The 143,737-nt window shown below is 47.4% G+C and overlaps 3 protein-coding genes across 11 annotated transcripts; all 3 read right to left on the minus strand.

The window, feature by feature from the left end:
- Positions 1–25,219: 25,219 nt before the first annotated feature.
- On the minus strand, positions 25,220–102,442 carry tubgcp4 (tubulin gamma complex component 4). Of its 9 annotated transcripts, none has more exons than XM_072492749.1 (19): positions 102,232–102,442; positions 98,916–99,044; positions 96,405–96,527; positions 93,508–93,561; positions 92,956–93,012; positions 88,851–88,930; positions 86,680–86,884; positions 79,211–79,376; positions 78,322–78,446; positions 76,328–76,381; positions 73,881–73,986; positions 66,399–66,506; positions 52,004–52,142; positions 45,196–45,373; positions 43,914–44,021; positions 38,248–38,382; positions 36,814–37,026; positions 34,532–34,671; positions 25,220–25,832 (listed from the first exon to the last, which is right to left on the minus strand). In XM_072492749.1, the coding sequence occupies exons 1-19, from the start codon at positions 102,307–102,309 to the stop codon at positions 25,820–25,822; spliced, it is 2,211 nt and encodes a 736-aa protein (XP_072348850.1). In that variant the 5' UTR covers positions 102,310–102,442; the 3' UTR covers positions 25,220–25,819. The 9 variants fall into 9 exon arrangements, with proteins under 9 accessions (XP_072348850.1, XP_072348851.1, XP_072348852.1 ...); XM_072492750.1 differs by having other exon boundaries at positions 76,328–76,378; positions 102,232–102,441; XM_072492751.1 differs by having other exon boundaries at positions 36,910–37,026; positions 102,232–102,440.
- A 4,567-nt stretch (positions 102,443–107,009) lies between these two features.
- LOC140404260 (calicin-like) lies at positions 107,010–108,797 on the minus strand. The gene has a single exon (XM_072492592.1). The coding sequence runs from the start codon at positions 108,795–108,797 to the stop codon at positions 107,010–107,012; it is 1,788 nt and encodes a 595-aa protein (XP_072348693.1).
- A 14,073-nt stretch (positions 108,798–122,870) lies between these two features.
- Positions 122,871–132,698, minus strand: LOC140404346 (cocaine- and amphetamine-regulated transcript protein-like). The gene is made up of 3 exons (XM_072492759.1): positions 132,375–132,698; positions 131,053–131,136; positions 122,871–123,316 (listed from the first exon to the last, which is right to left on the minus strand). The coding sequence occupies exons 1-3, from the start codon at positions 132,639–132,641 to the stop codon at positions 123,209–123,211; spliced, it is 459 nt and encodes a 152-aa protein (XP_072348860.1). The 5' UTR covers positions 132,642–132,698; the 3' UTR covers positions 122,871–123,208.
- Positions 132,699–143,737: the final 11,039 nt, after the last annotated feature.

Raw genomic sequence — 143,737 nt, forward strand, 5'->3', positions numbered from 1 at the left:
CGGGGGTTTCCTCCGGGCGCTCCGGTTTCCTTCCACAAGTCCCGAAAGACGTGTTAGGTGAATTGGACATTCTGAATTCTCCCTCAGTGTACCCGAACAGGCGCCGGAATGTGGCGACTAGGGGCTTTTCACAGCAACTTCATTGTAGTGTTAATATAAACCTACTTGTGACAATAATAAAGATTATTATTACTATTATTATTATTAAGCACAAGACAAGGGGCGGACGGCGGCACAGTGGTTAGCACTGCTGCCTCACAGCACCAGGGACCCAGGTTCAATTCCAGCCTTGGGTGACTGTGTGGAGTTTGCACGTTCTCCCCATGTCTGGGCAGCACGGCAGCACAAGTGGTTAGCACTGCGGCTTCACAGCGCCAGGGTCCCAGTTCGAATCCCCACTGGGTCACTGTCTGTGCAGAGTCTGCACGTCCTCCCCGTGTCTGCGTGGGTTTCCTCCGGGTGCTCCGGTTTCCTCCCACAGTCCAAAGATGTGCGGGTTAGGTGGATTGGCCATGAGAAATTGCTCCTCAGTGATGAAAGATGTGCAGGTGGGGTTACGGGAATAAGGGGGGAGGGGGGGCTGGGTTGGGTGTTCTTTCAGAGCATTGGTGCAGACTCGATGGGCTGAATGCTCCCGTTCTGCACTGTAGGGATTCTCTGGTTCTAAACCTGGCGTTCCATTCATGACACCGCAAAGCCATTGGTTGTTTTTTTAAATGTTCAATCTTGCGATGTGGCAAGGCCAGCATCTAATGTCCATCCCAAACGGCTGTGGTGAGCCGACAGGGGAACTGGAAGTTCCAAAAAATTCAGCAGGACCGGCAGCTCTTGTGGAGAGAGAGAAACAGAGTTAGCGTTTCGAGTCCGTGAGACTCTTCATTGGAGCTCTTCTGTTGAAGAGTCACATACAGTCAAAGTGTTAACTCTGCCCCTCTCTCCACAGACGTGCTGCGTTTCCCCGCAGGTTTCTGGCTTGATTTCAGGTTTCCAGCGTCTGCAGTATTTTGGTGTAATTAGGGGGTGAGCCAACATCTGGAATACAACCCGTGGGGCTTGCTAGGCCGTTTCGGGGGTAGTTAAAAGATTGCTATGGTAAAGTCGCCATAGCCCCAGATGACCAGAGTCTTCTTTCCCCTGTGATCGGGGAGATCTGACTGGTGGTGGTTTAACCTGAGGGTCACCACACCTCAGGCGAGAGTCGAGACGGAGAAGGCGGGGTGGATAACCTCAGCCGGTAACGGAGATTGAACCCACGCCGGTGCATCACGAACCAGCCAACCAAGCTAAACCAGCCCCCACACGCAAAGTAGACCAGGTGAGGACGGCCCACTGAGCTCCCCTCAAATCATCAGTGACGCTGGTGGGGTTTACAACAATCCATACTTACACAGTCAGCATTAATAATAATAAGCGTTATTATTGTCACAAGTTGGCTTACATTAACACGGCAATGAAGTTACTGTGAAAAGCCCCTAGTTGCCACATTCCGGCGCCTGTTCAGGTACACAGAGGGAGAATTCAGAATGTCCAATTCACCTAACAGCACGTCTTTCGGGACTTGTGGGAGGAAACCGGAGCACCCGGAGGAAACCCACGCAGACACGGGGAGAACGTGCAGACTCCGCACAGACAGTGACCCAAGCCGGGAATCGAACCTGGGACCCTGGCGCTGTGAAGCAACGGTGCTAACCACTGCAAGGAAGTTCACTAATTAACCTTGAACTCCCCAAGCGGGACAACCTATAACTCTCCGGGATGTTCAACTGCGTCGTGTTGAATTGTGATGCAGCCTGTGGCCAAATATCCACAGCCAAGGCTCATTCTCGAGGAATTAAGGGCTATGGAGAGAGAGCGGGTAAATGGAGTTGAATTCAGCCATGATTGAATGGCGGAGTGGACTCGATGGGCCGAATGGCCTTACTTCTGCTCCTATGTCTTATGGTCTTATGTGGGGACAGTAACTGAAACCAAAGGCAGCATTCATTCAGGAGGCAGGATATTTGAGCTCGGAGCTCCCTCTGGTGTCCAGATAATGCAACAAGCACCAAGGTGCACAAAGTGGAATATCGAGAATCAGTGTTAACTGCAGCACTCCCACAATACAGGGGTCAGACTGAGGGGTTCAGGCATAACCCGTCCCCCTTTCACAATCAGAGTGCTACGTGACAACAATGACTGTATTTCAAAAGCTGTAAATCGCTATACAAATGCAAGTCTCTCTGTTTCTTTATGATGTGGAGATGCCGGCGTTGGACTGGGGTGAGCACAGTAAGAAGTTTTACAACACCAGGTTAAAGTCCAACAGGTTTGTTTCGAATCACTAGCTTTCGGAGCGCTGCTCCTTCCTCCTTCCTCTTCATTCACCTGAGGAAGGAGCAGCGCTCCGAAAGCTAGTGACATCGAAATAAAGCAGTTGGACTTTAACCTGGTGTTGTAAGACTTCTTCCTGTTTCTTTATAAGGAGATATCAGAGTATCCACGGCAGAAACATAAAGGCATTTGCAAACTTTCCACAGGATGTGAGGGTCACTGGCTCGGCCCAGCTTTCATCAACAACTCCCTCATTGCCCTTCAGAAGGTGGCTGCCTTCTTGAACCGCTGCAGTCCATGTGATGTAGGTACACCCACTGTGCTGTTAGGGAGGGAGTTCCAGGATTTTGACCCAGTGACAGTGAAGGAACGGCCGATAGATTTCCAAGTCAGGGCGGTGAGTGAGTTGGAGGGGAACCTCCAGGTGGTGGGGTTCCCAGGTATCTGCTGCTCCTGTCCTTCTCGACAGTAGCGGTCATGGGTTTGGAAGGTGCTGTCTAAGGCAGTGTTTTTCAAACTTTTTTCCGGGGACCTATTTTTACCAACTGGCGACCTTCGCGACCCACGCCGGCCGACCTTCGCGACCCACGCCGGCCGACCTTCGCGACCCACGCCGGCCGACCTTCGCGACCCACGCCGGCCGAACTTCGCGACCCACGCCGGCCGACCTTCGCGACCCACGCCGGCCGACCTTCGCGACCCACGGTCTGGAGTGAGGGTCCGGAGTGTGGGCCCAGACACGGTTAATGTCCGGAGTGAGGATCCAGACACGGTTCATGTCCGGAGTGAGGGTCCGGAGTGAGGGTCCGGAGTGAGGGTCCGGAGTGTGGGTCCGGAGTGTGGGTCCAGACACGGTTAATGTCCGGAGTGAGGGTCCGGAGTGAGGATCCAGACACGGTTAATGTCCGGAGTGAGGGTCCGGAGTGAGGATCCAGACACGGTTCATGTCCGGAGTGAGGGTCCGGAGTGAGGGTCCGGAGTGAGAGTCCGGAGTGAGGGTCCAGACACGGTTAATGTCCGGAGTGAGGCTCCGGAGTGAGGATCCAGACACGGTTCATGTCCGGAGTGAGGGTCCGGAGTGAGGGTCCGGAGTGAGGGTCCGGACACGGTTAATGTCCGGAGTGAGGGTCCGGAGTGAGGGTCCGGACACGGTTAATGTCCGGAGTGAGGCTCCGGAGTGAGGATCCAGACACGGTTCATGTCCGGAGTGAGGGTCCGGAGTGAGGGTCCAGACGCGGTTAATGTCCGGAGTGAGGGTCCGGAGTGAGGATCCAGGCACAGTTAATGTCCGGAGTGAGGCTCCGGAGTGAGGATCCAGACACGGTTCATGTCCGGAGTGAGGGTCCGGAGTGAGGGTCCGGAGTGAGAGTCCGGAGTGAGGGTCCAGACACGGTTAATGTCCGGAGTGAGGCTCCGGAGTGAGGATCCAGACACGGTTCATGTCCGGAGTGAGGGTCCGGAGTGAGGGTCCAGACGTGGTTAATGTCCGGAGTGAGGGCCCGGAGTGAGGATCCAGGCACAGTTAATGTCCGGAGTGAGGCTCCGGAGTGAGGATCCAGACACGGTTCATGTCCGGAGTGAGGGTCCGGAGTGAGGGTCCGGACACGGTTAATGTCCGGAGTGAGGGTCCGGAGTGAGGGTCCGGAGTGAGGGTCCGGACACGGTTAATGTCCGGAGTGAGGGTCCGGAGTGAGGATCCAGGCACAGTTAATGTCCGGAGTGAGGGTACGGAGTGAGGATTCAGACATGGTTCATGTCCGGAGTGAGGGTCCGGAGTGAGGGTCCGGAGTGAGGGTCCGGAGTGAGGGTCCAGACACGGTTAATGTCCGGAGTGAGGATCCAGACACGGTTCATATCCGGAGTGAGGGTCCGGAGTGAGGGTCTGGAGTGAGGGTCCAGTCACGGTTAATGTCCGCAGTGAGGGTCCGCAGTGAGGATCCAGACACGGTTCATGTCCGGAGTGAGGGTCCGGAGTGAGGGTCCGGAGTGAGGGTCCGGAGTGAGGGTCCAGACATGGTTCATGTCCGGTGTGAGGGTCCGGAGTGAGGGTCTGGACACGGTTAATGTCCGGAGTGTGGGTCCGGAGTGAGGGCCCAGACGTGGTTAATGTCCGGAGTGAGGGTCCGGACTGAGGGTCCAGACGCGGTTGGCGTCAGGGGCCTGGTGTTGGAGTTTCCGGACGGCTGACTCACATTCCTTGACCCCCTGATGTACAGCAAGTTAGCAACTGATGCTGGAGACAGAGCTTGATTCTGGAATGTTCTGAGCTGAGCTCAGTTGAGGTCAGTGAGTCTGAAGGGCGAGGTTGGAGTGTTTGAGGCGATAGAGACTGGAGCGAGGTTGGAGTGTTTGAGGCGATAGAGACTGGAGCGAGGTTGGAGTGTTTGAGGCGATAGAGACTGGAGCGAGGTTGGAGTGTTTGAGGCGGTACAGACTGGAGCGAGGTTGGAGTGTTTGAGGTGATACAGACTGGAGCGAGGTTGGAGTGTTTGAGGCGATACAGACTGGAGCGAGGTTGGAGTGTTTGAGGCGATAGAGACTGGAGCGAGGTTGGAGTGTTTGAGGCGATAGAGACTGGAGCGAGGTTGGAGTGTTTGAGGCGATAGAGACTGGAGCGAGGTTGGCGTGTTTGAGGCGGTACAGACTGGAGTGAGGTTGGAGTGTTTGAGGCGATAGAGACTGGAGCGAGGTTGGAGTGTTTGAGGCGATAGAGACTGGAGCGAGGTTGGAGTGTTTGAGGCGATAGAGACTGGAGCGAGGTTGGAGTGTTTGAGGCGATACAGACTGGAGCGAGGTTGGAGTGTTTGAGGCGATAGAGACTGGAGCGAGGTTGGAGTGTTTGAGGCGATAGAGACTGGAGCGAGGTTGGAGTGTTTGAGGCGATAGAGACTGGAGCGAGGTTGGAGTGTTTGAGGCGGTACAGACTGGAGTGAGGTTGGAGTGTTTGAGGCGATAGAGACTGGAGCGAGGTTGGAGTGTTTGAGGCGATAGAGACTGGAACGAGGTTGGAGTGTTTGAGGCGGTACAGACTGGAGCGAGGTTGGAGTGTTTGAGGCGATAGAGACTGGAGCGAGGTTGGAGTGTTTGAGGCGATAGAGACTGGAGCGAGGTTGGAGTGTTTGAGGCGATAGAGACTGGAGCGAGGTTGGAGTGTTTGAGGCGATAGAGACTTGAGCGAGGTTGGAGTGTTTGGGGTGATAGAGACTGGAGCGAGGTTGGAGTGTTTGAGGCGATAGAGACTGGAGCGAGGTTGGAGTGTTTGAGGCGATAGAGACTGGAGCGAGGTTGGAGTGTTTGAGGTGACAGAGACTGGAGCGAGGTTGGAGTGTTTGAGGCGATAGAGACTGGAGCGAGGTTGGAGTGTTTGAGGTGATAGAGACTGGAGCGAGGTTGGAGTGTTTGAGGCGATAGAGACTGGAGCGAGTTTGGAGTGTTTGAGGCAATAGAGACTGGAACGAGGTTGGAGTGTTTGAGGCGATAGAGACTGGAGTGAGGTTGGAGTGTTTGAGGCGGTACAGACTGGAACGAGGTTGGAGTGTTTGAGGCGGTACAGACTGGAGTGAGGTTGGAGTGTTTGAGGCGATAGAGACTGGAGCGAAGTTGGAGTGTTTGAGGCGGTACAGACTGGAGCGAGGTTGGAGTGTTTGAGGCGATAGAGACTGGAGCGAGGTTGGAGTGTTTGAGGCGAGAGAGACTGGAGTGAGGTTGGAGTGTTTGAGGCGATAGAGACTGGAGCGAGGTTGGAGTGTTTGAGGTGATAGTGACTGGAGCGAGGTTGGAGTGTTTGAGGCGGTACAGACTGGAGCGAGGTTGGAGTGTTTGAGGCAATAGAGACTGGAACGAGGTTGGAGTGTTTGAGGCGATAGAGACTGGAGCGAGGTTGGAGTGTTTGAGGCGATAGAGACTGGAGTGAGGTTGGAGTGTTTGAGGCGATAGAGACTGGAGCGAGGTTGGAGTGTTTGAGGTGATAGTGACTGGAGCGAGGTTGGAGTGTTTGAGGCGATAGAGACTGGAGCGAGGTTGGAGTGTTTGAGGCGATAGAGACTGAAGCGAGGTTGGAGTGTTTGAGGTGACAGAGACTGGAGCGAGGTTGGAGTGTTTGAGGCGATAGAGACTGGAGCGAGGTTGGAGTGTTTGAGGCGATAGAGACTGGAGCGAGGTTGGAGTGTTTGAGGCGATAGAGACTGGAGCGAGGTTGGAGTGTTTGAGGCGATAGAGACTGGAGCAAGGTTGGAGTGTTTGAGGCGATAGAGACTGGAGCGAGGTTGGAGTGTTTGAGGCGATAGAGACTGGAGCGAGGTTGGAGTGTTTGAGGCGATAGAGACTGGAGCGAGGTTGGAGTGTTTGAGGCGATAGAGACTGGAGCGAGGTTGGAGTGTTTGAGGCGATAGAGACTGGAGCGAGGTTGGAGTGTTTGAGGCGATAGAGACTGGAGCGAGGTTGGAGTGTTTGAGGCGATAGAGACTGGAGTGAGGTTGGAGTGTTTGAGGCGATAGAGACTGGAGCGAGGTTGGAGTGTTTGAGGCGGTACAGACTGGAACGAGGTTGGAGTGTTTGAGGCGATAGAGACTGGAGTGAGATTGGAGTGTTTGAGGCGATAGAGACTGGAGCGAGGTTGGAGTGTTTGAGGCGATAGAGACTGGAGTGAGGTTGGAGTGTTTGAGGCGATAGAGACTGGGGTGAGGTTGGAGTGTTTGAGGCGATAGAGACTGGAGTGAGGTTGGAGTGTTTGAGGCGATAGAGATTGGAGCGAGGTTGGAGTGTTTGAGGCGGTACAGACTGGAACGAGGTTGGAGTGTTTGAGGCGATAGAGACTGGAGCGAGATTGGAGTGTTTGAGGCGATAGAGACTGGAGCGAGATTGGAGTGTTTGAGGCAATAGCGACTGGAGTGAGGTTGGAGTGTTTGAGGCGATAGAGACTGGAGCGAGGTTGGAGTGTTTGAGGCGATAGAGACTGGAGTGAGGTTGGAGTGTTTGAGGCGGTACAGACTGGAGTGAGGTTGGAGTGTTTGAGGCGGTACAGACTGGAGTGAGGTTGGAGTGTTTGAGGCGGTACAGACTGGAACGAGGTTGGAGTGTTTGAGGCGATAGAGACTGGAGCGAGATTGGAGTGTTTGAGGCGATACAGACTGGAGCGAGGTTGGAGTGTTTGAGGCGATACAGACTGGAGTGAGGTTGGAGTGTTTGAGGCAATAGAGACTGGAGCGAGATTGGAGTGTTTGAGGCAATAGAGACTGGAGCGAGGTTGGAGTGTTTGAGGCGATAGAGACTGGAGTGAGGTTGGAGTGTTTGAGGCGATAGAGACTGGAGCGAGATTGGAGTGTTTGAGGCGATACAGACTGGAGCGAGGTTGGAGTGTTTGAGGTGATAGAGACTGGAACGAGGTTGGAGTGTTTGAGGCGGTAGAGACTGGAGTGAGGTTGGAGTGTTTGAGGCGGTACAGACTGGAGTGAGGTTGGAGTGTTTGAGGCGGTACAGACTGTAATGAGGTTGGAGTGTTTGAGGCGATAGAGACTGGAGTGAGGTTGGAGTGTTTGAGGCGATAGAGACTGGAGCGAGGTTGGAGTGTTTGAGGCGATAGAGACTGGAGCGAGGTTGGAGTGTTTGAGGTGACAGAGACTGGAGCGAGGTTGGAGTGTTTGAGGCGATAGAGACTGGAGCGAGGTTGGAGTGTTTGAGGTGATAGAGACTGGAGCGAGGTTGGAGTGTTTGAGGCGATAGAGACTGGAGCGAGTTTGGAGTGTTTGAGGCAATAGAGACTGGAACGAGGTTGGAGTGTTTGAGGCGATAGAGACTGGAGTGAGGTTGGAGTGTTTGAGGCGGTACAGACTGGAACGAGGTTGGAGTGTTTGAGGCGGTACAGACTGGAGTGAGGTTGGAGTGTTTGAGGCGATAGAGACTGGAGCGAGGTTGGAGTGTTTGAGGCGATAGAGACTGGAGCGAGGTTGGAGTGTTTGAGGCGGTACAGACTGGAGCGAGGTTGGAGTGTTTGAGGCGGTACAGACTGGAGCGAGGTTGGAGTGTTTGAGGCGATAGAGACTGGAGCGAGGTTGGAGTGTTTGAGGCGATAGAGACTGGAGCGAGGTTGGAGTGTTTGAGGTGATAGTGACTGGAGCGAGGTTGGAGTGTTTGAGGCGGTACAGACTGGAGCGAGGTTGGAGTGTTTGAGGCGATAGAGACTGGAGCGAGGTTGGAGTGTTTGAGGCGAGAGAGACTGGAGTGAGGTTGGAGTGTTTGAGGCGATAGAGACTGGAGCGAGGTTGGAGTGTTTGAGGTGATAGTGACTGGAGCGAGGTTGGAGTGTTTGAGGCGGTACAGACTGGAGCGAGGTTGGAGTGTTTGAGGCAATAGAGACTGGAACGAGGTTGGAGTGTTTGAGGCGATAGAGACTGGAGCGAGGTTGGAGTGTTTGAGGCGATAGAGACTGGAGTGAGGTTGGAGTGTTTGAGGCGATAGAGACTGGAGCGAGGTTGGAGTGTTTGAGGTGATAGTGACTGGAGCGAGGTTGGAGTGTTTGAGGCGATAGAGACTGGAGCGAGGTTGGAGTGTTTGAGGCGATAGAGACTGAAGCGAGGTTGGAGTGTTTGAGGTGACAGAGACTGGAGCGAGGTTGGAGTGTTTGAGGCGATAGAGACTGGAGCGAGGTTGGAGTGTTTGAGGCGATAGAGACTGGAGCGAGGTTGGAGTGTTTGAGGCGATAGAGACTGGAGCGAGGTTGGAGTGTTTGAGGCGATAGAGACTGGAGCAAGGTTGGAGTGTTTGAGGCGATAGAGACTGGAGCGAGGTTGGAGTGTTTGAGGCGATAGAGACTGGAGCGAGGTTGGAGTGTTTGAGGCGGTACAGACTGGAACGAGGTTGGAGTGTTTGAGGCGATAGAGACTGGAGCGAGATTGGAGTGTTTGAGGCGATAGAGACTGGAGCGAGATTGGAGTGTTTGAGGCAATAGCGACTGGAGTGAGGTTGGAGTGTTTGAGGCGATAGAGACTGGAGCGAGGTTGGAGTGTTTGAGGCGATAGAGACTGGAGTGAGGTTGGAGTGTTTGAGGCGGTACAGACTGGAGTGAGGTTGGAGTGTTTGAGGCGGTACAGACTGGAGTGAGGTTGGAGTGTTTGAGGCGGTACAGACTGGAATGAGGTTGGAGTGTTTGAGGCGATAGAGACTGGAGCGAGATTGGAGTGTTTGAGGCGATACAGACTGGAGCGAGGTTGGAGTGTTTGAGGCGATACAGACTGGAGTGAGGTTGGAGTGTTTGAGGCAATAGAGACTGGAGCGAGATTGGAGTGTTTGAGGCAATAGAGACTGGAGCGAGGTTGGAGTGTTTGAGGCGATAGAGACTGGAGTGAGGTTGGAGTGTTTGAGGCGATAGAGACTGGAGCGAGATTGGAGTGTTTGAGGCGATACAGACTGGAGCGAGGTTGGAGTGTTTGAGGTGATAGAGACTGGAACGAGGTTGGAGTGTTTGAGGCGGTAGAGACTGGAGTGAGGTTGGAGTGTTTGAGGCGGTACAGACTGGAGTGAGGTTGGAGTGCTTGAGGCGGTACAGACTGTAATGAGGTTGGAGTGTTTGAGGCGATAGAGACTGGAGCGAGGTTGGAGTGTTTGAGGCGGTACAGACTGGAGTGAGGTTGGAGTGTTTGAGGCGATAGAGACTGGAGCGAGGTTGGAGTGTTTGAGGCGATAGAGACTGGAGCGAGGTTGGAGTGTTTGAGGCGATAGAGACTGGAGTGAGGTTGGAGTGTTTGAGGCGATAGAGACTGGAGCGAGGTTGGAGTGTTTGAGGCGGTACAGTCTGGAACGAGGTTGGAGTGTTTGAGGCGATAGAGACTGGAGCGAGGTTGGAGTGTTTGAGGCGATAGAGACTGGAGCGAGATTGGAGTGTTTGAGGCGATAGAGACTGGAGCGAGGTTGGAGTGTTTGAGGCGATAGAGACTGGAGCGAGGTTGGAGTGTTTGAGGCGATACAGACTGGAGTGAGGTTGGAGTGTTTGAGGCGATAGAGACTGGAGCGAGGTTGGAGTGTTTGAGGCGATAGAGACTGGAGCGAGGTTGGAGTGTTTGAGGCGATAGAGACCGGAGTGAGGTTGGAGTGTTTGAGGCGATAGAGACTGGAGCGAGGTTGGAGTGTTTGAGGCGATAGAGACTGGAACGAGGTTGGAGTGTTTGAGGCGGTACAGACTGGAGTGAGGTTGGAGTGTTTGAGGCGATACAGACTGGAGTGAGGTTGGAGTGTTTGAGGCGATAGAGACTGGAGCGAGGTTGGAGTGTTTGAGGCGGTACAGACTGGAGCGAGGTTGGAGTGTTTGAGGCGATAGAGACTGGAGCGAGGTTGGAGTGTTTGAGGCGATAGAGACTGGAGCGAGGTTGGAGTGTTTGAGGCGGTACAGACTGGAGCGAGGTTGGAGTGTTTGAGGCGGTACAGTCTGGAACGAGGTTGGAGTGTTTGAGGCGATAGAGACTGGAGCGAGGTTGGAGTGTTTGAGGCGATAGAGACTGGAGCGAGGTTGGAGTGTTTGAGGCGATAGAGACTGGAGCGAGGTTGGAGTGTTTGAGGCGATAGAGACTGGAGCGAGGTTGGAGTGTTTGAGGCGATAGAGACTGGAGCGAGGTTGGAGTGTTTGAGGCGGTACAGACTGGAGCGAGGTTGGAGTGTTTGAGGCGGTACAGACTGGAACGAGGTTGGAGTGTTTGAGGCGATAGAGACTGGAGCGAGGTTGGAGTGTTTGAGGCGATAGAGACTGGAGCGAGGTTGGAGTGTTTGAGGCGATAGAGACTGGAGCGAGGTTGGAGTGTTTGAGGCGATAGAGACTGGAGCGAGGTTGGAGTGTTTGAGGCGATAGAGACTGGAGCGAGGTTGGAGTGTTTGAGGCGATAGAGACTGGAGCGAGGTTGGAGTGTTTGAGGCGGTACAGACTGGAGCGAGGTTGGAGTGTTTGAGGCGGTACAGACTGGAGCGAGGTTGGAGTGTTTGAGGCGATAGAGACTGGAGCGAGGTTGGAGTGTTTGAGGCGATAGAGACTGGAGTGAGGTTGGAGTGTTTGAGGCGATAGAGACTGGAACGAGGTTGGAGTGTTTGAGGCGATAGAGACTGGAGCGAGGTTGGAGTGTTTGAGGCGATAGAGACTGGAACGAGGTTGGAGTGTTTGAGGCGGTACAGACTGGAGTGAGGTTGGAGTGTTTGAGGCGATAGAGACTGGAGCGAGGTTGGAGTGTTTGAGGCGATAGAGACTGGAACGAGGTTGGAGTGTTTGAGGCGATAGAGACTGGAACGAGGTTGGAGTGTTTGAGGCGGTACAGACTGGAGCGAGGTTGGAGTGTTTGAGGCGATAGAGACTGGAGCGAGGTTGGAGTGCTTGAGGCGATAGAGACTGGAGCGAGGTTGGAGTGTTTGAGGCGGTACAGACTGGAGTGAGGTTGGAGTGTTTGAGGCGGTACAGACTGGAACGAGGTTGGAGTGTTTGAGGCGGTAGAGACTGGAGCGAGGTTGGAGTGTTTGAGGCGGTACAGACTGGAGCGAGGTTGGAGTGTTTGAGGGATACAGACTGGAGCGAGGTTGGAGCGTTTGAGGCGGTACAGACTGGAGCGAGGTTGGAGTGTTTGAGGGATACAGACTGGAGCGAGGTTGGAGTGTTTGAGGCGGTACAGACTGGAGCGAGGTTGGAGTGTTTGAGGCGATAGAGACTGGAGCGAGGTTGGAGTGTTTGAGGCGATAGAGACTGGAGCGAGGTTGGAGTGTTTGAGGCGGTACAGACTGGAGCGAGGTTGGAGTGTTTGAGGCGGTACAGACTGGAGTGAGGTTGGAGTGTTTGAGGCGATAGAGACTGGAGCGAGGTTGGAGTGTTTGAGGCGATAGAGACTGGAGCGAGGTTGGAGTGTTTGAGGCGGTACAGACTGGAGTGAGGTTGGAGTGTTTGAGGCGATAGAGACTGGAGTGAGGTTGGAGTGTTTGAGGCGGTACAGACTGGAGCGAGGTTGGAGTGTTTGAGGCGGTACAGACTGGAACGAGGTTGGAGTGTTTGAGGCGATAGAGACTGGAGCGATGTTGGAGTGTTTGAGGGATACAGACTGGAGCGAGGTTGGAGTGTTTGAGGCGATAGAGACTGGAGCGAGGTTAGAGTGTTTGAGGCGATAGAGACTGGAGCGAGGTTGGAGTGTTTGAGGCGGTACAGACTGGAGCGAGGTTGGAGTGTTTGAGGCGATACAGACTGGAGCGAGGTTGGAGTGTTTGAGGCGATAGAGACTGGAGCGAGGTTAGAGTGTTTGAGGCGATAGAGACTGGAGCGAGGTTGGAGTGTTTGAGGCGGTACAGACTGGAGTGAGGTTGGAGTGTTTGAGGCGGTACAGACTGGAGCGAGGTTGGAGTGTTTGAGGCGGTACAGATTGGAGCGAGGTTGGAGTGTTTGAGGCGATAGAGACTGGAGCGAGGTTGGAGGGTTTGAGGCGATAGAGACTGGAGCGAGGTTGGAGTGTTTGAGGCGATAGAGACTGGAGCGAGGTTGGAGGGTTTGAGGCGGTACAGACTGGAACGAGGCTGAAGTCAGGATAAGAGTCAGTGTGATGTAAAAAACTGCCGTTCAGCTGGGACTGGATAGAGAGAATATCAAACACTGGAATGGAAAATCCAAAAGACCACTTTACTGTGCAAGGTTAAGATAAGGAGGTTCAATCTTGTAAAAGATAAATTTAAAACAGGTGTCAGTGAAGGGGATTGGGCGATATATTTGAAAACTGACAACTTGCAGGGGCTTGGGGATTGGGCAGGGCAGTGGGATAGTCCCTTAACTAACACAATGGGCTGAATGGTCTCCCCCTTTGCTCTAAGACTCGGCGCTCTTTAGTTCTGACTTATGTACAAAGAGTAATTGACGCCTGGAGGATTCCAGTGGGGGAGAAATTCCGACACAAACATTGAAGAAAGGAGGGACGATGGAATAGGGGATGTGGGCGGGCAAGGTCAGCCTTTGCTGGCCATCCCCGAACGGCCCCAAGGTGATGGTCAGTCGTGATGCCTCGGTGTGGCTGCAGTCCGCGTTGGCGTAGGTTCACCCGCAGGGCTACTGGGGAGGCGGAAGGTGGTGAGCCTCTGAACGACAGGTGGGCCAACTGGCCAATTGTGAAGCGGCAAACCTTTAACACCGGCGCGTAGTGTACAGGCTGAAGAGCACCAAGCATCCCCTCCCCACCCCCCCCACCCCTCTCCCCCCACCCCTCGCCCCCCCCACCCCTCGCCCCCCCCCACCCCTTGCCCCCTATCTCCCCACCCCTCGCCCCCCACCCCCTAACGTACAATCGAAAATAACATTTTCAGAAGTGGATGAATTTTAATTGAAATATAATCATACTAAAAAACTATTCTAACTTAAGGTTTTTGCCATGTTTAACTTGCTCCCTTCTGGTCTGCCCGTCCTTTACTCACAGGACAGTTGGTCCAGGCTCCTGCCACTGTTGGCAGCTCCACATCTGATCTCCGTGTGCCTGAGTTCAGGGGAAGCTGACAGCAGAATCCTTCTCCTGATTGCTGTCCAATCACACTTGCTCAGTGCCTTGCACATTCGGTGGTAAGAAATAGGGGTAGGAGTGGACCATTCGGCCCCTCGAGCCGACTCCACCAGTTAGTAAGATCATGGCTGATTGTGGCCTTAACTCCACTTCTCTGCCTGCTCCGTCCTCTCCCTCCTCCGTCGCCCGCATAAGATTTGACTCTTTTTAAAAAATGTATAAATTTAAGAGTACCCAATTCCTTTCTTCCCTCAATTATGGGGCAATTTAGTGCGGCCAATCCACCTACCCTGCACAGCTTTGGGTTGTGGGGGGTGAGGTCCACACAGACACGGGGAGAATGTGCAAACTCCACACGGACAGTGACCCGGGGTTGGGATTGTACCCGGGTCCTCAGCACCGTGAGGCAGCAGTGCTAACCGCTGCATCACCGTGACGCCCAGATTTGACTCTGTAGTAGGTCAAAAATCTACCCAACCCAGCCTTGGATATATTCCGTGACCTGTAGCCTCCACCTCTCTCTGAGGCAGAGAAATCCAAACGTTCGCTGCCTTTGGAGAAATTCCTCCTCACCTCCGAATTAAAGTGGAGACCCTGTGCTCACCAAGTCCAATTCCCCCAAGAGGGGAAAGATTCTCCCAGCATCCACCCTGACAAGCCCCCCTCAGAATCTTGTTTCAATAAGATCATCTCCCATTCTTCCAAACTACAATCAGTATAGCAGAAGCCCAAGCTGCTCATCAGACAACACCCTCACCCCAGGAAACAACCTTCTCCGAACTGTTTCCAACACAAATGTGTCCCTGCTTAAAGAGAGTGAAGACAGCAGAACACGTGGCCAAACAGCTAAGCTCCAGGCAGAACTTCCTCAAGGAGATTTTCTGATTATCCCCCTCACTTAGGGGAAGACATACTCCCATTATTTTTGTTTTCATTGACATTAAAAACAGAGATCCCAGAGGAAACAGCCAGTGCGTTATTCAATTCGCCACTCTTCCTGCGTTGGCCAGCTATTTGGCCTGGGGATCTTTATATTTAGGACTGGTGGCACTCCGAGACTGGTACCTGATCACCCCTGTTAGACGTTTTAGTTGCTGTGATATGAAGAGTCTAAAGTACTGTTCCTTTTTCACAAACACACATTTATTTCCTTCCAACAGCCTTTGCACAAAACTCTAACTATACATCACCTGACAGAGGCCACCTGAAGCCCTTTTCCATATTAGTGTCAATTAATGGATACTTAACATAAATGAGACAACTAATTGCAATGTCACTTAACCCATTACTTAACAGTCTCCTCTTCCTTGCAGAGAAAAAAGAATTAGGTGAAAACAAAATTTCAAGAAACTCAAAAACACACATGAATTCCCCCCTTTTTTTTTGTTTGGACGAGAAAGAAAGAAAAAAAAAACAGTCACAGAAACAAGCGCCCTTCATTAACAATATCCAAAAGCTTCTGTGAACTCGCCCCTCTTTTCGTAAAACAGTCTGACAGTGATAGCTCCTGTCGACCCATTTAATTTTTGTTATTTCCCCTCTGTCCAACATCTGCTTCAAACTTGCGATGTCTATCCGTAACCTCTTCATTGACACTTTTTGTAGAGTGCACATTTTCCCACAGGGACTTACTGTCAATGTGACAGTCAATAGGTATATTACCCAAATCCCCTAATCCCAAAATTTCTGTCAATATCATACTTATATAAAAGGCCATATCCACCGCCTCTACAAGGCTTAACGTCTCAGCAGCCAAAGTGCTTTTTACCACTCTCCTTATTTTCTTTGTTTCCCACACAAGCGGGCAACATTGACCATTGTTCCCCAAAAGGAAAATTATAAAACCTCCTACGCTTGAAACCCCATCACATAAATTTGCGTAGGACGCATCACTATAAACTATGAGTTTCAAGTGCCTAAGGTCACCTAAAACCGGGAATTTCAAAACACACTCCTGCATTTTTAATTTGGCCAACGCTTTATTTGCTCTTATTATGTCTTCCATTTTGGGATCATTCATTTTTGTACTCAACTCTAAGACATCAAAACTCACGTCCCGGTCTAGTCTGTCTACCTAACCAGTTCAGTTGCCCAATTAAACTTCGCAGTTGCTCTTTTTCTATGACATAGACATAGAATTTACAGTGCAGAAGGTATCTCTGAAACCATTGCGTCTTTTTGTGCGTCTTTTTGTGAATCTCGGCCACGACTAATTGCTATTGGGCTGATGCTTTCCAAATAAGATTGCTGACGTAAAGTTGCCCCTAACTTAGTCTGTCCAATTTCCAGTCCAATATATTTAAATGCACCGGAATCCTGACTTCCAACCCTGAATTCTTTCCTCAAACCAGAGATTACAATAGCTTCAAAATCACTAGTCCCACCCCACAAAATATCATCGACATGCATCATAAAAATGCCAGAAAGCTTTCCTTTATAGTGCCAGTAAAACATTGCAGGATCTGCTTTCAACTGGCAACAGCCTAACTTTAACAAAACTGGCCTTACCGAAAAATACCAGACTCTAGATGCATCATTTAATCCATATACACATTTGTTCAACCTCCAGAGTACTCCTTTTGTGTTAACTGCTTCTTTAGGAGGATGGAGAAAAATGTCTTTCTGGAGCTGATGCCCCTGCAAAAAGGCAACTTTTATATCTATAGATTTGCATTCCCATGCCTTTGTGGCTAATAGAGCCAAGAAGATCTTTAAAATAACCTTTCCTGCTGTAGGTGAATCTACCCTTAAATCCTGATCTTCTAAATTTTCTTCAAATCTCCTTGCCACAAGCCTGGCCTTTGCCTTATAAGTTCCATCCAGAAGAACCTTTTCCGTGCAAATCCATCTGTGGGAGAGAGCTCTTTGTCCCCTATCCGGTACTTCCGTGTATACCCCAAATTCACTCCAACTATGCAATTCTTGCTGTTTAGCTTCTTTGATAACTTTTCCATCTAATTTATTTGAAGCCACCAAAATCTTACGTGCATGTGGGCTTCTACTCCTATTAGTATTCGTAGTCTTACTCATGATCCGAGATCTTGATAAACTACGTCCCCTCTCCCGCCTGGTATCTCGTTCTGTACTGCTACTGCTTGATCTTTCCCTTCTGCTGTGGGATGTCCTTTCAATAGTTCTCGACCTTTTCCTGCGGACCTGTTCACTATCCGATGTACTATCTGAACTGGCACTGCATTTCTGTGCCCTCCATTTTTGAACTTCGTTTTCCCAATCCATTGTCTTGACTCCTTCCCCTGAATGCTGTACATTCAACCAATGTTTATACTTCCCAGTGGCCTTCCCTGCTCTACTAATAACAGTTGCATCCTTTCATTGAATAGACCCTTCAGGCAAGTATGTCACTTTTGTACCAACTTTTGGCAGTTGCCCTTTTGGAAAAATGGCCTGTTCTAATTCATCAGAAGTGTTGTGTTCCTCCACAGAAACCCTGTCTATATCAGTTAATTGGTCCTTATAGTTCTGTAACACATGCGTACCGGATGACTCTGGTTCCTCGTCATGTCTGTCTGCTCTGTCTAAGTTTGAAAATTTGTAATCTGTACCCATTATCCTTGATGAATGTACCCTAACAGTTTGATTACCATGTTGCAAAATAATTGTTTTGCCATCTATGCCTGTCATCTTCCCTGGGCCTTTCCATTCATTAGAATTGTCTCTCTTATAGTATACCATGCTCCTTGCTGAAAAACGGCATCTGATGGCCGTACATTATGTCTTAAAGCTCTGTGAATTCTTTCAGAGACTTCTGCTTCCAAAAAAGCTTTTCTACTGCGATGTAATGCATTTAAATGTTCAGCAAAACCAGAGCCAATTGTAGTCCCCTCCCAAGCTGGAGGCTGGTCATCCAAAATGGACGGAATTTTCTACCAAACACTAATTGATAAGGACTATAGCCCCCAACCATCTGCATGTACTGCCTATGCTAAAGCTGAATTTAGCCTGCAATTTGGTCGATCTGCCAAAATTTTCGGAAGCATGTCATCGATGACAGCATGATTTCTTTCACAGACACCATTACTAAATGGGCTTTCTGCAGCCGTATTCATAACTCTGATATTCATGTTTTCACACATATCCCTAAACTCATCATTAGCAAATTCTCCTCCATTGTCCGTAAGGAATTTTGCCGGTGGACCCATTCCTGTCCCCATCCATTTTTCCACGATTTGATCCAGAATTACTCTCTTTTCTTTACTTCGTACAATCGTTGATTGACTAAATCTGGTTGCTAAATCTACAAAATAAATATATTATTTGCTTTATCCCAGATCTGAAGGTCAATGGCCACAATGTCGTTAAAATCTCTGGCCAAAGGTAGGGTTACTATCGGTCGTGCTGGTGTCCTTCTGTACTTCCTACAAACTTCACAGCGGTCACTAACCTGTTCTATCAGTTTAGTATAGTCGTCATCCCTTACCCCTGCATCCTTTAATACATTTTTCAGCCTCCGAGGAGCCGGATGTGCAAATTGCCTATGCAGTTTTAATACCACAAGCTTTTTATCAGCTAAAGTCCCATTTTCAACTGCCATTAACACATCCTTAACCACTCTACTTGAAATATTATTAGTCAGTAATGGAATACAATAGTGTCCCGACTGTGTAAATTGTAAGTCCACCGTCTATCCAAAAACTGTTGCCTTATTCTGTTCCATATCCAGTTTGATGTGTGCTTTCTTCATCGACGGTCTGCTCAGAAGCAAAGGTATCTCACTTGATACAACATCCGTGCTAATGAAATGATTCATTCCGGCAATATTGCAAGGGATCACCACTCTTTTCAGCGACTTCAGAGTATTATCATCCCCAAACCTGAAACTTGTGGAACTTTCAAATTCCTTAACCTTGTTACGATTTTCAGCATTCAAAGAGTCCAGGTAACATTTTAACCAGTCAATTCCACACACCGGAGATGTGCAGCCACTGTCCAATACAGCACAGTTGAAGGATTCTGCAACCAACACCCTCATTACCGGCGTAAAACTGCTTGTCAATAGGACAAATTGCACTTGGTCCCCAGAAGGATATGATAGGTGAGGACCTTGAGATGATTGTAATCACTAAGGAGGCAGTATTGGGCAAGCTAATGAAGCTAATGGGGCTAAAGGTAGACAAGTCTCCTGGCCCTGATGGGATGCATCCCAGAGTGTTAAAAGAGATGGCTAGGGAAATTGTAAACGCACTAGTGATAATTTATCAAAATTCACTAGACTCTGGGGTGGTCCCAGAGGATTGGAAAGTAGCAAATGTGGCACCACTGTTTAAAAAAGGAGGTCGGCAGAAAGCGGGTAATTATAGGCCGGTAAGCTTAACTTCGGTTGTAGGGAAAATGCTGGAATCTATCATTAAGGAGGAAATAGCAGGGCACCTGGAGGGAAATTGTCCCATTGGGCAGACGCAGCATGGGTTCAAAGGGTAGGTCGTGTCTGACTAATTTGGTAGAATTTTTTGAGGACGTTACCACAGTGCAGTAGGTAACGGGGAGCCAATGGATGTGGTATATCTGGATTTCCAGAAAGCTTTTGACAAGGTGCCACACAAAAGGTTGCTGCATAAACTAAAGATGCATGGCATTGAGGGTAAAGTGGTAGCATGGGTAGAGGATTGGTTAACTAACAGAAAGCAGAGAGTGGGGATAAATGGGTGTTTCTCTGGTTGGCAACCTGTAACTAGTGGGGTCCCTCAAGGATCAGTGTTGGGCCCGCAGTTGTTCACAATTTACATAGACGATTTGGAGTTGGGGACCAAGTGCAATGTGTCAAAGTTTGCAGACGACACTAAGATGAGTGATAAAGCAAAAAGTGCAGAGGATACCGGAAGTCTGCAGAAGGATTTGGATAGGTTAGGTGAATGGGCTAGGGTCTGGCAGATGGAATTCAATGTTGCCAAGTGTGAGGCTATCCATTTTGGGAGGAATAACAGCAGAATGGACTATTATTTAAACGGTAAAATGTTAAAACATGCTGCTGTGCAGAGGGACCTGGGTGTGCTGGTGCACGTGTCGCAAAAAGTTGGTGCAACAGGTGATTAAGAAGGCTAATCGAGTTTTGTCTTTCATTGCTAGAGGGATGGAGTTCAAGACTAGTATAGGGTGTTGGTGAGGCCGCATCTGGAGTATTGTGTTCAGTTTTGGTCTCCTTACCTGAGAAAGGACATATTGGCACTGGAGGGAGTGCAGAGGAGATTCACTAGGTTGATCCCAGAGTTGAGGGGATTAGATTATGACGAGAGGTTGAGGGACTGTACTCATTGGAGTTTAGAAGGATGCAGGGGGATCTTGTTGAGGCATATAAAATTATGAAGGAAATAGATAGGATAGATGCGGGCAGGTTGTTTCCACTGGTCGGGGAAAGCAGAACTAGGGGACATAGCCTCAAAATAAGGGGAGGTAGATTTAGGACGGAGTGTAGGAGGAACTTCTTCACCCAAAGGGTTGTGAATCTCTGGAATTCCTTGCCCAGTGAAGCAGTTGAGGCTCCTTCTTTAAACGTTTTTAAGAAAAAGATAGATGCCTTTCTAAAGAATAAAGGGATTCGGGGATATGGTGTACGGGCCGGAGAGTGGAGATGAGTCCACAAAGATCAGCCATGATCTCATTAAATAATGGAGCAGGCTCGAGGGGCCAGATGGCCTACTCCTGTTCCTAGTTCTTATGTTCTTAGGACAATGCCTTCTTTCTGGTCACTATCTTTTTCCTCTTCTGACTCTTCCGTGTCATTTCAAACACTATCATAACGAGTTGGACAGTTGAAAGCATAATGGTATTGAGAGTCACATCGATTTATCATGCCCCGTGCATTTCTGGGGTTCATCTTCCTATTGTAGGTTCTAACTGGGTTTCTGTCTTCATAATTTCCTTGTCTCGGTCTCCTTCTATAGTCTTGAGCCCTGTTCCTAGCCATACGATTTCGCCATCCTGTTAGTAGTGTATCTTCCATATTCTGCCTTATTGCAGGCTGACCTATTTGGGTCATCAGAGCCATCAGAATCGAATGTTTCCCCAGAAACTTTTGTAAAGCTTTTGTCATTTGTTCGAATAAGGTATCCTTATCAGTAAACTGAACTCCTGTCAAAACCAGGAGCCTATCCATGTTGCTCACTCTAGCACAGTCAGGTAATTTAAAGGCCAACACAGACTGTGGAAATTCCAGGTTGTGTTTGCAGTCTTTTATATAGTCTGCCAAATTCCATTATATAATCTTCCATGGAGATATCCTCCATTTTTCAGAACTTATCAAAATCCGACCATGCTTCATACGCACTTAACAAGTCATCTTTCTTGTAAATCTTATCCATACAATGTAATAGTCTCCAGACCTTCTTCTGAGTCTAACTCTTCCAATTCCAGCTCAGAAAGCACTTTGTTTTGGATTTTACTGTCATAAGGTAGAGCAAGAGCCAATGACATACCTTGTTTTCTCTTTCCCAAAGCAGTTACCTTAGTCCACATAACTACTGCACTTCTCCATTGGTCGTACGATTCCCTTCCAGAAAATAAGGGAGGATAGTCATATCCAGCCATCTTTATCCTCGGTTCAGCCATATATCCCTTTTTTTTTATTTTCTCACTCCTTGGTTTGATCTGGAAAGTTGTATCTTTCAACCCTTCACATTTACACAGCAACCATCCCCTGCTACCAATTGTTAGACATTTTAGTTGCTGTGATATGAAGAGTCTAAAGTTCTGTTCCTTTTCCACAAACACACATTTATTTCCTTCCAACAGCCTTTGCACAAAACTCTCACTATACATCACCTGACAGAGGCCACCTGAAGCCCCTTTACATATCAGTGTCAATTAATGGATACTTAACATAAATGAGACAACTAATTGCAATGTCTCTTAACCCATTACTTAACAACCCCCTGGCCCATGACGATACATCAGGCAACACCACAAAGTTACAGAAGGTGGAGGAAATTGAAAATGAAATGAAAATCGCTTATTGTCACGAGTAGGCTTCAAATGAAGTTACTGTGAAAAGCCCCTAGTCGCCACATTCCGGCGCCTGTTCGAGGAGGCTGGTACGGGAATTGAACCGTGCTGCTGGCCTGCTTTCAAAGCCAGCGATTTACTGGCACTTTAGAAATCAGTCAGGACTCAGAGTGTTAAGCGGTATGAAAGAATATCTCGCAGTTTTAATCTAGGGGCTTCCCCAGGGGTGACAGGAACGGAAAGGAGAGGTTTTGACAGATGGCATGGTGCAGTTCACTAGAGCATTAACATTCTGAGGACAGATGAGAAGTTAGATGATTGCTCCCGTCACTCATTGTATTTACGATTCGGCCTGCGAAATAAACACTTAGACCACTGCATCATCGGTTTCCCGAAATGCACAACTGATTGCTACACGTTTAGAATGCGCCTGTTCCTTTCTGTTAGGGGCCTTATTTAAAATGCCTTATTGCATATGCGGTGCCCACAACACTCCCTCTTCGATAGGTGCTGGATCAGTTACTTGGTTATCAGTAACATTTTGTTAGCTCATATCAAGCGCTAACCATTCATACCGACTCTGGAATGCTAACAGCTCTGGGCTGTTGGATCACAAGAGGCAGCACACATAGTCCAGCGTGACACCAAACGTTACGCTGGGGGGGGGGAATTGTTAATATTCAATATACCAACACATTTGGCGGCTCCCGCTCAAGGTGGATATTGTTGGTCCTTCCCCACACGTAAGGGGGGCTTCTTGAGTGCAAAAGGTGTGCGAGTGACCAGGGAAGGTAATACTCCTCTGGTGAGATTGGTGTATGGATCAGAGGACGGGTACTGCCACGAGAAAGAGCAACTGTGGTGCGCCACAGGTGAAGATGGTGGAGGGCAAGGGGGCAGCGATGCCCCCCGCCCCAGTGGAGCAGCTGATGGGAGTTTTTGAACAGGAAATTCCAACAGCGCAGGAAGGAGGCTTCGGGAAACCTGGCTGAGGTGTGGGAGACGCTCAGAGCTGCGACAGAGTGGGGCAGAGAATGGAGGCTCAGGGCCTGGCGATACAGAAGGTGGACATGGGGCTTTTACAGGAGACACACCTGACGTTGGAGGACCAGACAAGGCTTTGGAAGGAATGGGGTCGGCACTGGCTCAGGAGCTGAGGGGGCTTCATGGTGCAGATGGGGGAGTGGGGGGCGGGGGGGGGTTGGGGGAAGGCATACCCATGTAGGTTAGATGTGGGGCTGTTGGCGAATGAAGGAGTGTGCGAGCGGGTGAGGGCTGTCAATCGGGGCTATGTGGAGGTGAACAATACGGGGGAGGTCACAGCCGCCACATTGAGGGTAGAGCGGGATGAGGGGACAAGGCTGGTCGATGAGATCGTGACGGTGGACATGATGTACTTGGCGGCACTGGAGCAGGGTTGCTGATGGAGAGACAGAGGCTCCAGATGGAGTTTGGATCAGTGTCTGGGGGGAAGGCGATGGGGCAGTTTCCGAGTACGGGGAGAAGGAGAGTAGGATGCTGGCCCATCAGTTGAGGAAGCAGGCAGCGGCAAGGGAGATCAGTACAGTGAGGGACAAGAGTGGTAAAGTGGTGATGGAGCTGGAGGGGGATGAATGAGATATTTGAGGCCTTTGATAGGAGGCTCCATGAGTTGGAGACTCCAAGTGGGGCAGAGGGGATGTGGCAGTTCCTGGGGGGACTGGAATTTCCCATGGTGGAGATGGGGCTTTTTTGGGACAGGGGCGAGGTGGGGGGCTGGCGCTGTCGAATTTGATAAATTATTATTGGGTGGCAAATATTGCGATGGTGAGGAAATGGGCTGTGAAGATGTCAGTTTGGAAGCAGGTGGAGGCGGCATCGTGTAGGGGAACGCATTTGAGGGTTTTGTAGGTTCAACTGCCGTACTTGCCTGCCAGATATTCCGTTAGTCGCGTGGTGGTGTGGGGGCAGTACTTGGGGTTGGAGGGCATGTCACTGTGGGCGCCGATTTGTAATAACCGGCGCGGATGCGGAGAATCCACTTTCACACCGTAATCGGGCCCAGCGCCGGTCCGGCGATTCTCCGGGCCCCCGACAATTGGCGTGACCGAGGAGTATGTCGCGTGGCCGGGGGCCCATTGCCAGAGGCCCGCTCAGCAAACCTCCACTCCCGACCGGCCGAGTTGCCGACGGCGCGGAACTAACCACCTATTGCCGGTCAGGATGCTGGCGTGACGGCTGCGGACTCAGTCCGTGGCTGCCCTGGTTGGGGAGGGGGGGGGGGGGGATAGGAGGCCAGGGGGCGTTATAGCCGGCCGGGGTTTCGATCTGCGCGGTTTCAAGCTCGGGCATGTGGCCGATTGGGGGGTTGGTCTCCTTTCTCTGTGTGGCTCCAAGGGGAATGGTGAGAGCGCAGAGAATGGCTTCGAGAGGGAGGGGCTTAGAGAGAGAGGATCAGCCATGATCATGTTGAATGACGGAGAAGGTTCGAAGGGCTGAATGGACGACTCCTGGTTTCTACGTTCCTATGTCATGATGAGTGCGAGATTAAATACTTCGGCAGCATGTCTCTTTTCAGGAAGATTCAAGTTCTGTATTACCAAGTGACAATTAAAATCTTTGGACACCATTTGTACCCTGAAGGCACTGAAGTAATTATAAATTTCATCCTTTAACTACTTCATTGATGACCCGGTCAGTGGAAAGGACAGGGTTACATTGGTATCTTCTGACATGCACTGTACTGGGTTGAATTTCGGCCAATTTCGCCATTGTCTCGATTGCTCTGGGTGAGGAGGAGATAACAAGGCCTGAAATTGGGTCGTTTGCATTCGGGATTTTCCAATCTTGGAATAAATCAGAGTGCGGGGTAGGGGTTTAACTGCAGTTCCTTCTCGGAATGGCTTTCCAGCGACTTGTCTTGGAAAATGCATTCTCAGAAATATCAGGTGGGACAGGGTAGGATCTCAGCTAGCGGCGGTCTCGCTAGTCAAACAGCAGGAGAACGGTGGGGAAGAGGGATCGGCAGGGTTAGCACTGCTGCCTCACAGCTCCAGGGACCCCGGTTCGATTCCGGCCTCCGGGTGACTGTCTGTGTGGAGTTTGCACTTTCGCCCCGTGTCTGCCTGGGTTTCGTCCTGATGCTCCGGTTTCCTCCCACAGTCCAAAGATGTGCAGCTTAGGTGGATTGGCCATGATAAATTGCCCTTAGTGTCCAGGGATGTGCAGGTTAGGTGGGCCTCAGTATTGTGCTCTTTCAGAGGGTCGGTGCAGAGACGTTGGGTCGAATAGACTCTTTCTGAGCTGTAGGAATTCTATGATTCTAGCTTCACCTTTCGGGCCTCATCCCTCTCCTACAGCAACTGAACGAAGGTCTGCGCGTCCCGTAAGTTCAAAATCCAAGTGGACTTGTGCAGCCTGCTGCTTTGCTACAAACTGCAGCGAGGTCCCAGAGCTGGACTCTGCCAGAGATACACACATTGACATGGATTCCATTTTATTTGGTACTACTTACAAATAAGGCTCACAAAAACAAAGGTCACACTATTCCTGTGAGAGTAGCGAATGTCAATGGGCTTTGGGATTGATTTGCTCTCTTTATAGTTATCAGGAAACAGCTGATTAAATGATAGTTGTTTTTTTAAAGCAATATCCAATCAATCGCTAATTTGTACAGAGCGTGCAGCATTCACAGCTTCATTGGAAGGTTCTGTCATTTTGCTTTCTGGTCAGGGCTGGCGATGTCAGGAGCAGAGCTCTCTCCCCATTTCATGCAGCAAGCGTATCCAAACAATGCTCCCTCAGCTTTGCCTCATTAACATGGGCCGGGCCCGGTCAAACAGCATCCATCACAAACCCTGCCCTGAATGTTTAAATTGTTCACAGGTCGACGTGTAACCCCAATGTCTCCAGTAGCGGAGGTTTGGAGCCGTTTGGTTAACCCGAAGCTGTTGTGCGGGAGGCGATGAGTTGCAGCCAGTCTTCAGGTCAGCAGCAGCACCTGACAGCAGCTCAGGAGGGACAGATGCTGCGGAAGGTCAAGATCCACCTGGTCCAGGGAACCATCCAGTACCTGAAGGTCAAATGGCAAAACTGAAAAGAGAATTAAAATGCTTTGTTAGAGGGATGAATGGTTTGTAGAGTTACACGGGTCAAACCCACTTCATTTATTTCGCTCCAAATCCCCGTCCCAGACATTTCCGCCTCCAATTCCATCGGGTAGTGGTCCTACCCAATGTCGATCATTCGGTAACAACGAGCATCAGAGTTCAGGTATTTACCCCAGTCCAGTATTACCCCAGACTGCGTATTTACCCCTGGCTGAGTATTTACGCCCAGTACAGTATTACCCCAGACTGAGTATATACCCCAGTACAGTATTACCCCAGGCTGACTATTTACCCCCAGTACAGTATTACCCCAGACTGAGTATTTACCCCCAGTACAGTATTAGCCCAAAATGAGTATTTACCCCAGGACAGTATTACCCCAGACTGCGTGTTTACCCCTGGCTGAGTATTTACCCCGGTATAGTATTACCCCAGACTGAGTATTTACGACGGTACAGTATTACCCTAGACCAGGTATTTATCCCAGTACAGTATTACCCCAGACTGAGTATTTACCCCAGTACAGTATTACCCCAGACTGAGTATTTACCTCAGTACAGTATTACCCCAGACTGAGTATTTACCCCCAGTACAGTATTAGCCCAAAATGAGTATTTACCCCAGGACAGTATCACCCCAGACTGCGTGTTTACCCCTGGCTGAGTATTTACCCCGGTATAGTATTACCCCAGACTGAGTATTTACGACGGTACAGTATTACCCTAGACCAGGTATTTATCCCAGTACAGTATTACCCCAGACTGAGTATTTACCCCATTATGACCCCAGACTGAGGATTTGCCCCAGTTCAGTATTACCCGAGACTGCATATTTACCCCAGTATAGTATTACCCGACCAGGTATTTACCCCAGTACAGTGTTACCCCAGACTGAGCATTTACCCCGGTACAGTATTACCCCAGACTGCATATTTACCCCAGTACAGTATTACCCCAGACTGAGTATTTACCCCAGGCTGAGTATTTACCCCAGGCTTAGTATTTACCCCAGTACAGTATTAACCCAGACTGAGAATTTACCCCAGTACAGTATTACCACAGACTGAATATTTACCTCGGTACTGTATTACCCCAGACTGAGTATTTATCCCAATACAGTATTACCCCAAACTGAGTATTTACCCCAGTACAGTATTACCCCAGTACAGTATTACCCCAGACTGAGTATTTACCCCAGTACAGTATTACCCCAGACTGAGTATTTACCCCAGTACAGTATTACCTCAGACTGAGTATTAACCCCAGTGCAGTATTACCCCAGACCAGGTATTTACCTCAGTACAGTATTACCCCAGACTGAGTATTTACCCCAGTACAGTATTACCCCAGACTGTGTATTTACCCCAGTGCAGTATTACCCCAGACCAGGTATTTACCTCAGTACAGTATTACCCCAGACTGAGTATTTACCCCAGTACAGTATTACCCCAGACTGTGTATTTACCCCAGTACAGTATTACCCCAGACTGCGTATTTACCCCGGTGCAGTATTACCTCAGACTGTGTATTTACCCCAGAACAGTATTACCCCAGACTGCGTATTTATCCCAGTACAGTATTACCCCAGACTGAGTATTTACCCCGGTACAGTATTACCCCAGACCAGGTATTTACCTCAGTACAGTATTACCCCAGACTGTGTATTTACCCCGGTGCAGTATTACCCCAGACTACGTATTTACCCCAGTACAGTATTACCCCAGACTGAGTATTTACCCCCAGTACAGTATTACCCCAGACTGAGTATTTACCCCCAGTACAGTATTACCCCAGACTGAGTATTTACCCCCAGTACAGTATTACCCCAGACTGAGTATTTACCCCCAGTACAGTATTACCCTAGACTGAGTATTTACCCCAGTACAGTATTACCCCAGACCAGGTATTTACCCTGGTACAGTGTTACCCCAGACTTAGTATTTACCCAGTGTACAGTATTACCCCAGACTGCATATTTACCCCAGTACAGTGTTACCCCAGACCAGGTATTTACCCCCAGTACAGTATTACCCCAGACTGTGTATTTACCCCGGTGCAGTATTACCCCAGACTACGTATTTACCCCAGTACAGTATTACCCCAGACTGAGTATTTACCCCCAGTACAGTATTACCCCAGACTGAGTATTTACCCCCAGTACAGTATTACCCCAGACTGAGTATTTACCCCCAGTACAGTATTACCCCAGACTGAGTATTTACCCCCAGTACAGTATTACCCCAGACTGAGTATTTACCCCCAGTACAGTATTACCCTAGACTGAGTATTTACCCCAGTACAGTATTACCCCAGACCAGGTATTTACCCTGGTACAGTGTTACCCCAGACTTAGTATTTACCCAGTGTACAGTATTACCCCAGACTGCATATTTACCCCAGTACAGTGTTACCCCAGACCAGGTATTTACCCCCAGTACAGTATTACCCCAGACTGTGTATTTACCCCGGTGCAGTATTACCCCAGACTACGTATTTACCCCAGTACAGTATTACCCCAGACTGAGTATTTACCCCCAGTACAGTATTACCCCAGACTGAGTATTTACCCCCAGTACAGTATTACCCCAGACTGAGTATTTACCCCCAGTACAGTATTACCCCAGACTGAGTATTTACCCCCAGTACAGTATTACCCTAGACTGAGTATTTACCCCAGTACAGTATTACCCCAGACCAGGTATTTACCCTGGTACAGTGTTACCCCAGACTTAGTATTTACCCCGTGTACAGTATTACCCCAGACTGCATATTTACCCCAGTACAGTGTTACCCCAGACCAGGTATTTACCCCCAGTACAGTATTACCCCAGACTTAGTATTTACCCCGTGTACAGTATTACCCCAGACTACGTATTTACCCCAGTACAGTATTACCCCAGACTGAGTATTTACCCCCAGTACAGTATTACCCCAGACTGAGTATTTACCCCCAGTACAGTATTACCCTAGACTGAGTATTTACCCCAGTACAGTATTACCCCAGACCAGGTATTTACCCTGGTACAGTGTTACCCCAGACTTAGTATTTACCCCGTGTACAGTATTACCCCAGACTGCATATTTACCCCAGTACAGTGTTACCCCAGACCAGGTATTTACCCCCAGTACAGTATTACCCCAGACTTAGTATTTACCCCGTGTACAGTATTACCCCAGACTGCATATTTACCCCAGTACAGAATTAACCCAGACTTAGTATTTACCCCAGTACAGTATTACCCCAGACTGAGTATTTACCCCGGTACAGTATTACCCCAGACTTAGTATTTACCCCGTGTACAGTATTACCCCAGACTGCATATTTACCCCAGTACAGAATTAACCCAGACCAGGTATTTACCCCGGTACAGTATTACCCCAGACTGAGTATTTACCCCGGTACAGTATTACCCCAGACTTAGTATTTACCCAGTACAGTATTACCCCAGACTGAGTATTTACCCCATGCACAGTATTACCCCAGACTGAGTATTTACCCCAGAGCAGGTATTTACCCCCAGTGTATTACCCAAGACCATGTATTTACCCCATTACAGTATGACCCCAGACTGAGGATTTGCCCCAGTTCAGTATTACCCTAGACTGCATATTTACCCCAGTACAGTATTACCCAAGACCAGGTATTTACCCCAGTACAGTGTTACCCCAGACTGAGCATTTACCCCGGTACAGTATTACCCCAGACTGCATATTTACCCCAGTACAGTATTACCCCAGACTGAGTATTTACCCCAGTACAGTATTAACCCAGACCAGGTATTTACCCCAGTACAGTATTACCCCAGACTGAGTATTTACCCCGGTACAGTATTACCCCAGACTGCATATTTATCCCAGTACAGTATTCCCCAGACTGAGTATTTACCCCAGTACAGTATTACCCCAGGCTGAGTATTTACCCCAGTACAGTACTACCCCAGACTGTGTATTTATCCCCAGTACAGTATTACCCCAGACTGAGTATTTACCCCGGTACAGTATTACCCCAGACTGCATATTTATCCCAGTACAGTATTACCCCAGACTGAGTATTTACCCCAGTCCAGTATTACCCCAGACTGAGTATTTACCCCGGTACAGTATTACCCCAGACTGCGTATTTACCTCAGTACAGTATTACCCCAGACTGAGTATTTACCCCGGTACAGTATTACCCCAGACTGCATATTTACCCCAGTACAGTATTACCTCAGACCAGGTGGTTACCACAGTACAGTATTACCCCAGACTGAGTATTTACCCCAGAGTAGGTATTTACCCCCAGTGTATTACCCGAGACCATGTATTTACCACAGACTGAGTATTTACCCCAGAGTAGGTATTTACCCCCAGTGTATTACACGAGACCATGTATTTACCCCATTACAGTATGACCCCAGACTGAGTATTTACCACAGTACAGTACTACCCCAGACTGAGTATTTATCCCCAGTACAGTATTACCCCAGACTGAGTATTTACCCCAGTACAGTATTACCCAGGCTGAGTATTTATCCCCAGTACAGTATTACCCCAGACTGAGTATTTATCCCAGTACAGTATTACCCAGGCTGAGTATTTACCCCAGTACAGTATTACCCCAGACTGTGTATTTACCCCAGTGCAGTATTACCCCAGACCAGGTATTTACCCTGGTACAGTGTTACCCCAGACTTAGTATTTACCCCGTGTACAGTAGTACCCCAGACTGCATATTTACCCCAGTACAGTGTTACCCCAGACCAGGTATTTACCCCCAGTACAGTATTACCCCAGACTTAGTATTTACCCAGTGTACAGTATTACCCCAGACTGCATATTTACCCCAGTACAGAATTAACCCAGACCAGGTATTTACCCCGGTACAGTATTACCCCAGACTGAGTATTTACCCCAGAGCAGGTATTTACCCCCTGTGTATTACCCAAGACCATGTATTTACCCCATTACAGTATGACCCCAGACTGAGGATTTACCCCAGTACAGTATTACCCAAGACCAGGTATTTACCCCAGTACAGTGTTACCCCAGACTGAGCATTTACCCCGGTACAGTATTACCCCAGACTGAGTATTTACCCCAGTACAGTATTAACCCAGACCAGGTATTTACCCCAGTACATTATTACCCCAGACTGAGTATTTACCCCGGTACAGTATTACCCCAGACTGCATATTTATCCCAGTACAGTATTCCCCAGACTGAGTATTTACCCCAGTACAGTATTACCCCAGGCTGAGTATTTACCCCAGTACAGTATTACCCCAGACTAAGTATTTACCCCAGTACAGTACTACCCCAGACTGAGTATTTATCCCCAGTACAGTATTACCCCAGACTGAGTATTTACCCCGGTACAGTATTACCCCAGACTGCATATTTATCCCAGTACAGTATTACCCCAGACTGAGTATTTACCTCAGTCCAGTATTACCCCAGACTGAGTATTTACCCCGGTACAGTATTACCCCAGACTGCGTATTTACCTCAGTACAGTATTACCCCAGACTGAGTATTTACCCCGGTACAGTATTACCCCAGACTGCATATTTACCCCAGTACAGTATTACCTCAGACCAGGTGTTTACCACAGTACAGTATTACCCCAGACTGAGTATTTACCCCAGAGTAGGTATTTACCCCCAGTGTATTACCCGAGACCATGTATTTACCCCATTACAGTATGACCCCAGACTGAGTATTTACCCCAGTACAGTATTACCCCAGACTGAGAATTTACCCCAGCACAGTATTACCCCAAACTGAGTATTTACCCCAGTACAGTATTACCTCAGACTGAGTATTTACCCCAGTACAGTATTACCCCAGACTGAGAATTTACCACAGTACAGTACTACCCCAGACTGAGTATTTATCCCCAGTACAGTATTACCCCAGACTGAGTATTTACCCCAGTACAGTATTACCCAGGCTGAGTATTTATCCCCAGTACAGTATTACCCCAGACTGAGTATTTATCCCAGTACAGTATTACCCAGGCTGAGTATTTACCCCAGTACAGTATTACCCCAGACTGAGTATTTACCCCATGCACAGTATTCCCCAGACTGAGTATTTACCCCGGTACAGTATTACCCCAGACTGAGTATATAACCCAGTACAGTATTACCCAGACTGCGTATTTACCCCAGTACAGTATTCCCTAGACTGAGTATTTACCCCGGTACAGTATTACCCCAGACCAAGTATTTACCCCAGTACAGTATTACCCCAGACGAAGTATTTACCCCAGTACAGTATTACCCCAGACCAAGTATTTACCCCAGGACAGTATTACCCCTGGCTGAGTATTTACCCCTGTACAGTATTCCCCAGACTGAGTATTTACCCCGGTACAGTATTACCCCAGACTGCGTATTTACCTCAGTACAGTATTACCCCAGACTGAGTATTTACCCCAGTACAGTATTACCCCAGACCAAGTATTTACCCCAGTACAGTTTTAACCCAGACCAGGTACTTAGCCCAGTACAGTTTTACCTCAGACCAGATATTTGCCGCAGTACAGTATTACCCAGACCAGGTATTCACCCTCACATGTGTTACCCCAGACCCTACCACCAGGTGATATTGATGGTCGCTCAGTATGGGATGTTGCCGTCTATTCCAGTCTCTGCTGCCCAGCGTGCCCCCAGCCTGCATCTATTACAGACTCTGCTGCCCAGCGTGCCCCCAGCCTGCGTCTATTACAGTATTATGAGGCTATGACAGGTGAGGACCTTGAGAGGATTGTTATCACCAAGGAGGTAGTGATGGGCAAGCTAATGGGGCTAAAGGTAGACAAGTCTCCTGGCCCTGATGGAATGCATCCCAGAGTGCAAAAAGAGATGGGTAGGGAAATTGCAAATGCACGCGTGATAATTTACCAAAATTCACTAGACTCTGGGGTGGTCCCGGCTGATTGGAAATTAGCAAACATGACACCACTGTTTAAAAAAGGAGTTAGGCAGAAAGCGGGTAATTATAGGCCAGTGAGCTTAACTTCGATAGTAGGGAAGATGCTGGAATCTATCATCAAGGAAGAAATAGTGAGGCATCTGGATGGAAATTGTCCCATTGGGCAGACGCAGCATTGGTTCATAAAGGGCAGGTCGTGCCTAACTAATTCAGTGGAATTTCTTGAGGACATTACCAGTGCGGTAGATAACAGGGAGCCAATGGATGTGGTATATCTGGATTTCCAGAAAGCCTTTGACAAGGTGCCACACAAAAGGTTGCTGCATAAGATAAAGATGCATGGCATTAAGGGGAAAGTAGTAGCATGGATAGAGGATTGGTTAATTAATAGAAAGCAAAGAGTGGGGATTAATGGGTGTTTCTCTGGTTGGCAATCAGTAACTAGTGGTGTCCCTCAGGGATCAGTGTTGGGCCCTCAACTGTTTACAATTTACATAGATGATTTGGAGTTGGGGACCAAGGGCAATGTGTCCAAGTTTGCAGACGACACTAAGATAAGTGGTAAAGCAAAAAGTGCAGAGGATACCGGAAGTCTGCAGAGGGATTTGGATAGGCTAAGTGAATGGGCTAGGGTCTGGCAGATGGAATACAATGTTGACAAATGTGAGGTTATCCATTTTGGTAGGAATAACAGCAAAAGGGATTATTTAAATGATAAAATATTAAAACATGCTGCTGTGCAGAGACTTGGGTGTGCTAGTGCATGAGTCGCAAAAAGTTGTTTTACATGTGATTACAGGTGATTAAGGCAAATGGAATTTTGTCCTTCATTGCTAGAGGGATGGAGTTTAAGACTAGGGAGGTTATGCTGCAATTGTATAAGGTGTTAATGAGGCCACACCTGGAGTATTGTGTTCAGTTTTGGTCTCCTTACTTGAGAAAGGACGTACTGGCACTGGAGGGTGTGCAGAGGAAATTCACTATGTTAATCCCAGAGCTGAAGGGGTTGGATTACGAGGAGAGGTTGAGTAGACTGGGACTGTACTCGTTGGAATTTAGAAGGATGAGGGGGGATCTTATAGAAACAGATAAAATTATGAAGGGAATAGATAGGATAGATGCGGGCAGGTTGTTTCCACTGGCGGGTGAAAGCAGAACTAGGGGGCATAGCCTCAAAGTAAGGGGAAATAGATTTAGGACTGAGTTTAGGAGGAACTTCTTCACCCAAAGGGTTGTGAATCTATGGAATTCCCTGCCCAGTGAAGCAGTAGAGGCTCCTTCATTAAATGTTTTTAAGATAAAGATAGATAGTTTTTTGAAGAATAAAGGGATTAAGGGGTTATGGTGTTCGGGCCGGAAAGCGGAGCTGAGTCCACAAAAGATCAGCCATGATCTCATTGAATGATGGAGCAGGCTCGAGGGGCCAGATGGCCTACTCCTGCTCCTAGTTCTTATGTTCTATTGCAGTCTCTGCTGCCCAGCGTGTCCCCAGCCTGCGTCTATTACAGACTCTGCTGCCCAGCGTGTCCCCAGCCTGCGTCTATTAGACTCTGCTGCCCAGCGTGTCCCCAGCCTGCGTCTACTACAGACTCTGATGCCCAGCGTGCCCCCAGCCTGCGTCTATTACAGTCTCTGCTGCCCAGCGTGCCCCCAGCTGCGTCTATTACACTCTGCTGCCCAGCATGCCCCCAGCCTGCGTCTATTAGTCTCTGCTGCCCAGCGTGCCCCCAGCCTGCGTCTATTACAGACTCTGTTACACTCTTACCTGCCCAGCGTGCCCCCAGCCTGCGTGTAGTATTTGTTGTAGTCCAGTCGCAGCAATAATTGGGCCAGGTCAGAGTTAATCTGGTGATTGCGAACACTGGACAGGATCTTGAACAGCAAGGACGACTGGCGACTAAAGCCCTAGGATTCATCGAAAATCAGAAAGATAATCAGCAGCTGTTGGAGAATGGGGAGGGGCACAGTGGGGGAGAGCAAGGGGCACAGTGGGGGAGAGTGAGGGGCACAGTGGGGGAGAGCGGGGGGGGAGGGGCAGAGGAGCGAGGGGCAGAGGGGGAGGAGCGAGGGGCAGAGCAGGGGAGAGCGATGGGCAGAGGATAGGGCAGAGCGGAGGGGGCAGAGCGGGGGGAGAGAGAGGGGAGAGCGGGGGGCAGAGCGGGGGAGAGCGAGGGGGGGAAGAGAGAGGGGAGAGCGGGGGGCAGAGCGGGGAGCTGAGCGGGAAAGAGGGAGGGTGAGAGCTGGAGGGAGGGCGAGAGCCGGAGGGAGGGCGAGAGCCGGAGGGAGAGCGAGAGGGAGAGCCGGAGGGAGAGCGAGAGGGAGAGCGAGAGGGAGAGCCGGAGGGAGAGCCGGAGGGAGAGCGAGAGGGAGAGCCGGAGGGAGAGCGAGAGGGAGAGCCGGAGGGAGAGCGAGAGGGAGAGCCGGAGGGAGAGCGAGAGGGAGAGCCGGAGGGAGAGCGAGAGGGAGAGCCGGAGGGAGAGCGAGAGGGAGAGCGAGAGGGAGAGCCGGAGGGAGAGCGAGAGGGAGAGCGAGAGGGAGAGCCGGAGGGAGAGCGAGAGGGAGAGCCGGAGGGAGAGCCGGAGGGAGAGCCGGAGGGAGAGCGAGAGGGAGAGCCGGAGGGAGAGCGAGAGGGAGAGCCGGAGGGAGAGCGAGAGGGAGAGCCGGAGGGAGAGCGAGAGGGAGAGCCGGAGGGAGAGCGAGAGGGAGAGCCGGAGGGAGAGCGAGAGGGAGAGCCGGAGGGAGAGCGAGAGGGAGAGCCGGAGGGAGGGCGAGAGGGAGAGCCGGAGGGAGGGCGAGAGGGAGAGCCGGAGGGAGGGCGAGAGCCGGAGGGAGGGCGAGAGCCGGAGGGAGGGCGAGAGCCGGAGGGAGGGCGAGAGCCGGAGGGAGGGCGAGAGCCGGAGGGAGAGGGAGAGCCGGAGGGAGAGCGAGAGGGAGAGCCGGAGGGAGAGCGAGAGCGAGAGCCGGAGGGAGAGCGAGAGCGAGAGCCGGAGGGAGGGCGAGAGCCGGAGGGAGAGCGAGAGCGAGAGCCGGAGGGAGAGCGAGAGCGAGAGCCGGAGGGAGAGCGAGAGCGAGAGCCGGAGGGAGAGCGAGAGCGAGAGCCGGAGGGAGAGCGAGAGCGAGAGCCGGAGGGAGAGCGAGAGCGAGAGCCGGAGGGAGAGCGAGAGCGAGAGCCGGAGGGAGAGCGAGAGCGAGAGCCGGAGGGAGAGCGAGAGCGAGAGCCGGAGGGAGAGCGAGAGCGAGAGCCGGAGGGAGAGCGAGAGCGAGAGCCGGAGGGAGAGCGAGAGCGAGAGCCGGAGGGAGAGCGAGAGCGAGAGCCGGAGGGAGAGCGAGAGCGAGAGCCGGAGGGAGAGCGAGAGCGAGAGCCGGAGGGAGAGCGAGAGCGAGAGCCGGAGGGAGAGCGAGAGCGAGAGCCGGAGGGAGAGCGAGAGCGAGAGCCGGAGGGAGAGCGAGAGCGAGAGCCGGAGGGAGAGCGAGAGCGAGAGCCGGAGGGAGAGCGAGAGCGAGAGCCGGAGGGAGAGCGAGAGCGAGAGCCGGAGGGAGAGCGAGAGCGAGAGCCGGAGGGAGAGCGAGAGCGAGAGCCGGAGGGAGAGCGAGAGCGAGAGCCGGAGGGAGAGCGAGAGCGAGAGCCGGAGGGAGAGCGAGAGCGAGAGCCGGAGGGAGAGCGAGAGCCGGAGGGAGCAAGAGAGAGAGAGCGTGGGAGATAAAACGTGGAGAGCAAGAATACTCATCTTTATTTAAAGCATTCGGGTTGCTTCAGTGCTTCATAACCAATGACTACTTTCAAGGTGGTCACTGCTATTGATAACTGCACAGCACGATCCCACAAACACCAAATGTGATGAAAAACCTGCCTGTTTTTTATTGGGATGAACTGAGAGGAATGTTGGTCGGTACACATTCTGCATGTCTTCAAATATCACCAGGGATCTTTGATAACCACCTGAGCAGGCAGAAGAGGACTCACTTGAACATTGAGGAATGGCACCAGCAAGAGTAGAAGTGCCCCTTGTGGTTGGAATAGAATGTCAGCCTTGACCATGCGCTAACCTGCGGAGTTGGGCTTGAATCCCAGCAGGTTCCTGGCTCAGACGCTTGTGGAGCTAGACACACACAGCAGGAGTGATGGTTTACGGCTGGTCTTACCGTTACGAGAAGCTCCAACTGGGAGGTACCACGGTCATCCAGTGGCCCTGGGTTCTGACTGACCAGAGAACAGAAATTGTGGCACAATTCGAGGATCTCATTCAGACAGTGGAAGACCTGCAGAGAATGGGAATAAGCACTGGTGTCAGATGCTCTCTGTCCATCTAACAAAGAGACAAATAACGTGCACGTACCTCAAAATCAGTCCCATGGAGCACCCCGCCAGGCCTACCCGCTGACCCGCTCTCTTCTGTTTTTACCCACTGGACTTGTTTAAACTCCTAACTTCTCCCAGATCACAGCAAAAATGTGAACCCTGCTCCCCTCTCCAAGTGCTGTCTGACACGCTGCAGTTTGGGACTGGTTTAGCACAGTATGCTAAACAGCTGGCTTGTAATGCAGAACAAGGCCAGCAGCGCGGGTTCAATTCCTGTACGGCCTCCCCGAACAGGCGGTGGAATGTGGCGACTAGGGGCTTTTCACAGTAACTTCACGGAAGCCTACTTGTGACGATAAGCGATTATTATTAGTTGTCGTCCAGCCTTTATTTCAGATTTGCAGCTTTGGTAGCAGATCGCAGGATTGTGCGGCACGGAAGGTGGCCATTCAGTCCATCGGAATGGTGACCAGCCCTTTTGTGGAGCCGTCCAATGATTGGCTCCCTGTTCTTTCCCCAGAGCCCTGTCTCACAAGTTGCCGCATAAAACACTTGTCATTTCCTCGTGTTGCCTTTGTGATCAAAGAAGGCGTACGGTGTCCAAAATCGGAGTCCTCAGCTCCACTGGAAAGTTTGCCCTTGTTTACTCTAACAAAACCGTTCAAGATTTCTCAACCTTCTCCGGTAAGTACAACCCCAGATCCTCCAATTACTAGATGGAACTGAAGTCTTTCCTCCCTGGCAATACGGTAGCACAGTGGTTAGCGCTATGGGTCCCAGGATCGATTCCCGGCTTGGGTCACCATCTGTGCGGAGTCTGCATGTTCTCCCCGTGTCTGCGTGGGTTTCCTCCGGGTGCTCCGGTTTCCTCCCACAAGTCCCGAAAGACGTGCTTGTTAGGTGAATTGGACATTCTAAATTCTCCCTCTGTGTACCCGAACAGGCGCAGAGTGTGGCGACTAGGGGATTTTCGCAGTAACTTCATTGCAGTGTTAATGTGAGCCTACTTGTGACACTAAAGATTATATTATAAATCTCCTCTGCATCCTCCCTACGCCTCAACACTCACGCACTTTAGTGCGGTGGTACAGGCTTTAACCCAATACCCCAGTTGAGTCTTAACCAGTGTTTTTGTAGCGGTTCCGCCAAACCTCCCCGCCTTCTGAGCAAAGTACACTCACCGGTTTAAGCAGAATGAACGACTGAGCCAGGAGGTTACTCAGGAAGTGATCGTGGGCCAGTCGAATGCTCTCAAAATCTCGGATTGAGTTTATTTCCTGGAGGAGCTGGGAAAACTGCGACTCGAGGACATCCACCTGGAAACGTACAAGTTTCCGGTTAGCAGCGAAGGAAAGGTAAACCTGGAGGTACAGCACACCGGGTGCTCGTTTGAAAAGTAAATCTGGAGGTACAGCACATCGAAGGGCTTCAAATCACACCGGGTGCTAACTTGCTTTTGGGCTAAAGTTTGCACTGCGCAATTCCAACTCTCAGCTCTATCAGCGAGCATAGTTTTGCAAGGTTGTAGTTTAAACAAATGCAAAGCAAATTCTATTCATGCTGGAGTCACCAATTCAGTTCCATAACTTTATGGCAGTTATTAGACTGGAGGCTCCGGAGTGGTTCTTCTCAGACATGCCCCGTTACGTACAGCATCTCCTGCACCCTTCATCTTGCAAAGGGTTTTTGCGCTGTAAACCTGCTGGTGACGAGTTGATAAGGGAAGTGGGCCACCTGGGCCTGCCGTGAAGAGCAAGACTGACGGTGTCGTGCCTTAACAAAAGGGCCATGATGTGGAGATGCCGGCGTCGGACTGGGGTGGGCACAGTAAGAAGTCTCACAACACCAGGTTAAAGTCCAACAGGTTTGTTTCAAAACACTAGCTTTCGGAGCGCTGCTGAGGAAGGAGCTGTGCTCCGAAAGCTAGTGTTTGAAACAAACCTGTTGGACTTTAACCTGGTGTTGTGAGACATCTTACTTAACAAAAGGGGTTTAAGGGTTGAGACAGAAACAGATACAGGATTGATTAGAGTCATATCAGGGGTAGAAAGAGAAAGCGTGAGGGAAGGATTGGATTAAAAGAGAGAGAAAAAAAGAGAGATGCAAGTGACTATTTGTCAAATGTGAGGCTGAACAGAGAGAAAGAAGTAAGTTATCTGACTGTGAGGCAGGCATCACAGTCTAGTCCTCGTCAACATATAAGACACATTCAAAGAACAACAAAGAAATGTACAGCACAGGAACAGGCCCTTCGGCCCTCCAAGACCTTGCCGACCATGCTGCCCGACTAAACTACAATCTTCTACACTTCCTGGGTCCGTATCCCTCTATTCCCATCCTATTCATGTATTTGTCAAGATGCCCCTTAAATGTCCCTATCGTCCCTGCTTCCTCCACCTCCTCCGGTAGCGAGTTCCAGGCACCGACTCCCATCTGTGTAAAAACTTGCCTCGTACATCTACTCTAAACCTTGCCCCTTAAACCTATGCCCCCTAGTAATTGACCCCTCTACCCTGGGGAAAAGCCTCTGACTATCCACTCTGTCTATGCCCCTCATAATTTTGTATACCTCTATCAGGTCGCCCCTCAACCTCCATCATTCCAGTGAGAACAAACAGAGTTTATTCAACCGCTCCTCATAGCTAATGCCCTCCATACCAGGCAACATTCTGGTAAATCTCTTCTGCACCCTCTCTAAAGCCTCCACATCCTTCTGGCAGTGTGGCGACCAGAATTGAACACTATACTCCAAGTGTGGCCTAACTAAGGTTCTATACAGCTGCAATATGACTTGCCAATTCTTATACTCAATGCCCCGGCCAATGAAGGCAAGCATGCCGTATGTCTTCTTGACTACCTTCTCCACCTGTGTTGCCCCTTTCAGTGACCTGTGGACCTGTACACCTAGATCTCTCTGACTTTCAATACTCTTGAGGGTTCGACCATTCACTGTATATTCCCTACCTGTATTAGACCTTCCAAAATGCATTACCTCACATTTGTCCGGATTAAACTCCATCTGCCATCTCTCCACCCAAGTCTCCAAACAATCTAAATCCTGCTGTATCCTCTGACAGTCCCCATCGCTATCCACAATTCCACCAACCTTTGTGTCGTCTGCAAACTTACTAATCAGACCAGTTACATTTTCCTCCAAATCATTTATATATACTACAAACAGCAAAGGTCCCAGCACTGATCCCTGCGGAACACCACTGGTCACAGCCCTCCAATTAGAAACGCATCCTTCCATTGCTACTCTCTGCCTTCTATGACCTAGCCAGTTCTGTATCCACCTTGCCAGCTCACTCCTGATCCCGTGTGACTTCACCTTTTGCACCAGTCTACCATGGGGGACCTTGACAAAGGCCTTACTGAAGTCCATATAGACAACATCCACTGCCCTACCTGCATCAATCATCTTAGTGACCTCCTCGAAAAACTCTATCAAGTTAGTGAGACACGGCCTCCCCTTCACAAAACCATGCTGCCTCTCACTAATACGTCCATTTGCTTCCAAATGGGAGTAGATCCTGTCTCGAAGAATTCTCTCCAGTAATTTCCCTACCACTGAAGTAAGGCTCACCGGCCTGTAGTTCCCTGGATTATCCTTGCTACCCTTCTTAAACAGAGGAACATCATTGGCTATTCTCCAGTCCTCCGGGACATCACCTGAAGACAGTGAGGATCCAAAGATTTCTGTCAAGGCATCAGCAATTTCCTCTCTAGCCTCTTTCAGTATTCTGGGGTAGATCCCATCAGGCACTGGGGACTTATCTACCTTAATATTTTTCAAGACGCCCAACACCTCGTCTTTTTGGATCTCAATGTGACCCAGGCTATCTACACCCCCTTCTCCAGACTCAACATCTACCAATTCCTTCTCTTTGGTGAATACTGATGCAAAGTATTCATTTAGTACCTCGCCCATTTCCTCTGGCTCCACACATAGATTCCCTTGCCTATCCTTCAGTGAGCCAACCCTTTCCCTGGCTACCCTCTTGCTTTTTATGTACGTGTAAAAAGCCTTGGGATTTTCCTTAACCCTATTTGCCAATGACTTTTCGTGACCCCTTCTAGCCCTCCTGACTCCTTGCTTAAGTTCCTTCCTACTTTCCTTATATTCCACACAGGCTTCGTCTGTTCCCAGCCTTTTAGCCCTGACAAATGCCTCCTTTTTCTTTTTGACAAGGCCTACAATATCTCTCGTTATCCAAGGTTCCCGAAAATTGCTGTATTTATCCTTCTCCCTCACAGGAACATGCCGGTCCTGAATTCCTTTCAACTGGCACTTGAAAGCCTCCTTCATGTCAGATGTTGATTTACCCTCAAACATCCGCCCCCAATCTAGGTTCTTCAGTTCCCGCCTAATATTGTTATAATTAGCCTTCCCCCAATTTAGCACATTCACCCTAGGACCACTCTTATCCTTGTCCACCAGCCCTTTAAAACTTACTGAATTGTGGTCACTGTTCCCAAAATGCTCCCCTACTGAAACTTCTATCACCTGGCTGGGCTCATTCCCCAATACCAGGTCAAGTACCGCCCCTTCCCTAGTTGGACTGTCTCCATATTGTTTTAAGAGGCCCTCCTGGATGCTCCTTACAAACTCTGCCCAGTCTAAGCCCCTGGCACTAAGTGAGTCCCAGTCAATATTGGGGAAGTTGAAGTCTCCTATCACCACAACCCTGTTGTTTTTACTCTTTTCCAAAATCTGTCTACCTATCTGCTCCTCTATCTCCCGCTGGCTGTTGGGAGGCCTGTAGTAAACCCCCAACATTGTGACTGCACCCTTCTTATTCCTGATCTCTACCCATATAGCCTCACTGCCTTCTGAAGTGTCCTCCCGTAGTACAGCTGTGATATCCTCCCTAACCAGTAGCGCAACTCCGCCACCCCTTTTACATCCCCCTCTATCCCGCCTGAAACATCTAAATCCTGGAACGTTTAGCTGCCAATCCTGCCCTTCCCTCAACCAGGTCTCTGTAATGGCAACAACATCATAGTTCCAAGTACTAATCCAAGCTCTAAGTTCATCTGCCTTACCCGTAATACTTCTTGCATTAAAACAAATGCACTTCAGGCCACCAGACCCGCTGTGTTCAGCAACTTCACCCTGTCTGCTCTGCCTCAGAGCCATACTGTCCCTATACCCTAGTTCTCCCTCAATGCTCTCACTATCTGACCTATTGCTCCCGTGCCCACCCCCCTTCCATACTAGTTTAGACCCTCCCGTGTGACACTAGCAAACCTCGCGGCCAGGATATTTATGCCTCTCCAGTTTAGATGCCACCCGTCCTTCTTAGATAGGTCACACGTGCCCCGGAAGAGCTCCCAGTGGTCCAGATAACGGAAACCCTCCCTCCTACACCAGCTGTTTAGCCACGTGTTTAGCTGCTCTATCTTCCTATTTCTAGCCTCACTGGCACGTGGCACAGGGAGTAATCCCGAGATTACAACCCTAGAGGTCCTGTCTTTTAACTTTCTGCCTAACTCCCTGAACTCCTGCTGCATGACCTCATGCCCCTTCCTGCCTATGTTGTTAGTACCAATATGTACAACAACCTCTGCCTGTTTGCCCTCCCACTTCAGGATGCCCACTACCCGTTCGGAGACATCCTAGACCCTGGCACCAGGGAGGCAACATACCATCCTGGAGTCTCTTTCACGTCCACAGAAGCGCCTATCTGTGCCCCTGACTATAGAGTCCCCTATTAATATTGCTCTTCTGCGCTTTGACCCTCCCTTCTGAACATCAGAGCCAGCCGTGGTGCCACTGCTCTGGCTGCTGCTGTTTTCCCCTGATAGGCTTCCAGGGAAGCTTTGACAAAAGAGTCATCCAGACTCGAAAGGTTAGCTCCCTTCACTCTCCGCAGACGCTGTCAGACCTGCTGCGACTCCACTTTGTCTGTTTTTGTTTCAGATTCCAGCAACCGCAGTAATTTGCTTTTATAATCCAGGGGATATGGTCAGGAGGTTTAAATCCAGCAGACCTTTGATGTCCCTTGTTGAAGATTGGGGACCGGGGGGGGAGAGAGGCAAATCGTAGGATCCCCACCCTGGTCAAAGAACTGGCTGGAGTATCAGAGGATCAAATCTAGGATCTATCTGTTGAGTACTCTTCAATACCACATTTGGTATTTTACCCATGGGGCTTTCCTGCAAAGATTAGCAGAGACTTAGAGCTTAAGTGACATATTTCCAAAGAAGCAACATAATTTCTTTCTGTTCAAACTCAGTAAATGGTATATGTGCACACAGATGTTTCTGCAACATGTGCACAGCAAAAACAACAACCACCTAAATATTGGTGCGTTTGTCAGAATGGGCACATTTACAGCTGGGGAAATGCATAACATGGTGAGTGAATCGAGCAGGCAGTATAAATCAAATAGCAACAGCAGTGAGGGAGTGACTGGCTTCAATTGAAAAGTGGTTCTCAGTATAACTGGGTGTGAAAGGATAATTGTCGGGTTTTGAGAATGAAACAAAGTCATGGTCAGTATGGAAGTGGGCAGCTGACATTCCCTCCGGTTGCACATCGCTTCTTTCTTTCCACCTATGGCTGAATTAAAACAAGCAGCGTATCAGAAGAATGTTACACAAGCAGGTCACCAGACAAACTAACCCACCCCTCAACCCCTCCCACACGCTCCAGGTTCCAACAACTGCTGAATTCTTGAGTCTCGTTGACACTGGATTAAAGCACTTTTGCTTAACTAGTCCTTAACTATTATCCTTAACTAATCCTTATTATCCAAGATGGCTAGTTTACACTATCTGTGGTTGCAAGTCCAGGTTTCCGAGTTGTCTGATACTTCTCAGTTTGGCCACTGCGGTGACTTGCCTGAGGGAAGTACTGACTCCGTCCGAACCGTTCTGTAGCCCGTGGCGTTTCTACCTGCAGGGAAGAGCTACGTGGAATGCTGTAACGCAATGAGGAGCATTGCATGCCCTAAATAGGTGCGGAAATAAGTGTAATAAAATCAGTCACATGTGGAAGTCTGGGGCCAAAGATAAAGCTGCCCTTATACAAAGAACTAAAACACTCTTACATTCATTATAGAAGGTAGCATTTTATGACGGCTCAGAATAAAACGGCCTTCAAACCCATTGGAGACCTCCCTTTTCACCATCATGACTGCCTCAGTGATGTATCTTCACTGTTGTGTCCAAGATCTCTCCACTCCCCTCCTTACTGTCTGGCAAATCAGGCAGGTCCCTTAATCTCTCTCACTCCCCTTTGTTCGATATGCACCAATCCGATTCTTTCGAAACCCAAAGAGGAGCCTCACACGTTGTCTGCTAACACCACGAGTGACAAGGAAGGGGAGGCTCCAATGTTCGAGTGGCGTTGAGCAATTTCAAAACTGATCTGGACTAAAGCTCCTCAAATTAATTTCATTACAGATGTGCATTCAGCTGATCTGCCCTGGATTTCAGACTCAGACACATGTCTTTCAACTAACATTTAAATATTCAAAGGTTTCGAGGTGGGGTTTGGGAAGACGACAGGGATATGTGGGTGCCAATTTATCCTTTGCCTTGAAATGAAATGAAAATCGCTTGAAAACCTCCTTCTGCACTGTATGTTCTATGATGCAAGAGGATTTATATTACACAGGAACATGAGAAAGCCCAATTAGAAAGCCCAACAAGATTGTTCCATCAATCAGAGAGATTAAAGTTTACCTATTTCCCACATCGAAACATAGAAAATAGCAGCAGGAGGAGGCCCTTCGAGCCTGTTCTCATAATGCCATTCATTATGATCATGGTTGATCAGCCTAGCTCCATGTTCCTTAATGAACTTTGGCTGGAGAACTTGACTGGCTGAGCTGGCAGCTACTGCTTTTTGTGGAAGGATGTTCCACACTTCTGTCATCTTTGTTTGTTGTGAAGTAGTGTTTCCCAACTTCTCTCCTCATTGGCCTGGCTCTGGTCCTCGGCTCCCCAATCAGTGGAAAAATCTATCTCGATCACCCAGCAATTCCTTTCAAATTCCCAATAGCATCCATCAAATGACTCTTTAACCTTCGAGGAACCAGGGAATACAAGACTAGTTGATGCAACCTTGCATGATTTAACCCTTGGACCCTTGTACTGAAGGTGGTTATTTATTCCGTTACCTGGAGGTAGTACTGCAGGTTGTCCACAAGGAAAGCCATGTGATTCCTCAATCTCCATTTGACGGCGTCGGATTTGTTGGATGTGAGGTGCTTCCGCTGCATTTGCACAGCCCAGCAATGCTGCAGCTCCGCCTGCACTCGACGCACACTCAACAAGTACTTGAAGACAATGTTGTATCTGAGAGAGAGAGAGAGAGAGGGTGAGAGAGACGGAGGGCGAGAGAGAGAGACAGAGGACGAGAGAGAGACAGAGGGTGAGAGAGAGAGAGAGACTCACAGGGCGAAAGAGAGAGACAGAGGGCGAGCGAGAGAGAGAGAGACAGAGGGCGAGCGAGAGAGAGAGAGACAGAGGGCGAGAGAGAGAGAGACAGAGGGCGAGAGAGAGAGAGACAGAGGGCGAGAGAGAGAGAGAGACAGAGGGCGAGAGAGAGAGAGAGACAGAGGGCGAGAGAGACAGAGGGCGAGAGAGACAGAGGGCGAGAGAGACAGAGGGCGAGAGAGACAGAGGGCGAGAGAGACAGAGGGCGAGAGAGACAGAGGGCGAGAGAGACAGAGGGCGAGAGAGACAGAGGGCGAGAGAGACAGAGGGCGAGAGAGACAGAGGGCGAGAGAGACAGAGGGCGAGAGAGACAGAGGGCGAGAGAGACAGAGGGCGAGAGAGACAGAGGGCGAGAGAGACAGAGGGCGAGAGAGACAGAGGGCGAGAGAGACAGAGGGCGAGAGAGACAGAGGGCGAGAGAGACAGAGGGCGAGAGAGACAGAGGGCGAGAGAGACAGAGGGCGAGAGAGACAGAGGGCGAGAGAGACAGAGGGCGAGAGAGAGAGAGAGAGACACACAGAGGGCAAGAGAGAGAGACACAGAGGGCGAGAGAGAGAGAGAGACAGAGGGCGAGAGAGAGAGAGAGACAGAGGGCGAGAGAGAGAGAGAGACAGAGGGCGAGAGAGAGAGAGACAGAGGGCGAGAGAGAGAGAGACAGAGGGCGAGAGAGAGAGAGACAGAGGGCGAGAGAGAGAGACAGAGGGCGAGAGAGAGAGACAGAGGGCGAGAGAGAGAGCGAGAGAGGGAGACAGAGGGCGAGAGAGAGAGAGACAGAGGGCGAGAGAGAGAGACAGAGGGCGAGAGAGAGAGAGACAGAGAGCGAGAGAGGGAGACAGAGGGCGAGAGAGAGAGAGACAGAGGGCGAGAGAGAGAGACAGAGGGCGAGAGAGAGAGAGACAGAGGGCGAGAGAGAGAGAGACAGAGGGCGAGAGAGAGAGAGACAGAGGGCGAGAGAGAGAGAGAGAGAGAGCGAGAGAGGGAGACAGAGGGCGAGAGTGAGTGAGACAGAGGGCGAGAGTGAGTGAGACAGAGGGCGAGAGAGAGAGACAGAGGGCGAGAGAGAGAGAGACAGAGAGCGAGAGAGGGACACAGAGGGCGAGAGAGAGAGAGAGAGCGAGAGAGGGAGACAGAGGGCGAGAGAGAGAGAGAGACAGAGGGAGAGAGAGAGAGAGACAGAGAGCAAGAGAGAGAGAGACAGAGGGCGAGAGAGACAGAGGGCGAGAGAGACAGAGGGCGAGAGAGACAGAGGGCGAGAGAGACAGAGGGCGAGAGAGACAGAGGGCGAGAGAGACAGAGGGCGAGAGAGACAGAGGGCGAGAGAGACAGAGGGCGAGAGAGACAGAGGGCGAGAGAGACAGAGGGCGAGAGAGACAGAGGGCGAGAGAGACAGAGGGCGAGAGAGAGAGAGAGACAGAGGGCGAGAGAGACAGAGGGCGAGAGAGACAGAGGGCGAGAGAGACAGAGGGCGAGAGAGACAGAGGGCGAGAGAGACAGAGGGCGAGAGAGACAGAGGGCGAGAGAGACAGAGGGCGAGAGAGACAGAGGGCGAGAGAGACAGAGGGCGAGAGAGACAGAGGGCGAGAGAGACAGAGGGCGAGAGAGACAGAGGGCGAGAGAGACAGAGGGCGAGAGAGACAGAGGGCGAGAGAGACAGAGGGCGAGAGAGACAGAGGGCGAGAGAGACAGAGGGCGAGAGAGACAGAGGGCGAGAGAGACAGAGGGCGAGAGAGACAGAGGGCGAGAGAGACAGAGGGCGAGAGAGACAGAGGGCGAGAGAGACAGAGGGCGAGAGAGACAGAGGGCGAGAGAGACAGAGGGCGAGAGAGAGAGAGAGAGACACACAGAGGGCAAGAGAGAGAGACACAGAGGGCGAGAGAGAGAGAGAGACAGAGGGCGAGAGAGAGAGAGAGACAGAGGGCGAGAGAGAGAGAGAGACAGAGGGCGAGAGAGAGAGAGACAGAGGGCGAGAGAGAGAGAGACAGAGGGCGAGAGAGAGAGAGACAGAGGGCGAGAGAGAGAGACAGAGGGCGAGAGAGAGAGACAGAGGGCGAGAGAGAGAGCGAGAGAGGGAGACAGAGGGCGAGAGAGAGAGAGACAGAGGGCGAGAGAGAGAGACAGAGGGCGAGAGAGAGAGAGACAGAGAGCGAGAGAGGGAGACAGAGGGCGAGAGAGAGAGAGACAGAGGGCGAGAGAGAGAGACAGAGGGCGAGAGAGAGAGAGACAGAGGGCGAGAGAGAGAGAGACAGAGGGCGAGAGAGAGAGAGACAGAGGGCGAGAGAGAGAGAGAGAGAGAGCGAGAGAGGGAGACAGAGGGCGAGAGTGAGTGAGACAGAGGGCGAGAGTGAGTGAGACAGAGGGCGAGAGAGAGAGACAGAGGGCGAGAGAGAGAGAGACAGAGAGCGAGAGAGGGACACAGAGGGCGAGAGAGAGAGAGAGAGCGAGAGAGGGAGACAGAGGGCGAGAGAGAGAGAGAGACAGAGGGAGAGAGAGAGAGAGACAGAGAGCAAGAGAGAGAGAGACAGAGGGCGAGAGAGAGAGAGAGACAGAGGGCGAGAGAGAGAGAGACAGAGGGCGAGAGAGAGAGAGACAGAGGGCGAGAGAGAGAGAGACAGAGGGCAAGAGAGAGAGAGACAGAGGGCGAGAGAGAGAGACAGAGGGCGAGAGAGGGAGACAGAGGGCGAGAGAGAGAGAGAGAGACAGAGGGCGAGAGAGAGAGAGAGAGAGACAGAGGGCGAGAGAGAGAGAGACAGAGGGCGAGAGAGAGAGACAGAGGGCGAGAGAGAGAGAGACAGAGGGCGAGAGAGAGAGAGACAGAGGGCGAGAGAGAGAGACAGAGGGCGAGAGAGAGAGACAGAGGGCGAGAGAGAGAGACAGAGGGCGAGAGAGGGAGACAGAGGGCGAGAGAGAGAGAGAGAGAGAGAGACAGAGGGCGAGAGAGAGAGAGAGAGGGCGAGAGAGAGAGACGGAGGGCGAGAGAGAGAGACAGAGGGCGAGAGAGAGAGACAGAGGGCGAGAGAGAGAGAGACAGAGGGCGAGAGAGAGAGAGACAGAGGGCGAGAGAGAGACAGAGGGCGAGAAAGAGAGAGAGACAGAGAGCGAGAGACAGAGGGCGAGAGAGAGAGAGAGAGATGGAGGGCGAGAGAGAGAGGGCGCGAGAGAGATACAGAGGGCAAGAGAGCGAGAGACAAGAGGGCGAGAGAGAGAGAGACAGAGGGCGAGTGAGAGAGAGACAGAGGGCGAGAGAGGGAGAGCCAGAGGGCGAGAGAGAGCGAGACAGAGGGCGAGAGAGAGAGAGACAGAGGGCGAGAGAGAGAGAGACAGAGGGCGAGAGAGAGAGAGACAGAGGGCGAGAGAGAGAGAGAGAGACAGAGGGCGAGAGAGAGAGAGAGAGAGAGACAGAGGGCGAGAGAGAGAGAGAGAGAGAGAGAGAGGGCGAGAGAGAGAGAGACAGAGGGCGAGTGAGAGAGAGACAGAGGGCGAGAGAGAGAGAGACAGAGGGCGAGAGAGAGAGAGACAGAGGGCGAGAGAGAGAGAGAGACAGAGGGCGAGAGAGAGAGAGAGAGGGCGAGAGAGAAAGAGACAGAGGGCGAGAGAGAGAGAGACAGAGGGCGAGAGAGAGAGAGACAGAGGGCGAGAGAGACAGAGGGCGAGAGAGAGAGACAGAGGGCGAGAGAGAGAGACAGAGGGCGAGAGAGAGAGGCAGAGGGCGAGAGAGAGAGACAGAGGGCGAGAGAGAGAGAGACAGAGGGCGAGAGAGTGAGAGAGAGGGCAAGAGAGAGATACAGAGGGCGAGAGAGAAAGAGACAGAGGGCGAGAGAGAGAGAGACAGAGGGCGAGAGAGAGAGACAGAGGGCGAGAGAGAGAGACAGAGGGCGAGAGAGAGAGACAGAGGGCGAGAGAGAGAGACAGAGGGCGAGAGAGAGACAGAGGGCGAGAGAGAGAGACAGAGGGCGAGGGAGAGAGAGAGAGACAGAAGGCGAGAGAGATAGGCAGAGGGCGAGAGAGAGAGGCAGAGGGCGAGAGAGAGAGGCAGAGGGCGAGAGAGAGAGGCAGAGGGCAGAGAGAGAGGCAGAGGGCGAGAGAGAGAGGCAGAGGGCGAGAGAGAGAGACAGAGGGCGAGAGAGAGAGAGAGAGGGCGAGAGAGAGAGACAGAGGGCGAGAGAGAGAGAGAGAGAGGGCGAGAGAGAAAGAGACAGAGGGTGAGAGAGAAAGAGACAGAGGGTGAGAGAGAGAGATACAGAGGGCGAGAGAGAGAGAGAGACAGAGGGCGAGTGAGAGAGAGACAGAGGGCGAGAGAGAGAGAGAGAGAGGGCAAGAGAGAGATACAGAGGGCGAGAGAAAAAGAGAAAGAGGGCGAGAGAGAGAGAGAGAGAGGGCGAGAGAGACAGAGGGCGAGAGAGAGAGACAGAGGGCGAGAGAGAGAGACAGAGGGCGAGAGAGAGAGACAGAGGGCGAGAGAGAGAGACAGAGGGCGAGAGAGAGAGAAAGAGGGCGAGAGAGAGAGACAGAGGGCGAGGGAGAGAGAGAGAGACAGAAGGCGAGAGAGAGAGAGACAGAGGGCGAGAGAGAGAGACAGAGGGCGAGAGAGAGAGACAGAGGGCGAGAGAGAGAGGCAGAGGGCGAGAGAGAGAGGCAGAGGGCGAGAGAGAGAGAGAGAGAGGGCGAGAGAGACAGAGGGCGAGAGAGAGACAGAGGGCGAGAGAGAGAGACAGAGGGCGAGAGAGAGAGACAGAGGGCGAGAGAGAGAGACAGAGGGCGAGAGAGAGAGACAGAGGGCGAGAGAGAGAGACAGAGGGCGAGAGAGAGAGACAGAGGGCGAGAGAGAGAGACAGAGGGCGAGAGAGAGAGACAGAGGGCGAGGGAGAGAGAGAGAGACAGAAGGCGAGAGAGAGAGAGACAGAGGGCGAGAGAGAGAGACAGAGGGCGAGAGAGAGAGACAGAGGGCGAGAGAGAGAGAGGCAGAGGGCGAGAGAGAGAGGCAGAGGGCGAGAGAGAGAGGCAGAGGGCGAGAGAGAGAGGCAGAGGGCGAGAGAGAGAGGCAGAGGGCGAGAGAGAGAGGCAGAGGGCGAGAGAGAGAGGCAGAGGGCGAGAGAGAGAGGCAGAGGGCGAGAGAGAGAGGCAGAGGGCGAGAGAGAGAGGCAGAGGGCGAGAGAGAGAGACAGAGGGCGAGAGAGAGAGACAGAGGGCGAGAGAGAGAGACAGAGGGCGAGAGAGAGAGACAGAGGGCGAGAGAGAGAGACAGAGGGCGAGAGAGAGAGAGACAGAGGGCGAGAGAGAGAGACAGTGGGCGAGAGAGAGAGACAGAGGGCGAGAGAGGGAGACAGAGGGCGAGAGAGAGAGAGAGACAGAGGGCGAGAGAGAGAGAGACAGAGGGCGAGAGAGAGAGAGACAGAGGGCGAGAGAGAGAGAGACAGAGGGCGAGAGAGAGAGAGACAGAGGGCGAGAGAGATCGAGAGACAGAGGGAGAGAGAGAGACAGAGGGAGAGAGAGAGAGAGAGAGAGAGAGACAGAGGGCGAGAGAAAGAGAGACAGAGGGAGAGAGATAGAGAGACAGAGGGTGAGAGAGGGAGAGACAGAGGGCGAGAGAGACAGACAGAGGGCGAGAGAAAGAGAGACAGAGGGAGAGAGATCGAGAGACAGAGGGAGAGAGAGAGAGACAGAGGGAGAGAGATAGAGAGACAGAGGGAGAGAGATAGAGAGACAGAGGGAGAGAGAGAGAGACAGAGGGCGAGAGAGAGAGAGACAGAGGGCGAGAGAGAGAGACAGAGGGCGAGAGAGAGAGACAGAGGGCAAGAGAGAGAGACAGAGGGCGAGCGAGCGAGACAACCAGAGAGCGAGTACCCGGGAATGATGTACTTAAAAAAAATTTGTTCTTGGAATGTGGACATCTTTGGCTGGGCCTGCATTTTCTGTCTATCCCTAATTGACCTTGAACTTAGTGGTTTGCCAGGCCATTGCTGTGGGTCTGGAGTCACATGTAGGCCAGACCAGGTAAGGACGGCGGATTTCCTTCCCTAAAGGAACCAGATGGGTTGTGACGCCAATTGGCAATGTTTTCAAGGTTTTAATTCCAGGTTTTGGTACTGAATTCAAATTTCACCATTTGCTATGGTGGGATTTGAACCCGCGTCCTCAGAGCATTACCCTGGGTCTCTAGATCACTAGTCCAGTGACAATACCATTATGCCACCCCAATCTGTACTGATGGGACTGCTTTAATTCAGATAAGATGTTAAAGCGGACCTCGCAATCGACGTGGTGCTGTTGTGTGGGAGTTCTCCCTGGCTAACATTCATCCTCTCACCCAGCTGTCAAACAGAAGCAAGGCACCCCTACCTCCCACGCTACCACAAACCTTCCCTGCGTCCTCTCCCTCTCTTCTTTCTATGTCTCGGTGCTTCCCGGTTACACCAATAACGCTTTCTGGAAATGCCCTTGAAACAAATAGCAACAGCAAAGTAAATAAAGAAGCGCATAAAGCAAACTTACTTTTCCAGCACAGCAGGTGTGAACAATATGTGCAAAGGCCACTGCACTTTGTACGAGAGTCCGAGTGCAGACCAGCCAGAAGTAGGGGTTTCGCGAGGGGACGGTTCACGCAGGGAATTATCACGACTTTGTGCTGCGTCTGTTAAGTTGGGCAAGGTTGGTGGGGAGTGGGAGGCGAAAAGAAAAGACAAGAAAAATATAACAGAGCACAAAAATATCTCCATTGACAACATGCATGCCGCAAAGCGTACATCTGAACCTCCCGTGAGGGCAAAGGCGGACGTGACTATGATGACCCTCATGATTATTGAATAATTATTAGCAACACCTTAAGTTCTAGGTTCACACACAAAGAAAGGTCACTTGGGTGAAGAAGTGAATCCTTCGAATCCTCCACCCCAGCAGGTTGTGGCTGCTCCATCTCTGAACACGTTTAAGGCTGGGGACAGACAAGAGATTTGGTCTCAGGGAATTCGGGGCAATGGGGGAGAGAGTGGAAAAATGGGGTTCAAGCCCAAGATGAGCCCCGAGCGTATTGAACGGCAGAGCAGGTTTGATGGGCCGAGTGGTCGACAGCACGGTAGCATTGTGGATAGCACAATTGCTTCACAGCTCCAGGGTCCCAGGTTCGATTCCGGCTTGGGTCACTGTCTGTGCGGAGTCTGCACATCCTCCCCGTGTCTGCGTGGGTTTCCTCCGGGTGCTCTGGTTTCCTCCCACAGTCCAAAGATGTGCAGGTTAGGTGGATTGGCCATGATAAATTGCCCTTAGTGTCCAAAATTGCCCTTAGTGTTGGGTGAGGTTACTGGGTTATGGGGATAGGGTAGAGGTGTTGACCTAGGGTAGGGTGCTCTTTCCAAGAGCCGGTGCAGACTCGATGGGCCGAATGGCCTCCTTCTGCACTGTAAATTGTATGAATTCTATGATGCTCGAGTTCTTGTCTTGGCAGCTCTGAAAATATACCTCAACAGAGAGAGGTCACCTACAGAGCATGGGATAGGGCTGCGAATTGTAACAATTGAAGTCAAGTACAAACAGATGATTGGATAATTACTTGAGCACATATAAAGAGATACTTACTGACGCAAGAGTGGAGTGTGGAGATATATATCTAGAGGGTTGGATTCGCCGGGTCCCCAGCCGCGTGTTTCTTAGCGTCGCGATTCTCTGTTCCCGCCGCTGTCAATGGGATTTCCCATTGAACACGCCCCACTCCACCGGGAAACCCATGGGCAGGGATGTGCCGCTAGCGGGAATGGAGAATCCCAACGGCCGGAGAATTCCGGCCCTAATGTTCCACTCTGTGAACAAGCCAGTTCCAAGGTAAGACTGGCTTTGATTTCCTCCTTCACCAAGAGGTCATCAGGAATACAACAGGGAGCTGGTGTAGAAGCCAAGTATTTCAAATACAACTAGTATAGGTAAAAGATAGCTGTTTAAGCATAAATGTTGAGCCCCAGTTTTAATACCCATTTATAATTCACTTTTACTGAAGTCCGTTGTTCTGGCAAATGCATATTTTCAAAGACAGTGTGACATTAAAACAGCAAGATAATTTGACACTGCTTGTGCTAATTGTCAAGGACAGGGACTGAATACACAGCAACATTGTTCACAATGCAGATAACAGCTGGGTCAGAAAAGCTGATGTTGCACATTGAAGATGGATGGCTTGCCATCAAATCAAATGTGTTTGAGTCTAACCCAAACCAATTAGGATTATATTGGGGTGTAATTAGATGACTTAAGACAGATATGAAAGTGTATAACTAAAAAGTTTCTCCCCGCCATTTTAGGTTTTATTGTCTTTGAAAGTGTGTTGTCTGTAGTGTATTGTCTTTGGGGGTGTGTTGTGCGGTGTTGTCTTTCTGTTAGTTTAGTCAGTTTTGTCCTTTATAGTCTCCATTTTAGGTATTGTCTTTGGGGGTTCTGTCAGCTTGTCAGCCTAACAGTCTGTGTCAGTGATGTTAGTCCTCTTTTGACTTTGAGTTTGAGTTTAGCTGAAGATTAGCTTTCTCTCTCTCTTCATGTTTCATTGCCAGACTTTGACCTTTTAAAAGTTACTTTCGAGCTGTCTGCCTAAGCAAAGAAAGATAATGTCTGTAATTCTCTGAAAGCTTCGAATTGTCTACGAATTGCCTTTTAAATGACTTTCAAATTGTAATCAAGCGACTACAAATAAAACAATTCCTTTTGGCACCTGAGGAGTTTATACTGCAAATTTCTGCTGAGTTCCAGTATTCGCAAAGTGCTACTGATAACCGAATAGCAGAGATGATATAAATTCCTTCAACTATACACAGTCGAATAATACAAGGAATCGAACAACTTAACACAGTCTACAAATAGTACAAATCTTACAACTTGTCGTATTGCGCCAGGACTTGATTCATCAACTAAGCTTCCCCCAAACTTGGCATAGTTCGACAGGTTAAGATCCCTATAAATTAAAGATTCCTTCATTTTGGCGTAGTCAGGCAGTCGGGGGGGGGAGTACGGAGGACGACCTTCGGAGGCCCAGGTGACGACGGAAAGCTTCGAAGATAATCGGAGGAGGTCGGGAACCTTCGGGAAGCTTCGGAGATAATCGGAGGAGGCCCAGAAGACAGCCGGAACCCACGGCTAGACTGGGGTAAGAAATATCTTTTTCACCCATTAAAAGTCTTAAAGCCGCATCAATCAGTACTTCGACCCTTGAAAAGAACATTTTTTATAGACTGTGTTAAATAAATCAAGTGCCAGTCGGTCAGACTATCAGGCGTGACTGGAAGATTAGTCACTGCAGTAACTAAAATAAAACGGCAGTCAGCGATCAAGAAAAGTTATGGATGATCCAATTCAAAGTGTAGATTCAGAGCCTTTAGCAGACAGAAAATTACTCCCCACTACATCCAAGGGGGGGTGCTGGAATACCAGATGTTTCTGTTGAAGATATGTTGGGGGATTGTAGATCTTTCACTCGTAGACATTTTAACCTATGTGAAACCTCAAAAAAAATTGAATCAAAGTATGATATCCCCAGAGGACAGTGGTCCTTCAATAATATCAAGAGAGCATGGGGAAAATGCACACGATGCAGAACGTGTAAAATGGTCCCTGGTAATTACGGGACAGATACACAGTCAGCAAGAGATCATTGTTAAAAATAAAAGTGATCATCCGCTTCAGTCCACTAAAGACCAACTAAGTGCAGTTCTTGAAGATTTGCAAGGTGCAAAATCCAAACTTGAGCATTATGATGAAATTAGAACAGATTTGCAAAATAAAACCTCTGAACTCCAGCAGTTAAATGTTCAAATCGCAGAATTTCAAAATCAAGTTTTTAAAGTGGAGTCAGAATTCCAAAATCAAGTTTTTAAAATGGAGTCAAAATACCAACAGCTGCAATTAAATACTGAATGAAGTGATGATGAGTATAGGTCTACTAAAAGGCAACTAATTGCAGTTGTTGAAGAATTGCAAGATGCAAAATCCAAACTTGAGCATTCTGATGAAATTAAAACAGATTTGCAAGTTGCAAAATCCAAACTTGAGCATTATGATGAAATTAAAACAGAATTGCAAGTTGCAAAATCCAAACTTGAGCATTATGATGAAATTAACAGATTTGCAAGATGCAAAATCCAAACTTGAAACAGAATTGCAAGTTGCAAAATCCAAACTTGAAACAGAATTGCAAGTTGCAAAATCCAAACTTGAGCATTATGATGAAATTAAAACAGAATTGCAAGATGCAAAATCCAAACTTGAAACAGAATTGCAAGATGCAAAATCCAAACTTGAGCATTATGATGAAATTAAAACAGAATTGCAAGATGCAAAATCCAAACTTGAAACAGATTTGCAAGATGCAAAATCCAAACTTGAGCATTATGATGAAATTAAAACAGATTTGCAAGATGCAAAATCCAAACTTGAAACAGATTTGCAAGATGCAAAATCCAAACTTGAGCATTCTGATGAAATTAAAACAGATTTGCAAGTTGCAAAATCCAAACTTGAGCATTATGATGAAATTAGAACAGATTTGCAAAACAAAACCTCTGAACTCCAGCAATTTCAAATCCAAGTTTTTAAAGTGGAGTCAAAATACCAACAGTTGCAATTAACTACTGAGCGAAGTGATGATGAGTATAGGTCCACTAAAAAGCAACTAATTGCAGTTGTTGAAGAATTGCAAGATGCAAAATCCAAACTTGAGCATTATGATGAAATTAAAACAGATTTGCGAAACAAAACCTCTGAGCTCCAACAGTTATCTTTTCAAATAACAGAATTCCAAAATCAAGTCTTTGAAGTGGAGTCAAAATACCGACAATTGCAATTAAAAACTGAGCGAATTGAACTTGAAAATTGCAAGTTAGTGAAAGAAAGATGTGTTTTAGAAAGAAATATAACCAGCGTGACTGAACATTGCAATTCTTTGACAAACATGCTTTCTGTACAAAAGATTGAACAAACTCAGAAAGCAGTCCAAGCCACCCACCTAGTGGCACAATCGGCAATTGCACAGCCAAGATCAATTGTTAAACATAAATCATTTTCTCTGTCGGATGAATCAGACGAAGATAGTGTTCCTACAATACAAAATACTAAAGCAATTCGACTAGCCCCTTTAAAACACAAACGGGTTAGAGTTGGAAGCAAAAAAATAGATGAAGATGGTGAAACTATCACTAGAAACATATTTGACCACCAATGGGTTCATGAACAAATTGATCCTTCTAAAATTGACGAATGGTCCAAGGGTCTGCCACACCCTAAAAAGGGTGGTAAGACCACATGGGATGGAATTCACAGATTACAAGCCATTTAGTCTCCATCCATTTGATGGAGTACAAATTCTGACTATCATGCTAGGTACTCGTATAAGTTCAACCCTTAGAAATGAAGTAGAAGTTGCCCTTGGAGACGATTTGCAAAATTTAGAAGCTGGTTGGCTAACAATCAAGAATTGGCTGTTACAATTTCGCCCCCCGAGGACCAATTGGTCTAAGATCACAGCTTGCTTTCAAAGAAATGATGGAGATATTCAGGATTTTGAGGAAAGATTTTTACATACTTGGATGGAATATTCAGGGATGACACTCGACCAGGAAAATGACACATGGGATGCAAGCACTTTAAGTCCATTAAAAACGGCTTTTATAACCGGTGTTAAACCTGGAGTTTCTGCTGCCTTGAATTTGGTTTTACCAGCTTGGGCCACAGCTGGCACATACCGAGACATAGTTGACCGATGCATTCAGATAGATTGTGGTTTGCACAATCAGGCAACTTTTAACACTGCAGCTGCTCAAATGCAGCCTATTGCTCAAATCCAGCCCATGTTACCTGCTGCTCCAGCCGCGGCTGTTGCAGCACCTGCAGGAATATCAGCAGTAACTACAATTTCACCACCAGCGCCAGAGCAAACATGTACCCTTGCTCCATTAAAATCACGTAAGAAAATACCACAATGTCTTTCCTGTGGTAGAGTAGGACACTGGATGGCAAAATGCTATCAAAAACAACGGATAGATTCAAGAGTTGATAATGAAGTAGACAATGTTCACTACAATACATTTCCACCTCGTGGTCAACCATGTAACACGTACCAACAAGACACACCCAGTATGGCTTCTGGTCAGCAACACTGGCTAAGCAACTACAACCATGGTTTGCTTTTACAGTTAATCAACAACAGTATCATAATAGCCCAACTGTTTACCACATGGCTTTACAGAATCATCTCAGGCAACTGCCTGTTCGGCCTTCCACCATTATCCAATATGAAGATGATGTTCTGATAACCTCCATCAATAAAGATGATCATGACAAAGACTTACGGGTGGTCTTGAACCACCTCAGTACTAACAGTCACAAAGCTAGCTTTCACAAAGCACAAACTGCCCAGAAAGATGTTTACTTGGGACAGAAAATTTCCAAACGAGAAAGGGAACTTACTCAGAAGAGAACGGCTGCCATCAAAGCAGCTAAAGAAACCTCAATGTATCGCTAAAAAGTTGCCAAGAACTGTCAACTTAACTGTCATTATTCTGAACGTTGCTTTATTAATTTAAAGAAATTAACATATCTTGTTAGCTGTGTTTCCTTTAACAGAATCGACAAATTCATCTACAGAAAATCAAGATACAGCACAAGATTGGTTCAGTTATATATTTAATAAGTTATTGTATTTGATATTTTAAAATAAATGTTTAAAATTAGCCTGGAAATTAAAACTTCAAACAATGTGGAAGCTGGTTTAAAAAAAAAACAACAATCTTTGATTAAAAGTCAAAAGAACATATCGTTCAAAGAAATTTGATAATGGGAATTTGGCAGCAATCCAACTTTTACTCCCAGTCCATTTGAGTGACAAAAAAAAGTTTAAAGATGCGAATGGCATCATTCCAAGCTATACGCCTCTTTTTGTCTCTGTAAGAAAATTAACCCTTTCAACAAGCTTTTGTGTATTATCCAGAAGATGTCAAAGACTTGACATCAATTTTGATAATCATTTTACCATTTATTACTAGATCATATGTTCAACTTTTATTGTATAATAATTTTACATGAAGTTATTATTAATTACCAATGTGATCAAATTTGATTAATTTATTAATTATAATAATTATTTTGAAATGCCTGTTGCAATGTTAATTCCATTTTATTGTTTAAAACTGCAATGATTCTTTGCGCTTTTACCTATCCTATCGCATTAATGATGTATTTTAATCTTTTCTGATATATCTCAATTTTTCGATTTATCAAAGGGCCGACTGTAGAAGCCAAGTATTTCAAATACAACTAGTATAGGTAAAAGATAGCTGTTTAAGCATAAATGTTGAGCCCCAGTTTTTAATACCCATTTATACAGCATAATTCACTTTTACTGAAGTCTGTTGTTCTGGCAAATGCATATTTTCAAAGACAGTGTGACATTAAAACAGCAAGATAATTTGACACTGCTTGTGCTAATTGTCAAGGACAGGGACTGAATACACAGCAACATTGTTCACAATGCAGATAACAGCTGGGTCAGAAAAGCTGATGTTGCACATTGAAGATGGACGGCTTGCCATCAAATCAAATGTGTTTGAGTCTAACCCAAACCAATTAGGATTATATTGGGGTGTAATTAGATGACTTAAGACAGATATGAAAGTGTATAACTAAAATGTTTCTCCCCGCCATTTTAGGTTTTATTGTCTTTGAAAGTGTGTTGTCTATAGTGTATTGTCTTTGGGGGGGTGTTGTGCGGTGTTGTCTTTCTGTTAGTTTAGTCAGTTTTGTCCTTTATAGTCTCCATTTTAGGTATTGTCTTTGGGGGTTCTGTCAGCTTGTCAGCCTAACAGTCTGTGTCAGTGATGTTAGTCCACTTTTGACTTTGAGTTTGAGTTTAGCTGAAGATTAGCTTTCTCTCTCTTTTCATGTTTCATTGCCAGACTTTGACCTTTTAAAAGTTACTTTCGAGCTGTCTGCCTAAGCAAAGAAAGATAATGTCTGTAATTCTCTGAAAGCTTCGAATTGTCTACGAATTGCCTTTTAAATGACTTTCAAATTGTAATCAAGCGACTACAAATAAAACAATTCCTTTTGGCACCTGAGGAGTTTATACTGCAAATTTCTGCTGAGTTCCAGTATTCGCAAAGTGCTACTGATAACCAAATAGCCGAGATTATATTCCTAAATGAAGGAATCTTTAATTTATAGGGATCTTAACCTGTCGAACTACGCCAGGTTTGGAGGAAACTTAGTTGATGAATCAAGTCCTGGCGCAATACGACAAGTTGTAAGATTTGTAATATTTGTAGACTGTGTTAAGTTGTTTGATTCCTTGTATTATTCGACTGTGTATAGTTGAAGGAATTTATATCATCTCTGCTATTCGGTTATCAGTAGCACTTTGCGAATACTGGAACTCAGCAGAAATTTGCAGTATAAACTCCTCAGGTGCCAAAAAGAATTGTTTTATTTATAGTCGCTTGATTACAATTTGAAAGTCATTTAAAAGGCAATTCGTAGACAATTCGAAGCTTTCAGAGAATTACAGACATTATCTTTCTTTGCTTAGGCAGACAGCTCGAAAGTAACTTTTTAAAGGTCAAAGTCTGACAATGAAACATGAAGAGAGAGAGAGAGCTAATCTTCAGCTAAACTCAAACTCAAAGTCAAAAGTGGACTAACATCACTGACACAGACTGTTAGGCTGACAGAACCCCCAAAGACATCTCCTAAAAACTAAACACAAAACCAAACCTAAAATGGAGACTATAAAGGACAAAACTGACTAAACTAACAGAAAGACAACACAAAGACATCTCCTCAACACACACACCCCCAAAGACAATACACTACAGACAACACACTTAAAAGACAACAAAACCCAAAATGGCGGGGAGAAACTTTTTAGTTATACACTTTCATATCTGTCTTAAGTCATCTAATTACACCCCAATATAATCCTAATTGGTTTGGGTTAGACTCAAACACATTTGATTTGATGGCAAGCCGTCCATCTCCAAGTGCAACATCAGCTTTTCTGACCCAGCTGATATCTGCATTGTGAACAATGTTGCTGTGTATTGAGTCCCTGTCCTTGACAATTAGCACAAGCAGTGTCAAATTATCTTGCTGTTTTAATGTCACACTGTCTTTGAAAATATGCATTTGCCAGAACAACGGACTTCAGTAAAAGTGAATTATGCTGTATAAATGGGTATTAAAACTGGGGCTCAACATTTATGCTTAAACAGCTATCTTTTACCTATACTAGTTGTATTCGAAATACCTGGCTTCTACAGTCGGCCCTTTGATAAATCGAAAAATTGAGATATATCAGAAAAGATTAAAATACATCATTAATGCGATAGGATAGGTAAAAGCGCAAAGAATCATTGCAGTTTTACACTTAAAATACAACAGGCATTTCAAAATAATTATTAAAATTATTATACAAGGTAAAAGTTGAACATATGATCTAGTAATAAATGGTAAAATGATTATCAAAATTAACATCCTCTGGATTATACACAAAAGCTTGTTGAAGGTGTTAATTTTCTTACAGAGACAAAAAGAGGCGTATAGCTTGGAATGATGCCATTCGCATCTTTAAACTTTTTTTTTGTCACTCAAATGGACTGGGAGTAAAAGTTGGATTGCTGCCAAATTTCCGTTATCAAATTTCTTTGAACAACCTGTTCTTTTGGCTTTTAATCAAAGATTGTTGGGGTTTTTTTTAAACCATTGTTTGAAGTTTTAATTTCCAGGCTAATTCCAAACATTTATTTTAAAATATCAAATACAATAACTTATTAAATATATAACTGAACCAATCTTGTGCTGTATCTTGATTTTCTGTAGATGAATTTGTCGATTCTGTTAAAGGAAACACAGCTAACAAGATATGTTAATTTCTTTAAATTAATAAAGCAACGTTCAGAATAATGACAGTTTTCTTAAGTTGACAGTTCTTGGCAACTTTTTAGCGATACATTGAGGTTTCTTTAGTTGCTTTGATGGCAGCCGTTCTGTTCTGAGTAAGTTCTCTTTTTCGTTTGGAAATTTTCTGTCCCAAGTAAACATCTTTCTGGGCAATTTGTGCTTTGTGAAAGCTAGCTTTGTGACTGTTAGTACTGAGGTGGTTCAAGACCACCCGTAAGTCTTTGTCATGATCATCTTTATTGATGGAGGTTATCAGAACATCATCTTCATATTGGATAATGGTGGAAGGCCGAACAGGCAGTTGCCTGAGATGATTCTGTAAAGCCATGTGGTAAACAGTTGGGCTATTATGATACTGTTGTTGATTAACTGTAAAAGCAAACCATGGTTGTAGTTGCTTAGCCAGTGTTGCTGACCAGAAGCCAAACTGGGTGTGGCTTGTTGGTACGTGTTACATGGTTGACCACGAGGTGGAGATGTATTGTAGTGAACATTGTCTACTTCATTATCATCTCTTGAATCCATCCGTTGTTTTTGATAGCATTTTGCCATCCAGTGTCCTACGCTACCACAGGAAAGACATTGTGGTATTTTCTTACGTGATTTTAATGGAGCAAGGGTACATGTTTGTTCTAGCGCTGGTGGTGAAATTGTAGTTACTGCTGGTATTCCTGCAGGTGCTGCAACAGCCGCCGCTGGAGCAGCAGGTAACATGGGCTGGATTTGAGCAATAGGCTGCATTTGAGCAGCTGCAGTGTTAAAAGTTGCCTGATTGTGCAAACCACGATCTATCTGAATGCATCGGTCAACTATGTCTCGGTATGTGCCAGCTGTGGCCCAAGCTGGTAAAACCAAATTCAAGGCAGCAGAAACTCCAGGTTAACACCGGCTATAAAAGCCGTTTTTAATGGACTTAAAGTGCTTGCATCCCATGTGTCATTTTCCTGGACGAGTGTCATCCCTGAATATTCCATCCAAGTATGTAAAAATCTTTCCTCAAAATCCTGAATATCTTCATCATTTCTTTGAAAGCAAGCTGTGATCTTAGACCAATTGGTCCTCGGGGGGCGAAATTGTAACAGCCAATTCTTGATTGTTAGCCAACCAGCTTCTAAATTTTGCAAATCGTCTCCAAGGGCAACTTCTACTTCATTTCTAAGGGTTGAACTTATACGAGTACCTAGCATGATAGTCAGAATTTGTACTCCATCAAATGGGTGGAGACTGTAAATGGCTTGTAATCTGTGAATTCCATCCCATGTGGTCTTACCACCCTTTTTAGGGTGTGGAAGACCCTTGGACCATTCGTCAATTTTAGAAGGATCAATTTGTTCATGAACCCATTGGTGGTCAAATATGATTCTAGTGATAGTTTCACCATCTTCCTCTATTTTTTTGCTTCCAACTCTAACCCGTTTGTGTTTTAAAGGGGTTAGTCGAATTGCTTTAGTATTTTGTATTGTAGGAACACTATCTTCGTCTGATTCATCCGACAGAGAAAATGATTTATGTTTAACAATTGATCTTGGCTGTGCAATTGCCGATTGTGCCACTAGGTGAGTGGCTTGGACTGCTTTCTGAGTTTGTTCAATCTTTTGTACAGAAAGCATGTTTGTCAAAGAATTGCAATGTTCAGTCACGCTGGTTATATTTCTTTCTAAAACACACCTTTCTTTCACTAACTTGCAATTTTCAAGTTCAATTCGCTCAGTTTTTAATTGCAATTGTCGGTATTTTGACTCCACTTCAAAGACTTGATTTTGGAATTCTGTTATTTGAAAAGATAACTGTTGGAGCTCAGAGGTTTTGTTTCGCAAATCTGTTTTAATTTCATCATAATGCTCAAGTTTGGATTTTGCATCTTGCAATTCTTCAACAACTGCAATTAGTTGCTTTTTAGTGGACCTATACTCATCATCGCTTCGCTCAGTAGTTAATTGCAACTGTTGGTATTTTGACTCCACTTTAAAAACTTGGATTTGAAATTGCTGGAGTTCAGAGGTTTTGTTTTGCAAATCTGTTCTAATTTCATCATAATGCTCAAATTTGGATTTTGCATCTTGCAAATCTGTTTCAAGTTTGGATTTTGCATCTTGCAATTCTGTTTTAATTTCATCATAATGCTCAAGTTTGGATTTTGCATCTTGCAATTCTGTTTCAAGTTTGGATTTTGCATCTTGCAATTCTGTTTAAATTTCATCATAATGCTCAAGTTTGGGATTTTGCATCTTGCAATTCTGTTTTAATTTCATCAGAATGCTCAAGTTTGGATTTTGCATCTTGCAAATCTGTTTCAAGTTTGGATTTTGCATCTTGCAATTCTGTTTTAATTTCATCATAATGCTCAAGTTTGGATTTTGCATCTTGCAATTCTGTTTCAAGTTTGGATTTTGCATCTTGCAATTCTGTTTTAATTTCATCATAATGCTCAAGTTTGGATTTTGCAACTTGCAAATCTGTTTCAAGTTTGGATTTTGCATCTTGCAATTCTTCAACAACTGCAATTAGTTGCCTTTTAGTAGACCTATACTCATCATCACTTCGTTCAGTATTTAATTGCAGCTGTTGGTATTTTGACTCCATTTTAAAAACTTGATTTTGGAATTCTGACTCCACTTTAAAAACTTGATTTTGAAATTCTGCGATTTGAACATTTAACTGCTGGAGTTCAGAGGTTTTATTTTGCAAATCTGTTCTAATTTCAGCATAATGCTCAAGTTTGGATTTTGCACCTTGCAAATCTTCAAGAACTGCACTTAGTTGGTCTTTAGTGGACTGAAGCTGATGATCTCTTTTATTTTTAACAATGATCTCTTGCTGACTGTGTATCTGTCCCGTAATTACCAGGGACCATTTTACACGTTCTGCACCGTGTAATCGTGTGCATTTTCCCCATGCTCTCTTGATATTATTGAAGGACCACTGTCCTCTGGGGATATCATACTTTGATTCAATTTTTTTTGAGGTTTCACATAGGTTAAAATGTCTACGAGTGAAAGATCTACAATCCCCCAACATATCTTCAACAGAAACATCTGGTATTCCAGCACCCCCCTTGGATGTAGTGGGGAGTAATTTTCTGTCTGCTAAAGGCTCTGAATCTACACTTTGAATTGGATCATCCATAACTTTTCTTGATCGCTGACTGCCGTTTTATTTTAGTTACTGCAGTGACTAATCTTCCAGTCACGCCTGATAGTCTGACCGACTGGCACTTGATTTATTTAACACAGTCTATAAAAAATGTTCTTTTCAAGGGTCGAAGTACTGATTGATGCGGCTTTAAGACTTTTAATGGGTGAAAAAGATATTTCTTACCCCAGTCTAGCCGTGGGTTCCGGCTGTCTTCTGGGCCTCCTCCGATTATCTCCGAAGCTTCCCGAAGGTTCCCGACCTCCTCCGATTATCTTCGAAGCTTTCCGTCGTCACCTGGGCCTCCGAAGGTCGTCCTCAGTACTCCCCCCCCCGACTGCCTGACTACGCCAAAATGAAGGAATCTTTAATTTATAGGGATCTTAACCTGTCGAACTATGCCAAGTTTGGGGGAAGCTTAGTTGATGAATCAAGTCCTGGCGCAATACGACAAGTTGTAAGATTTGTACTATTTGTAGACTGTGTTAAGTTGTTCGATTCCTTGTATTATTCGACTGTGTATAGTTGAAGGAATTTATATCATCTCTGCTATTCGGTTATCAGTAGCACTTTGCGAATACTGGAACTCAGCAGAAATTTGCAGTATAAACTCCTCAGGTGCCAAAAGGAATTGTTTTATTTGTAGTCGCTTGATTACAATTTGAAAGTCATTTAAAAGGCAATTCGTAGACAATTCGAAGCTTTCAGAGAATTACAGACATTATCTTTCTTTGCTTAGGCAGACAGCTCGAAAGTAACTTTTAAAAGGTCAAAGTCTGGCAATGAAACATGAAGAGAGAGAGAAAGCTAATCTTCAGCTAAACTCAAACTCAAAGTCAAAAGTGGACTAACATCACTGACACAGACTGTTAGGCTGACAAGCTGACAGAACCCCCAAAGACAATACCTAAAATGGAGACTATAAAGGACAAAACTGACTAAACTAACAGAAAGACAACACCGCACAACACACCCCCAAAGACAATACACTACAGACAACACACTTTCAAAGACAATAAAACCTAAAATGGCGGGGAGAAACTTTTTAGTTATACACTTTCATATCTGTCTTAAGTCATCTAATTACACCCCAATATAATCTTAATTGGTTTGGGTTAGACTCAAACACATTTGATTTGATGGCAAGCCGTCCATCTTCAATGTGCAACATCAGCTTTTCTGACCCAGCTGTTATCTGCATTGTGAACAATGTTGCTGTGTATTCAGTCCCTGTCCTTGACAATTAGCACAAGCAGTGTCAAATTATCTTGCTGTTTTAATGTCACACTGTCTTTGAAAATATGCATTTGCCAGAACAACGGACTTCAGTAAAAGTGAATTATGCTGTATAAATGGGTATTAAAACTGGGGCTCAACATTTATGCTTAAACAGCTATCTTTTACCTATACTAGTTGTATTTGAAATACCTGGCTTCTACAGCTGGGAAGAACCATATCAAGGAGATGCCACCTTTAGAAGAGGAGGGGGATAACTGAACAAACAGTAAGAATTGCAGAGAGTCTAAATGTTCTTCTGCAACGCAAATTCACAGAGCAAGAACGGAAGGAGTGGTTTCACCCTTCCATTCCTCTTGGCGGATGAGTGCAGCCTGTTTGTCTATTTGCAGGAATGGGCTAGCAGGTAGATGTTAACAAGCAGTTGCCAGGTTCAAGCACCTCGTGTGCATCCAACTGGGCTAGTGCCCCATGGCACAGAGGGTGGATTCTACAGAATGTACCGCCTACTGACAGACTTCCATCTGTAATAGTTCTAGACGTGACACTGAATAACGTTTGTGCGGAATAATCAAGAGAGACGCCTGCCTCTTCCTACCTTTGGGGTCTTTGCCGTGGTACTCGACAGTGAGGTGCAGGAGCGGCAGCAGGTTGTCGTCATCCAACAGCACTTTGTGCGCCGATTTCTGGAATGCTACATTGACATCTGCAATGAGGGGAAACAATTTCCAAGAAATTAAACCAGCCTATTGGCTCTCGCATCTAAAAGGAGTTAGATTATAATTTGACAGTGAATATCGGAGTAAATATATTTTTGATTTTGCACTTACAAAACTGAAACCCAGGCAGAACTGCCACAGAAAATGGCCCAAAAGACCCATGAATGAAAATGAAATGAAATGAATGAAGGAAATGAAAATGAAAATCACTTATTGTCACAAGCAGGCTTCAATGAAGTTACTGTGAAAAGCCCCTAGTCGCCACATTCCGGCGCCTGTTCGGGGAGGCTGGTACGGGAATTGAACCGTGCTGCTGGTCTGCTTTCAAAGCCAGCGATTTAGCCCAGTGTGCTAAACCACCACCCATGGTGGTGTTTACGCCCTACACAAAGCCGCCTCCCACTATTCGCCATTTCGCCCTATTGACGTATATTTCTATTCCTTTCTCCCTCATGTTTTTAAAGATTCCCTTAAATGTATCTGCGTGATTCGCTTCGGCCACTCCCTGCGGTAGTGAGTCCCACCCTCTCAGGGTAAAGGAGTTTCTCCTGAATTCCCAATTGAATTTATTCGTTGCCACTTTATATGTTTCCACTTGCTGGGTGACCACTTGCTGGGTGACCATTTTCTCTATCTTATTGATCAGGCTACTCCTCGCCCATGGAAAATAAAATAAAGCGAGCCTTTCTGAAATCCCGGATTCAGGATAAAAACATCGAAACACCAACAGGAAGCAGCATTGCTGGTGTCACGTGAGAGTACCTTTAAGAAATGGATGTTTAAGCAATGTACCTTTAAGAAATGGAGCTGATCATATTACTGAAGTGATGTCAGAGGGTGGGGGGAGCTGAGCTCACTTCTGCTTTTTTGAGTTTCAGTTTGAGAAGGCAGCTGGGAGTGTCTGTGTGTTTTGCTGAGAGCTGCAGGAAGAAACAGAGCTGGTCTGTTGATTTCTGCAATCCAAAGACTATAAATATATTGAATGTAACCTAATGTCTGTTTTTGAAGGTTTGAAGTCTTTTGGATGTTTAAAGGAACAGTTTGAAGGATTATTTAGTGTTGTAGTCTTTTGGGGTTATCTTTGAAGTAATGGGTGTTAAGATATTCCATGTTTGCTTTTATAAGGTTAACTTGAGTTCATAGAATAAACATTGTTTTGTTTTAAAAACCATTTGTCCATTTCTGCTGTATCACACCTGGAGAGTACGCAGTGTGCTTCCCACACCACAATCTATTGAAAGTTGTGGGTCGGTTGAACTCCATGAAACATTTTGGGGTTCTGTAAACCCAGACCCATAACACTGGCCACAGGGAGCGACGTGTGGGATGGAAGTTGACCACTGTCTATAGCTTCAGACAGTGGGACAGGGTACCGATGAGGCTCTAGTCTCTATAGTCCTTTCTGTTCAACAACCTGCTCAATAATCTCTGGGATCATAAGTGGACAACATATGTTCAACTTAATGACCCAAGTGATCGCAAAACGAATCTCAAGCCGACTTGACTGACTTGTTGAAGTCATAAGTGTGACCGTAGATGGGCAATGAAACAGGTATTGAAACAAGGAAAAGCTCTCAAAGTCTGTCACTTTGGGAGAACAAGAGAAGTATCTAAATCCAGCAGTGTCTGGGACAGTGGTTAGCACTGCTGACTCTCAGCGCCAGGGATCCAGGTTCGATTCAGGCCTTGGGTGAGTGTGTGTGTGTGAAGTTTGCACATTCACCCTGTGACTGCGTGGGTTTCCTCCGGGTGCTCCGGTTTTCTTCCGGAGTCCAAAGATGTGCAGGTTAGGTGGATTGGCCATGCTAAATTGTCCATAGTGTCCAAAGATGTCCAGGTTAGGTGGGGCTATGGGGATAGGGCAGGGGAGTGGGCCCAAGTAGGGTGCTCTGTCAGAGGGTCGGTGCAGACCCGATGGGCTGAATGGCCTCCTTCTGCACTGTAGGAATTCTAGGGTTCTGTCAACTGCTTATTTGCAACTTGTATCAGAATAGGCAAGTGCTTGTTAATGTACTGAGTAATTAAGCTCACGTGGATATCTGACTAACCAAGTAATAAATGAACTGATGTCTCATGAGTTAATTAGAGACGGAACCCAACAGCAAAGGTTGTGGGACTGAGTCACATAGACAAGAAAGTCTGAGGTTCAACCTCAAAAGTTCTGTATGTCCAGGGGCTACATAGAAAACAATGAGCAGAAGTGCCATGGCATCGCATTATTAGCATCACAAGGCAACGCATTATTAGCCCCCGAGAGATGTGGTCACTATTGACGTGGTCTTGAGCTCGAAGGGCCATCCTCCTGCAGCCCGTGAGTGGAGAATATAAAGGCACTAAATGTGAGCTTTTAAAAAAAAGAATTGAGAGATCGCCAGTGAACATCCCAGTGCAGGAGCAAACAACAATATTCATTCGTAAAGTTCCTTTCAAATGATTCATGGAGAAGTGGAAGAAGGGTGTCTGAAGGCATAGTGCAGTTAGAGCTTTGAGGAGCCTCTGAACGCAGGGCGAGTGGCAGTGAGACAAAAGGGGATTCAGGAGAGGCGCCTCCAGTGTTTGAAACCTCATCAATCAAAAAAGATCGGTGACGATACTGCAATGAGGTGAAGCCAAACTCGAGTTCCAGAGATTTGACATCCTGAGATTGGAGAAAGAAAACAATCTATTACAATCCCAGACCAGACCACAACAGTGGCTGGGATTCTGAACCAAAATCCCAATATTTTAGTTTATTTTGTAAGACTGTGCGGAAAGAATGATTCGCTCCAGGAGTGATTGCATGAAGAAATAGGGATTTGGTATTTTGTTACAAACAAAACTTCATCACAATACGATAGTAAACATTTAACTGCACACCCGAAAAGAATAGGATACAATTACCTTAAACAGCAATAAAATAAACATACTGCTCTTAATCTATCTCCGATTAGCTGGGCTTAGAGTAATACTTCCTTTACATAAGTACTCTTCGGGAGGGTTTAAACTAATTTGGCAGGGGAATGGGAACCGGATTTGTAGTCCAGCAACTAAGGTAGCCGATATTCAGGACGCCAAAGCGTGTAATGAGGCAGTGGGGAAGGGAACACTGACAAAGGAGAGTACTTGCAGGCACTGAGATGGGTTGAAGTGTGTATACTTCAACGCAAGAAGCATCAGGAATAAGGTGGGTGAACTTAAGGCATGGATCGGTACTTGGGACTACGATGTGGTGGCCATCACGGAAACTTGGATAGAAGAGGGGCAGAAATGGTTGTTGGAGGTCCCTGGTTATAGATGTTTCAATAAGATTTGGGAGGGTGGTAAAAGAGGTGGGGGGGTGGCATTATTAATTAGAGATAGTATAACAGCTGCAGAAAGGCAGTTCGAGGAGTATCAGCCTACTGAGGTAGTATGGGTTGAAGTCAGAAATAGGAAAGGAGCAGTCACCTTGTTAGGAGTTTTCTATAGGCCCCCCAATAGTAGCAGAGATGTGGAGGAACAGATTGGGAAACAGATTTTGGAAAGGTGCAGTAGTCACAGGGTAGTAGTCATGGGTGACTTTAACTTCCCAAATATTGAGTGGAAACTCTTTAGATCAAATAGTTTGGATGGGGTGGTGTTTGTGCAGTGTGTCCAGGAAGCTTTTCTAACACAGTATGTAGATTGTCCGACCAGAGGAGGGGCAATATTGGATTTAGTACTTGGTAATGAACCAGGGCAAGTGATAGATTTGTTAGTGGGGGAGCATTTTGGAGATAGTGACCACAATTCTGTGACTTTCACATTAGTAATGGAGAGGGATAGGTGCGTGCAACAGGGCAAGGTTTACAATTGGGGGAAGGGCAAATACGATGTTGTCAGACGAGAATTGAAGTGCATAAGTTGGGAACATAAGCTGTCAGGGAAGGACACAAGTGAAATGTGGAACTTGTTCAAGGAACAGGTACTACGTGTCCTTGATATGTATGTCCCTGTCAGGCAGGGAAGAGATGGTTGAGTGAGGGAACCATGGTTGACAAGAGAGGTTGAATGTCTTGTTAAGAGGAAAAAGGAGACTTATGTAAGGCTGAGGAAACAAGGTTCAGACAGGGCATTGGAGGGGATACAAGATAGCCAGGAGGGAACTGAAGAAAGGGATTAGGAGAGCTAAGAGAGGGCATGAACAATCTTTGGCGGGTAGGATCAAGGAAAACCCCAAGGCCTTTTACACATATGTGAGAAATATGAGAATGACTAGAGCGAGGGTAGGTCCGATCAAGGACAGTAGCGGGAGATTGTGTATTGAGTCTGAAGAGATAGGAGAGGTCTTGAACGAGTACTTTTCTTCTGTATTTACAAATGAGAGGGCCAATATTGTTGGAGAGGACAGTGTGAAACAGACTGGTAAGCTCGAGGAAATACTTGTTAGGAAGGAAAATGTGTTGGGCATTTTGAAAAACTTGAGGATAGACAAGTCCCCCGGGCCTGACGGGATATTTCCAAGGATTCTATGGGAAGCAAGAGATGAAATTGCAGAGCCGTTGGCAATGATCTTTTCGTCCTCACTGTCAACAGGGGTGGTACCAGGGGATTGGAGAATGGCGAATGTCGTGCCCCTGTTCAAAAAAGGAACTGGGGATAACCCTGGGAATTACAGGCCAGTTAGTCTTACTTCGGTGGTAGGCAAAGTAATGGAAAGGGTACTGAAGGATAGGATTTGTGAGCATCTGGAAAGACACTGCTTGATTAGGGATAGTCAGCACGGATTTGTGAGGGGTAGGTCTTGCCTTACAAATCTTATTGAATTCTTTGAGGAGGTGACCAAGCATGTGGATGAAGGTAAAGCAGTGGATGTAGTGTACATGGATTTTAGTAAGGCATTTGATAAGGTTCCCCATGGTAGGCTTCTGCAGAAAGTAAGGAGGCATGGGATAGAGGGAAATTTGGCCAGTTGGATAACGAACTGGCTAACCGATAGAAGTCAGAGAGTGGTGGTGGATGGCAAATATTCAACCTGGATCCCAGTTACCAGTGGCGTACCGCAGGGATCAGTTCTGGGTCCTCTGCTGTTGTGATTTTCATTAATGATTTGGATGAGGGAGTTGAAGGGTGGGTCAGTAAATTTGCAGACGATACGAAGATTGGTGGAGTTGTGGATAGTAAGGAGGGCTGTTGTCAGCTGCAAAGAGACATAGATAGGATGCAGAGCTGGGCTGAGAAGTGGCAGATGGAGTTTAACCCTGAAAAGTGTGAGGTTGTCCATTTTGGAAGGACAAATATGAATGCGGAATACAGGGTTAACGGTAGAGTTCTTGGCAATGTGGAGGAGCAGAGAGATCTTGGGGTCTATGTTCATACATCTTTGAAAGTTGCCACTCAAGTGGATAGAGCTGTGAAGAAGGCCTATCGTGTGCTCGCGTTCATTAACAGAAGGATTGAATTTAAGAGCCGTGAGGTAATGATGCAGCTGTACAAAACTTTGGTAAGGCCACATTTGGAGTACTGTGTACAGTTCTGGTCACCTCATTTTAGGAAGGATGTGGAAGCTGTGGAAAAGGTGCAAAGAAGATTTACCAGGATGTTGCCTGGAATGGAGAGTAGACCTTACGAGGAAAGGTTGAGGGTGCTAGGCCTTTTCTCATTAGAACGGAGAAGGATGAGGGGCGACTTGATAGAGGTTTATAAGATGATCAGGGGAATAGATAGAGTAGACAGTCAGAGACTTTTTCCCCGGGTGGAACAAACCATTACAAGGGGACATAAATTTAAGGTGAAAGGTGGAAGATATAGGAGGGATATCAGAGGTAGGTTCTTTACCCAGAGAGTAGTGGGGGCATGGAATGCACTGCCTGTGGAAGTAGTTGAGTCGGAAACATTAGGGACCTTCAAGCAGCTATTGGATAGGTACATGGATTACGGTAAAATGATATAGTGTAGATTTATTTGTTCTTAAGGGCAGCACGGTAGCATTGTGGATAGCACAATTGCTTCACAGCTCCAGGGTCCCAGGTTCAATTCCGGCTTGGGTCACTGTCTGTGCGGAGTCTGCACGTCCTCCCAGTGTCTGCATGGGTTTCCTCCGGGTGCTCCGGTTTCCTCCCACAGTCCAAAGATGTGCGGGTTAGGTGAATTGGCCAATGATAAATTGCCCTTAATGTCCAAAATTGCCCTTGGTGTTGGGTGGAGGTGTTGAGTTTGGGTAGGGTGCTCTTTCCAAGAGCCGGTGCAGACTCAGGGGGCCGAATGGCCTCCTTCTGCACTGTAAATTCAATGATAATCTATGATTAATCTAGGACAAAGGTTCGGCACAACATCGTGGGCCGAAGGGCCTGTTCCGTGCTGTATTTTCTATGTTCTATAACAGATTTGACTCCCATTGGAACCCCATCAGACTCTGGCTGACTATCTTCAGAAAGCTGATTCACCTACTGTGTTTCAGCTTCTTCCTTGTCCCCCAGACATGATTTCTCTGCTTTAAAATATATTACTCTTTTGTAACTATCCTACTGTGACAGAATTGTGGATTCAGGGCTGGATTCTTCCGCCCCGCCCGCCGCAAGAACGGGAGAGCCGCAGACAGTGGAGAAGTCCATTGACCTTGAGCTGGGCGGACACGGACGGAGAATCCCGCCCTTTGGTGTCAGACACATCAGGCTTCACCTCTTCTTTCTCCAAAGCTGACTCTAAAGCTTTGTCAAAATGTCTCTCTGCATCCCTCCAGCAATGACCTCATCTCCCCAAGCTGAAAAACTAAATTAACTTTGCAGCCCCCCCCACCCACCGCCCCGTCAAGGCACAGTGCATTAGCCCAGCTTGAAAACCACATCCCTTTGGTCAATTTCTGGCTCCCAGAAGCGCCCAGGTCTTTACAAAATAAAATACTTCTTAAAAAACAAGACCAATTCAGTCAAACACACTATAACCCCAGACTTTTAACTCATAAATTGTCCCAATATTTAGAAGCCAGTATTCTTAAAGTCCTCCATTTGTCACAAGTCCAAAATGTCTCAAAATCATACAGTCAGTAGGAATACAGGAACAGGAGGAGGCCATTCTGTCCCTTCAACCTGTTCCTTCCCATTCATGCGGATCTGTAACCTATTTCCAGCCACCCACCTTGGCTTCGTGTCTCTTAATATCCCGAACTAGTAAAAATCTTCTGAGCTGGAGAGGCCTATTTGGAGTGCGATCGTGTGAACTCTGTTACGTTACTTTGACAAAGTATCTGTGGGGACTTTATAAATGCAGGAGGATTCCTTCTACTCAGTATGTTTAGTGAAATCGTGAGCTCGCAGTTTTAACACTCCGGCGCCGTGGAAATCAGCCGATACTTAGAAAACATACCTGGCAACACCAGCCTTCTGTTCGCCGAACCCCACCCCCCGTTAGTAATCATACTTTACCATGTTCAGTAACTGCAGTCGGTGGAGTCTTTAGCAAATGCTGTGCACTGTCAATGAAAGCCTGAAAGAGTTCCCCTCGGCCCAGTAGGTAGAAATCTTTGATTATCTGGAAAACAGCCCAGGACAGATCCAACAGTATTTAGTGAACTCCACACTTGTTATGGTCAATGGCTTTTCACTTTCATTTAGCAACACAATTGAAGACATGCAAGAAAAAGTGAAGCTAACAGCTCAGTGCTGATCTTTAGTCCTCCCCATATAATAACAAGCACAGAGTTTCTTTTCTGAAGAATCCAAATGAAGAGTCACGGTCCATAGTCCAGGACACAACAATGTGGAGATTAGGAGGTGCGGTTCATTAAACTACAGCGGATAGTTCGCACTAAGGGAGAGTAGCAGTGGGCTGTAGATCACACCAAAACTTAAAGAAAGGGGGATGTGGCATACATTGGAAAGTATCAAGTTATATTTTAGACTCGAGACAGTGGCAGCCAGCACAGTGGTTAGCACTGTTGCTTCACAGCACCAGGGTCCCAGGTTCGAGTCCCGCTTGGGTCATTGTCTGGGCGGAGTCTGCACATTCTCCCCATGTCTGTGTGGGTTTCCTCCGGGCGCTCCGGTTTCCTCCCACAAGTTCCGAAAGACGCGCTTGTAAGGTGAATTGGACATTCTGAATTCTCCCTCCATGTACCAGAACAGGCGCTGGAGTGTGGCGACTAGGGGATTTTGCGGTGTTAATGTAAGCCTTTATGTGACAATAATAAAGATTATCATTATTATTAGCTCAGCACATAATCTAGGCCAACACTCTGGTTGCAGTATCGAGGGAGTGCTGCTTTGTATTTCCAGATGTTAAATCTAGGCCTTTTAGCCAGATGTAAAAGAGTTCATATCACTGGAAAAACTGGGTGTCCTGGTTAATATTTACCTCCCAACTAACATTACTAAAAAACTATCTTGACATTTATCTCATTGCTGTTCATGGGACCATGACGTGTGCGCAATTGTTTAGTGCTTTCCGACGTGACTATACAACCCTGTTTCACTGGCTGTGAGCGTTTCGGGATGTCCTGAGGCTGTGAAAGAAGTTTTATAAAGGAATGGTCTGACCTCTATGGTGAAACAAGGCCAGCAGAACTTACTCAGGTTGGGATATGGACAGCGGCTCCCTGGATAAGGTTGTGGAATGCCTATCTGGGGGAGTGCGATGGGAGATAAAGTCTGGAGACAATACTAAGATGGGTAAGGGGGTTTCAGCAGCTGTTGAACTCCGATAGCAGTGGAGGAGAGACAATGTATTGTCTTGTTAAATACTCCTGGGTTGAGAAATAAAAGTTTATTTTCAGGGCGTGGGAACTGTAAGGTCTTTCTGGAAACAATTATCTGCATACGTGCAGGAGAAAAACTCCATCAACAATGCGTCACATTTATATAATCCTAAAGATTCAGCATCTTGAGGGCTGCAAATGTAGCCTTGAAATAAACATCACATTCAGCGCGGAAGCTTTTTATCCACTTTAAATATTAATTAATACTGGGCATCACTGCAGGCAGTGGCTTCGCATCTCAACTGCATCCAATTTGCAGGACCAAAGCTTCACAAACAGAACAGCTAATTCTCCCCTTTTTAAAGACTTTTAAATCTTTTACGAATTTGATGTGTAGCAAAGCAAAGGCACTTCGAATCGGGGGAGCAAACACTGCATTTTGCATTCCCGCCAGCAGGTGTCAGCACTGAGCACTCAGAGATGAATCAAATGCAGAGTGAAGCTCGAGCGACTCTCGAGGTCCCCTTGCTGTGGCAGTGGAGACATTCTTCCAGTCGTGCTACTTGCCAGCTACGAAATGGGATTGGAGATTCAGCAGCAACTCGAGCACAATCTGATTAATGCTGAATTGGATTAAGTTGGCTTTGCAGGGGCAGCATGGTGGTGCAGTGGTTAGCACTGCTGCCTCACGGCGCCGAGGTCTCAGGTTCGATCCCGGCTCTGGGTCACTGTCCGTGTGGAGTTTCCACATTCTCCCTGTGTCTGCGTGGGTTTCGCCCCCACAACCCAAAGATGTGCAGGCTAGGTGGATTGGCCACGCTAAATTGCCCCTTAATTGGAAAAAATGAATTGGGGTACTCTAAATTTATTTTTAAAAGTTGACTTTGCTTTGTCAGAGATTGAGGCCAATCAAACGCAATTGGTCTAGCGTACAACAAAATCCTGCCTGCATCGCGTCACAGAGCTTGAAACACTGTAGAAAATGGTGCAGCCACCTTTCGGAGGAGATGCTAAACTGCCTGCCGTAGGAGGTGGTCGTAAAAGATCCCAGGGCACCATTTGAAAGACGTACCTAGTTAGTGACATTTCCGTCAGATACAGCTCTGTTTTAGGGTCTGTTAAAAGCAGCATCATTAGGAACACAGGCAAATTGAATGGTTCACTCTTAACTGGTCTCACCTTAAGTTGCCCCAATAGCCCAGCCTCTTCCACCACCAACTTCCACAGATGCTGCTTACAATAAGAGACAAGAAAAACAGGGTTACTCCAGTGCCACAGGGACACAATAATAATAATCTCTATTGTCACCTAAAGGCTTACATTAACACTGCAATGAAGTTACTGTGAAAAACCCCTAGTCACCCGATTCCGGTGCCTGTTCGGGTACACAGAAGGAGAATTCAGAATGTCCAATTTACCTAACAGCACGTCCTTCGGGACTTGTGGGAGGAAACCGGAGCACCCGGAGGAAACCCACGCAGACATGGAGAGAGTATGCAGACTCCGCACAGACAGTGACCCAAGTCGGGAATCAAACCTGGGTCCCTGGCGCTGTGAAGCAACAGTGCTAACCACTGTGCGACTGGGCCAACCCAATGGTTATTCTACAAATGTCACCTTGGCCCAACTACAGGTCCAAATTGTCCCTCCAGCCCAGCTCAAATTTCCTGAAGGCTCTAATTCTTGTTGAGGTATGGCACCATCGCTATGCCATTAGCAGACAGCCTTCCCGTAAGCACTAAATTATTATTAAGCTTGACTATAAAATAGTGATCGTGGGGGCATCATAGCCACGCCTAATTCCGCTCCCATCCAAAATCCACGAAAAGATTCGGGGCCAGATTTTTTGCCATGGTGGAGGTGAAAATGGCCGACATGGCTGGCGATTCTAATTCCCGCTCCCGAGCATGCCACTCCCTATTTTCACAGGGGCGGCACTGGAGTCACGCTGGGGTGTGCCCATAAGCGATTTATGGGAGGAGGCTGACCATTTGAATCACCGGCTGCTATCACCGAGGTGGGATTTTGGTAGGCCAGGATATGAAGCTGAAATGTGCAGATTAGACCAGGTAGGAGCTGGACTGAACTTGGCGGATGTATTACGGTAGCCAGGATACGTCTTTGCATATGATCCCAGGGCACCTTTGGGAGAGGCTAGGCACCCTTTGGGATTGTTAAAAGTAAATGGGTGAGGGCAGCACGGTGGCGCAGTGGTTAGCATTGTTGCCTCACGGCGCCAAGGTCCCAGGTTCAATCCCGGCTCTGGGTCACTGTCCGTGTGGAGTTTGCACGTTCTCCCTGTGTCTGCGTGGGTTTCGCCCCCACAACCCAAAGATGTGCAGGGTAGGTGGATTGGCCACGCTAAATTGCCCCTTAATTGGAAAAAATGAATTGGGTACTCTAAATTTTTAAAAAATAGTAAACGGGTGTAAACATTGTGCAGGAACTGTCATAGCTGTCAAAGAATACTAGGTGTGCTGACACGGAGTTGGTAAGGACATGAGTTGGCACAAAATTGGCATCAGGGCTATAAACGTTTCCTTATAGGTGCATGAGTTGGTTTAATAGGTTGGATAGATGGGACATGGGGTGTGTTTGGGGACTGATGGGAAGTGTTCTTTTTTTTTACTTAACAATTAAAATATTTAAATTAACAAGTGCCTGAGCACCGAGGCAGGCTTTCCACACAGCCTGCCCACTCGTTCCCGGGGGGACGAAATCCAACTGCGGTCGGCCATTTCTAAAGGTCGGGTTTGCAGAGCTGGGAATTCTACAGTCTCTGTCCACCTGACCCAGGGATGGACCCCTCTCTCTTGCAGAATAGGAATGATTAGCATTAACCATGGAACATTTAACCCTGCTTTGACCCAGAGGCAAATTGCATGAAGCTGCAAGCGCCTTCGCCTTTTATTTGGGTTATGGAATTTTAAAACCCGCCCAACCCTACCGTTACTTTTGATTACACTGTGAGCAGCTAATGCAGCACACTCTGGGAAGCGGATGCAAGGCCCTGCTGACCTCCAGGGTTCAGCACCCAACACATGCAGGTCGAGTTCAGGTCAGCAGCCTCGTGTATCACTGTGCACTCGTGTAAAGGCTACAGAAAGAATAATACATGACTGCACCAGCACAGAAACCTCTCCGATTAATTTGATAATTACCCCCTTCCTTACCTCAGCCACGGTACTTCGGATCCTGTCAATCAGATTTTCAAAGTCTACGAGATTGAAAAGGGGCTGTTGTTTAAGTGTGTGCAGTTCTGCTGCAAAGGTATCCTCCTGGTTCTTTAGAATGGACCCTGTAGAACACACACACACAAAGTCCTATGTTAGAAAACATCGCCACCACTACCTACAAATATGAACATTTAATTTAATCACCTTGTGCTAGTTTTTGGAAAGTGCCTGTAAATCAGGTTAATTCATGTGTAACCAGCCAGTTAAATCAGGGCACATTTCTAACATTTCCTGTTTCTCATTTGAGTTTTCTTTTCAAAACAAGGAGGATCTGCTGCCAATGGCAATTAGCTTCACTAACTCACCACTGTTTACTCAAACTTACTCTTCTGACGTGGAAGATGCCGTTGAGGCCACTTTTGCTCCCCTTCTCCAGTTGCCCCGAGAGGGCAGGGATAGTAATCAATTTTTTTTTAAAATTATAAATTTAGAGTGCCCAATTCATTTTTTCCAATTAAGGGGCAATTTAGCGTGGCCAATCCACCTACCCTGCACATCTTTGGGTTGTGGGGGCGAAACCCATGCAGACATGGGGAGAATGTGCAAAGTCCACACGGACAGTGACCCAGAGCCAGGGTCGAACCCAGGTCCTCAGCGCCGTGAGACAGCAGTGCTAACCACTGCGCCGCCCTGCTGCCCGACAGTAATTGATTTTATAAGTGGGGCTTCTCAGGCCACACGTTGCTCTCAGCTCGAGGCCATCTGCCCCAGCAAAGGATCGGAGATCGAACCAGTGGCTTTCTCAGCCTGGCATGTCAGCGAAGCACGCTGGAGTGCAGCAGTGACCCCGGTGAAGATCGAGCAACGTCCAAACATGGAGCCCTACCTGCCCGGGTGTGATTCGCGTTCTGGTTCTCAAACATCTGCACGGACTCCCCCACAAACAGGATCTTCTCTGCCACCCTCACAGGGATGTACGAGGGCAGCATCTCAGCTCGCAGTGAGAATTGCTTCAGAGACGTGGCCAACATGTTCTCCTCTTCAATTAACCGCTATCGGGACGATACAAAATAGTCATCACTTGGTGCAACATCGCATTGCTCAATCAATTAAATACATTCACCAAATACAAACAAATTTATGGTGACAGCTCTCCTGTGAGGGACTGTGTAATGAGAGAACTTGCATTTGTAGGAGTACCTTTTGGGTTTCCACGATTCGCTTCACAATTACGGAGTACTTTTACAGGGTAGTCACCGCTGCGATGTAGGAAAAGGCCCATTTTCCCCACAAAGTAAGCCCCAAAACACTTTGAACACAATTAATTTATTCTGAAATGCAGCAACTATTCAGGTGTAGTTAAACATGCCAGCCTTCATTCAAGTGGCGTGGAAATGTGACAGGCTGCATAAATTAAATCTGGCCCGGCTAGTAGACCAAATGAAGGACGATTTTCAGAGGTGGGACGTGCTTCCGTTGTCACTGGCTGGGAGGGTGCAAACGGTGAAGATGACGGTCCTCCCCAGATTCCTGTTTGTGTTTCAGTGTCTCCCCATCTTTATTCCGCGGTCATTTTTTAAACGGGTCAACAAAGTGATCACTGGCTTTGTTTGGGCGGTGATGCTTGAGCGGAGTCGGGGAGAGGGCGGGCTGGCGCTGCCAAACTTTAGTAACAATTATTGGGCGGCAGATATAGCCATGATCAGGAAGTGGGTGGTGGGGGAGGGGTCGGCATCATGCAAGGGCACCAGTCTGGGGGTGTTGGTAACTGCGTCTCTGCCGTTCCCGCCGGCACGGTACTCCACCAGCCCCATGGTGGTGGTGGCGGCCCTGAGAGTTTGGGGGCAATGGAGGAGACATGTGGGAGCAGAGGGAGCATCGGTCTGGTCCCCAATCTGTAATAATCACCGGTTTGCCCCAGGAAATATGGATGGGGGGTTCCAGATATGGCAGAGAGCAGGGATTGAGAGGATGGGGGATATGTTTATAGAGGGGAGCTTTCTGAGTGTGAGGACGTTGGAGGAGAAGATTGGGTTGGCGAGGGGAAATGAATTCAGGCATCTGCAGGTGCGGGACTTCCTACGTAAACAGGTGTCAACCTCCCGCTCCTACCGCTCAGGGGGATCAGGACAGGGTAGTTTCCAGAGGGTGGGTAGGAGAAGGGAGCGTCTCTAAAATTTACAAGGAACTTATGGGGTCAGAGGAGATGCAGACCAAGGAGCTGAAGTGCAAGTGGGAGGAGGAGCTGGGAGGAGAGACAGAGGATGATCTATGGGCGGACGCGTTGAGTAGAGTCAACACGTCAGCAACGTGAGCCAGGCCCAGCCTGATACAATTTAAGGTTGTTCATCAGGCTCACATGACAGTGGCCCGGATGGGCAGATTCTTTGGGGTGGAAGACAGGTGTGCAAAATGTATGGGAGGACCAGCGAACCATGTCCACATGTTCTGGGCATGTCCGAAGCTTAGGGGAGTCTGGCAGGGGTTTGCAGATATCATGCCCACGGTGTTAAAAACCAGGGTGGCGCTGAGTCCAGAGGTGGCCATTTTCGGGGTGTCGGAAGACCCGGGAGTCCTGGAGGAGAAAGAGGCAGACGTTCTGGCCTTTGCTTCCTTGGTAGCCCGGAGACGGATACAATTAGCTTGAAGGGTCTCAAAGCCCCCGGAAGTCGGAGACCTGGCTATCGGACATGGCTAGCTTTCTCTGTTTGAAGAAAATCAAGCTTGCCTTGAGGGGGTCACTGTTAGGGTTCGCCCGGAGGTGGCAACCGTTCATCGACTTCTTCGCGGAAAATGAATCGTCAGCAGAAAGGGGGGGGTTAGTTTAGCTTAGAGTAGGGGGTTAATAAAGGCGGGACCTGTAAGGGAGGGAGACAGCTTTTGCACTATGTTTATAGTTTCATGTACATTGTTTATTTTGTTGTTGTTACAAAACCAAAAATACCTCAATAAAATATTTATTAAAAATAACATGCCAGCCTTTATGTACATACAGAGCAATGAGACCATTTGAATATTGCCGTGAGTTGCTGGATGGATACCCCGCTCTTAAATAACACCCCATCAAAAACAGGCCCGCAATCCATTCACTCCAGTTTGCGGGATTTTCTGTGCTGTCGCATGTGCCTATGTAATATCGGTCATTACATAGAGGGTGAAGTGAACACACACATCAGTGAGAAGCAGGCGATCTGGTTATTATCATGCTGCAGCTTGTGGGAGTTTACTGTGCGCAAACGGGTTGCCATCTTTCCCCACGTTAAAACAGGAAAAGAAAGCCCTGTTTGTTTACCGCCCTTTTCAGTCCTTTTGGACAGAAGTTCTTTTTGAAATGTAGCCACTGCTGCAGTGCAGGAAACACAGCGGCCAACCTGCACGCAGCAAGATACCACACAGGGCAATTCCCCCCCCCCCCACCCCGCCTGCCTCAGTTTAACAGTTCATCCAAAAGACAGTGCAGCACACCCTCTGTAGTGCACTGTGGTGTGCCCTGGGACTTGAACCCAGAATCTTGTGATCCAAAGCTGACAGTACGACCGACTTGAGCTACGAAAGGCACATTGCAATGGTGATTACACTTTAAAAGTATTGAATTGACTTTGTCCCGAGCATTGCCAGTTAAAGTATAATTTGGCCAGGCACAACAATTCGACGGCAAGTCTTGGACAATCCTCGCTTTGTACTGCTCAAGCTCCTTGCCTCTGGAAGTTAGAACAGACTTTTCGCCCCGTCAGTTTAGGGCATTCTCCAAGTCAGCTGCCAGGAGATGAAAAGTTGGTGACGCAAGGGGCAAGAGGCTGGAAGGAGCCTCGCTAACAGGGGAAGCAGAGTGAACATCACTGGTGATATGGCCATTAACCCAGGGGCAGTTCAGCTGCGTCTATTAATTCAGTTCTTTCAAACTGTCAGCTCGAATAACATCTCCAACTCGGTGTCTCTGACATGTCCGGTTTGAATAAAAATACAAAACCATTCCGACAGGATGAAGCAAAACAGCTGAAGTGAATAATTCTGAATCCTGTACTCTAATCCAGCGATAGCTCAGTCTGAATTCAAACCACCTTCGCTAAAGCCACATACAAAATGATATACATTTAGAATGAACAAACTACTAAATTACTAACTTAAGAACATAGAACATAGAAAATACAGCACAGAACAGGCCCTTCGGCCCACGATGTTGTGCCGAACCTTTGTCCTAGATTAATCATAGATTATCATTGAATTTACAGTGCAGAAGGAGGCCATTCGGCCCTTTGAGTCTGCACCGGCTCTTGGAAAGAGCACCATACCCAAACTTAACACCTCCACCCAACACCAAGGGCAATTTGGACATTAAGGGCAATTTATCATTGGCCAATTCACCTAACCCGCACATCTTTGGACTGTGGGAGGAAACCGGAGCACCCGGAGGAAACCCACGCAGACACGGGGAGGACGTGCAGACTCCGCACAGACAATGACCCAAGCCGGAATCGAACCTGGGACCATGGAGCTGTGAAGCAATTGCGCTATCCACAATGCTACCGTGCTGCCCTTAAGAACAAATAAATCTACACTATATCATTTTACCGTCATCCATGTACCTATCCAATAGCTGCTTGAAGGTCCCTAATGTTTCCGACTCAACTACTTCCACAGGCAGTGCATTCCATGCCCCCACTACTCTCTGGGTAAAGAACCTACCTCTGATATCCCTCCTATATCTTCCACCTTTCACCTTAAATTTATGTCCCCTTGTAATGGTGTGTTCCACCCGGGGAAAAAGTCTCTGACTGTCTACTCTATCTATTCCCCTGATCATCTTATAAACCTCTATCAAGTCGCCCCTCATCCTTCTCCGCTCTAATGAGAAAAGGCCTAGCACCCTCAACCTTTCCTCGTAAGACCTACTCTCCATTCCAGGCAACATCCTGGTAAATCTTCTTTGCACCTTTTCCAGAGCTTCCACATCCTTCCTAAAATGAGGCGACCAGAACTGTACACAGTACTCCAAATGTGGCCTTACCAAAGTTTTGTACAGCTGCATCATCACCTCACGGCTCTTAAATTCAATCCCTCTGTTAATGAACGCGAGCACACCATAGGCCTTCTTCACAGCTCTATCCACTTGAGTGGCAACTTTCAAAGATGTATGAACGTAGACCCCAAGATCTCTCTGCTCCTCCATATTGCCAAGAACGCTACCGTTAACTCTGTATTCCGCATTCATATTTGTCCTTCCAAAATGGACAACCTCACACTTTTCAGGGTTAAACTCCATCTGCCACTTCTCAGCCCAGCTCTGCATCCTATCTATGTCTCTTTGCAGCCGACAACAGCCCTCCTTACTATCCACAACTCCACCAATCTTCGTATCGTCTGCAAATTTACTGACCCACCCTTCAACTCCCTCATCCAAGTCATTAATGAAAATCACAAACAGCAGAGGACCCAGAACTGATCCCTGCGGTACGCCACTGGTAACTGGGATCCAGGCTGAATATTTGCCATCCACCACCACTCTCTGACTTCTATCGGTTAGCCAGTTCGTTATCCAACTGGCCAAATTTCCCACTATCCCATGCCTCCTTACTTTCTGCATAAGCCTACCATGGGGAACTTTATCAAATGCCTTACTAAAATCCATGTACACTACATCCACTGCTTTACCTTCATCCACATGCTTGGTCACCTCCTCAAAGAATTCAATAAGATTTGTAAGGCAAGACCTACCCCTCACAAATCCGTGCTGACTATCCCTAATCAAGCAGTGTCTTTCCAGATGCTCAGAAATCCTATCCTTCAGTACCCTTTCCATTACTTTGCCTACCACCGAAGTAAGACTAACTGGCCTGTAATTCCCAGGGTTATCCCTAGTTCCTTTTTTGAACAGGGGCACGACATTCGCCACTCTCCAATCCCCTGGTACCACCCCTGTTGACAGTGAGGACGAAAAGATCATTGCCAACGGCTCTGCAATTTCATCTCTTGCTTCCCATAGAATCCTTGGATATATCCCGTCAGGCCCGGGGGACTTGTCTATCCTCAAGTTTTTCAAAATGCCCAACACATCTTCCTTCCTGACAAGTATTTCCTCGAGCTTACCAATCTGTTTCACACTGTCCTCTCCAACAATATCGCCCCTCTCATTTGTAAATACAGAAGAAAAATACTCATTCAAGACCTCTCCTATCTCTTCAGACTCAATACACAATCTCCCGCTACTGTCCTTGATCGGACCTACCCTCGCTCTAGTCATTCTCATATTTCTCACATATGTGTAAAAGGCCTTGGGGTTTTCCTTGATCCTACCCGCCAACGATTGTTCATGCCCTCTCTTACCTCTCCTAATCCCTTTCTTCAGTTCCCTCCTGGCTATCTTGTATCCCTCCAATGCCCTGTCTGAACCTTGTTTCCTCAGCCTTACATAAGTCACCTTTTTCCTTTTAACAAGACATTCAACCTCTCTTGTCAACCATGGTTCCCTCACTCGACCATCTCTTCCCTGCCTGACAGGGACATACATATCAAGGACACGTAGCACCTGTTCCTTGAACAAGTTCCACATTTCACTTGTGTCCTTCCCTGCCAGCCTATGTTCCCAACTTATGCACTTCAATTCTTGTCTGACAACATCGTATTTACCCTTCCCCCAATTGTAAACCTTGCCCTGTTGCACTTACCTATCCCTCTCCATTACTAAAGTGAAAGTCACAGAATTGTGGTCACTATCTCCAAAATGCTCCCCCACTAACAAATCTATCACTTGCCCTGGTTCATTACCCAGTACTAAATCCAATATTGCCCCTCCTCTGGTCGGACAATCTACATACTGTGTTAGAAAAGCTTCCTGGACACACTGCACAAACACCACCCCATCCAAACTATTTGATCTAAAGAGTTTCCACTCAATATTTGGGAAGTTAAAGTCGCCCATGACTACTACCCTATGACTTCTGCACCTTTCCAAAATCTGTTTCCCAATCTGTTCCTCCACATCTCTGTTACTATTGGGGGGCCTGTAGAAAACTCCTAACAAGGTGACTGCTCCTTTCCTATTTCTGACTTCAACCCATACTACCTCAATAGGGTGATACTCCTCGAACTGCCTTTCTGCAGCTGTTATACTATCTCTAATTAATAATGCCACCCCCCCACCTCTTTTACCACCCTCCCTAATCTTATTGAAACATCTATAACCAGGGACCTCCAACAACCATTTCTGCCCCTCTTCTATCCAAGTTTCCGTGATGGCCACCACATCGTAGTCCCAAGTACCGATCCATGCCTTAAGTTCACCCACCTTATTCCTGATGCTTCTTGCGTTGAAGTATACACACTTCAACCCATCTCCGTGCCTGCAAATACTCTCCTTTGTCAGTGTTCCCTTCCCCACTGCCTCATTACATGCTTTGGCGTCCTGAATATCGGCTACCTTAGTTGCTGGACTACAAATCCGGTTCCCATTCCCCTGCCAAATTAGTTTAAACCCTCCCGAAGAGTACTAGCAAACCTCCCTCCCAGGATATTGGTGCCCCTCTGGTTCAGATGCAACCCGTCCTGCTTGTACAGGTCCCACCTTCCCCAGAATGTGCTCCAATTACCCAAATACCTGAAGCCCTCCCTCCTACACCATTCCTGCAGCCACGTGTTCAACTGCACTCTCTCCCTATTCCTAGCCTCGCTATCACGTGGCACCGGCAACAAACCAGAGATGACAACTCTGTCTGTCCTGGCTTTCAACTTCCAGCCTAACTCCCTAAACTTGTTTATTACCTCCACACCCCTTTTCCTACCTATGTCGTTGGTACCAATGTGCACCACGACTTCTGGCTGCTCACCCTCCCCCTTAAGGATCCTGAAGACACGATCCGAGACATCCCTGGCCCTGGCACCCGGGAGGCAACATACCTTCCGGGAGTCTCGCTCGCGACCACAGAATCTCCTATCTATTCCCCTAACCATTGAATCTCCTACAACTATTGCTTTTCTATTCTCCCCCCTTCCCTTCTGAGCCCCAGAGCCAGACTCCGTGCCAGAGACCTGACCGCTAGGGCCTTCCCCCGGTAGGTCATCCCCCCCAACAGCATCCAAAATGGTATACTTGTTTTGAAGGGGTACGGCCACGAGGGATCCCTGCACTGTCTGCCTGTTTTTTTTTTTTTAAAGACTAAAGCTTTAACCAGATCTTTTCTGCACCCACTCTTCTCCTCCTTGTCCTGCTGCTACAAGACACAATGAGAAGATGGCATCTTGCGTAACATTAAGTGCAGCTAATTGCAAAAGAACGCACTTCTTTAATGTAGTTACCACCTGTCACCTTGCACATCGGAAATGGGAGCCATTTGTACTTTTGGTCCCTCTTGTCCTTACCAGGTCTTGGAGTTCCCGAAGCTGCTTCCCAGTCAAGCCTCTGATTCCCAAATCTTCCTCCTCTTCCTCCTCAGGCTGGGAGCTAACATTGCCAGAGGAAGGCCCTTGCTTGATGAAGAACTCCTCATACTTGTCCAGTAATAGCCCATGCAGCATCCAGGCAGATAACTGCTTGTACATCACACCATGACACACTGCTAGGATCCTGCATTGGGGCAGCACAGAAACCTATCATCACACAGGAACTTATAACCTCTTTTATTTTTTTTCCTCTCTCCCTCTATTTTATCAGTATTATTGATTTTATTCCCTTCAGTTTACCTCCAGTCCCTCCAAGGCTCCCAATATTAGTTTCCGTATGTGTTTCATAACCATTGTAAATCAAGACAACGCTACCTTCTCCTACACCATTAAAAGAATGATTCATTAGCTTTAAAGTGCTCTGGGATATCGTGAGGCTTTGAAAGGCATCTTTCTTGCCTTGGTTTCAAACTCATTTTTCCCAGATTATTAAAGCTGTGCCAATCTTAATCACCCTCAAAGCTCTCATTTCCCCCCAATGCTTTTAGTGGTCACTTGTCATCTTCCCTCCTGGGCGTGGAATAGCCTCGTCTCTTCATTGCACCCGTTTTGTTTTTCCAATGAATCGGAGCGAGCAGGTACGGTGCTATATCCCACTGCCAGGCTCACAGTGGGTTGGAGACCCAGAAACATCCCAGGCAGTAGATGGCGGAGAGAGCACTGGGCTCTACACAGGCCCCAGGTTACATTAGGAAGAACACTGGCCGAGACAAAGCTTTGCCTAGTCAGTAATCTGGAAGGTGGGACTATCCCCATCCATTTGCCTGTTGACTGCTGAAGATAAAATGCAGACCACATCTGTACTGATTTGTTCTTCCACACAAAAACTTAGGAGGGTACCATAAATAACACCATAGCAATATTCTGAGAAACCCTCGCAACAAAACAAATATCTTCAAAATGCTGTGTGCAGAGCATGCACTTGCTCCCGCCATGAACTTTGGGTCACATTTCTTTGTCAATTGTTATATCAACAGGGGCGTTAGCACTGCTGCCTCAGTGTGGGACCCGGGTTCGATTCCAGCCTCGGGTGACTATCTGTGTGGAGTTTGTACGTTCTCCCCGTGTCTGCGTGGGTTTCCTCCGGGTGCTCCGGTTTCCTTCCACAGTCCAAAGATGTACAGGTAAGGTGGGTTGGCCATGATCAATTGCCCCTTAGGGTGGAGTTGCAGGAATAGGGTGGGGGATTGGGCCTGGGGTAGACTGGTCTTTCAAAGGGTTGGTGCAGACTCATAGATTCATAGAATCATAGATTATCATAGAATTTACAGTGCAGAAGGGGGCTATTCGACCCATCGAGTCTGCACCGGCTCTTGGAAAGAGCACCCTAACCAAGGTCAACACCTCCACCCTATCCCCATAACCCAGTAACCCCACCCAACACTAAGGGCAATTTTGGATACTAAGGGCAATTTATCATGGCCAATCCACCTAACCTGCACATCTTTGGACTGTGGGAGGAAACCGGAGCACCCGGAGGAAACCCATGCACACACGGCGACGATGTGCAGACTTCACACAGACACAGACCACTCCACCCAAGCCGGAATCGAACCTGGGACCCTGGAGCTGTGAAACAGTTGTGCTAACCACAATGCTACCGTGCTGCTCTACTCGATGGGCGGAATGGCCTTCTTCTGTACTGCAGGGATTCTACAATTTCCCACTCAATTTTCTATGTCAACCAGCGTGAAGTAAAACAAGGGCCACTGTGGCTTGGGGACCGGTGAGGGCTGTGGGAGTGGAGGGGGAGGGAAGGGTTCAGTAGGAGAAATGGCTACCTGGACTCATGCATCCCAGTGGTCAGTGGGCTCAATTATGGGGCAATCCTTCACTGGTCACCCTGATGTCAATTGCCACAGTTCAGCTGCGGGCTCTGACCAATAGGTTATTCTGTGGAACAAAGTTCTGATGTCTCTCTCCCAACTCCATTGTGTACATCAAAAATAACTAACATTTCTTAATTGATCCTGGGTAACGCCATGAGTGCTTTACCGATCAAAATTGATGTCTACAACCAAAGGTTACAATGCCACACGATAACGGGAATCCTATGGAATGTAGAGTCAGTAAATTGCCTGCTCTCTTACTTCTCCAATGCACTGCGGACTGGTGGCAGGCCTCCACAACTGTGTTTGTGAACAGTCTCCAGAAGTTGGCAGCCATGAATCTAAGGTGGAAAATCAAAGAAATAGTGAAAACCAACCCACCTAATGCACCAGTAGCCATCAAATTACAGGATAGCTCAAAATCCAACATGTTACGATAAAAATACTGCATTTAATTTTCAGAGGTATCATTTTGTTCTCCCTTTCTCCCATCTCTTGCTGGGCTGCACACGCACCAGGAGCCCTCTACCAACACTTCCAATGGCCAGAGCGCAGCACGATAAGGTAAGGCATCACGTTTAGCTTGATGCTGTCCTCATCCAACATCCACACGCGTGTTCCCTCAAGTGAGCAATCAAGAAAAGGTATTCAGACTACATTTTCCCATCTGGAGCCCAGGGGCACACTGGCTGACTGTACATCCCCTCATACGGCCTTGGTCAAGTTAAACACAATACCAGATCCGAGGAGCTGTAACTATCAGGAAAGGCGGAGCTGGCTGGGGCTCTTTCCTCCAGAAAAGACAAGACTGAGAGGTGAAACAAATGGTGGTCTTTAAGACCATGGAAGGATTTGATAGCACAGCAAGCTGCTGGGCTTTCCAATTCAGGGGGTGGCGAAAACTAGAGCCCTTAAATCATAGAATCCCTACAGTGCAGGAGGCCATTTGGCCTATCGGGTCTGCACTGACCCTCCCAGCATTACTGAAATCCCAGTGACAACAGAGCCTACCCAGGCCCACCCCCCCTGCCCTTCGCCATAACCCAGTTAACCCCACCTAATCTTTTGTTTTTATAAATTTAGAGTGCCCAATTAAATTCTTTTCCAATTAAGGGGCAATCCACCTATCCTATACATCTTTGGGTTGGGGGGGACGGGGGGGGGGGGGACGACGGGGGGGGGGACGACGGGGGGGGGGGGGGGGGGGGGGGACCCACGCAGACACGGGGAGAATGTGCAAACTCCACACGGACAGTGACCCAGAGCCGGGATGGAACCTGGGTCCTCGGTGCCGTGAGGCAGCAGTGCTAACTGCTGCGCCATCCCAAACCCCACCTAACCTTTTGGATATTAAAGGGGCAATTTAGCGTGGCCAATCCACCTAACCTGCACATCTTTGGACTGTGGGAGGAAATTCACGCAGACATGGGGAGAACGTGTGGCAAACTCCACACAGACAGATGATGAAGGATGGAATCGGACCCGGGCCCCTGACGAGACAAGAAAACCAACAGGGAATGCGGGAGAAGCCTCCATTCATACAGAGTGATGAGTGAGAATGTGAAACTGGTTACCATCCGGACTGACTGAAATGAATAGTATAATTACATTTAAGGGGAAGCTAAGCGACACATGAGAAAGAAAAGAATAGAAGTATGTGCTGATAGGATGAGATGAGGAAGGGCTGGAGTGTTGAGCACAAACCGAGGCATAGACCAAATGGATCAAGTGGCCGGCCCATGTCTGTGTTGCGACATAAATACAAGTTGTTGTTGGGCAGGCTAGTTGAAGAAAGGTGTGCCCAGTGTTATTTTGAGGCTTATTTCATACATCAGTGCTGCAGGAAAAATATCCTGTTTTAAGCCAATGTGAGTTGACAGTGTGTGTGACGCTCTTAATTAATCGTCACAAACGTCTGCCATGATGAGTGACAGACCTGGAACTGCTGCCAATTGCTCCAGGTGCTGTATAAAGTTCAAGAAACTCCCACCAGGCACAGTCCACTACTGAAAGAATGGAATGATAGATTCTATCGCTGGGTGTTTGTCCAGGGCTCAAGTTGACACAACAGGAATATTTTAACCTCCCAGCATTATTGAAACTCCAGTTACAACAGTGCCCAATGAGATTGCTGAAACACGACAATTTGCATCGATATAGAGTTTTCAACATTATAAAATTTCCCCAGCCACTTCGCAGGAGTGTTACCAAACTGACCTTGGCCACCGAGACCAGTCAGGGTATATTTAGACAGTATAATAATCTTTATTATTGTCACAAGTAGGCTTACATTAACACCACAATGACGTTACTGTGAAACCCCCAGTCACCACACTCCGACGCCTGTTCGGGTACACTGAGGGAGAATTCAGAGTGTCCAATTCACCTAACAGCACGTCTTTTCGGGACTTGTGGGAGGAAACCGGAGCACTCGGAGGAAACCGACGCAGACACGGGGAGAACGTGCAGACTCCGCACAGACAGTGACCCAAGCTGGGAATTTAATCAGAGTGGTAGATTTTAAGGAGGCAGAGAGCGGGCGAGATGTCTAGGGATGGAATGACAGGGCCTATGGCCCAGACAGGTAAAAGGTGCTCAAGATATTGGAACAGCACTTATATCCACTTATTACAACCACACAGAGATGTTAAAACAAAATCAGAGGCAAAAAGAAAAACTGCACAGATGCAAAAGTCAAATTTGCTATTCCATCCCAGAACTCAAAAGGGGAACTGTTTGACCTTGAACTGAATATTCATTTCGCGGGATACAGATGGCGTCAGTAGCCATTAAGCATGTCTGGATCACAAGGTTTATAGAATTTCATTTCTTTTTGATATCTCCATACCATTTACCATATTTAATAACCGTGAAACCATTCAGATTGAAGGAATTTTATGTAAATTATTTTTGAAAAGGAATCTTTCTTGTCGCTCACTCCTTGGCCTGATGGTTTGTGCAAATTATACGCTGGTAGCCTCTTCTGAGAAAAAGTTTGTCTGAAGCGCCCGTGTAATTTTCTTGATGCTAAAACTATACCCAAGCTTCTAAATATTTCTCTGCAGAAAAGCCCATCTATTTACAACTCATCAAATCCTCTCAGTAACTTCTATCAAGTTGCCAGGTCTATCTCTTTTCAAGAATGGAAAACCCCAATAATCTACAATAAATAATTTGAAACATTCCTCAATAGGTTCAAAGGAAATAACTTGAATTTTCCTCCCACTCCCTAACGTTTTCCCAATCTCAGGACCTCCAAAATTGCTTTCTGTTAATGATTTACGTTCATGAAGTACTCGTTTGGAAGTGCACAGTTGTTAATGAGGGGGAAAAAACAGCAGCCAATTTACACACAGAAATATCCCACGAATAACAATGTGATAATGATCAAATAATCTGCTTTATACTCATGTTGATTGAGGGATTATGACTCCGGGTGGAACTCCTCTGCTCTTATTTGCACAGGGCATGGGTTTTTTGGGCGGCACGGTGGTACAGTGGTTAGCACAGCTGCCTCACAGTGCCAGCGACCCGGGTCCAATTCCAGCCTCTGTATGTGTGGAGTTTCTATGTTCTCCCCGTGTGTGCGTGGGTTTCCTCCGGGTGCTCCGGTTTCCTCCCGCAGTCCAAAGATGTACAGGTTAGGTGGACTGGCCATGATAAATTGCCCTTTATTGTCCAGGGATGTGCAAGCTAAGTGGGGTTACGGGGATGGGGGAGTGTAAGTGGGTACAGTGCTCATTTAAAGGGACGGTGCAGACTCGATGGGCCGAATGGCCTCCTTCTGCACTGTAGGGATTCTATGATTCTTTTACCTCCGCCCAAGATGCCAGACTTGGTTTAAGGCTTATTTTGTTCACTCATGAAATGTGGTGTCGCTGGCCAGGCCAGCATTTATTGTCCAAATCTAATTGCCCCTCAAGAAGGTGGTGGTGAGCTGTCTTCACGAACTGCTGGAGTCCCTGTGGTGTAGGTACACCCACTGTGCAGTTAGGGAGGGAGTTCCAGGATTTTGATCCAATGACAGTGAAGGAATGGCCGATATATTTCCAAGTCTGGGTGGTGTGCATATTGGAAGGAAACTGTAAGATGATGATATTCCCATGTCTGAGCTAAAAGACATCTTTGACCTTCTGACTCAGAGGCGAGCATACTACTACTGAGCCATTCCTAATGTATTTCCAGTCCATATCTTAACTCATCTCTTTTCAGCCTGGGTAACTCAGAAAGCAGTACCAAGTTGACAGGTTAGTTGGATGCCAGGGAACAGGTGCCACAGGAAGAAGGCAGGCAGTCTGTTCTGTGAACACTAAACATCAGGGGGACAACTTAGGTCCTAAATATATCTCTTAAAACCAACACTTACCTTTTGTGATTTGATTTGTTCAACCACTACCATAACAGATGGGAACAGCAGCTGAAACTGGGAACAGAAACAAACTGTTAGGTAACAAAGAGAGGTCAATATTGTATCAGGGCACCTCGGCTCAGCAAATCTGCACAGGCTGATGGGTTAATGGCTCTTCTCACTATAATCTGCAAATATCAGATAGGAAATAAGACTGGATATTCTCGGCCCAGTTCCTTGTAGTGCAGGGCTGGATTGCCCACAAGAAACAACTTGTAACAACTATCCTGAAAGATGGGAAGGGAACATATTGTGGGAGTATAATAAATATTTATTTACTGGCATAGAATTTGCATTAAAGTCTTCCACACTACACGCGAGGATTCCCCTGATCAGCCTGCAGAACAGGCTCGAGGGGCTGAATGGCCTATCTCTGTTCCTGGGTCCTAGCTCCTAACCCTCCTGACTGCCCAGTCCATTTCCCCCATGTCTGTAGGCAGTCCAGTCAGGAGACCCGTCTTCAATATTGTGAGTGGCGTTCAGTAAGATTGCACCGCAATACAAGCTTACCTGATCCAGGGAGTAGTTGACATGAGAGATGGAGAGGTGTGGATCTGCCAAGAACTGTAAGCAGATATACAAGAGCTATAATACCTCATAATGCACATTAGGATTCTTCAGAAAAAATTGCTTACATATAGCCAATATTCATTCCTCCGTCGACAGAAAACCTTGTCATATATCTCACTGTTGCTCATGAGAACATGCTGTGCACAATTGGCAGTTGTGTTTCTCAATATTACAACTTACTACTAGTGGCGCAGTGGACAGTGTCCCTGCCTTTGAGCCAGACACTCCGGGTTCGAGTCCCATCCCAGGACCTAATAGCCAAGGAAGGTGCGTTCATAACGTGGACAAACAGGTTAAGTATCAACTTGAAAATAGTTTCAACACACATCAATGGCAGGCTCAATCTATAAACCTCTGGTACCAGGCTAGCAACCTGGTCTCGGGAAAACTAGCTATGGAAACAGATGAAAGTCTGCCTTGTACCCAACTAGGTGCGGGAAGAGAAACAACAACAATATTTGATCAATGTCGGAATTTCAGATATATATTGTGTTATACGTACCTGTGAGTAATGGCTAAAGGCCTGGGTTACTGTGTGTATGTGACCGCTGCAGTAATGTTTTAAAACTCCTGGTTTGAAAGACGGCCAGGCTTTGTGGTTCCAAAAGGTGTAATTAAAGCGTCATAAAATTAAGATCATAATTTGTTCCAACCAAGTATAATTGTTTACCGAAATAGGGCTAGTGGAATTTTGTTTATAGAGAAAGGGCTCCCCGGGGAGTAGATAATTAGAGATACTGGGCAAAATTCTCCCCCAACGGCGGGATGTCCGCCGACTGGCGCCAAAGCCGGTGCCAATCAGACGGGCATCGCGCCGGCCCAAAGGTGCGGAATGCTCCGCATCTTTGGCGGCCTAGCCCCAACATTGAGGGATTTCCGCCCCGCCAGCTGGCGGAAATGGCGTTTGTTTCCCCGCCAGCTGGCGCGGAAATGCGGCGCATGCGCGGGAGCATCAGCGGCCGCTGTCAGTTTCCCGGCGCATGCGCGGGAGCGTCAGCGGCCGCTGTCAGTTTCCCGCGCGTGCGCAGTGGGGAGAGTCTCTTCCGCCTCCGCCATGGTGGAGGCCGTGGCGGAGGCGGAAGGGAAAGAGTGCCCCCACGGCACAGGCCCGCCCGTGGATCGGTGGGCCCCGATCGCGGGCCAGGCCACCGTGAGGGCACCCCCCGTGATCAGATCGCCCCGCGCCCCCCCCAGGACCCCGGAGCCCGCCCACGCCGCCTGGTCCCGCCGGTAAATACCAGGTTTGATTTACGCCGGCGGGACAGGCAATTTCTGGGCGGGACTTCGGCCCATCCGGGCCGGAGAATCCAGCGGGGGGGGGTCCCGCCAACTGGCGCGGCCGGATTCCTGCCCCCGCCCAATCTCCGGGAGCGGAGACTTCGCCGGGGGCGGGGGCGGGATTCACGGCGGCCAACGGCCATTCTCCGACCCGGCGGGGGGTCGGAGAATGACGCCCACTGTGTTTAGCCTTAGTCAATTGGTCATCGCCCAGTTAGTGGGATATAGATGATGCAGGTAATGGCAAGGGCTGAAGGGCAAGGTGTGGCATTTTTAGTTTGTCTTTTGGCTGGAAGGCGAGCTGAGAAGCAGTTTCTGAAGAATACAGCCAGAGATTTTGCATCATTCTGACAGGGTGTCAGGTCTCTTCCTTCAAGCTGTCTCAAAAGATCTCGATCCAATCTTTGGCAAGTAATCCTGTCTTTGCCACCTCTAGTTAAAAGTGGGTTTTGACCGGAGAGGAGTTAAATAGATAGCAGTCAGGAGTTACCGTGTTTCATTTTATTGTTAAGCATTGTATAACTGGTATTGTAAGCTATTTATTGTATGATGTTAAAGTTAGTTTAATCCTGCGTTAGTGTTTAAAAATAAATTTAGAGCACCCAATTCTTTTTGTTTCTCATTTGGCCAATTCACCTACCCTGCACATCTTTGGGTTGTGGGGGTGAGACCCACGCAGACACGGGGAGAATGTGCATACTCCACACGGAATTAATCCTGTGTTAGTGATAAAGTTTCTTTTAATATTCCATATTCTTATTTGTGCATGGAGTCACTCACTTTCCTCACAGTCTGACAACTTAAATAAAATATTGGGATTTCTGTCCGGTATCCTAGCAACTGTTGGGATCTGATCCGGGACCACAATAAATATGTGAAAAGTACTTCCATGACTATGCAGAGTTTTGGAATGTCCAGAGATTGTGAACTTGGGAAAGGCTAAATGTTTCTTTCTATACCAGCTTATCCCTTTTGTTGTATAGAGGGCATTGGGGGCATATTTCACGGTCGGCGTGCAGACCCAAAACCTGGTTTTAATCACATTCGGAGGTCAGAGAGGAATTTCCCCAAGCTCTGTGGTCCTCTGAATTGGCATCTCGTAGGAGATTTCTGGTGGCTGGGAACACTGGGGATTCTCAGTTGTGCCATGGCTGTACGTGACAGGTGTGATAGGCCAGCTGCGATCGCGGTCTGCCTGTCGTCATTTTTACATGTCCGCACATCGAAGAGCACACCAAATGTTTTGAGGTGCAGTGGTGTTGGTTGAGGGAAAAACGCTGGCCAGGGCACCAGTGGATTGCCACGCTGTTGTTCAAGTAGCACCATCGGATCTTTACCAGCCACCTGAAATATCAGACCAGGCTTTCGATTGAGAAGACAAGAAGCTGTATTGCTGATTGCTCTCCCACCGTTCAAGTGGTCACAGTGTGGCATTTGATCAAACCAATATCTTTTTTGAAATATTAACAGTCCCCCCCCTCCTACCAAATTACAGTGAAATAGTTTAAACATCTCATATTTAGCATTTCTACAATATTATCACATAGGTTGACAGTTACCTCTTGCTCAAGGTCAAGTAGAGCCTGTCTGTAGGACTGCAGCATGGAGTCTAATCCAGTACAAAAAGCACGAAGATAAATCCCGTGCAGTCCAGCCTGGCCCTGCTGGGAAGGGTGACACTCCTGCAACACAAGACTCACCACGTCAGAGATGTCAATCCAACATTCGATTGGGAAGAAAGAAAAGGGATTAGATGAATATGGGAGCAGGGTGGGTAAATTTGACTGGAACCATTTTCTCCTATTCGGGGTAAAAGGCCGACATGGAGGGATTGGGCTGAATGGCCTTCTTCAGTGTTGTACAAAAACGGGGGGGGGGGGTTCTTCAGTGTTGTACAAAAACGGGGGGGCGGGGGGGAGTCCACATTTTTCCTTCCTAATGTGTTCAATTTGTTTTAAAACATCGGACCCAGCAGAGCTTCTATTTATTGTACCTATTACAAAGTTAGGAAATCTGCATGGGTGCGTTCATCTTCTGCTATTTGAATGCCTCAGCTTAAAATGTGTCATCGATAATGCAAGGTTATGAAATAATTGGAAACAGTTGAATTTGCCCTTTGCAAATTTGTTGTTTAATTCTTAACATGTAGCCAATTCCTAAAATTAATTTCACTGGAACCTCATCACTCCCACACCGGTTATAAAACAGAATTCTTAATAACCCAGTGTGTCTATAATACTACTACTGACATAAATCTAATGGAATTCTGAATAACACCAATGTTTTTTCGCCTCCGTTACCACATTCAGAAGAAAGATTTATTACTGTGAGCCATTCTGGGCACTGAGGAATGTCACTAGGAAGGGGCAATGAAGAATGGTGCTGGGGTTGAGAGGTCAGAGCGCAGCATAAAGGCTAGCAGGGAGTGGTTGGGCCAAATGGTGTCTGCTGCTCATTCCACGTAATCTGGTGTTATGTTTATGAAGGGGAGCTTGAAATATCGAGGCTTTAGACTCTGGCAGAAGAAAGATTAAAGGAGGATCAAGATGATGAAAGGTTTTTCAAGGATAAATAGAGATGGATTATTTATATCGATAACGGGGGATCAGATTGAACTTCACCACCAGAATAATAAGGAGGAAGTTAAAAGGAATGTTTTCACACAGAGGACAAAGTGTTTTTTTAACCACAGTGACTATTGATGTAGACGCTACATCATTTAAATGGAAATTAGATACGTTTTTGAAAAGGAAAAATATGGAGATAGGAGAAGGGGAATGGGATTAGAATGGACATCAGCAGTTAAAGAATTTCTATGATTAAATTGTATTAACTTAAAATTTAGCTTTTGCTTTGCATTTTATAACAATCCTGCTAAAAATCTTGTCATATTTGCTCGGATGTCTCAGTCAGCCATAGCTACTCGACTATCCAGATCAGCAGAGACCCAATTCAATCCAGTCAGCCTCAGTAAGCTAATCATTGAATCCCTACAGAGCTAAAGGAGGCCATTCGGCCCATTCTGTCTGTACTGACCCACTGAAAGAGCACCCTACCTAGTCCCAATCCCCCATCCTATGCCCATAACGCCACCTAGGGGCAATTTATCGTGGCCAATCCACCTAACCTGTACATCGATTACATAGTAATGCAGAACAATGCCAGCAGCGTGGGTTCAATTCCCGTACCAGTCTCCCCGAACAGGCGCCGGAATGTGGCGACTAGGGGCTTTTCACAGTAACTTCATTGAAGCCTACTTGTGACAATAAGCGATTATAAATATAAATATAATTTTTGGACTGTAGGAGGAAACCCACACAGTCACGGGGAGAGCGTGCAGACTCCACACAGTCACCCAAGGCCGGAATTGAACCCGGGTCTCTGGTGCCGAGGCAGCAGTGCTGATCGCTGTGCCACCGTGCTGCCCATCTTAGGGCAGCACGATAGCACAGTTGCTTCACAGTTCCAGGGTCCCAGGTTCGATTCCCGGCTTGGTTTACTGCCTTTGCGGAGTCTGCGCGTTCTCCCCGTGTCTGCATGGGTTTCTTCCCACAGTCCAAAGATGTGCAGGTTAGGTGGATTGGCCACGGTAAATTGTCCTTAGTGTCCAAAAAGGCTAGGTGGGGTCACTGGGTTACGGTGATGGGGTGGGCTTCAGTGGAGTTCTTTCCAAAGGCCGGTGCAGACTCGATGGGCCAAATGGCCTCCTTTTGCACTGTAAATTCTATGATTCTATGATCTGATTTGATATACCAGTTCTGTCCCCACAATCTGCTTCAGCACCTCCTGGATTAGCGAGGGGAAACATTACTGGCTTCTTCTCCTGAGCTATTACAAGAGATTCTTGTTGGAACTGTATGCACTTAAAGGATCAGACACAAAATGGCATGAGATTGATTTTGATGTCGTCCAGCTTTTGCATATCCTGTTGACTATAGAGACTCACACATGAATTAAATGGTCGCTCAGACAAGGTAGCAGACAGCAGTCATTGTAAAGTGTGTCAGAATCTTCAGAACAGGAAAGCAAAACAGAAGGCAAGAAGAAACCTTCTCAGAACAGAACCTTACCTGCTGCTGCACATGTCCCGTGTATTGTTCAATGAACTCTGTAAAGCGAATATAGTCAGTGCCCAACTTGCACAGACGGTTTAAGACACTGGATTCACTGGGATGAAGGAACGGCAGATCCTGAGATACCTAAAACAGAAACAACAGTGACACAACAACTTGTTCCATGAACAGAGAACGCCCGAGCGGTTTCACATTAGAAAAACACATTGGGGCAGCAGGGTGGCACAGTGGGTTAGCCCTGATGCCTCACGGCGCTGAGGTCCCAGGTTCGATCCCGGCTCTGGGTCACTGTCCATGTGGAGTTTGCACATTCTCCCCGTGTCTGCGTGGGGTTTGCCCCCACAACCCAAAAGATGTGCAGGTTAGGTGGATTGGCCACGCTAAATTGCCCCCTAATTGGAAAAAATGAATTGGGTACACTAAATTTATTTTTAAAAATAAGAAAAACATGTTATTAAGTCACTTACACGTACCTCTCAAGGCCAATAACGTACATGATTCAGAGTAAAGCTTTTACAACACGGATATCAAAATTAATAGCTCTGAATAATGCATAAAGCACACAAATTCTGATCAACAACAATCTGATCTGCAACAATCAGCGCAGGAGATGAATTAGGTCCCGTTAAAACATCTTTCTATGCAAATCTATGGTTCTCTCATTACAGTAACAAACTGCCTCTTGAATGATCCTGGAGTTTTGCCTCTTTTACCCAAAGTAGGAACATAACAAAATAGCAGAAGTAGGCCATTCAGCCCTCCGAGCCTGCTCCACCATTAAATAAGATCATGGCTGACTTTCTACCCCAATTCTTGCTCTATTCCAAAAGCCATTTCGGTCTTTTTCTGACATCAGTTCTGAACTTGCCATTGGGGATGTGGGCGTCACTGGGCTAGAATTTATTGCCCATCCCTCAGAGCATTTAAAGGTCAATCACATTGCTGTGGGTCTGAGTAACATGTAGGCCAGACCAGGTAAGGACGACAGATTTCCTTCCTTAAAGGACTTTAATGAACCAGATGGGTTTTTACGACAATCAATTAATAATCTTTATTTCGCAAGGTGGGTATCGAGGTATATGGGCAAGTCGGACTAGCTTAGGGTTAGAAACTGGACGGCATGGACAAACTGGGCCGAAGGGCCTATTTTCATGCTGTAAACATCTATGACTATAAGTAAGCTTACATTAACACGGCAAAGACTGTTAAAAGCCCCTAGTCGCCACATTCTGGCACCTGTTCGGGTATACAGAGGGAGAATTCAGAATGTCCAAATTACCTAACGGCATGTCTTCGGGACTTGTGGGAGGAAACCCACGCAGACACAGACAGTGACCCAAGCTGGGAATCGAACCTGGGACCCTGGTGACATTGGTTTCCTGGGTATCTTTAGATTTCTACTTCCAGATTTTTATTGAATTCAAATTTCAACATCTGCCGTGGTGGGATTTGAACCCGGGTCTCCAGACCATGACTCTGAGTTACTAGTCTAGCGACAATATCACTACGCCACTGCCTCCCATGGCAATACTTGCCTTTTACCAGTTTATACCCAAGTTACACCTCACACCAAGTTAGTATTAAAGCAATTCTAAAATCTGGCAGGGGGTGTGGAAATGGGGGTAATGGCGCCTTTTCTCACAGCACATTGTTCCCCAACATCACACTGGAAATAGATAAAACATAAGCACTTACTGATTAAACACTTCAATGCGGACGAAAGGTCCGGTACATAGGAGGATGTTACATAAAATTAACGGGGCATTTGATCCAACCAGGATGCTACTGTTTCAACATCAACAGACTCCAGCAGCAGAGGTTTATCAGCTCAGAAACCAAATGAATTTTAACAAATTGGAACAAAAGGTTCAGCTTAAGGCTGGGTACAGACTCAGGGGCCAACCTTAGAATTCTCCACCTAAGAAGATTGTGGATGCTCCATTCTTGAATAGGTTAAATAATGGGATATGCAGATGATTGGTCCCTCTGGAAATTAAGCGATAAGGGGAGTGAATGGCAGAGCAGACTCAATGAGCAGTATAGCCTGCTCCTGCTCTTATGATCTCTGTATGCTACCGGCGGAAAAGAGGAGCTTGAAACCCTTTCCACCAAATTGGGGGCCGCCTGTCGTACACTTTTTTTGATCGATCAGGGTCTGGTGGCTTCCGACTTGAACTCACGCGGCTGTTAACAGTGCATGGTGGGCCCGGTGGCACAGTAGTTAGCACCGCTGCCTCACAGCGCCGAGGACCCGGGTTCGATCCCGGCCCCGGGTCACTGTCCGTGTGGAGTTTGCACATTCTCCCAGTGTTTGCGTGGGTCTCACCCCCACGACCCAAAGATGTGCAGGGTAGGTGAATTGGCCATGCCAAATTGCCCTTTAATTGGGGAAAAAAAGAATCATAGAATCATACAGTGCAGAAGGAGGCCATTCGGCCCATCGGGTCTGCCCCAACCCAAAAGAGCACCCTACTTAAGCCCACACCTCCAACCTATCCCCATAAACCCACCCAACCTTCAGGCATCAAGAGGCAATTTAGCATGGCCATTCCACCCAACCTGCACGTCTTTGGACTGTGGGAGGAAACCGGAGCACCCGGAGGAAACCCACGCAGACACGGGGAGAAGGTGCAGACTCCACACAGACAGTGACCCAAGGCGGGAATCGAACCAGTATCCCTGGCGCTGTGAGACAGCATTGCTAACCACTGTGCCACCCTAGATTGGGCACTTTAAATTTATTGTTCAAAAAAGTGCATGGTATTCATTCGGGGGACACATTTGCGGAATCATAGTATTTACAGTGCAGAAAGAGGCCATTCAGCCCATCGAGTCTGCACCGGCCCTTGGAAAGAGCGCCCCACCTGAGCCCCGCCGGGTGGACATCATCTGTCTCGGCTCTTAGGACAAAGTTCCTCACCCATCAGAGGGAGGGGGGGGGGGGGGCATCCAGGCACAATGCCAGCCTATGTTTGGCTCCCCTGCCCACCTATCTGTGCGTTGGAGCCTCCAGGATTTAAAGCCAGCGACGATGGAAGATGGCCAAGTGAAGATGGCGGTGAGGGCAAGTTGGCACGAATGGCAGTTAGGTGGTTGGGGGGGGGGGGGGGGGGGGGCAGATTCACCGTGAGGGGCTAATGGTGGGGGTGACAATACCCTCTGCTCCCCCAGGTGGAGGCAGACATCCTTGTTTAGCTCTGTCTCTCACTCTCTCAGGAGAGGCTGGGATGCTCTCCCCTCTCTCCCCCCGCCCCAGCCTGGGCGGTAGGCCCAGGCCTCTCGGTTGCCATGGTGCTCCAGGCTTTGCCTTCACCTGCAGGCCGCTGCGCTTGTTCCAGCCGAAGATGCTGCCCGGGTATCCGCTCAGCGCCAGCAGCAGCTCGTGGATCATCTCCCCGGCCCCAGTTGGCGGCGGCCGCCGGTCCCCCCTCCGCAAACGGAACAACAACACCACCCGGCGACCCCCATTTACCGCCCAGACGGCCGATAGGCGCCGGCGCTCGCCGCCATGTTTGAGACTGGCGGCTGACGAAACACAACGGCAGCGCGGGCGGGCCGCCGCCATATCTTCTCCTGGCGGGGCGCGCCGCCATCTTTGGTGCTGGCACGAACTCGCACCCCCAATCTGAGGCCGCCGCCATCTTTCTTGCTGGCACAATGCAATCCCAAAGGACTGCCCCAACACACATTTCTGTCTAGACACACGTCTGGCTGCATTCACACTGTCTTAGCCACACTTTTAAAAAAAATATTCGTTCATGGGATGTGACACTGGCAAAGTCAGCACTTATTACCCATTCCTAATTGTCCTTTGCCTTCTTGAACCCCTGTAGACTATGTGGCATAGATCCACCCAGTGCTAGTAGGGGCCTCTTCCAGGATTTTGACCCAGCGACAGTGAAGCAACGCTCGTATAGTTCCAAGTCAGGGTAGCGTGCAGCTCGGAGGAGAACTAGCAGGTGGTGGCGTACCCGGGTGCACCTCATGCCTTCCTCCGCGGCGATGGCGGTCATGGGTTTGGAGGGCCCCATCAAATGCAGGGTGGCCAGCTGAAAGGCAACAATTAAGGGACACTTTTGAATGGCGAACCTGTGTGAGTGGGACTGGTTGTCGGGGGGGGGGGGGGTATGGTTTTGTCCAGCAGGGAGGTGTTGGGGGTATTGCCGACTTTTAACATCGAGACCATAAGACACAGGAGTAGAATTAGGCCACTCGGCCCATCGAGTCTGCTCCGCCATTCAATCATGGCTGATATTTTTCTCATTCCCATTCTCCTGCCTTCTCCCCATAACCCCTGATCCCCTTATTAATCAAAAACCTATCTATCTCTGTCTTAAAGACACTCAGTGATTTGGCCTCCACAGCCTTCTGCGGCAAAGAGTTCTGCAGAGTCACCACCCTCTGGCTGAAGAAATTCCTCCTCATCTCTGTTTCAAAGGATCGTCCCTTGAGTCTGAGATTGTGTCCTCTGGTTCTAGTTTTTCCTACAAGTGGAAACATCCTCTCCACATCCATTCCATCCAGGCCTCGCAGTGTCCTGTAAGGTTCAATGAGATCCCCCCTCATCCTTCTAAACTCCAACGAGTACAGACCCAGAGTCCTCAACTGTTCCTCATAAGACAAGCTCTTCATTTCAGGGATCATTCTTGTGAACCTCCTCTGGACCATTTCCAAGGCCAACACATCCTTCCTTAGATACGCGGCCCAAAACTGCTCACAATACTCCAAATGGGGTCTGACCAGAGCCTTATACAGCCTCAGAATTATATCCCTGATCCCTCTCGACATGAATGCTAACATTGCATTTGCCTTCCTAACTGCCGACTGAACCTGCACGTTAAGAACAAAGAAAAGTACAGCACAGGAACAGGCCCGTCGGCACTCCAAGACCGTGTCGACCATGCTGCCCGACTAAACTACAATCTTCTACACTTCCTGGGTCCGTATCCCTCTATTCCCATCCTATTCATGTATTTGTCAAGATGCCCCTTAAATGTCACTATCGTCCCTGCTTCCACCACCTCCTCTGGCAGCGAGTTCCAGGCACCCAGTACCCTCTGTGTAAAAGACTTGCCTCGTACATCTACTCTCAACCTTGTCCCTCGCACCTTAAACCTATGCCCCCTAGTAATTGACCCCTCTACCCTGGGGAAAAGCCTCTGACTATCCACTCTGTCTATGCCCCTCATAATTTTGTAGACCTCTATCAGGTCGTCCCTCAACCTCTGTCCTACCAATGAGAACAAACTGAGTTTATTCAACCGCTCCTCATAACTAATGCGCTCCATACCAGGCAACATCCTGGTAAATCTCTTCTGCACCCTCTCTAAAGCCTCCACATCCTTCTGGTAGTGTGGCGACCAGAATTGGACACTATACTCCAAGTGTGGCCTAACTAAGGTTCTATACAGCTGCAACATGACTTGCCAATTCTTATACTCAATGCCCTGGCCAATGAAGGCAAGCATGCCGTATGCCTTCTTGACTACCTTCTCCACCTGTGTTGCCCCTTTCAGTGACCTGTGGACCTGTACACCTGGATCTCTCTGACTTTCAATACTCTTGAGGGTTCTACCATTCACTGTATATTCCCTACCTGCATTAGACCTTCCAAAATGCATTACCTCACATTTGTCCGGATTAAACTCCATCTGCCATCTCTCCGCCCATGTCTCCAAATGATCTAAATCCTGCTGTATCCTCTGACAATTCTCATCGCTATCTGCAATTCCACCAATTTGTGTCGTTAACCTTAAGAGAATCGTGAACAAAGACTCCCAAGTCCCTTTGTGCTTCTGATTTCCTAAGCATGTCCCCATTTAGAAAATAGTCTATGCCTCCATTCCTCCTTCCAAAGTGCATAACCTCACACTTTTCCACATTGTATTCCATCTACCACTTCTTTGCCCACTCTCCTAGCCTGTCCAAGTCCTTCTGCAGCCCGCCTGCTTCGTCAATACTACCTGTCCCTCTACAAATCTTTGTATCATCTGCAAACTTAGCAACAGTGCCTTCAGTTCCTTCTTCCAGATCATTAATGTATATTGTGAAAAGTTGTGGTCCCAGCACAGACCCCTGCGGCACACCACTAGTCACCGGCTGCCATCCTGAAAAAGACCCCTTTATCCACACTCTCTGCCTTCTGCCAGTCAGCCAATCCTCTATCCATGCCAGGATCTTACCCTTAACACCATGGGCTCTTAACTTATTTCAGCCTCTTATGCGGCACCTTGTCAAAGGCCTTCTGGAATTCTAAATAAATCATATCCACTGGTTCTCCTTTGTCTAACTTCCTTATTACCTCCTCAAAGAACTCTTAACAGATTTGTCAGACATGACCTCTCCTTGACAAAGCCGTGCTGACTCAGTCCTATTTTATCATGCACTTCCAATAATCTTTAATAACCGACTCTAAAATCTTACCAATGACTGAAGACAGGCTAACCAGCCTATAATTTCCTGTCTTCTGCCTCCCTTCCTTCTTAAACAGTGGTGTTGCATTAGCCACTTTCCATTCTGGGACCCTTCCTGCCTCCAGAAGAAATAAGGCAGGATCTGGCCAAGGTAGACTGGGAAGGGGCGCAGTGGTTAGCACTGGGACTGTGGCACTGGGAGGACCCTGGTTCGAATCCCGGCACTGGGTCACATTCTCCCCGTGTCTGTGTGGGTTTCACCCCCACAACCCAAAGATGTGCTGGTTAGGTGGATTGGCCACGATAAATTGCCCCTTAATTGGAAAAGAAAAAATAATTGGCTGCTCTAAATTTATATAAAAAAAGGTAGACTGGGAAGAGTCACTTGTGGGGAAACCTATAGAAGAGCAGTGGGGGGTGTTCAAAAAGGAAATCGGGAGGCTATAGGCCCAACATGTTGCCTCTAGGGTGATAAGGGAAGGAATAACAAACTCAGAGAACCATGGATGACCAGTGATATTCAGGATACGATGAGAAGGAAAAGAGAGGCTTTTAGCAAGTACAAGGAGAGCAAATCATCTGAGACATTAGTGGAGCACAAAGTGCAGGATGGAGCTTAAGAAAGGGGTTAAACAAATACTTCACATTTGCCTTCACCCAAGAGAATGAGGATGCAGGTAGGGACTCGGGGAAAGAGACTGTGAGGTTCTTGAGGACATTGACTGAGGGAGTGACAAGGTATTGGAGCTGTTGGCAGGCTGAAAAGTGGACAAATGGATGAATTGTGTCCCAGGATGCTGTGGGAGGTGGGAAATTAAAGCACAGATTACAAAAGCAGGGAGGTCATGTTGAGTTGTATAGAACGTTGGTGAGGCCACAGCTGGAGCACTGTGTGCAATTCTGGTCGCCACTTTATAGGAAGGCTGTGATTGCACTGGAGGGGGTGCAGAGGAGATTCGCCAGGATGTTGCCTGGGATGGAACATTTAAGTTATGAAGAGAGGTTGGGGTTGTTTTCTCTGGAGCAGAGAAGACTGAGGGGCGACCTGATCGAGGTGGACAAGATTATGAGGGGCATGGACAGGGTGGATAGGGAGCAGCTGTTCCTCTTAGTTGAAGGGTCAGTCACGAGGGGGGACACAAGTTCAAGGGGAGGGGCAGGAGGTTTAGGGGGGAGTTGAGGAAAGTTTTTTTCCCCCCAGAGGGTGGTGACGGTCTGGAACGCACTCACTGGGAGGGGGGTAGAGGCGGGTCGCCTCACGTCCTTTAAAACGAACCTGGATGAGTACTTGGCACGTCTTAACATTCAGGGCTATGGGCCAAATGCTGGCAAGTGGGATTAGGGAGGTATGCCAGGTGTCTTTCATATGTCGGTGCAGACTCGATGGGCCATCGATTGTGGCCACCGTGCGTGATGCTGTGACGGACTGCAGCGGTTCAAGAAGACGGCTCACCCCCACCTTCTCGAGGGCATTTAGGGATGGGCCACAAATGCTGGCCTCGCCAGCGATGCCCGTGAAAGAGTAAAAACAATGTAAGTGGGCGTGTGAATTGAATGGTATTGTTTGCGACTTGACAATACATTTTCTAACAACAAACTTGTTCTTGATGCTTTTTTATTTTTTATGTTAAGAGGACAGAAAATATTATATTGAATATTATGTTTATCTACTATTATTTTAGTGCTCAGGCTTTGGTTTCGAGATAGATTTTTCTGGCTTCTGTATGAACTTGCACTGAAGCTTGCTTCTGCAACACGCGGAACTTTCCAGAGCTTCAGAAGGCTTCGCCACCTCATTCCATATTCCTGCTTTTGTTTCCAGTAGGTAGGCATTTTTGTTGACGGAATATTCCTTCACATTGCCATCATCTGTAGCAGATGTTCCCCCGCAGACGAATACCATATCTCTGATTAGGCACATGGCGTGGCACACCTCCAGTTTGGTGGCATTGGGGAGCAAGGGGACCCGCTTGGCTGTCTTGTTCGCCTTGAAGTTCAGCAAGCCCACCTCGATGGTGTGCTTGTGGCTTTGCACGCTGAGGATCGTGTCCCCTTGGAAGGAAACGACCGGCCTGTGTTTGAACTCAATGGGGAAGGTCAGGCTTTGCTTCACCTCCCCTGTTATGGTGTCGAAACAGTCCACAACCCCCACCCTGGAAATCCGGTCATTAATCATGCACCTCCCCGTCGCCACGTAGATGTATCTGTCCCCTTTGGTCACAACCTCGGCACAGTCCATGGGCACACTCATCCTCCCCACCGAAGTCCATTTCTCCTTCTTCTCGTCGTACCGATAAATAGTGGAGATGTACTTCCTGGGTGCCACGCTCCCCCCCACCGTGTACACTATCCCGTTGCACGCTATCATGGAATGGAAGACCAGCCCCAGTGGGAGGTCGGGCAGCTTGCTCCAGGTGTTTTTGTCCAGGTCGTACCTCCACGCTGCCTTCAGGCTGGCATTTTGCTCGTTGGTGCCCCCGGTCACATACAGGTACTTCCTTGTGCAGACGCCGCCCAGCGCTGCCGCTCGATATGGCATATGAGTGACTTTAATCCACTTGTTCTCGTCCATGACATAGGCGTAGATTGAGTTGCGGAAGGTGCCATCCGAGCTTTGACCCCCGAGCACAAGAACCACATCCAGAAGAGCTCCTTTCCGTTGAAAGTAAGCCAGACTGGTCAGATTTTCCTGTTTGCGATGGCTCAGGACGTCCACTATGGCACACACGCAGGTTGTATTGTTCTTGATGAGCGGCTCTGTGCTGCTGATCTCCGACAGGACCTCATCAGCTATTCCATTCAAATAAATGTAAGAGAACAGTTTGGGAAAGTAGGACTTCCTGTCTTCTAAATTATGGTTCGTCCACCTCAGTATGGTCTGGAGCACCTGATCTTCATTGGCCGAGTGAAGGTCTTCATCTTTGACTAGCTTCAGTAGGACGTGGTATGGGCAATCCACAAACTCCTTTGTTTCACTCAGGAGGAAGAACTGGTCCTTAAGGTAAGAATACACTGTGGCCGCCAGGTCCGGTAAGTCGTAGGTGTCCGCCAGCATGAGGGTGTACATGTAATTTTGTTTGTCGAGGACAAGCTCCAGATACTCAACGCAATGGGACTTGAGTCGCTTTATCATGAAGTACTTGGCTCCCTTCAACAGATCCTCCACATTTTTGTCAGCAATTATAATCTTACCGGTGTAGAAGTACTCCAACAGTTGCTCCACCGACACCGGGCTCATGTAATCAATGTCTATGGTGACAGACAATTCATCCGAGGGTTGGATGTTGCAGCTGTGGATCAGGTCCTTGACGTAGGGACTGACAGCCGTCAGGATGTTCTGATGGGCAGAGAAGGAATGGGAACCCACATTGATCACCACGTCACAGCATTCCTTCTTCTGCCTCTGGGCGTTTAGGGATTGTAATATGTAGATGCTGTGTTTATGGTCGTCAAACTCCAGCTTCATTCTAGGAGAGGCAATAACAGGCTCTGCAGCTTCTGCAGAGAAGACTCTCCAAAAGGGGCTTTGTTGTAACCAGGAAGTGACTCAACAAGAAGTGTTCTGACCTCACAATACGTGTGTGACTCTCACAGTCCTCGTGTATAGAACCTTTGTGATAGACACAGTGGACCATTGAGTAAGTTCATAATCTGAGTCTGGGTTGCCATCTCTGCTGTTGCATTCCCACTGGAAGAGGGAAGCGGCGGAATTTCTGTCTTCCCCAATGACGATTCCATTTCCCAACAGTAAGGTTCATTTCCATGGGTTCCCAGCTGGGTGCAACTCGACAAAGAGTCATCCAACCTCGAAACGTCAGCTCCCTTCTCTCTCCACAGAGGCTGTCAGACCTGCTGAGACTGTCCAGCATTTTCTGTTTGTGTTTCAGATTCACTAAACGTGTATCGAATGGAGTCTTAGGATCAAGATTTTGGTTTCATATGCCCGAGTGGTTAGGACCTAGATTGCACTACCTGAGACTGGGGTGGAGGCAGCTTCAATTGAGGCCTTCCAAGGGGAATTGGACGATTATTTGAAAAGAACCAATCTGCAGGGTTACGGGGAGAAGGCAGGGGAATGGAACTCGGTGAAATGCTCATTTGCCGTCACGATGGGCTGAATGGCCTCCTTTGCTGTCACAATTCTATAATTCTGTGTCTCAGCACCTTGTTGTTCGGCTGCAGAACATCAACGCTCACAGCGATCAAGATAGGCAGCTCAACCATTGTCACCTCCCCTGTTTGCAATGCTTTCTGGGAACCTCAGGGAAGAGCAAAGTCGCGAACGCGGCAGTCCACTCAAAGGCAAATCTCCCAAGTAGGTGGGCAGAGATATCGTCAAGCCAGAGGCGGTTTCATTGGTTTGGGCACATTCACAGGGTGTAAGATGGTCGCGACCTTAAGGATTTTCTGCATGGAGGGGAGCCAGAACCAGGTGACACCCAAAGTTCTCCTTCAAGTATACTTGGAAGTGTGCCTTGGAATATCAATTCCCGAACCCAGGATACACGAGCTGGCGACAGAGGAAAATGGTGAAATCACCTGTGGGCGGACAGGTGCCACCAAGATGCCCAGTGGTTTCAGCAGTTTGGCAAGGGTAGCACCAACACTGGAAACAACAACCCACAATGAGATCTGACAACTACCTGTCTCTCTCTCTCTCTCTCATGGATTGATCTCTTGAGTAAAAGTGCACCACTTGAAGATACCTCAGCTTCAGCACGCCCACCATCTCTCATCGATGGAACGATGCCAACAATGTACTTTCACTCTAGGGAACTCAAGGGGGATAAGGAATTGGACATTGCTGGCAAGGTTCCAATGCTGCAGCTTAAACAGCTAGATAACCTTCCTCATAGAACATAACAGCGCAGTACAGGCCCTTCGGCCCTCGATGTTGCGCCGACCTGTGAATCCACTCTAAAGCCCATCTACACTATTCCCTTATCGTCCATATGTCTATCCAATGACCATTTGAATGCCCTTAGTGTTGGCGAGTCCACTACTGTTGCAGGCAGGGCATACAAAGCAGGTTAAATCCAAGGATTCTAGCCTCAATAGTGTATTTAAAATGCTAACCTGCCTTCTGAGAGGACTGCTCACTGCAACCACCTCAGTAAAGCCTGCAAGGACTTTAGTAGATTTTATGACAGTCAATAACGGTTGTCATGGTCACCATTACTGATAGCTAGCTTTATATTCCAGATTTTACTAATTGAATTCAAATTCCACCAGCTGCCGTAGTGGGATTTGAACCCGTGTCCCGAGAGCATTGGCCTCTGAATATTGGCAGCACGGTAGCACAGTGGTTAGCACTGTTGCTTCACAGCGCCAGGGGCCCAGGTTCAATTTCCGGCTCGGGTCACTGTCTGTGCGGAGTCAGCATGTTCTCCCCGTCTCTGCGTGGGTTTCCTCCGGGTGCTCCGGTTTCCTCCCACAAGTCCCGAAAGACGTGCTGTTAGGTCAATTGGACATTCTGAATTCTCCCTCCGTGTACCCGAACAGGCGCCAGAGTGTGGTGACTAGGGGCTTTTCACAGTAACATCATTGCAGTGTTAACGTAGGCCTACTTGTGACACTAATAAAGATTATTGTTATTACCAATGCTGCAACAATACCGCTGCATCACCACCTTCCTTATGTGCCCAAGCTAACGAAGTTGCCTACTCCAAGATACATCACCGAGTTTGACGTGTGACAGGAACATGACAATCAGCATTGATGGGGTAGCCTTGGCTGAATGTAAGACATATGTAATCACCCCATCAACCCAGTGCCTGAAGTGTACAGTGTCTGTGCCTGTTCAGCCAACCTGGAATTGGATGGAAAATTCCCTTGGAAGTAGCAACTGTCAAAGATTGAGTTTTTCTCCAGAAGTTAGAAGAAGACGAGCACATCTCGTTGGAAAAAAAAACCTATGTAATCCTTTGAGGTCTCGACAGGCTCATTCTCTGAGAGAATTTAAAAAACGCCCAGGAAATACTGCAAATGCGGAGCAGGTCTGGCAGCGTCTGTGGAGAGAGAAACAGAGTTAATGTTTCAGGTCGATGACCTTTCATCCGATCTGGGAGGTGTTAGAAATGGAACAGGTTTTGAGCAAGTGAAGGGGGAGGCTGATATGATGAACAACAGGAAAGGTCTGTGTAAGAATGAAGAGCCAAAGAGGTCCAATGAAAAAATAAAGGCTTCACAGAACAAAAGCCAAAGGGAGTGAGAATGGGACAGGTAAAGAAACAAAGGACATTCATTTTTTTGTTTTATAAATTTAGAGTACCCAATTCTTTTTTTCCAATTAAGGGGCAATTTAGAGTGGCCAATCCAGCAACCCTGTGATGCACGATCAATTGAACAAAGACTAGAGTTGGATAAAACTGAGGCTTTATTGCTCTAAGATGTGTGGCCTCCCACAGCAGCTGGTGAAATAGCTGCTGAATGGAGGACGTGCATATTTATACTCTGCCTACTGGGCGGAGCCAGCAGGCAGGGACTACCGGCGAACCTGTAGTACAGGTCCTACCTTACATCACCATATAAAGGTGTAACAGTTGTTTACCGCACCCTGCACATCTTTGGGTTGTGGGGGCGAAACCCACGCAAACACGGGGAGAATGTGCAAACTCCACATGGACAGTGACCCAGAGCCGGGATCGAACCTGGGACCTCGGCGCTGTGAGGTAGCAATGCTAACCACTGTGCCACCGTGCTGCCCTGCAAAGGACATTCATAAGATCTTTAGGAGCAGAATTAGGCCATTTGGCCCATCGAGTCTGCTCCGCCATTCGATCATGGCTGATCTCATCCTGGCCTTAACTCCACCGTCCTGCCCGTTCACCATAACCCTTCAACCCATTACCAATTAAAAATCTGTCTAACTCCTCCTTGAATTTACTCGCTGTCCCAGCCTCCACCGCACCCTGGGGTAGCGAATTCCACAGATTCACAACCCTTTGGGAGAAGTAGTTTCTCCTCTTGGCAGCAAGGTGGCGCAGTAGTTAGCACTACTGCCTCACGGCGCCGAGGTCCCAGGTTCGATCCCCGCTCTGGGTCAATGTCCTTGTGGAGTTTGCACATTCTCCCCATGTTTGCGTGGGTTTCACGCAGGGTAGGTGGATTGGCCACGCTAAATTGCCCCTTAATTGGAAAAAATGAATTGGGCACTCTAAATTCATTAACAAAAAGTAGTTTCTCTTCAACTGCTTTAAATTTGCTGCCCCTTATTCTGGGACTATGACCGCTCGTTCTAGAATGCCCCACTAGAGGAAGCATCCACTCCACGTCCACCCCGTCCATGCCTTTCATCATCTTGTATACCTCAATTTGATCTCCCCTCATTCTTCTAAACTCCAGAGAGTATCGGCCTAAACTGATGTGAGAGGTTGTTTCCCACTGCCTGGAGAGCCTGGAGCCAGCGAGGTCACAGTCTCGGGATAAAGACTGAGAGGAGAAGTTTCTTCAGTCAGAAGGTTGTGAACCTTCGACATTTTCTACTGCAGAGAGCTTTGAGTGGGAGAGGTGAGTTTGAAGATCACTCAAGATCGTATTCAATGGCGGAGCAGACTTGGGGGAGCCAACTGGACAACTCCTGCTCCTCCTCCTTATATTTCTACCAGTTCTATCCCGGTGAGTAAATGGAGCTGAGATTCAGATCTGGCGTGATCTGATTGAATGGTGGAACAGGCTTGAGGGGCTGAATGGCCTCCTCCAATGCCTCTGCCCCAGCCCAGCATTCAACCTCAAATGTAAACCAGGGGTGCTCCAGAGGAAATTCTTAACTCCTCAACCTTAATACCTCAACCGCATCCTGATTGTTTTTACACACTGGGCTCATTCCCCTTGGTAATCTCCCGCGAGAAATGCAAGCAGAGGTGTGGTAACCTAGCAACCTTACCTCACTTTAGCTTTGCTCTCCACTTCGCATTTTAAAATGGACGACTGCCCTGGGACTTTAATACAAAATGCACTGGATTGAGTCTAAGAGCAGAACGATCAACACCAGAGTTATACAGAGCGAGCGGCAAACACGCAGGACAAAAGGGAGACGTAAAAAAGGAGAGAGAGAGAAAGAGCGGAAGACAGGTGGCAGACTAGACACGAGGAAGGGTGAGAGGCTTGTAAAGGGGCAGCACGGTAGCTTTGTGGATAGCACAATTGCTTCACAGCTCCAGGGTCCCAGGTTCGATTCCGGCTTGGGTCACTGTCTGTGCGGAGTCTGCACATCCTCCCAGTGTGTGCGTGGGTTTCCTCTGGGCGCTCCGGTTTCCTCCCACAGTTCAAAGATGTGCAGGTTAGGTGGATTGGCCATGATGAATTGCCCTTAGTGTCCAAAATTGCCCTTAGTATTGGGTGGGGTTACTGGGTTATGGGGATAGGGTGGAGGTGTTGACCTTGGGTAGGGTGCTCTTTCCAAGAGCCGGTGCAGACTCGATGGGCTGAATGGCCTCCTTCTGCACTGTAAATTCGATGATAATAAAAGAGGAAGGGTCGATGAGAGGCAGCAGTTGAGCAGGGGAGCGCAGGCTATATTTTGCAAAGTGGGAGAAGAGAAAGTTTGAGACAGAGTTTGTTTTATTTTTACCCGTGGCGAAGGATACTTCACAGGGAGGAAGTAATTACATTCTGTCTTTAGGCAATTGGCCACGGTATTCCAGCCGTTATCGTTCTCAGCCTTGGATCGTTACATCTCATTTTAATGAGCTACTTCCTGTGCTCTGTAAAGATGCCTCAATATGGGGATAGGCTGTCTCTGCTTGCTGCGTGTTAGCAAGAAACCTTATACAGGCTGGTGAAACTATAGACAGATTTTTCGATTTCTCTATCTCCACCCTGTGTCCATTTTAACGTGTAACAACAACTTGCATTGATATAGCACCGGTGACACCCTGCTTCACAGGAGTGTAAAAGAGTAAGATTTGACACCTTAAGGAGGTTATAGGGCAAATGACCAAAATCTTAGTCCAAAGAGACAGGTTTCATTGAGCACCTTAAAGGAGCAGAGAGAGAGATCGAGAGTGGTGGAGAGGTTTAGGAAACCTACCCAGAGTTTAGACGGCTGGAGGTACTGCCGCCTATGTTGGGGGAGATTAAAATTGGGGATGTACAGAAGGCCAGAATTAGAGGAGCACCAATATCTGGGAGAATCTCCTCCCCCATGGGGAATAGGGCGCCATTTTTACATTTTTTTGAGGAATCATTACCTGGCTCGAGGAGAAAGCTGACAACCTTTTTCACATGGATGGATGTTCATGTGTTTCAACGAACATTTCATCAGGCAGGGAGGTGGATTTAAGACCAGGAAGAGATAAGCCAGGATCTGACTGAATGGCGGAGCAGGCTCGAGGGGCTGAATGGCCGACGTCTGATCCTAATTCCTATGTTCCATCCTGAGTAAGTGTGAAGAGCTCATCTATGATCTCCATTGTATAGGCATGGCTTTTAATTTTAAGCCATTCCGGGTGAATGATACCTGGTGAATTGATCATGTGACCAAAACTGGCTGGAAATAATAGGATGGCAGGATATCAGTGGCAGTAACACCATTGCTACATTGTCAAGAGTTTCCCATGCCTGATTCTTAAATCCAAATCCACCTGTAAAGAAACTTGAGCTCCTGGTACAAAAACCACAATTGTCCAAATTTGTGACCTGCTGGACATTCATCTCTTCAATGGAAATGAAATGAAAATCGCTTACTGACACAAGTAGGCTTCAAATGAAGTTACTGTGAAAAGCCCCTAGTCGCCACATTCCGGCGCCTGTTCGGGGAGGCTGGTACGGGAATTGAACCGCGCTGCTGGCCTGCCTTGGTCTGATTTAAAAGCCAGCTCTTTAGCCCGGTGCTAAACCAGCCCCTAGAGGTGCTCACTGCACTGGAGTGAGAATTGAACCCAGAATTTTCTGAGCCAGAGGCGAGTGTGTAGAAAATGCCCTGTTCTAAATGTTTTACAACTAATCTCATATCTATCAGCCCTCCCCTAGTGGAAATTATCTAATTGATTCATCCTGACCATTCTTTCACAAGTTGAAACATTTTGGCAGTAGTAGTCAATCGGTATCCTTGCACCGAGAAAGACAGGTTACATACAACACTTTGGAAAGGCAATGATGTGCTGAAGAGCTGGTGGAATCAGTGGAGAAGCAAGAAAGTAGTCTTTACAACACTGAAGCATCTCCCTTATAGAAATGCTCGACACCACCACAAATGTGTGTGAGTCACAATCGAATAAACCAGAAAATGACAACATTAAAATGAAACAATGGTTTTGTTTTAGGGTCCGAGTGAACCTTTTGCACATCGATTCATTAAGTGCCACAAAAGGCTGTTTCATTGTCAGCTGTTGACAGGTGTTTCTCTCTCTCTTGTCTTTGCCATTCGCAAACACACTTCAAAGTTGTGGAGGAGTGTTCTATGAGTCAGCATTGCGACAACAAGCGATGATCATCACAGATGACCTCCTCAGCGTTTTTATAGAGTCGTAGAATCCCAACGGTGCTGACGGAGGCCATTCGGCCCATCAGGTCTGCACCGACCCTCAGAAAGAGCACCCTACGCCCTCCCCCCCTTCCCCAGCCCGCCCTATCCCAGCAAACCCATCTAACCATTTTTGGACACTAAGGGGCAATCCAGCGTGGCCAATCCATCGAACAAGCACATCTTTTGGAGTGTGGGAGGGAACCGGAGTACCCGGAGGAAACCCACGCAGACACGGGGAGAACGTGCAGACTCCGCATAGTCACCCAAGGCCGGAATCAAACCCAGATCCCTGCTGCTGTGAGGGAACAGTGCTAGCCGCTGTGTCACCCTAAGATGTGGACTGGCCTCGGACTGTTCCACCAACTTCACAGCAATGCCGTTGGCTGGACCCAATAGATATCTGCGTGCAGGTAGTGGATTGGTGGATTTTACATGCTTTTCCCTGCAACTGTCTCCCCTCCGGATAAAGATTTGAAGCAGCTGCCTTCTGGTTGACTGGATCTGATCCTCCCAGATTGCTGTACCTCGCCATTTCATCATGGCACATTTTTATTACAACAGTAGTGGGCTGGCGGGCTGATTGACCATGGAAGGCATCGCAGTCAAAACTGAGCCTACTTTCTCTCAACATCCATGTGAGAAAGTTACAGCAAGGGTTACCAGAGAGCAATTTATGTGGAACAAAGTCATTTATAATTGAAAATGCTCACCAAAGTGTCACAACAGGAAATAAGATTTTGTGAGCACTGTGCGTGTGGCGATATTAAAATTTCAATATACATTTAAATGCTGCAGATTAATATGTGGATTGATCATACTAAAATATTCTCAATATGAACCACAGAAGCCAGTAGATATGTATCAACTCTGTGAGAAAGAGGCCAATTACTTCAAATACCTGACAAATATCAGCAACAATCTGACACTCTCTTCCACTAATAGTTTGATATAGATTTTGACAGAAAAGGAACGACTTTAGTGGTTGAAAGATGTTAATGCACATTGAATTATTCTGAAAGGGATGCTCGTATGGATGGATTGCTGTCTGCAAGGAATTGTAGAAATCCTACCATTCTTCACGAGTTCCGGAGCCCGAGTCTAAGCAACACTGGAAAGCGACCATGAAAGCATTGTCGATTGTCATAAAAGCCCATCTGGTTCTCTAATGTCCTTTAGGGAAGGAAATCTGCCGTCCTTACCTGGTCTGGCCTGCACATGACTCCAGACCCACCGCAATGTGGTTGACTCTTAAGTGTCCTCAGGGATGAGCAATAAATGCTGGCCCAGCGACTCCCACATCCCATGGACAGATAAATAAAAAATTGCCATTTCTCACTTTGCAGTGTATCTAAAGAGTTTGCTTTGGGACTGTTCGTATTGCTCACCTTGACAGGAGCAGAGTTGAACGGAAATCATTGTCATATTGTTCGACAAAGCTGCTTTTTGTTTGATTATTCATTTTGGGGTCTTGGGCATCCCACTGGGAAGTCTGCCATTTATTGCCCATTCCTCATTGCCCTTGAGTTGGTGGTGGTGAGCCATCTTCTTGATCCATTGCCGTCCATGGGGTATTGTTGGGGAGGGAGTATTGTTGCTCCAGTAGCAATGATGGAAGGAACCGTGATGTTGTTCCAAGTCAGGAGGGGAGTGACGTGGAGGGAAAGGTTCAAGTGCTGGTTGCACCATGCATCTGCTGCCCTAGTTCCTGCGAGATGGCGGAGGTCAAAGTTTTGTGAGATGCCCCTGAAAGAGCTTTGGCGAGCTGCTGCTGTGCATTTTGTAGATGGTACACACCACAGACACAGTGGGCTGGATTCTCCGCCCCGACACACCACTTTCCAGCCTCAACCCGCCCGCAGGATTCTCTGTTAGGCTGCCCAGTCAACGGGGTTTCCCATTGTGGGGCAGCCCCACGCCGTCGGGAAACCCCCGGGGACCGGCAAAACGGAAAATCACGCCGCCGGAGAATCCCGCCGAGTGCCCCTCCAGTTGGTGGAGGAAATGGATATTTAAGCTCATGGATGGGGTGTCAATCAAGAGAGGCTCTCTGTCCTGGATGGTGCCGAGCTTTTTGAGTGTTGCTGGAGCTAACCATCCGGGCAAAGAATATTCCTGACAGTTTATGTTCAAGTACATTTACAATAAGTAAAATAACATGGCCATGGGTAATAATCGAAGTTGTCACATCATTATGCCAGACACTAGACTCAGAATTATTTCAGTTTAAAGCAAAAAGGGTTTCCTTAGCTTGAATGGTGGTAGTGGGTGGGTGGAGGAGGGGGGGTCAAAGGTGAAATGTAGTCATTAGCAGAATGGGCCAGAATGTAGCAGTAGCCCATTTTGCACTGCCCATAACTTTCCACAATAGTTTCACAATCCCACTCAGACTGTATCTCTTTCAGGGCATAAGCGAGCAAGGGGATCTTAGCAACAACAGCTTTCAATTTTTATTAGTGCCACAAGTAGGCTGACATTAACACTGCAATGAAGTTACGGTGAAAATCCCCTAGTCTCCACATTCCAGCGCCTGTTCGGGGACACTGAGGGAGAATTCAGAATGTCCAATTCACCTAATAGCACGTCTTTCAGGACTTGTGGGAGGAAACCGGAGCACCCGGAGGAAACCCACGCAGACACGGGGAGAACGTGCAGACTCCGCACAGACAGTGACCCAAGCCGGAATCGAACCCGGGTCCCTGGAGCTGTGAAGCAACAGTGCTAACCACTGTGCTACCGTGCCGCCCCATTTATGGCTTGCATTTATAGAGCATCTTTAACATTGTAAGATGTCCCAAAGGAGCTTTATCAATCAAAATTTAACACCGAGCCACATCGGGAGATATTAGAACAAGTACACACTAGCTTGGTAAAAGAAGTAGACCATCTTAAAGGAGAGAGAGAGAGGTGAAGACATTTAGGGAGGAACTTCCAGAGTTGGGGCCAAGATTCTTTAAAAGTATGGGCACCAATGATGCATCAATGAAAAGCGGGACTGTGTAAGAGGCCGGAATTAGAGGAGCGCAGAGATCTCAAGGGGTTTTAGAGTTGGAGGAGATCACAGAGATAGGGAGGGGTGAGACCATGGAGAGATTGCAGCTGAAATTAATGGAGTAAATAAGTCGGTGGATAAATGTACTACTCAATTAGGACAGAGAGGGCCAAGATTCAATCCCCAGGCTGTATTGTGCCAGCTCATCTTAGCTAGTGCTGAATGTAAGGGGAGAATCACATTTGACTTTGGGTTTATTTTTAACAAGTTGTTGATGAATTACTGATCTTTGTGTTTATTCTATAATCTCTGTGATTGCTTAGCCCTTCACCATATCAATCATCTCTACAGTTATTAACCCGTGGAGACTCAGAAAACACATTAACTCATCTCTCATTGGTTACTAATGCCAAGAATCTAATCAGCGTGGACTTAAAATGGAATTTTGAATCAGAAGGATTTATTGTTTTGATATCACGGAAGATGGCTGGTTTCCCCAGAGGGATCTATCAGTTTCAGAAGAAAGAACAGTCACTAGATGAGACATATGTCATAAATAAATGCAAAGGTGAAATGATCTGGAAAATCCAAATCCAATAATACAATTTACTGAAATGAAGACTTATCCCCTACTCTAACTTGGTTGGGCGAACTTCTCTTTCCATTAAAACTTCTCATCTCTTAACGTTACTGTGACAATTGTTACACTAAACTTTCCTTATTTGTTCTTCATTAGTCCTGTATCCCGCCTCCTTTGCATTCTTGTCCTCCCTGCTGTTGGATATTGAGACTTGTCGTAATTCTTCAACTCCAATTTATTCTTCTGTAATATCTCAAAACTCTGGATCTCCTCATCTTCTTCAGGTCTTCTTTCTACCTGCTTCCAAAACTTAGTCCTGGTCTTGCCTAATCGCTACTTCCGGATTTCTTTCAACTCCTTTCCTACTCTTTTCAACCCTGATGCCATCGTCTGTTATGGATTGTGAAATTCCACTGAGCCTTTTCTGTGTCTAAAAATGACGATCCCAATCTTTTCATCTTCAGTGCATTGAAGTGTTGATTCTTATCTGGCCACATTGGGGCAGCACGGTAGCACAGTGGTTAGCTTCACAGCGCCAGGGTCCCAGGTTCGATTCCCAGCTTGGGTCAGTGTCTATGCGGAGTCTGCACGTTCTCCCCGTGTCTGCGTGGGTTTCCTCCGGGTGCTCTGGTTTCCTCCCACAGTCCAAAGAAGTGCAGGTTAGGTGGATTGGCCATGATAAATTGCCCTTAGTGTCCGAAAAGGTTGGGTGGGGTTACGGGGATAGGGTGGAGGTGTGGGCTTGGGTAGGGTGCTCTTGCCAAGGGCCGGAGCAGACTCAATGGGCCAAATGGCCTCCTTCTGCCCTGTAAATTCTATGATTCTAGAATTGTGGCCTCCTGGTAATGAAGACAAGGAGGACTAGGAGATTGGACCAGTTGATATAATCTCTTGGACCTAGACTAGAGAGAAGGCACTAGTTACACAGCATTTGCAATACTGCGGACAGTTTTGGCCCCCTTGTCCCTTAGCTAAGGAAAGATATACTGTCATTGGAGGCAGTCCAGAGAAGGTTCACTAGGCTGACCCCGGGAATGGAGGGATTTTCTTATGATGCGAGGTTGGGTAGGTTGGGCCTGAACTCATCGGAGTTGAGAAAACTGTGAGGCGACCTTATTGAGACATATCGGATTCTCAGGGGGTTTGACAGGGGAGATGCTGAGAGGATGTTTTCTCTTGTGGGAGAGTCTCGGACCTGAGGGCATCATCTCAGAGTGAGGGGTCACCTATTTAAGACATGGATGCGAAGGAATTTCTTCTCTTAGAGGGTAGTGAATCTGTGGAGTTCTTTACCGCAGAGGGCTGTAGAGACTGGGTCATTAAGTATCTTCAAGCCTGAGACAGACAGAGTTTTAATCAGTGAGGGAATCGAGGGTAATGGGATAGGGCGAGAAACTGGAGTTAAGAATTATCATATCAGATCAGTCATGGTCTTTGAATGGCAGAGCAGATGGGCTGAATGGTCTACTTCTGCTCCCACATCATATGGCCTTAAATGTGTTCCTTACCTTGGGCCACATTGGATGGTGTGATTTATTGGAACCCTGTTTTCACCCTCAGGACTGAATGAGCTCCTATCTCAGACGGAGTCTCCATTTAGTTTTGGCAAACCCGTCAAACACAATCCTTCATGTCAGTGACACGGACATCCCGGAATGAAGGAAGAAACTGGCAAAACGCATTCACCATTTCAAGTCTCAATGTTAGTGATCATTAGCAGAAAATCTACCTTCTAAAATTTTAAATTCGATAATGGGTTGGGTTTTACAAATCCCTCCCACTCATGTATTTTCGATGGGGGAGGGGACGCATAATGGCAAGACTGTCACCTTCCTGCCCATGCCCGAACCGTCCCCCATAACAGGGTAGATGGGCAGGCACCAAAATCGGGTGCCCAGTCTGCCATAAGTAAATAAATAACTAATGGTCGGTTGTGTTTGATACCACGCCAGTTGGCTCGAAAATAATGCTGCCTCTGCCATACAATGGTTGGCATGGACTGGCAGGTGGGGTGGGTTTCTTTTAAGGATGCTGCTTACAAAGTGGGAAGAGAGGGGAGCTCCTTGCAATCCGAGCAGTGCCCAATCAGATTGTCCGGCAGCTCTTGAGGGCAGGACCTCCTCCCACTGAGGGGTGGAAGTCCCACACCCTCCTTGTTTAGCACACACGCCGTGTGTTATGGCTGTGGTGCGGGCTTCTTTTATGTGTGTTGGCTAACGACTGACTCTCACAGTGGGGTGGGTGGAACAATACACTCCCTCCCCCATGAAATCCAGAACCATGTCTTTTAAACGGGCAGTGCAGTACAAGTGACATGGCACTGGACATTTCTGCAGTATTAATAGGGCTCCTTCAGCTGAAATGGACGGGCATAATTTCGAGATCAGCTGTCTCTTTGTGCAATTTAGCTCACGCCAATAAGACAATTACAGGCTTACCTCAACTCAGATCGGAATGGATTCATGCTCTGCGGTGTTGCACCTAAATGAGAAGTGATGACACTGAAACAGGCAGCCTCCAGTTAGAATCTAGCCACACAGAAGTGCTGAGATATTGGGGCTGTTTAGCACAGGGCTAAATCACTGGCTTTGAAAGCAGACCAAGGCAGGCCAGCAGCACGGTTCGATTCCCGTAACAGCCACCCTGAACAGGCGGCGGAATGTGGCGACTAGGGGCTTTTCACAGTAACTTCATTTGACGCCTACTTGTGACAATAAGCGATTTTCATTTCATATTGCTCAGAGGAACACCAACGGGCAACGCCATTTTACAGGAAGGTGGATATTTCACTGCCCTGCTCTCTCAATCTCAGGTGAGCTGTTGCTGGAGGCACCAAAGAGGGGCCCCCAGATTCCCCAACAAGGGATGGACACACACACTTGTGAACCACTTGAATCTAGTCAAATAGTGATTCCCCAAGAGCAGGCTACACTCCCAGATATTTAATCCCTAGGCTCAGAGGGCCTGGCAGGATAGATGCGGAAGGGCTGTTGTCTGCGGGCTGGAGATGTTAAAACCAGGGGTAAATTCATTGTAATAGTAATATTAGTAATAATCTCTATTGTCACAACTAGGCTTACATTAACACTGCAATGAAGTTACTGTTAAAAGCCCCTAGTCGCTCCATTCCGGCACCTGTTCGGGTACACAGAGAGAATTCAGAATGTCCAAATTACCTAAAGCACATCTTTCTGGACTTGTGGGAGGAAGCCGGAGCATCCTGAGGAAACCCACGCAGACACGGGGAGAACGCGCAGACTCCGCACAGACAGTGACCCAAGCCGGGAATCAAACCTTGGACCCTGGCACTGTGAAGCAACAGTGCTAACCACTGTGCTACCATGCCACCCCCAGGGAGCGGATGTGCAACAGAGGCCAGCGATAACTAATACAGACACTGCTTATGTTTTTAAAAAATCTGTTTCATCCTGCAATATGGTTGTGAGCTGACCTAACATTTAAAAATGTGATAGGTGTGTTTGGATAAAAGACATCCCTGACATTTAAAGGAAAGACCGTTTTATTTTGAGGCAGACAATGCTACATCCTGTAATACTCCCACCAAAATTGGTTGTTCTTGCACCAAAATATGGAAATCTCGAGACCAGACAGACTGCTTTAAGAAAACCAGGATAACATATTTAAAAATAGATTCAGTCATTCCAAAGGACACACAAACACAGACAGACCAAAGCAATTGTAAGTACAGTTCTGTGTACTAGTTCAGTATGCGAAGCACGAACAATTTTATTTGTATGCAAAATATGTCCAGCAGATGTCTTCATTTTCTCCTTCTTCCGATTGTTAATAGAAGTGATTTTATTAAATCTCTTGGATTCTCTACAAGCATTTAAGCAGGAAGAAGTTACAGCCAGAACTCCTGGGGCAGTCACAGAGTTTCCCAATCCTGGCGCCTTTTCTCACAGCACATTGTTCCCCAACATCACACTGGAAATAGACAAAACATAAGCACTTACTGATTAAAGACTTCAATGTGGACGAAAGCCCCTGTACATAGGATGTTGTTACATAAAATTAACGGGGCATTTGATTCAACCACGATGCTACTGCTTCAACATCAACGTGTTTGTTCAAAGACTCCAGCAACAGAGGTTTGTCAGCTCATAAACCAAATTAATTTCAACAAATTGGAATTAATTTCCAATAAGGTTCAGCTTAAGGCTGGGTACAATTGAGCAGTCACAAGGCAATAATAACAGCAAGATGACAACTTGCATTTATATACCACCTGGGCGGCATGGTAGCACAGTGGTTAGCACTGTTGCTTCACAGCGCCAGGGTCCCAGGTTCGATTCCCGGCTTGGGTCACTGTCTGTGCGGAGTCTGCACGTTCTCCCTGTGTCTGCGTGGGTTTCCTCCTGGTGCAACGGTTTCCTCCCACAGTCCAAAGGTGTGCAGGTTAGGTGGATTGGCCGTGCTAAATTGCCCTTAGTGTCCAAAAAGGTTAGGTTGGGTTGCTGGGTTACAGGGATGGGGGTGGAGGTGTGGGCTTGGGTGGGGGTGTTCTTTCCAAGGGCCGGTGCAGACTCGATGGGCCGAATGGCCTCCTTCTGCACTGTAAATTCTATGAATTCAATGAATTTACGCCCCAAGGCACTTCACAGGATTAAACCCTGGGCCAGATCAAGGTATTAGGATCATAAACATTTTCAAAGAGTTGGGTTTTTAAATAGTGCCTTAAAAAAGGAGAGAGAGGTGGAGGTAGAGATGGGTGTTTGGGTTTCTGAAAGTGTAGACAAATCACATTATTGGGGGAATTCAGAGGAAACTAGATTTACAGAGTGATTCTTATCGAGGAAAGTTCAACACTGTAGATGGGCGTGACATTGGCCCAAAACACTGCCATTCTTTAGCCAATAAACCTTAACCAGTAGGACAAGAAAAAACATGAGTTCAAATTCATTGATGATAACTCAGGTCATTGATGGTAAAAAGCACAAGTTAAGCAAGGGGAGGAGTTTGGTTAGCTTGCTGGTGACCTGGAGGTGGAGGGGAGCTCGCTCTTGCAGTCTTTGAACTGGATGATGTTGGTAGACCAGATGTTGGTACTATGGGAGAGGCAGGGCAGCGGCCTGATTGACTGTGCAACCTCGAGGTCATACCAGAGTGTCTCCTAACCTATTGGCGACCTCCTGTGTTTGTGGCTCTCTGTTGCTCCTGGTTTGGGGGCTGTGCAGATTGCTGGTGTTTTTCTTTTGTACTGATATTGGTCTCTGTTTGTCTGGTGGGGAATTGTATGTTTATTAACCTGTTACTGTTGTCTTTTGCCTAGCGGCTGTGTGTTTGCCAGGTGCAGCCCCTCATTCTTCTGTGGACTGGAGGTCTGGTTAGCTCCCGGTGCTGGTGAGGGGAGGGGTGTTCTCTTTCTCCTCAGCCACGCTCCATGCCTGTGTGTCCTTTACTGGTGGACTGTGCTGCTCGCTCTCACACGAGCATACTCTTACAGGCATGTGGCATGCAGACATTCGCGCATAAACACTCTCACAACGCACACACTCTCACAGATGTGCACGTATTGGGTGCCTTTCGACTGATGGGGGGGGGGGGGGGAGAGCATGCGCTGGCTCGGGTACTGAGGGTTCATCTTCTTATTGATTGTTCAATAGTATTTTCTTTGACGTGCAGTTGATATCTTTTTTGCATTGTGTCTTTTCTGTGTTGTTTTCACCTTGTGTTTTCCCTTGATTTCTTGCGTAATGGGACTGCGTTTTTGGGGCTGAATTGTGCTCCCTCTTGGGAGGGGAGGGGTCTTCTCTGTCTCTCTCGGTCTTCCGCCGTTCCCCACGTCGGTGTGTCGGTTTGCGGTGATCTGCGCTGCGTGTTCTCACACACGCACACTCGTACAGGCAATGCACATGCAGGCATAGGCTCACAAACTCCTTCACGCACGTCCGCACTTGCTGACTTGCGCGCACTGCTTTTCACACGCATGCTTTCCCAGACACATGTCGGGTGCCTTTCCACCGATGTGGGGCTACCGCTGGGGGGAGGGCGGTGTTGCGGTGCGTGCGCTGGCTTGAATGCTGGTGGTCTTGTTGATTATTCATTGGTTCCTCTTTTGGTCTATTGTGGGTATGGTTAGTGCATTGCTGATTGTTCTGTATTCAGTTTGTCCTTTGGTATTGTGGAATTGTTAATAAACTGAAAGACCTTAAAATAACAAGTCCACGGGTTATAGTTTGATGCTTGAATCCACACAAGGTGCTGACTCATTTTCAACACTGGCTATCAGAACATTGCTCCGCTTCTCCGTATTATAGATAGAACATACAGTGCAGACGGAAGCCATTCGGCCCATCGAGTCTGCACCGACCCACTTAAGCCCTTAATCCCACCCTATCCCTGTAACCCAATAACCCCTCCTAACCTTTTTGGTCACTAAGGGCAATTTATCATGGCCAATCCACCCAACCTGCATGTCTTTGGATTGTGGGACGAAACCGGAGCACCCGGAGGAAACCCACGCACACACGGGGAGGATGTGCAGACTCCGCACAGACAGTGACCCAGTGGGGAATCGAACCTGGGACCCTGGCGCTGTGAAGCCACTTGTGCTACCCGTGCTGCCCCAGTATTACTGACATTCTCTCAGTTGCTTGAAAAAACGACAATTTAATCTTGGCTATGACCATGGGGCAGGATGGGCTTTTCAAAGTTGTGGAGGAGACTGTGTGGTACCCCACACAAAGGCTAGTCACCTGCTTGTTCTCATTCAAACGTGGGTGAGGGACCCTCCAGGATCTCATCCAAGTGGATTTCAGACGAGTCACTTCTGCACTTGAAATAAGGTGTTGCCAATATTCCACTGCAAGGCTATCGTCGGCAAGAACCAGTGCACAAATGTCCACTTTCCCGTGGGGTTACCGGATGATAAATCTCCAGGAGGATTATTTCGCCTCTTAGCCGAGGGAGCGCTGACAGCAAGTAGAGCCCCCTTGCTGCTGAAACGCCGAGGTCATTTAACCCCAGATCGACTGCAGATTGAAGCAAAGTCTCTTTGTGGGCTGCATTGTTCAAATCAACACTGGACAAGGCGGCACGTGGCGCAGTGGTTAGCACGGGGACTGCGGCGCTGAGGACCCGGGTTCGAATCCCGGCCTTGGGTCACTGTCTGTGTGGAGTTTGCACATTCTCCCTGTGTCTGCGTGGGTTTCACCCCCACAACCCAAAGATGTGCAGGGTAGGTGGATTGGCCACGCTAAATTGCCCCTTAATTGGGAAAAGATTGGGTACTCTAAATTTAAAAAAGAAATCAACACTGGACTGGACACTAGTTCTTGATCAATAAGGGGATCAGGGGTTATGGGAAGAAGGCAGGAGAATGGGGATGAGAGAATATCAGCCATGATTGAATGGCGGAGCAGACTCGATGGGCCGAGTGGCCTAATTCTGCTCCTATGTCTTATGGTCTTATGGTCTTACCACCTGAACCAGCGAAAGAAATCAGAACGAGTAGATTTTTCTGGATAGTGCAGTCGGTTAGTTAGTTTGGCCTTCCATCGCACCTTTCAACTCAAATTCTATTGTGCCAGCAGACACTGCTGGATTTACAAACTGATATAGGTGCAGCAAATGTAATGGGGCGCCTGCGACCTCAGTGAAGAATGGGACCAACTGCCTATCTGCTTAAATAATGAGGTTTCAGGATTGAGAAACAAACAGAGGAAAGATTGAGGAGAAGGGAATTCAGAGTGGATGGATCCAGGGCAAATTAGGTATCAAAGTGGGGGGTGGGGGGTGGTGGTGGGGGGGGGGGGGGGGGGGGGAACGACTGGATTGAGAGTGAAAAAAATCTCCAGAAACAATTTACAACCTGAAGGAATGAGACTCCACACCTATAATTGTTCACTTTCTGTACAAGAGAAGTTGATTTGCAGTCAACAGCAATTACTGAATTCTGATAGAAAGATCATCAATTTGGAGCATCAACTCGATTTCTCTCTCCACAGAGGTTGACCGGCGGAGTATCTTTAGCCTTTTCTGCTTTTATTTGGATTGGATTGGATTTGTTTATTGTCACGTGTACCGAGGTACTGTGAAAAGTATTTTTCTGCGAGCAACAGATCATTAAGTACATGGGAAGAAAAGGGCATAAAAGAAAATACATAATAGGGCAACACAACATATACAATGTAACTACAGAAGCACTGGCATTGGATGAAGCATACAGGGTGTAGTGTTAATGAGGTCAGTCCATAAGAGGGTCATTTAGGAGTCTGGTATTTCAAAGTTTTCCAGCATCCGCACTACAAATCACCAGACTTAACCTTCTGTGGGGGGTTTAATGGCCAATTCACGTGTTCAAACTTCATCACAGGGAGGTTACGGACAAGGCTCAGGACGGGGGAGTCACAAATTGCAATTTGTAGGGATTTACAACTCACGGTCATGACACAAGTTTCTGGGTGATTTGCACAATAACACTGCTCACCTGCTATTACTGTTCCTGCCAGTTTGAGCTGGTGAAGGGCATTAGTTGAAAGATTGGAGAAATTGGGCTTGTTCCCCTGGGAGCAGAGAAGATTAAGAGGCGACCTTATTGAAATGTACAAAATTCTGAACACATTTGACAGGGTAAAGAAAGATATTCTTTTCCACTAGTTGGTATGTCAGTGACTAGGAGGGGGTGGCACAATTTCAAGATGGTCAGCAAGACAGCTAGGGGTGAGATGAGGAGAAACTTCTTTGCTCAGAGAGTTGTTGGAGTCTGGAATGTGCTGCCTGGGAGAGTGTCGGAGGTGGATTCCACAGGTTTCAAAAGAGAGCTGGGTATATATTTGAAAGGGATTAATTTAGAGGGCTACGGAGATAGGGCTGGGGAATGGGACTAGCTGGGGAGCTCTTTTGGGAAACGATGGGCCAAATGGCGCCCTTCTGTGCTTTAAATAACAAATTTACAAAAGTTTGATTCCTGGTCTGTACTGAGTGGAGTGATGGCAGAATCTCAATAACTGTCCAAATCCTACCAGTACTGATTTAATGATGAACAACGCAGGGGAGTCGAGGGTTATGAGGTAGGGCGGGGAGGAGAGGGGCGGAAAGTTGAGGCTCATGGGGAAGGGAGGGGTGGGGAGTGGCAGGAAAGTGGATCTGGCCACAATTGGACCAGCCATAACCTTATTGAATGGAGGAGCAGGCTTAAGGTGCTAAATGGTCTACTCTTCCTTAATACATGATGGAGCATAGGCTCAGTTTCGATCTATTACACAATCTAATCTCCTTCCGTTTCTCAATGAGGACTGAGAGCAAAGTAACATTCTCAGACTTTGCTTCATTGCAAATTTCCATTTCATATTAAGTTTGTAAAAGTTTGTGCAGCCAATAAACCTTAGACACAGATGTTGACAAGCCCTTTCAATTGAACAATAGCTTTGACTTCCACAAATTTATCAGATGAAGCCGGGTAATTTCTTCAGCTCTTTATAACAAGCCTGCAAATCAATATCTAAGAATAAATTAAATTTTACTGAATGTAGTATCTGTTTTCTGTCCTAGTTAGAATGAAATATTGCACAATCCTGTGCATGGATATGTCCCGATAATGAGTTAGCAAATAGCTGTAGAGGATAATTTAAAACAGGACCTCATTTATTTGAAAGATGAATATTTGGGAGGTAAGCCAATTGTCTAATTTAATGTTTGTTGTTATTTAGCCATTTCTTCATTTTTACAGCAAAGTTCCAGCAAGATTTGCATTCAATCCTCGCACTAACATCGCTTAAATCTTCTGCAAGATATAAGGGTATTAATGTCAGATTGTGCTTAAATGAGAAAACGTTTGTGCACCCAAGGCCCCTTTTATCAAATGCGGTTTTAGCAAATTAAATGGTTCAATTCCTTTAAGGAATCTGTGTGTTAATGTAAAGTGAAAGAATGCATTGTGTTTAATGCACTGTTGTCTCCTCTCTAACAATCTAACGGGAAATTATTATGAACACAGAATCAACCACCAGAGGGTTTATTTCCTCCCTGGGCAATTTCTTCTTCATCAGTTTTCTCGCTGCTCGTCTGAAGACTCCAGATGCCTTGTTGTCACTTGCAGCAACCTTGACTGAGCCATGGGTCTTGTCCTTGTCTAAACTCCACCTCAGTGGATTCAGAGCAGAAACACTGACTGATTTTTCCTTTCTCAACACAGCGGGTACTGAGGTCAAATGTAACACTGCAGGCAGTGGACGCCAATCAATGTTTCCCTACAAATGTGGAGTAATATAGAATCAGAGAATCATAGAATGACTACAGTGCAGAAGGAGGCTGTTCAGCTCATCGAGCCTGCACCGACCCTCCGAAAGAGCAACCTGCTTGGGGTTGTAGTATTAGAATGTAAAGGATTAAGTGGGTGTAATATTAGAATGTAATGGGTCAAGGGCATGCAATATTAGAATGCAAACTGATCAGTGGGTGCAATATTAGAATGTAACAGGATCAAGGGGATGTAATATTAGAATGTAAAGGATCAAGGGGGTGTAATATTAGAATGTAACAGCTTCAAGGGGATGTAATATTAGAATAAAGGATCAAGGGAGTGTAATATTAGAATATAAAGAATCAAGGGGGTGCAATAATAGAATGTAACAGGATCAAGGGGGTGTAATAGTAGAATGTAAAGGATCAAGGGGGTGTAATATTAGAATGTAACAGCTTCAAGGTGATGTAATATTAGAATGTAAAGAATCGAGGGAGTGTAATATTGGAATGTAACGAAATCAAGAGGGTGTAATATTAGAACGTAATGGATCAAGGGGGTGTAATATTAGAATGTAACGGGTTCAAGGGGGTGTAATATTAGAATGTAAAGAATCGAGGCGATGTAGTATTAGAATGTAACGGGTTCAAGGGGGTGTAATATTAGAATGTAACGGGTTCAAAGGGGTGTAATATTAGAATGTAACGGGTTCAAGGTGTGTATTATTAGAGTAAGAAGTCTTACAACACCAGGTTAAAGTCCAACAGGTTTGTTTCGATGTCACTAGCTTTCGGAACGCAGGAAGTCACCTGAGGAAGGAGCAGTGCTCCGAAAGCTAGTGATTCGAAACAAACCTGTTGGACTTTAACCTGGTGTTGTAAGACTTCGTACTGTGCTCACCCCAGTCCAACGCCGGCATCTCCACATCATGTAATATTAGAATGTAAAGGCAGTTGTATCACATCTCCTCAGTTTACAGACTGACGGGAATTGAGTTAAAATCGCCTCAACATTTGTCGGACATTTAAAGGGGATTGCCACAAAGATCTCCTCAAGGAAGCGTTTTCGTTGTCTCAGCCCGGGGTGACCATATCACGTTTGAGAGCCGTTACTGACACCTCCCACCCCTAAACCTCTGGTCCCAGGACCAGTGACCAGAACCGTGCAACAGGCGAGAAAGCAAAGAAATGCAGGAGAGATCTGCGCGGAGATCCCAAAGGCAGCAAGAGGCCCCCACCTCCGCTCCCCCCACCCGGTCCACCTCCCGCAGCTCAGTGCCTGCCCCATGGAGAAGAGCCCTGGGTGAGGGTCCAGTACAGACCCTGGCTCAGGGAGAGTCCCGGCTGCAACCTGGACACTTCCTTCTCGCCCAGACACTCTGCTCAGCCGCAGCCCAGCCTCTGCCTTTACAACAGCAGCAGGCAGAACCTGTCACCGAGGAAGAAGAACAAGGATCAGAGCAGAAAGTTGACGTTACCAGTGGGACCTGTCCAAACTTCTTCTCCCAGGCTGGAAGACGTTTACTCTGCAGTTTCTCCAGCACCTCCTGCAACGCTCCGAGCTGTGGGTCAAAGCAGTTCCAAATCAGAAAGGGTTTGCTGGAAACATGCATACTCCTTGCAAATAATTATTTCAGAACGTTTTGATTGATACAGTTGAGGTCACCAGCACCCAGAATGGACGAAATCCTCCCAAAATCATATGGGGGGGGGGGGGTGGTTGTAATAACACCCAGAGCGGGATACTCACTGGAATACCTGAAACCCTCCCCCTTATCAAATGTACAGACCAGAACTAATTATATCAACAAGGAACAGGCGTAGACCATTCAGCCCCTCGATCCAGCCCCATAAGATCATGACTGATCTGATGTGATAATCCTCAACTCCGCTTTCCCATCTTAATAATAATAATCTTTATCAGTGTAACAAGTAGGCTTACATTATCACTGCAATGAAGTTACTGTGAAATCCCCTAGTTGCCACATTCCGGCGCCTGTTCGGGTACACAGAGGGAGAATTCAGAATGTCCAATTCACCTAACAAGCACGTCTTTCGGGACTCGTGGGAGGAAATCGGAGCACCCGGAGGAAACACACGCAGACACGGGGAGAACGTGCAGACTCCGCACAGACAGTGACCCAAGCCGGGAATCGAACCCGGGTCCCTGGCGCTGTGAAGCAACAGTGCTAACCACTGTGCTACCGTGCCGTCCTCATCCCCATAACTCTCGACTCCTTTACTAATTAAAAATCTGTCTCAGCCTTGAACATACTTAACGACCCAGCCTCTACAGCTCTCTGCGGTAAAGAATTCCACAGATTCACTACACTCTTAGAGAGGAAATCCTTCCTCATCCCTGTCTTCAATGGGCGACCCCTTGACGGTCCATCAAAAATGATGGATGCATCACCATTTAAATCTCAAATCACTTTATTCCAGCACCTGTTTGTCCACGTTGAATATTTAACCTGTGTTAGCTTCTTTTCTTTGAAAAAAAACAATGGGGTCAACCCCCTGGGTAAACTTTTAGGAAAATGCCCAATGAAAGCAGATCTGGTAAAGACCCCACTGACCTGAAATGTTAACTTTGTTTCCCTCTCCGCAGTTGGCAACACTTTGCTTCTATTTCCCACCCCAGCCTCCGGTTCTAATCATGAATCTTAAACTGTACAAGAGTCTCTCTCAGCCCCCCCCCCCCCCCCCCCCGCCATAGATCTCTCTGAAAGAAACATTTTGTTAAACGATACTGACAGCATTTAATAAAAAAAAACAACAGCAACAAGAAGATAAAACTGACCAGTTCCTTTTCGCTGGAAGGATAGGGGTCTTTGGGATAGAAATCTCTCAGGGCTCTGGTCTCCAGATCCGAGCTCTCGGTGGTGCTGGCCAGGGACAGGAGTACAGAGAGGCAGAGAACAGCCAGTAGCCGGCCCCTCTCCATGGTGCTGAAACGCCCCCACTCACACACACACAAGCCAAAGTAGACTGGAGATATCACAGCGGTTTTGGGCTCCTCGCTCAGGAGCCCAGCTTTTATAGTGGAGGGTTCCTGATGTGTAAACATTGACTGGCACCTCCCAGTTTACGGGTGAGCTGAGGAACCATGGCGATTGGTACATTGAAGACCATTTTCCGCCCCTACCCCCAACCCTTGTAGTTGTAAAGTGCTTCAAGAAACCATTCACTCTCCAACTCCGCAAAGCTGCAAACAGCACTGTTCCGCCACCCGCTCAGAACACAGCCTGCAATGTACTAAGTAATTCAGACAGAGATCACACTCTCTCTATCTCTGAGAGACAGACTCTCACCCCAGTATCCGCTCACTTCACAAAGCAGCAAGACTCAGACCACATCATCACCAGTCTTTCCAAGTTTTAAAAACACCATGTCAGGGTTACATCAATGGCCAGGAAAAAAGACACAATACTGAAATAGCACTATATTAAATCGAATCAAAAACATTCTGTTGCTGAGCAGGTAAAGATGCGGGACAGTGTTTCTGATATGCTGTGTTACTTATTACAGAGTCCCGGACAAGAATGTGGATCTAGGGTGTGTTTCTATCAGAGTATCTGAGGTGTTGGGTGTTTCTATCAGAGTATCTGGGGTGTTGGGTGTTTCTATCAGAGTATCTGGGATGTTGGGTGTTTCTATCAGAGTATCTGGGATGTTGGGTGTTTCCATCAGAGATTCTGGGATGTTGGGTGTTTCTATCAGAGATTCTGGGATGTTGGGTGTTTCTATCAGAGTATCTGGGATGTTGGGTGTTTCTATCAGAGATTCTGGGATGTTGGGTGTTTCGATCAGAGTATCTGGGATGTTGGGTGTTTCTATCAGAGTATCTGGGATGTTGGGTGTGTTTCTATCAGAGTATCTGGGATGTTGGGTGTGTTTCTATCAGAGTATCTGGGATGTTGGGTGTTTCTATCAGAGATTCTGGGATGTTGGGTGTTTCGATCAGAGTATCTGGGATGTTGGGTGTTTCTATCAGAGTATCTGGGATGTTGGGTGTGTTTCTATCAGTGTATCTGGGATGTTGGGTGTTTCTATCAGAGTATCTGGGATGTTGGGTGTGTTTCTATCAGAGTATCTGGGATGTTGGGTGTGTTTCTATCAGTATATCTGGGATGTTGGGTGTTTCTATCAGAGTATCTGGGATGTTGGGTGTGTTTCTATCAGAGTATCTGAGGTGTTGGGTGTGTTTCTATCAGAGATTCTGTGATGTTGTGTGTGTTTCTATCAGAGTATCTGGGATGTTGGGTGTTTCTATCAGAGTATCTGGGGTGTTGGGTGTTTCTATCAGAATATCTGGGATGTTGGGTGTTTCTATCAGAGTATCTGGGATGTTGGGTGTTTCTATCAGAGTATCTGGGATGTTGGGTGTTTCTATCAGAGTATCAGGGATGTTGGGTGTTTCTATCAGAGTATCTGGGATGTTGGGTGTTTCTATCAGAGTATCTGGGATGTTCGGTGTTTCTATCAGAGTATCTGGGATTTTGGGTGTGTTTCTATCAGAGTATCTGGGATGTTGGGTGTGTTTCTATCAGAGTATCTGGGATGTTGGTTGTTTCTATCAGAGTATCTGGGGTTTTGGGTGTGTTTCTATTAGAGTATTTGGGGTGTTGGGTGTTTCTATCAGAGTATCTGGGATGTTGTGAGTTTCTATCAGAGTATCTGGGGTGTTGGGTGTGTTTCTATCAGAGTATCTGCGATGTTGGGTGTTTCTATCAGAGTATCTGGGCTGTTGGGTGTTTCTATCAGAGTATCTGGGGTGTTGGGTGTTTCTATCAGAGTATCTGGGATGTTGGGTGTTTCTATCAGAGTATCTGGGGTGTTGGGTGTTTCTATCAGAGTATCTGGGGTGTTGGGTGTTTCTATCAGAGTATCTGGGGTGTTTCTATCAGAGTATCTGGGGTGTTGGGTGTTTCTATCAGAGTATCTGGGGTGTTGGGTGTTTCTATCAGAGTATCTGGGGTGTTGAGTGTTTCTATCAGAGTATCTGGGATGTTGGGTGTTTCTATCAGAGTATCTGGGATGTTGGGTGTGTTTCTATAAGAGCATCTGGGATGTTGGGTGTGTTTCTATCAGAGTATCTGGGATGTTGGGTGTTTCTATCAGAGTATCTGAGGTGTTGGGTGTGTTTCTATCAGAGTATCTGGGATGTTGGGTGTTTCTATCAGAGTATCTGGGATGTTGGGTGTGTTTCTATCAGAGTATCTGGGATGTTGGGTGTTTCTATCAGAGATTCTGGGATGTTGGGTGTTTCGATCAGAGTATCTGGGATGTTGGGTGTTTCTATCAGAGTATCTGGGATGTTGGGTGTGTTTCTATCAGTATATCTGGGATGTTGGGTGTTTCTATCAGAGTATCTGGGATGTTGGGTGTGTTTCTATCAGAGTATCTGGGATGTTGGGTGTTTCTATCAGAGTATCAGGGATGTTGGGTGTTTCTATCAGAGTATCTGGGATGTTGGGTGTTTCTATCAAAGTATCTGGGATGTTCGATGTTTCTATCAGAGTATCTGGGATGTTGGGTGTGTTTCTATCAGAGTATCTGGGATGTTGGGTGTGTTTCTATCAGAGTATCTGGGATGTTGGTTGTTTCTATCAGAGTATCTGGGGTTTTGGGTGTGTTTCTATCAGAGTATTTGGGGTGTTGGGTGTTTCTATCAGAGTATCTGGGGTGTTGTGAGTTTCTATCAGAGTATCTGGGATGTTGGGTGTTTCTATCAGAGTATCTGGGGTGTTGGGTGTTTCTATCAGAGTATCTGGGATGTTCGGTGTTTCTATCAGAGTATCTGGGATTTTGGGTGTGTTTCTATCAGAGTATCTGGGATGTTGGGTGTGTTTCTATCAGAGTATCTGGGATGTTGGTTGTTTCTATCAGAGTATCTGGGGTTTTGGGTGTGTTTCTATTAGAGTATTTGGGGTGTTGGGTGTTTCTATCAGAGTATCTGGGATGTTGTGAGTTTCTATCAGAGTATCTGGGGTGTTGGGTGTGTTTCTATCAGAGTATCTGCGATGTTGGGTGTTTCTATCAGAGTATCTGGGCTGTTGGGTGTTTCTATCAGAGTATCTGGGGTGTTGGGTGTTTCTATCAGAGTATCTGGGATGTTGGGTGTTTCTATCAGAGTATCTGGGGTGTTGGGTGTTTCTATCAGAGTATCTGGGGTGTTGGGTGTTTCTATCAGAGTATCTGGGGTGTTGGGTGTTTCTATCAGAGTATCTGGGGTGTTGGGTGTTTCTATCAGAGTATCTGGGGTGTTGGGTGTTTCTATCAGAGTATCTGGGGTGTTGAGTGTTTCTATCAGAGTATCTGGGATGTTGGGTGTTTCTATCAGAGTATCTGGGATGTTGGGTGTGTTTCTATAAGAGCATCTGGGATGTTGGGTGTGTTTCTATCAGAGTATCTGGGATGTTGGGTGTTTCTATCAGAGTATCTGAGGTGTTGGGTGTGTTTCTATCAGAGTATCTGGGATGTTGGGTGTTTCTATCAGAGTATCTGGGATGTTGGGTGTGTTTCTATCAGAGTATCTGGGATGTTGGGTGTTTCTATCAGAGATTCTGGGATGTTGGGTGTTTCGATCAGAGTATCTGGGATGTTGGGTGTTTCTATCAGAGTATCTGGGATGTTGGGTGTGTTTCTATCAGTATATCTGGGATGTTGGGTGTTTCTATCAGAGTATCTGGGATGTTGGGTGTGTTTCTATCAGAGTATCTGGGATGTTGGGTCTTTCTATCAGAGTATCAGGGATGTTGGGTGTTTCTATCAGAGTATCTGGGATGTTGGGTGTTTCTATCAAAGTATCTGGGATGTTCGATGTTTCTATCAGAGTATCTGGGATGTTGGGTGTGTTTCTATCAGAGTATCTGGGATGTTGGGTGTGTTTCTATCAGAGTATCTGGGATGTTGGTTGTTTCTATCAGAGTATCTGGGGTTTTGGGTGTGTTTCTATCAGAGTATTTGGGGTGTTGGGTGTTTCTATCAGAGTATCTGGGGTGTTGTGAGTTTCTATCAGAGTATCTGGGATGTTGGGTGTTTCTATCAGAGTATCTGGGGTGTTGGGTGTTTCTATCAGAGTATCTGGGGTGTTGGGTGTTTCTATCAGAGTATCTGGGGTGTTGGGTGTTTCTATCAGAGTATCTGGGATGTTGGGTGTGTTTCTATCAGAGTATCTGGGATGTTGGGTGTTTCTATCAGAGTATCTGGGGTGTTGGGTGTGTTTCTATCAGAGTATCTGGGGTGTTGGGTGTTTCTATCAGAGTATCTGGGGTGTTGGGTGTTTCTATCAGAGTATCTGGGATGTTGGGTGTGTTTCTATCAGAGTATCTGGGGTGTTGGGTGTTTCTATCAGAGTATCTGGGGTGTTGGGTGTTTCTATCAGAGTATCTGGGATGTTGGGTGTGTTTCTATCAGAGTATCTGGGGTGTTGGGTGTTTCTATCAGAGTATCTGGGGTGTTGAGTGTTTCTATCAGAGTATCTGGGATGTTGGGTGTTTCTATCAGAGTATCTGGGATGTTGTGTGTGTTTCTATAAGAGCATCTGGGATGTTGGGTGTGTTTCTATCAGAGTATCTGGGATGTTGGGTGTTTCTATAAGAGTATCTGGGGTTTAGGGTGTGTTTCTATCAGAGTATTTGGGGTGATGGGTGTTTCTATCAGAGTATCTGGGATGTTGGGTGTTTCTCTCAGAGTATCTGGGATGTTGGGTGTGTCTATCAGAGTATCTGGGGTATTGGGAGTTTCTATCAGAGTATCTGGGACGTTGGGTGTGTTTCTATCAGAGTATCTGGGGTGTTGCGAGTTTCTATCAGAGTATCTGGGGTGTTGGGTGTGTTTCTATCAGAGTATCTGGGATGTTGGGTGTTTCTATCAGAGTATCTGGGGTTTAGGGTGTGTTTCTATGAGAGTATTTGGGGTGATGGGTGTTTCTATGAGAGTATCTGGGATGTTGGGTGTGTTTCTATCAGAGTATCTGGGATATTGGGTGTTTCTCTCAGAGTATATGGGATGTTGGGTGTGTTTCTATAAGAGCATCTGGGATGTTGGGTGTGTTTCTATCAGAGTATCTGGGATGTTGGGTGTTTCTCTCAGAGTATCTGGGATGTTGGGTGTGTTTCTATAAGAGCATCTGGGATGTTGGGTGTGTTTCTATCAGAGTATCTGGGGTGTTGGGTGTGTTTCTATCAGAGTATCTGGGATGTTGAGTGTTTCTATCAGAGATTCTGGGATGTTGGGTGTTTCTATAAGAGTATCTGGGATGTTGGGTGTTTCTATAAGAGTATCTGGGATGTTGGGTGTTTCTATCAGAGATTCTGGGATGTTGGGTGTTTCTATCAGAGTATCTGGGATGTTGGGTGTTTCTATCAGAGTATCTGGGATGCTGGGTGTTTCTCTCAGAGTATCTGGGATGTTGGGTGTGTTTCTATCAGAGTATCTGGGATGTTGGTTGTTTCTATCAGAGTATCTGGGGTTTTGGGTGTGTTTCTATTAGAGTATTTGGGGTGTTGGGTGTTTCTATCAGAGTATCTAGGATGTTGTGAGTTTCTATCAGAGTATCTGGGGTGTTGGGTGTGTTTCTATCAGAGTATCTGCGATGTTGGGTGTTTCTATCAGAGTATCTGGGCTGTTGGGTGTTTCTATCAGAGTATCTGGGGTGTTGGGTGTTTCTATCAGAGTATCTGGGATGTTGGGTGTTTCTATCAGAGTATCTGGGGTGTTGGGTGTTTCTATCAGAGTATCTGGGGTGTTGGGTGTTTCTATCAGAGTATCTGGGGTGTTGGGTGTTTCTATCAGAGTATCTGGGGTGTTGGGTGTTTCTATCAGAGTATCTGGGGTGTTGGGTGTTTCTATCAGAGTATCTGGGGTGTTGAGTGTTTCTATCAGAGTATCTGGGATGTTGGGTGTTTCTATCAGAGTATCTGGGATGTTGGGTGTGTTTCTATAAGAGCATCTGGGATGTTGGGTGTGTTTCTATCAGAGTATCTGGGATGTTGGGTGTTTCTATCAGAGTATCTGAGGTGTTGGGTGTGTTTCTATCAGAGTATCTGGGATGTTGGGTGTTTCTATCAGAGTATCTGGGATGTTGGGTGTGTTTCTATCAGAGTATCTGGGATGTTGGGTGTTTCTATCAGAGATTCTGGGATGTTGGGTGTTTCGATCAGAGTATCTGGGATGTTGGGTGTTTCTATCAGAGTATCTGGGATGTTGGGTGTGTTTCTATCAGTATATCTGGGATGTTGGGTGTTTCTATCAGAGTATCTGGGATGTTGGGTGTGTTTCTATCAGAGTATCTGGGATGTTGGGTGTTTCTATCAGAGTATCAGGGATGTTGGGTGTTTCTATCAGAGTATCTGGGATGTTGGGTGTTTCTATCAAAGTATCTGGGATGTTCGATGTTTCTATCAGAGTATCTGGGATGTTGGGTGTGTTTCTATCAGAGTATCTGGGATGTTGGGTGTGTTTCTATCAGAGAATCTGGGATGTTGGTTGTTTCTATCAGAGTATCTGGGGTTTTGGGTGTGTTTCTATCAGAGTATTTGGGGTGTTGGGTGTTTCTATCAGAGTATCTGGGGTGTTGTGAGTTTCTATCAGAGTATCTGGGATGTTGGGTGTTTCTATCAGAGTATCTGGGGTGTTGGGTGTTTCTATCAGAGTATCTGGGATGTTCGGTGTTTCTATCAGAGTATCTGGGATTTTGGGTGTGTTTCTATCAGAGTATCTGGGATGTTGGGTGTGTTTCTATCAGAGTATCTGGGATGTTGGTTGTTTCTATCAGAGTATCTGGGGTTTTGGGTGTGTTTCTATTAGAGTATTTGGGGTGTTGGGTGTTTCTATCAGAGTATCTGGGATGTTGTGAGTTTCTATCAGAGTATCTGGGGTGTTGGGTGTGTTTCTATCAGAGTATCTGCGATGTTGGGTGTTTCTATCAGAGTATCTGGGCTGTTGGGTGTTTCTATCAGAGTATCTGGGGTGTTGGGTGTTTCTATCAGAGTATCTGGGATGTTGGGTGTTTCTATCAGAGTATCTGGGGTGTTGGGTGTTTCTATCAGAGTATCTGGGGTGTTGGGTGTTTCTATCAGAGTATCTGGGGTGTTGGGTGTTTCTATCAGAGTATCTGGGGTGTTGGGTGTTTCTATCAGAGTATCTGGGGTGTTGGGTGTTTCTATCAGAGTATCTGGGGTGTTGAGTGTTTCTATCAGAGTATCTGGGATGTTGGGTGTTTCTATCAGAGTATCTGGGATGTTGGGTGTGTTTCTATAAGAGCATCTGGGATGTTGGGTGTGTTTCTATCAGAGTATCTGGGATGTTGGGTGTTTCTATCAGAGTATCTGAGGTGTTGGGTGTGTTTCTATCAGAGTATCTGGGATGTTGGGTGTTTCTATCAGAGTATCTGGGATGTTGGGTGTGTTTCTATCAGAGTATCTGGGATGTTGGGTGTTTCTATCAGAGATTCTGGGATGTTGGGTGTTTCGATCAGAGTATCTGGGATGTTGGGTGTTTCTATCAGAGTATCTGGGATGTTGGGTGTGTTTCTATCAGTATACCTGGGATGTTGGGTGTTTCTATCAGAGTATCTGGGATGTTGGGTGTGTTTCTATCAGAGTATCTGGGATGTTGGGTCTTTCTATCAGAGTATCAGGGATGTTGGGTGTTTCTATCAGAGTATCTGGGATGTTGGGTGTTTCTATCAAAGTATCTGGGATGTTCGATGTTTCTATCAGAGTATCTGGGATGTTGGGTGTGTTTCTATCAGAGTATCTGGGATGTTGGGTGTGTTTCTATCAGAGTATCTGGGATGTTGGTTGTTTCTATCAGAGTATCTGGGGTTTTGGGTGTGTTTCTATAAGAGTATTTGGGGTGTTGGGTGTTTCTATCAGAGTATCTGGGGTGTTGTGAGTTTCTATCAGAGTATCTGGGATGTTGGGTGTTTCTATCAGAGTATCTGGGGTGTTGGGTGTTTCTATCAGAGTATCTGGGGTGTTGGGTGTTTCTATCAGAGTATCTGGGGTGTTGGGTATTTCTATCAGAGTATCTGGGATGTTGGGTGTGTTTCTATCAGAGTATCTGGGATGTTGGGTGTTTCTATCAGAGTATCTGGGGTGTTGGGTGTGTTTCTATCAGAGTATCTGGGGTGTTGGGTGTTTCTATCAGAGTATCTGGGGTGTTGGGTGTTTCTATCAGAGTATCTGGGATGTTGGGTGTGTTTCTATCAGAGTATCTGGGGTGTTGGGTGTTTCTATCAGAGTATCTGGGGTGTTGGGTGTTTCTATCAGAGTATCTGGGATGTTGGGTGTGTTTCTATCAGAGTATCTGGGGTGTTGGGTGTTTCTATCAGAGTATCTGGGGTGTTGAGTGTTTCTATCAGAGTATCTGGGATGTTGGGTGTTTCTATCAGAGTATCTGGGATGTTGGGTGTGTTTCTATAAGAGCATCTGGGATGTTGGGTGTGTTTCTATCAGAGTATCTGGGATGTTGGGTGTTTCTATAAGAGTATCTGGGGTTTAGGGTGTGTTTCTATCAGAGTATTTGGGGTGATGGGTGTTTCTATCAGAGTATCTGGGATGTTGGGTGTTTCTCTCAGAGTATCTGGGATGTTGGGTGTGTCTATCAGAGTATCTGGGGTATTGGGAGTTTCTATCAGAGTATCTGGGACGTTGGGTGTGTTTCTATCAGAGTATCTGGGGTGTTGCGAGTTTCTATCAGAGTATCTGGGGTGTTGGGTGTGTTTCTATCAGAGTATCTGGGATGTTGGGTGTTTCTATCAGAGTATCTGCGGTTTAGGGTGTGTTTCTATGAGAGTATTTGGGGTGATGGGTGTTTCTATGAGAGTATCTGGGATGTTGGGTGTGTTTCTATCAGAGTATCTGGGATGTTGGGTGTTTCTCTCAGAGTATATGGGATGTTGGGTGTGTTTCTATAAGAGCATCTGGGATGTTGGGTGTGTTTCTATCAGAGTATCTGGGATGTTGGGTGTTTCTCTCAGAGTATCTGGGATGTTGGGTGTGTTTCTATAAGAGCATCTGGGATGTTGGGTGTGTTTCTATCAGAGTATCTGGGGTGTTGGGTGTGTTTCTATCAGAGTATCTGGGATGTTGAGTGTTTCTATCAGAGATTCTGGGATGTTGGGTGTTTCTATAAGAGTATCTGGGATGTTGGGTGTTTCTATAAGAGTATCTGGGATGTTGGGTGTTTCTATCAGAGATTCTGGGATGTTGGGTGTTTCTATCAGAGTATCTGGGATGTTGGGTGTTTCTATCAGAGTATCTGGGATGCTGGGTGTTTCTCTCAGAGTATCTGGGGTGTTGGGAGTTTCTATCAGAGTATCTGGGATGTTGGGTGTGTTTCTATCAGAGTATCTGGGGTGTTGTGAGTTTCTATCAGAGTATCTGGGGTGTTGGGTGTGTTTCTATCAGAGTATCTGGGGTGTTGGGAGTTTCTATCAGAGTATCTGGGGTGTTGGGTGTTTCTATCAGAGTATCTGGGATGTTGGGTGTGTTTCTATCAGAGTATCTGGGATGTTGGGTGTTTCTATCAGAGCATCTGCGATGTTGGGTGTGTTTCTATCAGAGTATCTGGGATGTTGGGTGTGTCTATCAGAGTATCTGGGATGTTGCGTGTTTCTATCAGAGTATCTGGGATGTTGGGTGTTTCTATCAGAGCATCTGGGATGTTGAGTGTTTCTATCAGAGTATCTGCGATGTTGGGTGTGTTTCTATCAGAGTATCTGGGATGTTGGGTGTGTCTATCAGAGTATCTGGGATGTTGGGTGTGTTTCTATCAGAGTATCTGGGATGTTGGGTGTGTTTCTATCAGAGTATCTGGGATGTTGGGTGTTTCTATCAGAGCATCTGGGATGTTGAGTGTTTCTATCAGAGCATGTGGGATGTTGAGTGTTTCTATCAGAGTATCTGGGGTGTTGGGTGTGTTTCTATCAGAGTATCTGGGATGTTGGGTGTGTTTCTATCAGAGTATCTGGGATGTTGGGTGTTTCTATCAGAGCATCTGGGATGTTGAGTGTTTCTATCAGAGTATCTGAGGTGTTGGGTGTGTTTCTATCAGAGTATCTGGGATGTTGGGTGTTTCTATCAGAGCATCTGGGATGTTGAGTGTTTCTATCAGAGTATCTGGGATGTTGGGTGTTTCTATCAGAGCATCTGGGATGTTGAGTGTTTCTATCAGAGTATCTGAGGTGTTGGGTGTGTTTCTATCAGAGTATCTGGGATGTTGGGTGTGTTTCTATCAGAGTATCTGGGATGTTGGGTGTTTCTATCAGAGTATCTGAGGTGTTGGGTGTGTTTCTATCAGAGCATCTGGGATGTTGAGTGTTTCTATCAGAGTATCTGGGATGTTGAGTGTTTCTATCAGAGTATCTGAGGTGTTGGGTGTGTTTCTATCAGAGTATCTGGGATGTTGGGTGTGTTTCTATCAGAGTATCTGGGATGTTGGGTGTTTCTATCAGAGCATCTGGGATGTTGAGTGTTTCTATCAGAGTATCTGGGGTGTTGGGTGTTTCTATCAGAGTATCTGGGATGTTGGGTGTTTCTATCAGAGTATCTGGGGTGTTGGGTGTGTTTCTATCGGAGTATCGGGGCTGTTGGGTGTTTCTATCAGTGTATCTGGGATGTTGGGTGTGTTTCTATCAGAGTATCTGGGATGTTGGGTGTTTCTATCAGGGTATCTGGGATGTTGGGTGTTTCTATCAGAGTATCTGGGATGTTGGGTGTGTTTCCATCAGAGTATCTGGGATGTTGGGTGTTTCTATCAGAGTATCTGGGGTGTTGGGTGTGTTTCTATCGGAGTATCGGGGCTGTTGGGTGTTTCTATCAGTGTATCTGGGATGTTGGGTGTGTTTCTATCAGAGTATCTGGGATGTTGGGTGTGTTTCCATCAGAGTATCTGGGATGTTGGGTGTTTCTATCAGAGTACCTGGGATGTTGGGTGTGTTTCTATCAGAGTATCTGGGGTGTTGGGTGTTTCTATCAGAGTATCGGGGGTGTTGGGTGTTTCTATCAGAGTAACTGGGATGTTGGGGGTTTGTATCAGAGTCTCTGGGATATATCACACACACACCCTCACTCGCAAACACTCACACACACTCTCACACACACACACACTCACACACGCTCACTCAGACTCAGACACATACACTCTCACACT

The sequence above is a fragment of the Scyliorhinus torazame genome, chromosome 30 (genome assembly GCF_047496885.1).
Source record: "Scyliorhinus torazame isolate Kashiwa2021f chromosome 30, sScyTor2.1, whole genome shotgun sequence".
Classification (NCBI taxonomy): domain Eukaryota; kingdom Metazoa; phylum Chordata; class Chondrichthyes; order Carcharhiniformes; family Scyliorhinidae; genus Scyliorhinus; species Scyliorhinus torazame.

Coding starts and splice junctions, on each gene's coding strand:
- tubgcp4 (XM_072492749.1), bottom strand. CDS start 102,309: ATGATCCACGAGCTGCTGCTGGCGCTGAGCGGATACCCGGGCAGCATC. Junction 99,045..102,231: donor ACAAGCGCAGCGGCCTGCAG/GTGAAGGCAAAG, acceptor TTTCTGTTTTAG/GTATCTCAGGATCTGCCGTT. Junction 52,143..66,398: donor CCACGGCAAAGACCCCAAAG/GTAGGAAGAGGC, acceptor CCAACTTAACAG/ACGCAGCACAAAGTCGTGAT.
- LOC140404260 (XM_072492592.1), bottom strand. CDS start 108,797: ATGAAGCTGGAGTTTGACGACCATAAACACAGCATCTACATATTACAA.
- LOC140404346 (XM_072492759.1), bottom strand. CDS start 132,641: ATGTTTACACATCAGGAACCCTCCACTATAAAAGCTGGGCTCCTGAGC. Junction 131,137..132,374: donor CTTCCAGCGAAAAGGAACTG/GTCAGTTTTATC, acceptor TTTGACCCACAG/CTCGGAGCGTTGCAGGAGGT. Junction 123,317..131,052: donor AGTTTGGACAGGTCCCACTG/GTAACGTCAACT, acceptor GTCTATTTCCAG/TGTGATGTTGGGGAACAATG.